General features: G+C 46.3%; 3 protein-coding genes and 1 pseudogene across 3 annotated transcripts; 3 read left to right on the top strand and 1 right to left on the bottom strand.

The window, feature by feature from the left end:
* Positions 1–26819: 26819 nt before the first annotated feature.
* Positions 26820–41174, top strand: Tgm7 (transglutaminase 7; the record flags this gene model as incomplete). The annotated part of the gene is made up of 12 exons (XM_006994060.3): positions 26820–27021; positions 27701–27946; positions 29614–29732; positions 32496–32624; positions 32707–32884; positions 34989–35127; positions 35478–35581; positions 36005–36247; positions 38043–38369; positions 38618–38778; positions 40597–40730; positions 40982–41174. Coding segments are annotated over 12 exons (2142 nt in total), but the record flags the coding sequence as incomplete, so codon positions are not given.
* A 6969-nt stretch (positions 41175–48143) lies between these two features.
* Tgm5 (transglutaminase 5) lies at positions 48144–85788 on the top strand. The gene is made up of 13 exons (XM_042276040.2): positions 48144–48309; positions 57187–57381; positions 57834–58079; positions 60647–60765; positions 63953–64081; positions 64610–64787; positions 74908–75046; positions 76420–76523; positions 76636–76875; positions 81344–81709; positions 82233–82393; positions 84301–84434; positions 84569–85788. The coding sequence occupies exons 1-13, from the start codon at positions 48300–48302 to the stop codon at positions 84720–84722; spliced, it is 2175 nt and encodes a 724-aa protein (XP_042131974.2). The 5' UTR covers positions 48144–48299; the 3' UTR covers positions 84723–85788.
* Positions 79069–80442, bottom strand: LOC143272807 (WW domain-binding protein 2 pseudogene; annotated as a pseudogene).
* Positions 85789–95632: 9844 nt separating the features above from the next.
* Epb42 (erythrocyte membrane protein band 4.2) lies at positions 95633–125138 on the top strand. The gene is made up of 13 exons (XM_006994062.4): positions 95633–95914; positions 99164–99349; positions 100258–100491; positions 102099–102217; positions 103136–103240; positions 104654–104831; positions 105283–105421; positions 105700–105803; positions 106537–106779; positions 107736–108035; positions 110927–111087; positions 118722–118855; positions 124087–125138. Exons 1-13 carry the CDS (start codon positions 95905–95907, stop codon positions 124247–124249), a joined length of 2076 nt encoding a protein of 691 aa, XP_006994124.3. The 5' UTR covers positions 95633–95904; the 3' UTR covers positions 124250–125138.
* Positions 125139–126304: the final 1166 nt, after the last annotated feature.

The following is a 126304-nucleotide window of genomic DNA, read 5'->3' as shown; positions in this document are numbered from 1 at the left end:
CATATGGGTACCAAGGGCTAAACAGGTTCATCAGCCTTGGCAGCAAATGCCTTCACCCTCTGAGCCATCTCACCAGCCCACTCCTAGCTTTATGAAGTGGATCCAGATTCCAGCTGATTGCAGTTTCCAGCTGATCCTCGGCTTCCTTTGCTTGACAGTGGTCCATGGCTACCCCATATCCTTTGGAGAAAGAATGAGTTAACTTGGCCACAAAACTAATCTGAAAGACCAGGAACATGCAATTAAAGATGCCTGTGAGCACATGCAGGAGCTTCCCAGAATGCTGTGGTGCTTCACTGGGCATGACCTGGTATGTAACTCTCAACGTAAGTTTAATAGAGGAAAGACTTGTCCTCATTTCTATGTGCAAAGTCATATGCTACCTAACCGGAAGATTAAAGCTGCTAAATAAATTGTAATAAGAATGGTTTTGAGCCGGGCGGTGGTGGCGCACGCCTTTAATCCCAGCACTCGGGAGGCAGAGCCAGGCGGATCGCTGTGAGTTCGAGGCCAGCCTGGGCTACCAAGTGAGCTCCAGGAAAGGCGCAAAACTACGCAGAGAAACCCTGTCTCGAAAAACCTAAAAAAAAAAAAAAAAAAAAAAAAAAAAAAAAAAAAAAAAAAAAAAGAATGGTTTTGAGATATTGCACAACCCTCTGCCTCTTAGCTTATTCACATTTTTAGGCTTCCATCAGAGTCCCAATCTTATATATCTACTACCTCACAGAAAGCTAGGCAAGATGATCATTCTTGTTTATGAATCAATTAGAGACAGTTTATATTAAGAAAAAAAATGAGCTAACTCCTTTCTTCCCTCCCCCAAATACTCAATTAAAAAAGTAGAGTCCAGCTGGGCGGTGGTAGCGCATGCCTTTAATCCCAGCACTCGGGAGGCAGAGGCAGGCGGATCTCTGTGAGTTCGAGGCCAGCCTGGGCTACAGAGCGAGATCCAGGAAAGGCGCAAAGCCTGTGTGTGTGTGGGGGGGGGAAGTAGAGTCCAGCGATGGTGGCATATGCCTTTAATTCCAGCACTCAGGAGGCAGAGGCAAGTGGATCTCTCTGAGTTCCAGGCCAACCTGGTCTACAGAAAGAGTTCCAGGACAACCAAGGCTACATAAAGAAACCATACATAAAGGGAAAAAAAAGTCTATACCCCAATTTATCAAATTTGCATTTACAAATACAATATTTTTATTACTAGAGCATAGCACAATAAGCGTGCTAAAATTTTAATCACACAAATGGTTATGTGATTTTAGTTAAGCTAAAATCAGTAATGAATTAATAGTAAGTTGTCATGTTTAAAGCAGAGTGTGGTGATATATTTGTAATCGAAGAAAGAAAGCATGCCTGAAGATCAGAGGACAGAGTCAGTCACAGAGTTAGCCACAGAGGTCAGGTAGTGGTGGCACACACCTTAATCCTAGCACTTGAGAGGCAGAGGCAGAGATGCATCTGGATATCTCTGAGTTCAAGGCCACACTGGGCTACATGAGATTGACCCAGTCTAAAGAGAAACAGAGCCAGGCAGTGGTGGCACACACCTTTAACTCCAGCACTTGGGATCACACACCTTTAATCCCAGTACTAGGAAGGTTGAGATAGGAAGTGATATGGCTGGGCAGAGAGAGGAATATAAGGCAGGAGGAGACAGGAACAACCCACTTTTGGCTGAGGACTCAGAGGCATTCAGTCAGAGGATTTATGGAGACAGGATCAGCCGTGGAGTTGGTAAGATGAGAAGTGGCTGTGGCTTGTTCCTTTGTCTCTCTGATCTTTTAGCATTTACCCCAAAATCTGGCTGCAGGTTTTTATTATATTTAGGATTCATGCGACGGCAGAGATTATATCTGGGCATGATTGTGTATGCTACAATCCTGGGCTTAGGCAGAAGGTTTATAAATTTGGGATCAGTCTGGGAAACCACAAGACTCTGTTTCAAAACAAAACAATAACAAAAACAGACCCTTGCGCTGTTGTTGGTTGAACTAACCAAAGGCATACAGTGACAGACACACAGGTTACATAATTAGCAAACAGTCCCAGAGCCTGTGCCCTCCATCACCACACTACACCACTCAGACAGATGCTGGGCAGCGTAAATTCTCAAGAGCTTGGAAAATGCAGGTTGGAAGCCGTAGATGTAAGGAGGGAACCATTATGGACCCTGATTTGGAGACTTCCTTCCATGGTGTTTTAAGAACTACAGTGCAGGATGGGGTGAGGAGAGTCAAAAGGCAAGAATAAAAGACTAAGCAGCAATGTATGTAACCCAGGCTAAAAGTAACAGCTGAAAGCAGAGCTGTGGCAATAAAAACAAAGGAAGGAACATACTCCAGGCATTTGAAATAATAAAATCATCAGCAGACTGCACCCAAGACTAAGTGTGTGCCAGCCCTATGCTAAACATCGTCTCCCAGCCAGTGTTTCGTAGATGTGATTCTAAACAGCCTTATTAAATAAGAAACACAGAGCCAAATAAAAAGTTAAAAGCCCAAGAGGTCAGAGCACTAGTGAATAGCCTTTAGCTTACCAGCCGCTGCCATCCTTCCCCTCAGAAAAGAGACCTACTTCCTGTGTGTCTGTATTTTTTATTGACTTTCTGTTCTGCCTTCTCATTGGTTGTAAACCCAACCACATGACTTCTTCGTCAGTGCCTGTCTATACAGACCTCCAGGTCTCTATGGTTGGTACTCGGATTAAAGGTGTGTGTCACCCAACTGGCTATGTCCTTGAACACACAGACTCTGCCTGCCATGTGATCGGATTAAGGGCGTGTGTTACCACTGCCAGACTTCTGCTAAATGGCTTGCTATTAGCTCTGACTCCCAGGCAACTTTATTTATTAACATACAAATAAAATCACATTTCAGCACAAATAAAATATCACCATAATGTTCTTTTGTTTTTTTCCCTATTCTGCATGAGGAAATGGACTTATAGGGAGGTTAAGCATGGCCACATGGCTACAAGTGGGAGGAATAACATTAAACTCAGGAAGTTTGAGAACGGAGTCCAGGGTTTTCACCAGGCTCCTTGGCCACAGTGCATTAACAGGACAAGGTACTCCTCACCACTGGGGAAGGAAGAGGGAAGGCTCAGAGACCATATCAAGCACATGAGATTAGGAAATGGTAATGTGGGCATTGGGAAGACTTGTCAGTTGGTAAAGTGCTTGTCTTGCAAGCCCTGAGATCTGAGTTTGAGCTCTAGAAAGAATACCTAAAAAGCTGTGTATGGAGGAGATGGGCACACCTCCACACCCCAGCCCTGGGTATGGAGGTGTGCCCATCATCCCAGCCCTGGGTATGGAGGTGTGCCCATCATCCCAGCCCTGGGGAGACAGGTGGGTCTTTGGGGTTCACTGGCCAGACAGTCTGGCCTACTTGGCAAGTTCCCAGGCCAGTGAGAAACCTTTCCTCAAAAAACAAAACTGTGGCTGACACATGGAGAGCGACACCAAGATTGTTCTTTTACCGCCTCCACCCCCGTGCACACAGGAGAGACAGAGACAGAGAGACAGAGAGAGACAGAGACTGCTGTTGATGGAAAGTCGGAAAAGAGACGCAGTAGAAGAGAAAATGACCTTGCAGAAATGAATTTAGCTAGCGATATTCTGAATACATCAGCACAGCATCTACAAATTCATTTCCAAAGAGCTGGGATAGAACTTAATGGGGCATGGGAGCTTTTCAAGTCAATGCACAGGAGATAGTAAAAATCAATCTTCAGTATTTAAAAGATATACACTATTTTTGTTAGCTCAAGTTCTCTGCATTGGATGATCAATAAGAAAAATGAGAGCACAATTTCTCTCCGTAATGTCAGAGATCTACCAGATGACAAGTGAATTTAGGGTCTAAAACAGAGCATACATTGTCAGCTTTTGTGGAAATGAGTCCTTTATGCGGCTCCTGTATTTCTAGAAGCTAGAACTTGTAGCTCGAATCCTAATTGGTCTTAATAATAAAAACCTAGAGCCAGATATTAGGGTAAATGCCGAAAGATCAGAGAGACAAAAGAGCAAGCCACAGCTGCCTCTTACCTCCTCAACTCCTCAGCCTGAAAGGGCCAAGCTCCTGTCTCCTCCAGCCTTAGTCCTCTCTCCTCCCAGCCATATCACTTCCGGTCTCCACCTCCAGGATTTAATCCTGGGATTAAAGGTGTGTGCCACCACTACCTGGTTTCTATGGCCAACTAGTGGCTAGCTCCACATTCTGATTTCTAGGCAAGCTTTATTTGTTAGAGCACAAACAAAATATCACCAAAAAAACTGAGGCCTGTGGTTACTCTGCAGACGCCTTCATCCTTATTCCTCAGATCAAATATAGTGTCAGCAATCTATAGCTCTGCCTCTTCACTACCACAAAATAAATGAATGCGTTGTTTGCCGAGAGGGCGGCCGATAGTAACTGCCTCCGGACAGAAGGTGAACTAACTACCCAGCAATGGAACGGGCAATGGTAGGGAAGTACAGGCCCGAGGAGCAACCTCTGGAGGCCTAGCCAGGGACTCCTGCAAAAATAAAGAGAGAGCAAAGCCAGGGCAGTGTGATTTTTTAAAAAGATTCATTTCTTCCATAGGATTTCCTCATCCAGCCTTGATACGAGATTTGTGCCTAGTCTTATCATGCCGTGTTTGGTTGATGTCCCCAGGAGGACTGCTCTTTTCTGAAGGGAAACAGAGAAGTTTGGGGGAGGGGGTGAGGCAGGAGCAGAGAGCCTAGGAGGAGAGCAGAGAGGAGAAACTTCACTCAGGATGCAATATATGAGACATATGAGAGAGGGAAACATAAATGCATTTTAAAAAGATTTCTCTCTCTCTCTGTCTCTCTCTCTGTCTCTCTCTCTCTGTGTGTGTGTGTGTGTGTGTGTGTGTGTGTGTGTGTGTGTGTGTGCGCGCGCGCGCGCGCGTACACATGAAGGTCCCCACAGACTAGAAGAAGGTATCAGATCTGCTGAAGCTGGGTATTACAGGCAGCTGTGAGCCACTTGTTATGGGTGCTGGGAACTGAACTTGGATCCTCTGCAAGAGCAGGAAGCACTCTGACTTGCTGGGCCTCTGTTCTCTAGTCAATATGCGATTTTAGGCAGTCATAATCCCTCGTACTTACTGACTCTGGACCTAGTGGTCTGAGTGCTTTGGTGTGCCATTTCCTGTAAATTCCATAACACCGCAAAGAGATAGTAATCATATCCCCTTTAAAAAAGAGAAAGGTGCCAGGGGTGGGGGCGCTGTAATCCCAGCCCTTGGGAGGCAGAGGCAGGTGGATCCTAAATTCAAGGCCAGCATGGTCTACAGAGAGAGTTCCAAAACATCCAGGGCTACACAGAGAAACCCTGTCTTGAAAAAGAAGGGGGGTGGGGGGTAAGGTTTACACAGGAGGTCATTTGTTTGTGTGAACACAGGTCAATTGCAGAGAAAGAATTCACACCCAGGATTGAGACTGCTGCCATCATCCAATGTCAAGGCAGCTCTGTGTAGCAGGCTTTCTTTGGGCCACCAACCAGCTTCCAAATCATCACATGGAGACTTATTATCAATTATGCCTTATCTTATTTTTGTCCCACTAGCTCTTATGACTTTTTTTCATCCAGTTTGTTTATTCGTCTGCCACCAACATTCAGTCAAGCTCTTATAACTTAATTTAACCTGTTTCTCTTCATCTATGTTTTGCCTCATGCTTTTTACCTTTCTTTCATTCTGTATGTCCTACTTTCCAGCTTCCTCTATGTCTGCCTGGCGGCTGCCTGGCTGACCCCGGGCATCTCCCTCCCTTTCTTTTTCTACCTTCTCTCTCAGCCTAGATTCCTCCTCCTATTTATTCTCTCTGCCTGCCAGCCCTTCCTATCCATCCTCTGACTAGCTATTGACCATTCAGCTTTTTATTAGACCACTCAGGTGCCTTAGGCAGGCAAAGCAACACTCTTTACATCATTAAACAAATGCAGCATAAACAACCGTAACACACCTTTACATAGTTAGAGTAATATTCTGCAACATAAACAAATGTAACACATCTTTACGTAGTTGAAGTAATATTCCACAACAACCTCTGAGTTGTGGATTCAGTCCAAACACACTATATTTAATCTCTCTGTAAGGGTAACACTGCTACATTTCACAGGCTGGAAGTCAAGCCAGCACTTGAGGAAAATAAGCTCTGGAATGTGCTGCTGGTCGGACTAGCCATACAGGCAGCGTCAACCCTGCCCCTGAAAAGCCTAAACTCCTTTCTCTGCATTGTCAATCCAGCAACCTGAAACCACTTCTGTTGACTTTGAGAACTGAACCTCGCATAACCCTTTATTGCTTCTACCACTTTATAGAGCCATAATGTCATGGTATACTAAGATCAAATAAGCAAGACACTGGTTTCTGTCACAGCAGTTTCTGTCACGGCCATCAGAAAGAACCATTGTTCTTTTGTTCAGAACAATCACCTAAGTATGGAACTATGATAGAAATTTGTAGTATTTCTTGGGGTTAGTGTAACCCTGGGTGCCCTGCCTGTATCTTAACTTTAAAAATAATGGGATAGGGTGGGGTGGGGTGGATAGATGATTCTATAGATACATGTGCTTGATGCCAAATGTGAGGACCAGAGTTCAGATATCCAGACATAAGTAAGTGCTATATGAACATGGCTCACAGTTCCAACACTCAGAAGGCAGACAGGGGTTCAACTGAGAGACCCTGGCTCAAGGAATAAGATGGAGAGTCATCAAGGAAGATTCCGGATCCCAGTGTCTCCCCATTCACATGTACACACACATGTACATCTTCATATGTGCACACACACACACACACACACACACATACACACACACGGGGTGGTAACTGGGCTGACAAAGTTCGAAGATTTGTACTGAGAAATGAGTTAGCCTGAAAGTTATTCTCATCTGGACATGCCATTATTGTTTTACCAACCATACTTCTTGAAGCTTCTGTCTTACATTGATAACGCTATTTGCTGTTGACCAGAAGTGAAGAACCGGCCCTGACTCTCAGATCCTGAGGTGACCATCCACACAGAAAAAATGACATCTGTCTCAGTAGTGAAATGCTGAGAGGCTTTTTACCACTCAAGACAACAGCATCATTTTTGGAGAAGCTGAGTGAATCTCTAGCTTGGGACGGAGCAAAACAGCTTCTGTTTTGAAGCTTGAAGTTTGCTCAATGATGCTAATAGGATGCAGCACCTGCTTACCACTCAGCCTTGACGCATTGCTGAAACCATCACAGAACGTTCCTAGTGCCTTATCTTATTCTAGAACACCAAGCACCACAGCTGTCCAGTTTCCTTTCAGGATACTGTTTACAAAGATTCCCCTCCCTCGGACACAGATCTGGGCTTTTGGGCTGGAGAGATGGCTTAGTGGTTAAGCACTTGCTGCTCTTCTAGAGTTCAGTTCCTAACACCCATGGCGTGTGGCTCCTAACCGTCCAGAACTTTAGCTCCAGGAAGGTTACCTGCCTCACTTGCACTCATGTGTCCACACACATCTACATATAGTTAAAAATAATAAAAGTAAATCTTTGAAAATAGCTTGACTTTCTTCCTCTCTGGGGGTTCCACTTAACTCATTCATTTGTAATTATTTATGGAGTCATGAAGGGTCAGAGGGGAAGGTGGAGCCTCTAAACCAGACCAAGCTGTTTGTAGAAGTTGTGAAGTTCTTTTTCTGCACTCCAAACAACCAGACTCCAGGGATAAAGCCATCACTCACTTGGAGCTTCTGGTAAGTGTTGAAAAAGTGGCACAACTGTGTAGCCATCTTTAAATGCTGCCCTGGCCTCTTGCCTAGGACAGACAGGGGTTTTGTTAGCCTAGATTAGCAAACAGCCACACCTTACCTTAATGATTTTTGCACAGTCTCTTCCGACCAACAAGAATCTCAGCCAGAATAATCATTAACAGTGTTGAAAACTGACTCATAATGATCTCAACCTGATTTCTTGTCAGGCGCTGAATAAACTTTCCATCACCCAGTCTGAACGCTTTTCTTCTAGCTTAAAAGTTGTTCTGGGAGTTGCTTGGGTTCATTCCTCAGGGGAGCCGAACCATCTTCAAACAATAGGCTGGGAATTGTCAGACGCTGGTGGAGTCTCAGGGCCTGTGACAAGGACTTAGGAAGCCTGGAGCCGTGGGATGGGATTTATCTGTCAAGGCATCAGAGGGGCCTTTGGTCCCAGACAATATCTGATCACAGAAATACCTCGTGTACTATTCTATTTCTTCACTTAGAGGATTTATTTGGCAACCAGCAAGACGAGCAGAGAGCCATGCTTCTTTTTCCCCATACACATTTTGTTTTTATTCATTTTCTTTTTTTTTATACTTTGGGTATTTCATACATTAATATACCATAGTTGAATAATTTTTGCCCTCCGCTCCCCTGCTAACCACTCCCCCTGGCTTTATGATCTGTTCTTTTGTCTTATATACACAACCCACTGAGTTCCATTAGTGTCACTCTTGTTTGCATGCATTTAAAGATAACCACTTAGGATTGAGATCTCAGCACAGAAAACAACAAACAAAACTGGTCCTCCCTCTCTCCGCAGTCACCGCCTGCCTGCAGCTCTTCCTCTGGGGCTGGGGCCTTGTGGAGTTCTCCTCCATCCATGTTGGCAGGTTGGCCAATGTGTTCTTGGCAGGTCTCACACAGGCAACCAGATTGTTGCAAGTTCACAGAACAGCATGCTTGTCCAGAAGACAGGATCATCCAGCAGTCCTGGTTCTCAGGCTTCTCCATGACGTTCCCTGAGCCTTAGATGTGTTATAGATGTCTCATATGGGACGAGGCACCCCATGCCTCTCTCTCACTCATCCTCTGTGATTCTAAACACTTGTGGATCTCTCTTGTCTCTGATGCAAAAAGAGGCTCCTCTTATGAGGGGTGAGAGCCGCTCTTATCTGTGGGTATAAGCATGAGTTCTTTGAAGGAAAATGGAAACTATTGCTCTAGGAATGCCAAACAGGGAGGTCAGAAAGCCATATTTATTGTGGAGAATGGGTAAGACCCTTCAAGGCAGTCACATGGCAGATTAAAAGACCATATATTCAAGAACCTGGACCCACCTGTGTGACTGGAGACGTCACACAATCCCTGGATAGTTTTTTTTTTTTTTAATCTGAATAATGGGTATGACTGGTGTTGTTTTTTGTTTTTGTTTTTGTTTTTTTTTTCAACTTGACAAAAGCTAGGTTCATGTGAGAAAAGTGATCTTCATTTGAGAAAATATCTCCATCAGATTGGCCTGAAGGCAAGTGTGTGGAATATTTTCTTGAGTAATGATTGATATGGGAAAGTTCAGTCGAATGTGGGCAGTGCCACTCCTGGGCAAGTGGTCCTGGGATGTATGAGAAAGGATGCTGAGCAAGCCATGGGGAGCAAGCTAGTAAGCAGTGGTCCTTCATGGCTTCGGTTTCAGTTTCTACTTCCAGGTCCCTGCCTTTAGGGCCTGATTGACTTCCCTCTGTGATGGACTAAAGCTGTAAGGCATATATTATGTGATTCCATTTGTTCATAGTATCAAAACCGTAAGTTCATACACAACAGATTAGTGGTTTATTAAGATCAATTTTATGTGTTAGCACAATAAATGTGTCCTCAAGGTGGTCACTGCTATGGACATATGGAGTTCAGTCCCCTGAGGACCCTTGAAGAGCCAGGTAAAACATATTTCAGAATGGCTTCCCTAAAGGAGGCCAGGAGAATATTGGCCAACAAATCTTGGGTGCCAGTGGTTAAGGTTTGCTTGTAGGTGTGTGTGTCAATTTCTTTTATTTTTATTTTTTGTGTGTGGGAGGGAGGTTATTGTTAGGGGGGAACAGGATATTCCTATATAGCCCAGTCTGACATTGAATTCTTAATCCTCCTGCCTCCACCTCCTTACAGCAAGGAGTTCAGGAATAGGTTCTTATTCTCCACCAATATCTTCTCTTTTCTAAGACTGAACATGTGTGAATGCTCAGCATGTTAGAGTCCTGGAGAAGAACATGAGCCATTCCTGATGAAAATGTGTTGTCAGGTCACAGCTATAGTTAAGTAGGACAAAGGTCAGACACAATACACTCTCTTCTCCAAATCCTACAGGCACAGAGGCATAGACTAGGAAGTATGTGGGAAGGAAAGAAGGTCAGTGGTTGTCACTCCCTGATGTTCACTTGAGTTCAAGACCCAATGCCTTGTGTCTTTTAAAGCAGCTTTGTCTGAAGTCTGTTCTCTTGCTCTTTATCATGATGTCAAGTTGCTCAAATTTCTTTACTTGCAATATACATGTGGTAGTTTGAAAGAAAACAGCCCCCAAAGGAAGTAGCGCGATTAGGAGGTGTGGCTTTGTTGGAGGAAGTGTGTACTGTTGGGGTGGGCTTTGAGGTCTCATATATGCTCAAGCTATACCCAGTGTCTCAGACCACTTCCTGTTGCCTGAAAGTCAACATATAGCAGCTCCTTCCCCAGCACCATGTCTGCCTGCATGCTGCCATGTCCCACCATGATGATAATGGGCTGAGCCTCTGAAATGTAAGCCACCTAAGTAGAATACTACTTAGAATCCTGATACCTTTTTCTGCTCAATTTATTTGTGCATTCTCTGCTGGAATTCTATCAAACTTCCGCCCTTCTCCTTAAGTATCAGCACTTCACTTGCTGCCTGAGAGTCAGAAGATTGCCTGCTCTTCTGCCTTGATGGTAAACTAGAAGTCAAGTCAGAAATCCCCAAATCCCTGCCACCAACCCCTACTGTCTGTCACTCTCCATCACTTTTCTTCTTACCACATAGAGGGATTGTTCACTCTCTCTCCCTCCACAACCCCTCCTCAAGAGGCACCTCTCTTTGGAGGCCTAGATACCCCACTTCTTATCTTCTTCACAGGTAAAATTCACTAAAACAGTGAATTCAGTCATATTCTTTTTTTTTTTTTTTTAAAGATTTATTTATCTATTATGTATACAGTGTTCTGTTTGCATGTATCCCTGCAGGCCAGAAGAGGGCACCAGATCTCATTATGGTTGTGAGCCACCATGTGGGTGCTGGGAATTGAACTCAGGACCTCTGGAAGAACAGCCAGTGTCCTTAACCTCTGAGCCATCTCTCCAGCCCTTCAGTCATATTCTATAATTGTTGGCTAACACCACAATCCACACCCCAAACTAGTTGTGCCACTCCCCTCTCCTCTAGGACTCCCCTCACCTTGAGCCTGGGTTACCCAGCAGTCTGCTGCTCCATTGTGTGTGGACATTTGAGTTTGAGGTCCATTTTTTCCTATCAGCAGGTCATCATGAACCACTGGGGAACAATCCCTCATTTGGATTCTTTAGGTACCATCCTTCTTTGTTGATTGGGTTGACTAAATTCTTCCTATGTGCCTGAAGTTCTGATATTCAGCCTCTGGGGAAGAACTCTTTTTCCTGTTTCTTTGGGGGGAAAAACAGAAGAAACAATAATAAATTATCTATTCTTGTTTCAACAAATGCAATGCTTCAGAGGTTGAGTGAGAAAGTTCTGCCAGAATCATGCCAGCTTGCTCTCATATATTAGAGATTTAAAACAGTGAAAGACCTCCCCAGAGGAAGGAAACGGGGTTCAGGTCCAGCGCTGTGGCTCAGAACACTTAGGCCTTCTGGTTTTCTTTGACTGAGTCATCCAGTGTGAGAAACCCGGAGTGTCTTTTCTTCTATAAAGAGATCCATATTGACATGGACGTTTGGAAAAGAGAGAGTGAGAAAGAAAGAAAGAGGAAGGAAAGAAGCAAGTAAGGAAGGGTGGGCATGCAGGAAGCCCCAGGTGTTTCAGTCACAGAGGGTTGAAACAAAGGCATGTGCTGGCTAAATACTGGTGTCCTTTGGTTTGTTTTGGGTTTGTAGTGCCGGGGATTGAACCCAGGGCCTCAAATCTGCTAGGCAATTGTTCTATCACTAAGCTACACATCCAGTACTGAATACTTGTTTTTAGTAGAAAATAAAAGGACAATAAGAAAGTCAGTTTGTAATGTCCATTATTTTTGGTAAATTGCCATGTGTTGTTTAAGCTCACCAAGAAGCTGGCTCTGGAATCAGGGTTTCCCACACCAACATTTAGACCCAAGCATACTGTCTCCAAGGCCCCTTGTCTGGAGATGGATTGGACCCCTAACTCTGTGACAGGGAGAGAAGAAAAAAAACCAAAACAGCTAAGAGTAAAAAACATCACATCCTTGAGAACAGCGGGAGAGAAAAGTGTCCAGGAGAGATGACTGTTGTTTGTCCTGTGATATCAAAATGCTTACAGTAAGACAGAGAAGATGGAGATTCACCACAGGAGAAGCTCATCCCTGGCCTCCAAGCTCCAACTGACTACCTCAACATCCCTGGGCAGTTTCTAGTGGATGTCGTAAGTGTCTGATTTGATGATGTTATCTCTGTCACTATCTGTCCTTTTACTTGGAAACCTCACCGGAGGGGACACTCTGCCTGGGATTCTCTTGATTGGGAACTCCAGCTGGGTGTCATAACAAGGCTTTCCCCAGTTGGTTCTGCTGGGTTTGTAGGCTCCCGATTTGATGATACGACCTTTCTGTGGTTATTTGCTCTTTCTCTTGACTCACTCTCAAAATGATGTTCCCTTTGGGACCCTCTTTGTTGATCAAAGCTCCAACTGACTGTCTTGGTCTCCAGGGTCTCTCCAGTGGGTTTCTAACGGATGACATAAGTGTGTGGCCTGACGCTCTGCTAGCGTTCTTTCCTTGCTTTTTTGTTCATTTATCTTGACTTGTTATATACTTAGTGAATACACTGGTTTACAACCCAAAGTCTGGCTATTATAGATCATTCTCTGAACTGTATAAAACATCCTTTTTTCCCAACTGGTCTCTGCCTTTTGATGTCCTGAAAATTCCCCTTTACGGATTATTTGTCAAAAGAGGGAAAACAAAGTCTGGCAAAAAGAATCAGTGCTTGATTTTGTCTTAATCCATTGTCTTCATTTCCGATGTAGCCCTTAATTCTCTCTAATACTTTTCGCCCCCACCATCACACCACCAAAGTGTTTTCACTGGGTACCAACGATCTCCATGACTCAAGTTCATGAATTCGCCTCGGATTCTGTGACTTATTTGCATCACCTGCTTTCTGAAATGCTCTTCCATTCCTCTGGCTTCTTGGAATTATTTCCCCAGCTTTTCCTCTTGTTTCTGTGGCTCTGCTCAGCCTCCATCACCTACCTAATCAGTTACTTACATTCTTGATTCATCAAGGATCTGCCTTGGGCTGTGTTCTCACTTCATAACCATCCCCTGGTGCTCTCATCTGACACCAAGGATGACTTGTTTCTTCCACAGAGTCTCCCTCTCAGTCCCAGGTTCATCTGTTCAACAGCCAAATCAACCCGTTAAGTGTCTAAGACTAAATCACATATCCTGACCTTAACCTTAATGCCTGACTCTCCAACTCCATAAACCAAGGCAGGAAGGCCAGGCACTTCAGCACTTGTGACTTCTCCCTAATCAGACATCCAGTCAATCACCATGGCCTGCCAGTTCTACTTACAAATGCTTCTAGAATCCTTCATTGAGAATGTCTCTAAAGCTGCCGCCCCAATCTGAGTCTTCCTCATGTCACCCCTGGATTACTTCAGAATCTCCAGTGGATCTCTTCCCCACCTGCCTCCCCATCCGTCCTCCACATTAATGCCAGGATGATCTTTTAAAAACAAGTCTCACTTTATGATCCTTCTTAAAACGCTTACTGGGGCTGGAGAGTTGGCTTGGAGGTTAAGAGCACCACCTGCTCTTACAGGAGGACCCTGGTCAGTTTCCAGTCCCACATGATGGCTTACAAACATCTATAACTCCTGCTCCAGGGCATCAGACACCTTCATCTGGCCTCCATGGGCAGGCACGCGCATGGTGTACATTTATACAAGTGGGCAAAACACACACATAAAACAAATAAATCTTTAAAATTATTTAAAAACCTGTAGGGGTTTTCCATTGCTCTTAGAAAAAAAAAAACCCAAAATGAAATTTGAGGTGTGCCTTAAATCACCTCTTCTATCTTTCCCTCCCAGGTGTTCACAGGGTTATGTCTTTCCACCCTGGCTTGTTCGTACAGCTGTTTGCTTGGCTACAAGCTCTCCTCACCACTCAGCATCAACTTCCCATTCTCAGAGTCCCCAATCATCCTTGAAAACATTTGCTCTAGGAGGTATCTTATCTCCATCCTCCACCCCCAGAGTTCACTGGGCCTTGAAACGTGTAGTTTCAAATCCCTCTGTACTTACTCAGTTGGAAGGGAATTAACTGTGAGATACCCATCTCCCTTGATAGCATGCCAGTTCCCTAAGCAGAGGGATCCCACCTGTTATTTACTACTACATTTCAGAGCCCAGCCCCTGGGAAGAGTTGATAAAAATAGTGGTTGAATGCATACATGAAAGGCTTCCTGGGGCCTTATTAGGAGCTAGGTCACTCCAGGAACTCCCAAGTGCAGCAGAGTTTAACCTCTGAGAACTCAGGATAGTGGCATCAGTACCGCCACTAAATGAACTTGAGAATATTTAGTTCTGGGGATATGAGTAGAGAGGTCTCAGATAAGGGCTCATTAGTGTGAGCCCCCAGATTTGAAGCTGCACTGCACTGCAGTCCATTGCAGCTCATAAGTCACATCTCTTTTCTTCTGAGGCCTCACATCTGCTCGCTGTATTTGCCATCTTCAATGTCGTGACTATGGCTGCCTCTCTCTTTGAGATGTTCTCCAAGGGCATTCCCAAAGACAGAATTCTAGGCACACCATGTAAATCACATTTCCCATTATACTGTCCCAAATACAGCGTTCTAACTGGATATATCCTTATATGCTTACTTGTATATGAAGAGCCTGGAACAGCGTCTGGTGATGACAGGTACGCACTAATTGTTTGTGGGATCAGTGAATGAAATGCATGGGAAGTGTGAGAATACTTGCCAACGCAAGCTCGTGGGGTTGTTGGTAGCAAAATTATGCACTGAGTTATATATTCTAGGGTTTAGTTCAGAAACTGGGAAAAATTCCACTACTCTTCCTCCATCATTTTCAAAGGGCAAAACAACACCCTTAGCAGGGTGAACATCTACAGTCTCAGCATTCAAAAGGATAACTCAGGAGGATTTATGAGTTGGAGGCCAACCTGGCTACACAGAGAGAACATGCCTTTAAAAACTTCCAGTAGAAAAGACAGCAGCGAAGAAGATAATGGAATGCACCACCACAGCTATTGTTCTTAGGTACCGGTTATTTAAACAAGCTTGTAGACCTAGGGTGGTCCAAACTGACATCATCGAGGCAAAGACAGGATAGGTACAGGCCTGTATGAGGAAAGAACCTTCCGGACTAGAACCCAAGAATCAACTGCAGGGGCCCAGGAGCTCATTTTAGTAGAGGGTGTGGCTGGCTTCATATGAACGCTCCTCCTGTCTGCTCTCCTGTCTATATAACTGTAAACCTCCCGGGTTCGTGGACTTGGCTGAGGACCAGCCTCCTGGAGCCAGCTACCTCATCCTTGAAGAGTGGGGTTGTGGTTGTGTTCTCCAGTCAGCTGTTGTTGTGGAAACAAGACTGAGCAGCAGACGAAAGTAAGCAACTCTGGGGCTCTCCGGGACTTCCAGGAAGGGGCCCTGGGGGACAGCCCACGTCCAGCCAATTCTTCGGGAGAAAGATTGGTAGCGTTATAATTCAGATGCCATAGAAAGCTGGCTTTATTTTGGAGACAGCCCCGCTTGTTCGGGTGAGATCAGCTGAATGAACATACAGAAGCTCAGAGGCAGTAGGAGAAGACAAACTGTACGGACGGAGAGCCTGACAGGAAGGATGGTGGTTCTCCGAGAAAGGCAACCGGGGCACCGGGGCGTCTGTGAGGAAGAGACATCTCAGACCAGCTGGGGGAAGACAAGAGTGATCAGGGGAGGGAACGGCTTGGGAGAGACTTTAGTTTTGAAGTTTAACAGAGATCAGCTAATTAGAGATAAAATCAAGGGCAGTGTGGCTAGAGATGTGGTCAGGATAAGGGAAGGTGGCAGAGCCTGCAGGCTGAGGTGAGTTTGGACACTGGAGCAATCAGTGCTGTGAGGAGGGCTGTTAGCTCGTAGGTTTAGCTTAAATGTGGTATTTTCAACTTCTTGAACAATTACAAATGAGGAGGAGGCTGGATGCTGGACTACGTCAAATTCTCCTTGGATAGGAATGTCTTCGGGGGCAGCTAGCAGCAACTCTTGATGTATTCTCTAACACAATGTGAATCTCACAATGTGAAAGTTCATAAATCTTACCTTCATTTTTATGTTTTAATTATATGTATGAATTGGATATGTGCAATGAGTTCAGGTACCTGTGGAGGCCAGAGGTATCAGATGTAGAGCTGGAGTTACAGGCAGTTGTGAGCTATCTGATGCGATGGGATGATGGGAACAGAACTTGGGTCCTCTGCTAAGCTCAGTATGTGCCCTTAACCACTGAGCCATTTTTCCAGTCCAAATTCGGCCTTTTGGAATCCTATTTTGTATTCCCAATGGAAGAAATTAGTGTCCAAATAACACTTCAGGGCTCTGGCTTTATTTGATGTTGAAAGCAACCCCTTGAACAAAGCATTGGTATTAGCTTCATTTTATATGGTAAAGTGGGGCTTGGTGAGACTAACATCCTTAAGATCAATTAAGTACTGGAGCTCAGAGAGGCCAGAGAAAGATCCTGAACCAGGCTCTCTACCTCACAAACTTCTGCTCTGTTCCTTTGGCCACATAATTATCCAATAGTATGTTCCACTCAGCTAATGGACTTCTATAATATTTAAAAAGGTAAGGAATAAATACATTTGGGTTGGTGAGTAGACATAGTGAGTTTGATTTTGAACTTTCTGGATTGGAAGTGACTGTGGGATCTTCAAGTGGAGAGCTGTGGTATAGGTATAAGGGTGTGGAGCTAGAGAAGGATTTCACTGTATCTATACAAGACAGAGCATGCTGCCTTGCTTTGTTGAAAGACTCGTGTATTTCTTAACCTAGCGAAGATGAACACTACCAACATAGTGATGATTCTGTAGCAGATGGCCCTTTCTATCTGGAAGCTAATTTAAACACATTATCGAATGGGCCATTTTAAAAGAGAGTTATGTACTTCTGTGTGTATGTGCTTTACCGGCATGTAGATAAATGAACTGTTTGCATGCAGTGCCCAAAGAGGCCAGAAGAGGTTGTTCTGGTCCGATCAGCCCGGAATTGGAGTTACAGAGGACTGTGAGCCACCATGTGGGTGTTGGGAACAATCCTAGCAAGATGAGGGAGAACTCTTAACCACTGAGCCATCTCTCCAGCCCTCTGGCATGGGTTGTCTTAAGGGGAAAATGTATAGAGCAGACATGGTCGGTTAAAGGACAGGATTTGAGGGGCTGGGGTGTAGCTCAGTGGTAGAACACTTGCATATCTTTGCATCAGGTTCAGTCTGTAGCACTGAAAACAGAAAATAGGATTTGTACTGACGTGGTTATTGAGCATAATTCAAATAGTTGATCCCGACTTAATTAAAAAGCAGTTCTCCTCTGTAACTGACTAGCTAGAGTGCCAGGTAGAGAAGACTGACATGGAAGACACTACTGTAGGCTGGTGGCACCTGCCCCCATCTGAAGGTTCGGGCAAGCTTGATATCTTCCATCACCTGCAGCTACAGAACCCCGAAGTCTAAACAGAGCAGGGAGGCTAGCTCTGACCTCACAGTCTGCATCTCTGCAGTTTCAGGCGCCGTCTTTCTTCCCCTATGGAAACGGTGGCTGTAGGAAGTGAGTGTCGGTTGCTATGGTATCTCCTAGGCTGGGCTCAAAAGCAGCCCTCGCTGTTAGCACTTTCCTGGCCTTGCTCACACTGTACCTCTGGCCTGGGAGACCTTCCTCAGTCCGTGTCTCTTCTTTAAAGTTCTCCTCACCCCTCTTCCAGTGGCATACTACAGACAACAGCACCTTCTGGGAGCACCTCCAGTACCCCAGCACGTTCCCCATCGGCATCTGGCTGAGTCCAGGGTTCTAGAACGGGTGGCACCGTAGTAGTAGAAATTGAGACACTCGGTCTTATAATGGGGCCTTTAGGGTTGACCAAATGGAAATTCTCCAAATAATCCAGATGATGATGCTGTGTTTTCTTTAAGTTAGACACAGAGAAACCTCTTTTCCCCTCTGTCTCAGTCCATTTTTTGTTGTTGTTGTTGTTGTTGTTGTTGTTGCTGCTGTAACTGAATTTGACAAACTGAAAAATTTACAAAGCATGAAAATTTATTCAGCTTTCATTTGCAGGATGGGTGATGCAGGGTTGAGGTCTGTGCTTGGTGAGGGCTTCCTGCTGCTGGGCGTTATGCAGAGTCTGAGGTGGTGCAGAGCCTCAAAGGTTGAAATAGACACATCCAAAGGCAGAGACACACTCAGAATAAGCCATGAGCACATCTGTCCATTCATTCCTTAGTGGATTAATCTATTCATGAAGGCAGAGCCTTCATGCTCACGTCCCCAAAGTTGACCTCTGGCCTTCCACATACATGCACACACACTTGTGTGCACACACAAGCATGTACATACACACACATTTAAAAAATATCTTCACTATGAATTCAGAATTTTACTACAAAATTATGTATAAAAATTCTGTCTTCCTCAAAATACATATATTTCTACTAGAAAATACTCTTTTTTGTTTTGTTTTGTTTTTTTTCGAGACAGAGTTTCTTTGCATACCCTTGGCTGTCCTGAAACGTCTGTAGATCAGGCTGGCCTCAAACTCACAAAGATCCACCAGCCTCTGCCTTCCAAGTGCTGGGGTTAAGGCATGTGCCACCACCACCTGGCTGAAAATATTCTTAAAGTTGAGAGCAGTGGCACACATCCCTGTAATCCAAGACTTGGATGTTGAGACACAGGGAGTGTGAGTTTGAGAATAGCCTGGGCTACACAGTAAGTTTCAGACACCATCCATACCCCTCCTCCAAGGGAAAAAAGAAAAAAGATATTTTTGACACCAGCAACTAGTTATTCTTTTGAGCCCAAATAGGGCAATTTTGACAAAATAAAGTCTATGGATGGTGAGAAAATACTTGAGTGATTTTAACATGTCTGACTGGGGACTATTTTCTCAATACACTTTACATCTTAAAACAGGCAGGGAATATGCCTGAGAGCTGTAACTACAATAGGTGTAGGACTTTTCAGTGAGTCACACTCATTAGCCTCTTACACACCTTTAACAATAATGAGTAAATGTGTCAAGGCTTTGTTTTCTCACAGCGCTTATTCTTTGACCAATTTAAATTCCTCCCCAGGAGTGTTTAATGGAAAGTTTGCTTTTTTAAAAACTGTCAGTCTGGTACACACACACACACACACACACACACACACACACACACACACACACACACACACAAACAAACAAGCGCAAGCGCACACTTGGACCTCCTGCTGTGGCCTTATTACCTATCTTCTCACTTGCTCTTGAATTCTTTTTTTCTTTTCCTCACTCATTCATTGTTCGAGGTGTGAACACGTGACTGGAAGTCTGTGGAGACTCTCCTGCCATTGGAGAAGTAGAGAACAACTTGTGAGAGTCTGTTCTCTTCACATCATGTGGGGCTTGGAATGCAGCCCAGGTTGCAAGGCTTGCACGCAGGTGCTTTTACCTACTAAGCTATCTTGACGGCCCCTTATTCATTTAGACTTATTTTTTTGGTGTGCATGGGGGACACAGGATGACCTCTAGGAGTTAGTTCTGTCCTTTCTCCCCGAGGGTCCCGGGGACTAAACTCAGCTCTGACCTACTGAGCCATCTCATTGATGCAGCGTTTCTTAAGTACTGCCTATAGATTTAATTTTTCACTCAGTGAAATGTAAAAAGGAAGCTCATAATTATTCTCAGATATTCCTTTTCTTATATTTCATCTTTTAAAAATGGGCCTATCTGTGTAAACAGCTAAAAGGCACCATTTTTATGTTCCGCTCCTATTAGTTAACAACTTGTCAGAGACATTTCTCCCTGTCCCTGGAAATGTCACTGGCTTCGCTTTAATCTACTGGGCAATTCACTGTTTCCCTATGCCGTGTTTTTCTTCGGTATGTGAAGTTCAGCGTGAGTCCTAACGAGCTGCACAGTCCCTTTCTGTGACTCCGTCGGTTACGTTCCTTGGACCACTCTGTTGCCAGTCATTCCTGTCTCAACACCAACACTGTTGGGAGACGCCAGTCTAGAGGGCTTAGAATGAATGTGACCCTGAGTCCTGAGGTGACAGAAGAGCTCGTGGACAGACTGGAGCCTTGTCTTCCACGTCACTTGGGTGCTTCGCAGCTTAGCAGAAGGGCACAGAAACAAACCCCTCAGCAAGCGTTTTAAAGGCTTAAGGCAGGGCTTCTTTCCTTAAGCTAGAAGGCACCTGGAACAACGGGAAATTTCAGGGAAGGGATGGGAGGAGGAGGAAGTGGCAGCCCCACCCAACTCCATGATGGAAGGACGACTCTAACACTCCGAGAGGCATCGGACCGGCATCCTAATGCTGGCCACTTGAAGGGCCCTTGACTGACCTGAGGGAGATGGATCCCGGTGAGTACTGGCAATCTCTTTCACTTTTATGAGGTGGTAAGTCAGGAGAGGGAGTGAGCCTGGGAAGGGAGGAGTGCAGAGAAGACCAAAGAGCCTGCACCAGAGAGCCTGCACCGGCAGTGGATGGCTCACCATGTAACCTGTCTCCTTCCTCCTGTTTCCCCATCTTCATTTGGAACATATCACACAGTCCTCTACTTTCTTTCCTGAAGCTGTAGACCATCCTGCCTTTAAAATTTGAAGCTGGAGTGGCCTTGGGAAGCCCAAGTAGGACATATGGGCACAGTTTATTTAATAAGCATGTTCATTAGTTACTGTCTCTTACTGATGGGCATTTATCATTTAGGAGTATTTATGCTTACAAATCATGCTGCAGTGGATGCCCCTGTTGGTAGAGCTTTGTAGAGATGTACAGAAGTATTTTATATGCAAAACTTCTAAAAGAATAAATGTCGGAGCAAGGGCAATATCCACTTTAAGTGTTCATGGCATCAGCTGACTGTAAGTCTGTATGTATATATAATCCCATGCTCACTATAGGAGGCATCTCATTTCCATATGCTCTGAACAAAATAGATTGTTATTTCAAGCATTTTCAATAGACCAAAGATGGATCTCATTACGGTTTCAGTTTGCATTTTATGATCATGACAAGATGACTCTTTAATATTTATAGCTACTTTTATTCATGAGCCAAGAGACTTAATGATTTTACCTGGGCAGCCAACCCAGGAACTGCTTTCTGCTTGGGAGCAGCTATTGAAACTCCTGGGCTTGGGGTGTAAACAATTAATTAGTCACATAGACACCCGTTCAGCAAAAACACTTCAAGGAAGCACTATAGTCAGCAGTAAGGAGTTGAAAAATAGGTGGTTCTGAGCTGAAGGAACTGCAGAGGATGGAACTAGAACAGATGGGTCCTGGGGCTGGTTCTGTTCCAACCTCCTAAGCTACCTAAGGGCTTCTATACTTTTTGTTGTTTGTTTGTTTGTTTGTTATTGGTCATTTGAGACAGGGTCTTAGGTAGCCCAGGCTGGCCTCAAACTTCCTATGTATCTGAGGATGGCCTAGAACTCCTGACTTTGTTGCCTACACCTCTGAAGTGCTAGGATTACAGGTGCAGACCACCATGCCCTGGTGGTGCTGGGAATTGAACCTAGGGCTTTGTGCACGCTAAGGTAGGTGCTCTAGCACCTGAGCTGCATCTGATGCCCCCGTTTCTGCACTCTTTGGCACCTTTGAATGATGCGGTGGAAATGGAGCTGTGGTTTTTCCATGGTTGTTTGGCCCCCCTTGGGTTCGACAGAGAACCCCAGACTGGAGAATGGCTCCTCAGTTCCTCTGATAGAGCAGCTCCTCTTGGTCTGTCCGTTTCTTTGCTCTTTAGATGGCTGTCTGGAAGGGAAGGTCAGGAATCGTCCGCTCTAGGACCACCTTCCAGGTGAGGAACTAGGCCTATTAGTCAAACCAAATTTAAATGGCAATAAGTAGGTGCCACTGGGCAAGTCATTTGACCTTACTAATCATCTTTCTACTTATCTGTCGCATGAGGTTGATAATAGCTCATGGGATGGTTGTAGGGATAAAAGGAGATGTGCACAGAAAGCCTGGAGCCTTCTTAACACTTTCTAAATATCAGCTACAGAGCTGCAGACATGACTATTGTGGCGGGTCCTATGTTCTAAAGCAAAGCGCGTTGAAAGGATTTCAGGAAGGTAGGTGCTGAATTTTACTTGGAGAACTGGTGTGGTAGAGACACAGAGAGCGTAAGGGAGAGTTAGGGCTGTCTAGACATGGGCATGGTCCATCTGGAGGACACAGTGTGAGAGAGTCAGTTATTTTATAAGAACCTGGGAGATAAGAGTCTGTTGGACCCACACTCTGGAGGAGTTTGGATTTAAGCTTTTGAATTATGAGAAATTTTTATTTTCTCATACTTAAATACCTGCAGAACATTTTAGTAATCTCACCACATAGGAGTCATTTCATAAACTTTTGCTGCATAGATTGTAATATTTCTCATTTTTTTTAAAACTGAAGAAATAAAAAGGAGTGAAGTATGTATCAAAGTCCTCAAATAATAATAACAATAACAATAATAATAATAATAATAATAATAATAATAATATAGTAAGTGGAAAGAGAGAGAGCTAGCACAAATGCAGTGTAAGGCAGAGGAAGACCCTGAATTCAGCTGGAATTTGGTGGCAGAGGCCAATTCTCTTGCTGGTTGTACCACATGTAACTTACCTTTGGTGTCTCTTCCTGAAGCATCCCAGGCCTTGGCAATGGATTCCTTTTCTGGCCCTGATCTTCACCTACACGTGCAGGGGCCTTAGGAAGCCCTGCAAATCACATCATTGCAACACTTATTTATTAGCTACCACATACCCGTGGAGGCCGGTCCCTTCTGCACATGGGTGGTCCCTCTCAGGCTCTTCCCGTCCCCTGTATTTAAGTTCCCATTAGCCTTCAACTTAGATCATTGCAACAGCAGCCACTACCATCTCCACCCTTGGCTTTCCCTCATCTGGTCTGGGTTAAGCACCACAGCTAAGTTAATCTCAAAGTACAGCTTTGATGAGCCACTCCTGTTCAAAGCCCATCTTTAATCAAAGTGACACTTCCCCAAAACAGCTGTTGGACACACTGAAAAACTTGAAGGAATGAAACCTTTCCTATAATCTCCAGTACCTTTTATTTTACTTTTAGCATCTAGGGGATGATTTCTCCTTATTCTTTGATTGTGTGTGTGTGTGTGTGTGTGTGTGTGTGTGTGTGTACATACGCACATGTTTGCACTCATGTCTGTGTCTGTACAGGCAAAGGCTAGACTGTGTTGGGTGTTTTTGTTGTTCAGTCTCCACCTTGTAGGAGAGGCAGGGTCTCTCACTGAACCCAGAACTTGATGACTCAGCTAGACTGGCTAGCCAGCTTGTTCCAAGGATCCTGTCTCTGAAAGGTCTGTATATGAATAAATTTTATATTCCCATTGTCATATATGAGGCAATCTATTTCCACATGCCTTCAACAAACAGGGTATTGCTATTATTTTAATATTTTAATAGATCAAATACAGATCTATTATTATTGTTTATTATTATTATTATTATTATTATTATTATTATTATTATTATTATTAGAGACAGGGTTTCTCTGTATAGCCCTGGTTGTCCTAAAACTCACTCTGTAGACCAGGCTGGCTTTGAACTTACAGAGATCTGCCTGCCTCTGCTTCCGAGTGCTGGGATTAAAGGCATATGCCACCACTGTCTGGCTCCTAGTCTTAGTTTTTATAGCCACTTTTATGTTTTGAACTACCATGGCCCCCTTGCCTGCCCTTCTGATGCCCCATTCCTTGAAGTTCAAGCACATGCACCTGTCCATTTAATAACCATTATTTAGCACCTGCCTCCTGGGGAAGGCGGGAGATGGTAAAGACTAAGGGATAGACAGACACTGGAGCCAGCCTGCTTGGGCTTGAACCCCAGTTCTGACCAGAACCCTCTTCATGTCAGGAACAATATTAACACTTTATTACAGAGTATTTGTGAGAATATAAATGATTTTGGACACGGATAATGGTCTGGACTGTAGTAGGAATTCTCTGAACACAAGCATGATTTTCTAAAATGTGTGGTTCCGGACATAGGGGGATCCAGGTTCGAGCTGACCAAGGTCTCTGCTTTTGTGGGGCTAACTCTAGATGCCGTTCAATGCTCTGCAGAAAAGAAAGGTGTTGTGAAAGCAAAGAATCCCAGGGTGGGGGATCTTCAGCGGCTGAGGAAAGCCCCATGCATGATTGTGATTCCCTCAGAACCAAGACCCAAGTGGAGGGATGGCGTCCCGCCGGGGAGCAAGGCCGGCCCAGGTTTGGGTTTCTCAGAGGATTCCTCCTAGGCAGACAACTGTTTTGATGTCTCCTCCCACCCCTTTTTAAAGGCTGATAATATATCCGGATATAATTTCATCCTTTTATACCCCTGTCATTGTGTTAATCGAGTCAGCGCCAGGAGTCTTGTGTCTGCCTCTTACTCACACCATTACCTCCAGTGGGACCACGTCCAAGTCAGGCCTTGTGGGCGCTGACGTGTTTTTCTAATTGATTCTACTGGATTTCCTGCATTGTTGAGCTTCTTCCTGAGTCTCTTGGCTTTCCTTTCTGGCTTCATTGGAAGCCTTTCCTTTTATTCTAAGTCATGTCTCCTTGACACGAAAAGCCCTTGGGTGAGCCAACACATCATTACATTAAATGGGATAAAAAGAAAGCCCAAGTATCTGGTGGTGACTGTGTCTCTCCATGCACGCAGCCTTGGGCTTGAGAGAAGGCAGCATCCCTCCCTCCCTCCTTTGCTTCCCAAACTGAAGGGAGGCTGGGGAAAGGCCAGCTGTGCTCCAGCAGTGAGCAGAGCAGCAGTCAGGAACGCCTGCCTCCGCTCTGTTCTCTCCTGTGCAGCACATGTGAGGACCGTCTCCACTCCTTTTCAGGGTGCATGAGCTTTCAAGGTGGGCGGGCCTCTGGAAGGCATGTTTGGGGTGGAACGCCTTCCTGGGAAATTCAGTGGTCTTCGTATGACCAGTTCAGACCCCTCAAGGATATGAGGTATAGTCAGCTTCCAACAGGATCTAGGCCAGCTGCTTTCACACTTTTCACCATGACCCATAATTCACACCGTGACTCATCTGCACATAAAATTGTCCTCCCTCGCTTTTCCAGTGTCCCATGCTTTGTGGCACTGTCTATCCTGTTTTTCTCATTGGTCACCTTGCTTTTAAAATTATATATTATATTTGTGTGTGTGTGTCACTTTAACAGTAAGCACACATATCAGGGTCAGAGGACAGTTTTAGGGAGTCAGTTCTCTCCCTCCAGCATGTAGGTCCCTGGGATCATACCTGGATGACCAGTAGTCTCTTAAGCCTTTTTACCTTCCCTTCAGTTGATTCCATAACCTATGCTGCTAAAATTCCTCCTGTGGAAAGACATCAGCAGCATCCACCCCTCCTCCTAAAACTAAAGTCCCAGTGACCAACAAAGAAGGGTTCTGACAAAGTCCCCTCGGGGGAACCAGTGAGTTTGTTAGGCTTCCTTACAGAGCACAGGGGACGGGCACTTGCGGGGATGCGGAGGCTCCTCCTTGAGCAGGCTGCACCCGGGGAAGCCTTTACCAAGCAGGGCCTTTGCCTGGGCTGCATAGCTGGACCCTCCCTTCACTTACATACTGTAACCCTTCCATGAAGCCACACGAAATAAGGTAGAGTTGCATACAACGGGTGGTGGGGAGTGGCTGGAGGCTCTGGTAAGGCTCGCATGACTCTCCTCACTTTTCCAGAGTGGGTATAAACAGTCAGCAAAGCCTGCCTGGGGTCATCTTTCTGTTAGCAGGCACAGCTGAACGCCCCAGGATGGTGGTGGTTTGGCTTGGAGGTAGTCACTCACAGCCTACTAATAGGTTGGACCTGTTAGAGGAAAGACCTAATGAATTTTTTATTGACAGTGAATGCAATATGAACATCAGTAGCAGGAGCAGCAAAGCAAATTCAAAGTGAGCTGCGTGGTTGCTGCTACTCGGAGTCGCTAAGAATTACCAAGCACTTTCTCTGTGTGTGGCATGGTGCAGAGGTTCGCATGCGTGCCTCCTCACTGAAGGCCCGTGGAAAGCCTATGAAATAGGAACACGATCATCTCCCTACTAGTTAGATGAACACATTAATGTATAGGAATATTAGATGACTTGGTCAAGGTCTCCCAAGTGACTTGGCAAGGTGATAACCTAGGGTCAAGTCACTCTAGAAGCTTCATACACTTGTCTATTGTGCTAGGAGAATCTTACTATACACTAGGTGTATACGCACAATACCTCCCACATAGACCTGAAACAAAACTGAGAATCAGAAAGTAAGCCTGCCCCTGCCCCCATACCTGAAATCAGGGACTTGCCTTGTAGCAGATGTCCAGCCTCCAGACAGCCCGACTTCATGCATACAAAATCCCAGTGTGTTTATTCTTAACCCAGCAGGATGATAGATAGAGTGACTTTCCATGATCTGGGGTTTGTTTTGCCCTGTGGGACACCAATCCTCCAGCACTGATGTCTCTAGGACTGACAGTCCTCCCTCTCCCCTGCTAGGAACTCCTGAGTTACCCTTTGAGGTTGTCATGAAATTAGCAGGCAGAGAGCAGAATGTCAGTCAGGTTCCGTAGAAATGACTCCACATCTCAGCTGGGCAGTGACCTGTCCTCCCTCCCCAAGTGGCAGCCTTGGAGCTCAGGTCGGTGGAACTGCAGATCCCCAGGAACAACAAGGACCATCACACCCAGGAGATGGGCTTGACGAAGCTCATCCTGCGCCGGGCTCAGAACTTCAGCTTAACGTTGACCTTCAACCGACCCTTCCAGCCCCAGAAGGACCACCTCACCTTTGTGGCTGAGACAGGTGAGCTCGCTCTGCCCTCAGGTTCCCCTGGTTCCCTCAAAACAGAAAGAGTTAGTAAAGCTCGCCTGGGAGAAGGGGTCTTGCCACCTGTCTCTGGGGTGCCCTCCCCTCTCTCCTGGGGCCCCCAGGATCCTCCTCTCAGTACTGTTGGTCCTATTAAAGAAATATTTGGCCAGCTCAGCAAACTGTGATGTTTTAGTCACAACAGCCAACGTATAAGTATACAGGCATGGCTGTAAAACTCCCCAGCCATGACCTCCTTTCAGTTCTCATGGAAGACTTTAAGTTGGTCCTACCAGGCTCTCATTTTACAGATTGGAAATGGAAAAAAAAAACATCAGACACCCAGAGAACTTAAATGTCAGTAAAAAGCCTTGAACCAAAAGGCAAATGTTGGGAGAAGGCAGGCATTCTGCCAGGCCACAGGGAATCATATACCACACTTATCTTACTACTTTTAAGTGTGTGTGTACACATACCAAGAGGCTGGAAGTGGGCATCAGATCCCCTGCCGCTGAAGTTAGAGGTAATTTTGAGCTGTCTTACATGAGTTCTGGGGTCCAAATTCCAGTGCTCTGTAAGAGCAGTATGCAAGGTTAACCACTGAACCATCATGCCTCCAGCTCCATCACTTAGAGTTTTGAGCCTTCCTCTGGGATCTTCTTTCTCTCTTCCTCAGGACCAGAGCCCACAGAGCTTCTGGGGACCCGAGCCACTTTCCCGCTCATCCAGACCCGGCCTGGGAATGTCTGGAGTGCTGCTGACTTCACCATTGACAACAACTCTCTCCAAGTCTCGATTTTCACACCAGCCAGTGCAGTCATTGGCCATTACACACTGAAGACAGAGATTTCTCGGGACCAGGGTCCTGGTGTGACTTACCCACTGGGGAATTTCATCTTGCTTTTTAACCCATGGAGTAGAGGTAGGACTTGCTCCCAGTGTGTAGTGCTAATCTGATGCATTGGGAATGTTCTTTCAGGGTCTTCTGGCAAAGCCTGGCAGATAATCATTGCATATCTGTGCAACAAATTACTATGTGCTGAAACAAAAAAAATTTTTTTTATTTGTGTGTGTGTGTGTGTGTGTGTGTGTGTGTGTGTGTGTGTGTGTGTTTTCACCTACATGTATGAAGGTCATCTTGTGGGGTTGGTTCTCTCCTTCCAGCATGTGGGTCCCAGGGATTGACTTCGGGGTACCAGGCTTAGCAGTAAGTGCCTTTACTTGCCCAATCCTCTCACCAGCCTTAAGTGTATTTATTTAATTTCTTTTTCCTTTTGTGAGATGGGGTCTTGCTGTGTTGTCTAGGTCTTGAATTCATGATCTTCTGTCTCTGCCTCCTGAGTGTTAGTATTATAGGCATGCACCGCCATACTCAACTGCAAAAATCACTTTAATAAAGTTTTTGGTTTTGGTTTTGTTGTTTTGAGATGGGCTCTAATTATGTAGCACTACTGACTAAGTGGACCAGGCTGGCTTCAAATCCACAGAGACCCACCTGCCTCTGCCTCCCACGTGCTGGGATGAAATTGTGCAACATCACACCTGGTCCCACAAAGAATTTTTAAAAATGATTCAGTTATGCTTATTTTATCTGGTTTGGTGTTTTGCCCGCATGTGTGTCTTTATGAGGTATCAGACCCCCTGGAATTGGAGTTATAGATATGAGCTGCCATTTGGGTGCTGGGAATTGAACCCAGGACCTCTGGAAGAGCAGCCAGTGCTCTTAACCACTGAGCCATCTCTACAGCCCCACAAAGAATTTTTAGCAACATGATGAAAATATCCATACTGTGCCAGGCAGTGGTGGCGAATGCCTTTAATCCCAGCACTCAGGAGGCAGAGCCAGGCAGATCTCTGTGAGTTCAAGGCCAGCCTGGTCTACAGAATGAGATCCAGGACAGGCACCAAAACTACACAGAGAGGGCTGGAGAGATGGCTCAGAGGTTAAGAGCACTGGTTGTTCTTCCAGAGGTCATGAGTTCAATTCCCAGCAACCACATGGTGGCTCATAGCCATCTGTAATGAGATCTGGTGCCCTCTTCTGGCCTGCAGTCATACATGCTGTATACATAATAAATAAATAAATCTTTAAAAAAAAAAAAAAAACTACACAGAGAAACCCTGTCTCGTAAAACAAAACAAACAGAAAAAAAGAAAGAGAGAAAGAAAGAAAAGAAAAGAAAAAATCCATACTGTGACATTAAGTGAAATAATTTAGCAAGTGGAATTTAATTTGATTCTAATTAATTATGTATATGCATACAACAAGAAGATAGTGTATTGGTGGATATTTCTGAGTAGTGGGAATGAGTGATTTTTTTCTGTATTTTCCCAAAAGTCCAAAAGTCTAGAATAATCTTATAATTTTCATTCTGTAATTTTTAATAGCATAGATTTGTTGCTGGCCTCTGAAGAAGCACATAGCTAACTTTTATGGGGGTCCAGTCTTAATTTCTGTTACCCTCAGTCACCCGTTGACTGTTCCTCTTATTTCCAGAAAGACATTGTTACTTTTATGCTGTTTTTTAATTTCGGGCTTGTTCTTGGCCTGGTGATTTCTTTCTCTCTCTGTTACTCTTCACTGCTCAGAGGATGATGTCTACCTGCCAAGTGAAACCCTGCTGCAGGAGTATGTCATGAGCGACTACGGCTTTGTTTACAAGGGTCAAGAAAATTCTATTACCTCCAGGCCTTGGAACTATGGGCAGGTAACACCCGCTCCTGGAAGTGGGCCTGGGATGGGTGTGTTGGGGGCTGTTAGCCAACTAAGACAGTGTGAAGTGCTGGCCAATTTCCCTTCCAACGAGAGGGGCAAGCAAAGAACATATGGCTTTTTTTTTTTCAAGATTTTTATGCTTTATTAAGAAAGGAGCACCAGGCAGTGGTGGCACACGCCTTTAATCCCGGCACTCAGGAGGCAGAGACAGGCGGATCTCCATGAGTTTGAGGCCAGCCTGGGCTACAGAGCGAGTTCCAGGAAAAGCACCAAAGCTACACAGAGAAACCTTGTCTCGAAAAAAAAAACAAAAAAAAAAAAAAAGAAAGAAAAGAAAAGAAAAAAAGAAAGAAAGAAAAGAAAGGAGCAGAGCATGATGAAAGTTGACCAACAACTGTAGTAAACTTCTATATTCAGTTACCAGCCCCACTAGGGGCCAGTAGAGCCTTTTATTCTTCTATAATTTGAAAACAGCCCATGGGCCAATGTCTCCTATCACTTTGTTGGAAAAAAATCTTTTTTGTGTGTGTCTGTGAGCATTTTGCCTGTTTGTATGTCTGTGCACCATGTGTATGCCTAGTGCCCAAGGAGGCCACAAGAGGGTGATAAATTCCCTGAGATTAGAGCTACAGAAGGTTGTAAATTATGTAGGTGCTGGGAATCGAACTCAGGTTCTCTGGAAGAGCAGGTAGTGTTCCTAATTGTGGGGCCATCTCTCCAGTCCCTCTCCTAGTGCTTTAATTAATTAATTTTATTTATTCATGTGTGTGCACGTGTATAGGTACATGCATGCCATGGCACATACGGAAGCCAGGGAACAACATGAGGGAGTCATTTCCCTCCATCCACTGTGTGGGCCCTGGGATTAGACTCCTGTCATGTGGGTTTGTGGGAGACCCCTTTCCCCACGGAGCCATCCTGCCTCTCCCCATCCCACCCTGGTGGGGGGCTTTTTGTTTATGTTTTTTAAGGCAGGTTCTCACTGACTTGATTTCCCAGGTTAGCCTTTAATTTCCTGTGTAGCTCAGACTGGCCTTGAACTTGAAATCCTCCTGCCTCTGTGCTGCAGCAGTACTGCCTTTGCATGAGTCGCCAGGAAAGATACCTCTCATGCTCTGAAACTGTTGGGAAGAATTTTAAAGGAAAACCATTTCGAGACTTTAGAGAGCACGAGACGTGTCTGTAAATATCAGCGTCTATAAATACCGTTTCACTGGGACTCAGGCATGCTCCTTCATGTAGCTGATGCTGAAGGCTTTTAGGCTTAGTGGCAGAAGTGAGTTGAAACAGAGCCTATGGGCTTCCAGGTGAGAGATTTGCTACTGGCCCTTTATGGGAAGGTGCGACCAACCTTGCTCTAGGCGCCTCCGCTGCCCTTCTTAGCACTGGACCTATGGCAGGAAATCACAGATAGTGTATCATTTAATTGATAACATGTCAGGATATAGTCACAGAGGATAAAGATTCTTTCTGAAAAAACTAACCACAACTCATGATCACAACTGAAAAAGTGAATTTTAATTCACTTTTAATTAATTTTAAGATTTATTTATTTATTATATATTCAATGTTCTGTTTTTCATGTATCCCCGCAGGCCAGAAGGGGAAGCCAGATCTCATTACAGATGGTTGTGAGCCACCATGTGGTTGCTGGAATTGAACTCAGGACCTCTGGAAGAGCAGCCAGTGCTCTTAACTGCTGAGCCATCTCTCCAGCCCAATTAATTTCAATACATTAAAAAGATCTTTAGTACATCAAATATCTAGTTACTGCGAAGCCCCGTTACTGCGTGCAGCAGGTGGGGTCAGGGGACTTTGACTGTGGATGACTTCCACTCTCAGCCACCAATCATGGTCCATTCGGTCTCTCCCTCCCTGTTAGTCTCAGGGGTGGGGGATGTTGGGAGCTTTGCTGAGGAAGATCACACTCTCCCATCCCCCAACTCCTGCAACTTGTGAAGTGTTTTGAAGCTGAGATGGAAAATGGTGCATTTGACAGGCAAAGGGTCGTCACAAACACATGTTGTGAGCCTATCTCATAAGCCTATCCTGGCTTTTCCAAGGCATGCAGCATCAGCATTAGCCCTCACTCCAATACTCTCTGCCATCTTCTCCTTTCTTTCAAATGCTGGTCTCATCTGCAAATATGAGATCATGCAAATACTCATCCACATGGTCTTTCCCTGTTTCCACAAGTCCTGTAGACAGATGACCTAGGTCCTTGGGATCCACCATGCTAAAATACTTCAGGGAAATGTCTTCATGCTCCTCTTTCTGTTTGTCTTATCATTTTAAATCTGGGTTTAAAAAGCCTTCTCTCCCATTCTCTCAAATCATTTGCATTTTTCTTTTTTCTTTCTTTCTCTCTCTCTTTCTTTCTTCTCTCTCTCTCTCTCTCTCTCTCTCTCTCTCTCTCTCTCTTTCTTTCTTTTTTTTCCTGTAGACTAGGCTGGCCTCAAACTCACAGAGATCCGCCTGGCTCTGTCCCCGAGTGCTGGAATTAAAGGTGTGCACCACCACCGCCTGGTTTCTTTTGCGTTTTCTGTCAAGAGCCACATAGCTTAGTTTTTTAAAGCGTTATTTCAATGCATTTCCAACTTGATTTCCATCCGACATAGGATCTTGTCTTATGACTAAGCCCTGCAGGCCTCCTCTCACAAACACATCATTCCTTGAAAAACTTGTCAATGCCCAAGTTTCTGGACTCTACACATCTTTGCTTTTCTCTGATTTCTCCCTTCACATACCTTGTAAGTTCGAAGAGGACATCCTTGATATCTGCTTTGAGATCCTGAACAAGAGCCTCTACTTTCTAAAGAACCCATCCAAAGACCATTCTCAGAGGAGCGACGTGGTGTACGTCTGCAGGGTGGTGAGTGCCATGGTAAGAGCAAAAGCTTGCCCCTGCCTGAGAACAGCCTGAGCATCTCCCGGATGTTGTGGAAACCCACCTGTCTGCTCTGCAGATCAACAGCAATGACGACAGTGGTGTGCTTCAGGGGAACTGGGGAGAGGACTACTCCCAGGGCATCAGCCCTCTGGAATGGAATGGCAGTGTGGCCATCTTGCGGCAGTGGTCAGCCAGGGGCGGGCAGCCTGTGAAATATGGACAGTGCTGGGTCTTTGCTGCTGTTATGTGCACGGGTGAGTGAAGTCTTACCCTCTGACTTTTTCTAATTTCTCTTTCATGTCAGGCCACAATCATCCCTGCTCTCAGAGTCCACTGCCGCTCATGAAGGGCCCAGAGCTTGCAATGGCCCATGGCTAGGAGCAGTGTGCACACTATTCAGCCTCCAGGGGACGATCTTTGCAATCACTCCATAGTCTCTTTGATGAAGAATGTTAGTAGTGGGCACCTGAGCTGGGCATGGTGGGTCATGCCTCTAATCCTAGCATTTGAGAAGCAGAGACAGTTGGATCGGAAGTTTACTTGGCTATATAGGGAATTAGGCTAACCTGTACTAGATGTGATCTTGTCCCAAGAGACAGACAGACAGAGAGAAAGGTGGCCATTTGGATAGAGCAACTTGTAGTCCCCACAAAAGGCAGAACACTTCTTCCCACTTGCTGCACTGGGCCAAGAGGTGGAAGCTGAAAGTGTAAGTAGACAGCCTTGGATAGCCCGACCTCACAGGTAGACCTCCCTGAGAGACTTGACTTACAATTAGAGCTTGGCTACCTTGCTAACTACCCGTGAGGAGAATACACACGTTATTCAATTGAGTGCATACCAACTGTTTACAATTCAGTGCCAAATTCTTGGCCCAAGTATCTGGGGAGCTGAAGAGCCTGGGGTACGGAGGTGTTACCAGTCTCCCCCATGCAAAAGCACATCTTCTACGGGGGTGTCTAGTCACACTGTGTGCTGGGTGTTTTCTGCAGGAACAGGTGGATTCCATTGGAAGGGGGTGGGGCATAGGGTGAGAACAGTCTTCTGTCCTTGACTCATTGAAGGGAAGCATAGTCTTATGTTCAGGGTCCTCAGAGACAGAGATTTAAATCCGAATACACATAAAGCGACCTCATCAGCTTACTTAGTCTGTGACTACTCTGGCCTCCTGTAGCCCGTGGGAGATCCCGTGGGAGCCAGGTGGCCATTATAAGATCCCCTTGAACCTTCAGATCCTAGCATGAACAGGAGAAGGACTAGATCCATGGCTTGGCCCCCTCTGCAAGCCCGTCCATCGTCACGCTTCCCAGAGTGCTGGGGCTGGTGAATGGAGAGAACTGTGACTGCCAAGCTGCCCTGGCAACCTGCAGCTTAGGTCTGCGCCCCAGGTGCCCTGCAGATGTGTGGAAAGCCCAGTGCAGTGCTGGCGTAGACACGTGGCCCTGCCGGGGACTTTAGAAACACGGGTGACAGCCGCCTCTGTAGACTCTGCCCTCCTTGGAAGAGTGGGTAGGAGAGACTTCTCCTGGACTCACTGGCAGACGTCCCAAGACACGCCTGGCTCTTGATCACACCTGGTTGTAGGCAGTTAGTTTGTGTATGTGTGTGAAGCGTGGTATGATAATGTCTGCTTTGAGTGAATGTGCCTGTGAAATCTTAGCTTTACGAACCGTCCTGAGGATCCACAAGAGGGCGCTGCTGGCTTAGCAAAGATGGAGAACAGTTTTTAATTTCTGATGTCATCCATCGTCTTTACCATGGAATGGATGCTTAGCCATAGCCTTACTCTTATTTGTTTATTTAATTATTAACATATGTTGTTGTGCTGAGGAATGAACTCAGATCCTTGTATGTGGCAGGCAAGCATTCTACCACTGAACTACATCCCCAGCCCTTTCATTTTTTTCTTCTTTCTCTCAACTTGTATCTTTAAATAGAATGGCAGAATCGGAATTTTAGAACTGAAAGCCATCCAGTTCAACTCTTCACTTTCTTACAAGGAGGCTAACCCAGAGACGTTAAGCCTTGTATCTCCAGTCACACAGCTTCTCTTTTGAAAGTGGCCACACCTTTCCACCCTTTTGGATTCTCACGTGTTTTAGTCTCTCTGCTTTTAACTTGGAGAACTGCTGGGGACGAAAAGAGCCAGAAATGACAAGTTTATTATTGTTTTAAGTGGCTCACAAATGATTTCTTCCACTTTGTGGATGGATACCACTGATGGGCAGGCAGGCAGAAGCTTCTCCGGGTGTCACCCTTTGGGAATAAAAGAGTTGCTGCAAGTTTGAAGGTTGGAAACTATGCATGAAAAAATAATAATTGTTTGAAATGATCTTAGTCCTCTCTCCTTCTCTGTAGTAATGAGATGCTTAGGTGTTCCAAGCCGCGTCGTTTCCAATTTCCATTCTGCACACAACACAGACGGGAACCTGACCATTGACACCTACTATGACCGAACCGCAGAAATGCTGCCGACTCAGAAGCCAGACAAAATCTGGTAAGAGGTTTGGTCTGGAAAAACTCAGCGCTATCCCAGGTAGGGGACAAATTGTGATAGCCAGGACTGAATCGGACAAGGTCCCTCTATGCTGACCCGGAACTCTCTATGTAGACCAGGCTGGCCTCCAACTCCCAGAGTTCTGCCTGCTTCAGCCTGCAAAGTGCGGGATCAAATGTATGCACCACCATGGCCAGCTCCTTGATAGCTTTCTCTATTATAATTACTTTCTGATACAAATTAGAGGGAAAAAAGAATTATAAGCAAAGGCATAAGCCACTCTGCATAATGTCGGGTGCCTGAAAACCCATCAGGAAATATGAGCCCTGGCTCCTCCCTCCTTTCTGCAGGAACTTCCATGTCTGGAACGAGTGCTGGATGAACCGGAAAGACCTTCCACCAGGGTACAATGGCTGGCAGGTTCTGGACCCCACCCCCCAGCAAACCAGCAGTGGTGCGTGGGGATCATGTGACAGGGGCCAGGCTCTCTGGGAGGCCAATGAGGGTGTGCACCCTCATAGCCAGAGTGGTACAGCAGTCTCCTACCTCACCCCCTTCCCAGGGCTGTAGTCTAGGCAGTGTCAGATCTCAGGCATAACTTCGCCCATGATAGTGGGATCGCCTGGGGGAACGGTGAGTCTTTTTGTTCTTCCCTTTCCTATAAGGTAGGAAGGCGAGGTTGACAACAGCCACATCAATGCCGGTGACTGTGAGAATCAGACAAATTAGTGCGCATCAGTGCCCTTGGTAAACTGGAGAAAGCCCAGGTGTGAGGGGCATTATTGCCACTGCCCATCCTTTCTCATCACCTCCCGTGGCGACAGCCTTGGGCCCATATCTCAGCATCCACATCCCATAATTCCTGCTTCCTCCACAGGGTTGTTCTGCTGTGGTCCGGCCTCTGTGAAAGCCATCAAGGAAGGGGATGTCCACCTGCCCTATGACACCCCTTTTGTGTATGCACAAGTGAATGCTGATGAGGTCATTTGGCTTTTTGAGGGTGGCCAGGTCCAGGAAATCCTGGCCCATAATACCAGTTACATCGGGAAGGCGATCAGCACCAAGATGGTAGGGTCAGATGAGCGCCTGGACATCACCAGTTCCTACAAGTACCCAGAAGGTGCCTGGGCCTTGGATTTGGGAGGGAGTGGGTAACCATTGGATGACCCAAGTTAGAACACCACCACCTCCCTGATATGACAAAGTCCTAGGGGACTATTTTAGGTCCTGGTCACTTGATTCCAGAATAGATTTGCCTAGATTTAGAAAAAAAGAATATAAGATGCTCAATTAAATTTGAATTCCAGATAAATTAAGACAAATACATTATTATAAATATGTCCCAAATGGTACATGTGGCATTTTAAATTTTTTTCTATTACATTTATTTATTGTGTGTATGTGTGTATACATATGCATGTATATGTGTAGGAACATGTGTCGTGTGTGTGTGTGTGTGTGTGTGTGTGTGTGTGTGTGTGTGTGTGCAGGTCAGAGGACAACTTATAGGAGTTGGTTTTCTTCCGTCACAGGGACATTGAACTCGTGTTGTTAAGCTTGACAGTAGATGTCTTTTCCACTAAAGCCATCATGCCAGCCCTGCGTGTGACACCTTTCTGTTAAAAATAATTCACTATTTATCTGAAATTCAAATTAACTAGGTGTAACTTTGAGTGTATGTTCCACATAATTCACTATTAATCTGAATTAACTGGGTATAGTTTTTAGTGTAAGTGTATTCCCAACATTGCATGTAAGTATGCAAACTTTACAATAAAGATTATTTGCTTATCTTGAATTCAAATTTAAGTGGAGGTCCTGCATTTTATCCGGTAACTCTCTCAGGGTCACACATCTGTCTCTCTGTGTCCATCACAGTGGGAGGAGCGGCAAAGGGAGAGATGGGCACTCAGGAGGGCGAGGGCTCTGGGCCTGTGGAAGGGAGGGAGCGGACAGTCCTGTGAAGAGCTTTGGTGCACTCTGGCCACCCGAGAACTAAGCAAGGCTCTGACGCGCTGTCGGTGGGTAAGCCGGACCATCTTCCCTGGCCTCGGCTTCCTTATCAGTGAAATGAGATAGCTCTCCTCAAAGGGTTAAATGCGCTTGTGTGCAGCACACACTGGAAACATCCACAGTCTGGAGCAAGTTTGAGTTGTGAGCCAGATGTTGAGTTATTCCTAAGGGGAAGAGATAGAGTTCTATCTAAAAGACTTGAATATGTGTTTTAGGAGAGAGAATGCAGGCAGGGAAGAGAAGCCTCTCGGTTTGATGATGGTGGTGATGATGATGATGGTGGTGGTGATAATGGTGATATGATGGTCATGGTCATGGTGATGATGATGATGGTGATGGTGATAATGGTGATATGATGGTGATGGTCATGATAATAATAGTACTGATAGGGCTGGAGAGATGGCTCGGGGGTTAAGAGCACTGACTCTTCTTCCAGAGGACGTGAGTTCAATTCCCAGCACCCACATGGCAGTTCACACCTGTCTGTAACTCCAGTTTCAGGGGACCCTGACATGCATGGCAAAAACACAAATGCACATAAAAATAAAATAAAATATATTTAAAAAAATAATAGTACTGATGGCAAAGAACCACACTGAATCCCACACTCAGCAATTACATGACCTCAACTTTCAGCGATTCTGGGCAACCCAGTATGGTCCCCGGGTTTCATAACACAGAGCCGAACACTGAGAGACAAAGAGACTGTACTCTGAGCAGCACCAACCCCATCTGAGCCATCATACTGCATGCCTCTCTGTGTGGCTATTCACTGTATATCACACAGCCAGGGCTTCTGGCTGGCAGCTGAGAGTCCAGTCATTTGTTTTCCCAAGACCGTCATTGGTCCTCTCTACCCTGCCCCACTGATGTCTTTGTTCTGTATGGATCTGTTCTGCCAGGATCCTCTGAGGAGCGCTCTGTATTCATTAAGGCTTCCCGGAAGTTGCTGGAACCAAGAAGGGACTCTTCATCCCTCCTGGATCTCCTAGGGTCTGAGGGCTTTAAGGATAAGCCTGTGCAGCTGCAACTCCACCTGGCTAGGGCACCCATGTGGGGCCAGGACCTGCTGCTCACGCTACATGTCCAGAGGGTGCCAGACAGAGCCCACAGTCAGGACCCCATTGGACTGATGGTACGCTTTTGTGCGCAGGCCCTGCTGCATGGGGGCAGCACTCGGGAACCCTTCTGGAAACATGCGGTACGCTTGAGTATGGATTTTGAGAAGGGTGAGTATGTGGCAGGCATGAGAAGGAGCACCCGTAGAGAGGAGAGTTTTGGGTCTGTGAATCACAGAGAAACCCTCTCTCAGGATGCATATCTTCCTGGTCAGGGAAGATGCTGTTGCTGCACAGCTGGATGCCAGTGCAGTACTTGTGACGTCATCCTAACACGTCAGACAACAATGACCTCTGAGTGCACGATTCCTTTGTAACCCATCTCTTGGACTCAAGATGATGTTTTTGCCTCTGTTTAGAGCTACAGTGGCCGCTCCTGCTGCCCTACAACAATTACAAGAACAAGCTGACAGACGAAAAGCTGATCCATGTGTCTGGCATTGCTGAGGTTGAAGAAACAGGGCGGTTCATTCTGGTCCTAAAAGATTTCTCTCTGGAGCCTCCCCACTTATCTATTGAGGTGAGGTCTCTGGACAGAGATGGGGACCCAGAGACTCTAAGGGGGGGGTACCATGTCATACTGTATAGTACAGTCTCTGAGGCTTTACTCTCAATCACAGGCAGCAGGCTGAGAGGTTGTGAGCGCTGGTGCTCTGCATAAACCAAGGGTGGGACGTCTCATGGAGGTCACATTTTGCAGAGGATGCTGAGGAAGGTTCTCTGTGGAGAACAGATGAAGGCCTGTTACCGTGAAGGTGTATACGTAAGGAGATCCCTTCACAAAGGTAGAGATGAAAAGGCAATGATTTGGGATGAGGAGTAGAGGAGACAGGTTTAAGACAGGACCTTGTGGTCAAATTCAAAAGGTGACTGCTGATAAGATGTGGGGGTGCCACAGGAAAGAAGAACAAGACGTGAACTTCAGATTTCAAGACCCAATGCCAGAGTGGCGTGGGTGGCTCCCACAGAGGAGGGCATTAAGAAAGGTCCACAGAGGTGGGTGTGTGTCCTCCCTATCTCCTGTCACCTGAGCTGTCTTTCCCCAAAGCATTCTTCCCTACCTTTCCCTTCCCCTCCCAAAGACTTTTCCAGTGCCTACCCCAAGTCCAGCTGTGTACCTGGAAGCCTGGTTAACAGCATGCCTGGCACTAGCCAGCAGAACAATGGTTGGATGGCTCCGTATTGCATGGCAAGTCGGCTGGCACATTCGCAGTCTTCACCTGGGCATACTCTCAGATTGTCAGGCCGGGTGATGCTGGAGGCCTCCTGGGGGGCGCTCACAGTGGGGCAGAGTTGCAAGTGTAGACACAAGCTCCGTGCTGAGCCAGGGCTCTGCCGGTTACCCAGAGCAGAGTCCTGGTTGTAATGGGATCCCCAAACAACATAGCACATGTCAAGGAGGCTGTGAATGGTTACCACGGCTGTAAGACCTGTGGGTGATTACCGTCCCTGTGCTGGGTTCCAGAGTTAGCTTCACCCACTTGATTTTGATACCCCTTTGGAGACTTGGTTCTTTTGTTTGAGTTCCAGGTAAGTTAGGGTGTGTTCTTCCAACTCTTTAATTCTCTGGCCAAGCTAGAGCATGCCGCCAGTTGTGATCTGGTCAGACAGAGCTCATTTGGATTCAATACTCACTTACTGATGCCCATCATCACTGTCCTAGGCATTGTCCTAGGCTCCAGGAGTGAGAACAGAAGCCCCGCCTCCCATTACAGGCTAAGGCTGTGCTGCTGTATGACACAGACCTCAAGAGCGAAGCACTGAACACATCTGGGGGAAAACGAGTACGTCCTGCTGATGTCTGTGAAGATACATCAGGATGGGAAAAAGCTCCTAGGCTAGGATCTAGACCCCTTGGTTAGGTCCTGACTGTCATTAATCCATCATGGGATCTCAGCTTCATCATTCTTTGTTGGTAGAAGGATATCCCTGATGGCGCATAGGTGGCACACAGGACACTCCTCCTTAGTCCTCTGCATGTGTTAGACACCACTGATCAATCACAAATGACTGGGATTGTGCTTGGGATCCTACTTAACACATGCTAGACACTGCTAACCCTTTGGGACCAGTCCATCAGTTAAATCCAGCAGGCATCTTCAAATAGATGGTGGGAAGGGAAACTCTATGCCCATCCATGACAGGTGGCAGCTTGCTAGAGTGTCCTGAACTTGTAAAACAGGTCAACGTCTGTGTTAGTTTGTTATATGTGTTAGGCTCAGTTTATAGTTGTCTCTACCACTAGGGGCGCCTACGTTCTAAGCAGTCCTTGGTGGTCACAGGAGGAGTTACTGAGTGGGTGTGAGGCCTGGGGTACCTCTGTCTTCTCCCCACACAGGTGTTTGAAAGGGCTGAGGTGGGCAAGGCCCTGACCATCCACATCACCCTCACCAACACCCTAATGGTGGCTCTGAATAATTGCACCATGATTCTGGAGGGGAGCGGCCTCATCAACGGGCAGCTAACAAAAGAGTGAGTAATGCTACCACTGGCCTCTTGCCAATCTTCCTCTGGTGCTGGTTTCTGAAGAGCTGTGCCTCGTGGGACCACTGAATCCTTCTCGGTCTCCAGATGTCACCTGTTGGTCCCCACTTCCCTAACCTCAGGAAAGCTGGCGGTTTGGTGATACTGAGGGGCGCTACTCACTAAGCAGGGCTTCCTGCCCCATTGCCCATCCACGCAGCCCATCCTGCAGGCTCCAACAGGCTGCTTTTGACTTTCAGCCTTGGGACTCTGATGGCCGGACACACCATCCAAATTCAGCTGGAGCTCTACCCCATCAAAGCTGGGCCCCACCAGCTACAAGTCCTCATCAGCAGTAGCGAGGTCAAGGAGATCAAAGGCTACAAGGACATCTTCATTGCTGCAGCCCCAGTCTCCTGAGCCTTCCTGATGCCCCCCTCCCACGTGTCCCCGTTTCAGCGCCCCTTCCCGTCCTCAGCACAGCCTTGCTGCTTTCTACTTCTCAAGGTGTTGCCTTTATTCAACCTCAGTAGTGGGGGCAAACGAAACGCTGTAGAACCGCTGTGCATCATGGGAAGAAGCAATAAACATGCATGAGCTCTCTCCTTGCGCTAAGAAGCTGCTTACTGTTCCCGTTGGCCTGGGTGCCCACTACGGGGCTGGGCGGGCCCTCTCTGCTCTTCCCATCTTCTCTTTCTTCTGTTAAGGGCTTCGTCTACAAACTAAGCCCACCGGATCCTTTCTAATGCCAGGTCTTTACACACATATGCCCTCGAGTGAATGTAGAGGCAGAGGTGAGGTGGGAGCCTGAGAGGTAGCAAATGCAGGGCCAACTACCAGAAGCTGCCGGGCAGAATGTCCCTGTTACCTTCCTGCGAGCTCCCGTCCGAGCCAGCAGGTACCTGGCGAACATGGCCATCTTCTATCCTTTCTCGCTACCCTCACTCTCCACAGCTTCTTCTTTTACATCTTTGCTGTTTTTAGGACAGAGGGAGCCACGTTTTGCATTCTTCACTGTAGTTACTAAAATCTCCTGTGCTTATCCTTGATAATGTGGAAAGAACCGAAATCCTCTCCCGCCCCCCTGCCCCCCACCTTTTACATGCTCTTACCACCCTGGTAGGCATTTTTTTAAAATCCAGGAATCTGGGCCCCGCCCTCCTTTGGCTCCTGTCACTGACGTCCTCCCCATCCAGTTCTTTTGCTTATTTGCTTGCCTTAGCCATTGTCATTTTTTTTTTTTTTTAAATCTCAGGCTGGCCCCTAGGCTTGTGCCTCCCCAGCTCCGCCCACACCCAGCTGCTTGGTGCAAGAGTAGGAGCCTGGGAGTCCTGCTCCACCCAGTGTGGCAGCTGTCCCTGTCCCCGTGAGCATCCCTGGGTATTTCTGTCAGTACTTTATGACTACTGAGTTCTGGGTGGCTCCTACCCTCTGGACAGGGTCACCTGTCCTGACTCGTTCAGAAATTAATACTTTGCTTCTCTTCCAAATGTCCTTCTCCATTTGGTCATTTCTGTCCTGGCTGCATCCCTGGTATAGCCAGGCTTCCTTCCTGCTGTGCCTTCAAGGGGTGGGTGTGTGTCCTAGTCATTTCTGTCTTCATAGGCTTCCTCTCAGGTGACTTGCTTCTCCTCACCCCGAAAGTGGCTTTCGAAGTCATACTCAGTGGTGTGTTTTGAAGGTTTTTTTTTTTTGTTTTGTTTTGTTTTGTTTTGTTTATTGCAACCCTTCTGGTTTTGTTTCCTCTCCTTGGTCACATGAGCTAGGTCATCTCAAAGCTCCTTTCCAGTGGATCATCCCCCTAGGTCCAGAGTATGAGGTTCATCACACTGTGTGGTGTACCCAGAGATTAGAGTCTGGAGAGTTCATCTCCTTACTTCACAGCAACCCAGTAGAGTCAACCAAGGAGGCCAGGCAGGGACTCCTGTGGACAAAGGTGGCAAAAGAAATACCCAGACAATGGAGCAAAGAGTTGGCACAAGTCAGGCCAATAGCATAGCTCGAGACTCTGCTCTTCCTGTCCCGAAAAGGTGCATAGAGGCTGTCATACTCGAGACATTTGGGCCGAGAGGTTTGGGGTCCATGATACCTAGCAGCAATGTGTCAAACAACCCTAAGTGCTTGCTCTTGATTCCATGGAGAGACCTTAGATGCCCCGATGTGAAGCAACAATGACAGCCATAGGTTGCTGAAGAGGTCAAATTAGAAAGTGGATTCAATCGTGTTTTGTAAAATGTGGGACACCCCAATCCCTTAACTTTCTTGGTGCCTCCATTTCTGAGGGATGGCTGGGGGAGGGGGCAGAAAGCCCCATTTGGATCTTCTGATTCTGGCTGACCTCTGTGGTCGTTTGTAGGATCCTCCCTAGACTGGGGACCAGGGTGTTACACCAGGAGCTACACACAAGGAGACCAGGACTTTCTCGGGGCATACCAGAAATTCCAGGCAGGGCTGGAATCAGCTCCCAAGTCTCTGTGGGTCTTAGAAAGGTTTGGAGCTTCCCCCGACCACCCTGCTTGAGCTGGTTCTTTGGAGATGGCAGGTGAGTAGTCTACTTGTGTTCCTCTCCTGAGGTCACAGCCCTGCTTCGGTCCAGATAGGAAAGTAAGGTGATGCTCACAGATCTTGCCCAGCCTCTCTGAACAAGGGGCATCCTGTCGTGATCAGAACTACCTCCCTGCCTCCCCACACTTCCCCCACACCCTGTGACTAATGGTCTGTAGGACTAGAAGGCCAAACCTGTAAGTCACCTCCTTGGGCTCAGAGCCCAGGACTTATTCAGACACCAAGGTTCAGGCAAAAGAGTCACTGTTGGTTTCCTGGTCCCAAATGAGCTTTGTGCCCTTGTGATTCTTTTCTTTCTTTCTTTCTTTCTTTTTCTTTCTTTCTTTCTTTCTTTCTTTCTTTCTTTCTTTCTTTCTTTTCTTTCCTTCTTTCTTTTTTTAAAAAAAGATTTATTTATTTATTATGTACACAGAAGAGGGCACCAGATCTCATTACAGATGGTTGTGAGCCACCATGTGGGTGCTGGGAACTGAACTCAGGACCTCTGAAAGAGCAGTCAGTGCTCTTAACCTCTGAGCCATCTGTCCAGCCCTCCTTCTTTTATTTTTATTTTTAAAATTGTATGTGTAAGGGGGTGTTGCCTGCATGCATGTCTGTGTACTATGTGCATGCCATGCCTAGTGCCTGCAAAGGCCAGAGGAGGACATCAGCTCTCTTGGAACTGGAGTTTCAGATGGTTGTGAGGTACCACGTAGGTGCTGGGAACCAAACCTGGGTACTCTGGAAGAGCAGCCAGTGCTCTTTAACTGCCCCCCCTCCAGCCTTCCCCCTTTTTTCTTTTGTTGATTTCTTTCTTTTTTAGAAGGGCACATAGCAAGATTTATTGGGGAGCAAATGAACAGCTCTCTGGAGCGGCAGGAGTCCTGCAAAGGAGTTGCTTCCTGTGGTACTTCCACCTCCCTCTCCTGTCCCATCGTGGCTGCCGTACACCAGTCTCAGAGTGGTCCTGACCGTGACCTCTGGGGAGGACAGATGTGGATGCCCTGTCCTCTGCTCCAGGGATTATAACTGTCCTGGCAGGAATGAAGATATTCTTAAAGACACTTGTGTCCCTCCCTTTGGTTATCAGATTTTTGAAACAGTGAATCCAAGGAATTGGACTGTCTCCAGGAATCCTATGCTAGGAGAAAGAAAAGGCTGAATCCTGGCACCAGCCAGTGAGGAAGGATATGTCACACAGTTCTGACTACCTGCTGGAGGGACTCGGAGTGGAGACGATGGGACCACACCTTTGCCTGGGACTGCTGAGCACACATACTCATCTTAAAACATCAGCCGAACAAGGGCAACAACAAAAGACAGCTAAAGTGGGGGGGGGACGACGACAACAGAGCGAGGGGCAGAGCACAGGTCTCACCCCTACACAAAGAGTGAGGGGTAGAGCACAGGTCTCACCCCTACACAAAGAGTGAGGGGCAGAGCACAGGTCTCACCCCTACACAAAGAGCAAGGGGCAGCTAAGGAATGCTAAGAAGGGGAGAAACACTCTTCCCTAGGGAAGAGCACACCAATTGGTTATCGAATACCAAACGGTGAGTTCTGAAAACATACATACACATTTTAGATACTGCATTAAACATTTAGAGTTACAATGCTCTGGAGTTCTGCTGCATTCCAAGGCTAGCCTAGTAGTTCTTTGCAAGGAGCTTTGGGAAAGCAAATGCCTTGATTTCCTCATTTGCTATATAAGATCAGCAAGAACTCCTAATTCACAGGGAACTGAGAGGTGGCTCAACAGTTAAGATCACTTGCTGCTATTTCAGAAGACCCAGGTTCAGTTCCCAGCACCCTCATGGTAGCTCACAACCAGCTGTAACTCCAGATCCAGGGGGTCTGAAACCCTCTCTTGGTCTGCAAAGATACTTCATGTATGTGGTATACAGATATACATGTAGGCAAAACATTCATGCACATTAAAATAGATAAATCTTTGGACTGAAAATAGTGGCATATGTCCAGTTTTTAATTCCAGCTTGGAAGGCAGAGGCAAGACGATCTCTGTGGGTTTGAAGCCAGCCTGGTCTACATAGCAAGAGGTCAGTCAGATAGGGCGACATAGTGGAACCTTGTCTCAAGTTAAACAGTCAATCAGTCAACCAATCTAAGAAAACACCCTCCTGATTCATAGAGATGTGAGACTAAGAGGGATAATCACACAAGAATTTAAACTAATATCTAGTACTAAAAGATGATTGCATTAGTGGTAGTAGTACTACTATTGTCTACCGTCATTATTAATCACTGGCAATGGCGTTAATAATTATGATATGGAGAAATGTTTTGGTTTAGGGATGACAAGCCCCTAACTCCCAGTTTGGTGTAGAATGTTAGGAAGGCTTCTTAGCAGGGTGATGCTCTAACCTGGAGACAAGTAGACAGACAGAGAGCATTTCAGAAAAAGAGATCATTTGGGAGAGAGGGGGAGGGGGAGAGCCCACACAGAGATGTGAAGGAGAGGTCTCCATCAGAGAACTGAAGGGGGTTGGCATACTTGGGCTCCATGTGGGGAGAGAAAGATGAACCTCAAAGGTTCTTAGGGTGATGTTGGGAAGTTCAGAATTCATATCCTTTTGGATCCTAAGCAGAGGAACTATTTGTTTGAATTGACTCTTTAGAAAAATCAGTGGTAAGACACAAAGGCCCTGGATTTGGGATAGAGCACGTTGGGACAGAGGAGTACATGGGAAGGGATGGAGAGAGGAAAGAGAAGAGAGGAAATAATGGAATTATAATTTCAAAAACTGTTGAAAAATCAGTAGTGCTGAGTCCCGAGAAAGGAGGCGGGGGAGTTGGTTAGGAGTGGTTGTCCGGACGAGCCGGTGTTTCAGTGAAGGCAGAGCTGAGGGACACAGAGAGGAAGAGCCAATTCTAGGTGCTAATCAGGGTTTGAACTGGACTGATGAGCTAAAGAGAGGTAAGAAGAGGAGAAATGGCCCAGATTTCACCTTTATTGCCTGGGTGTCGTATCCTCACTCACCACGATCAGAAACCGAGGGGAAAAGGCAGGTAGGTTGAGAGCAAGGGGCCAATGAATCATTTGGGCACACGGGGTGTGAAGCGTCAAAAGTTGTCAAAGAAGAGGGGAGTGCAGGCCACAGTTCTGGGGGTCACCCGAGTCCATGAGGGGGGAGTGGAGGGAGAATGGGTGAACCCCTGAGACATCCCTGGAAAGCACCAGCGTGGGAGTGAAGAGTCTGCAGGTGGGTGTGAGAAGAAAATGACAGACTGGATGGGGTGTAGGAGAATACAAAGAGGGATGAAAGTGGGGAGAGAGAACAGGAGAGAGAGGGGGAGAGACAGAGACAGAGAGAGGGAGAGAGGGAGAGAGGGAGAGACAGAGAGAGGGAGAGAGACAGAGAGACAGAGAGAGAGACAGAGAGAGAGAGAGAGTAGGGGGGTAGAGAGAAAGGGAAAGGGGAATTTCTTAAACAAGAGAAGGGCCTGAATTGTAGAAGGTCCCTCAAGATAAGAGCAGGAAAGGAGCCGGGCCGTGGTGGCGTACACCTTTAATCTCAGCACTCAGGAGGCAGAGGCAGGTGAATCTCTGTGAGTTCGAGGCCAGCCTGGTCTACAGAGCGAGATCCAGGACAGGCACCAAAACTACACAGAGAAACCCTGTCTCCAGGGGAAACAAAGAGCAGGAAAGGGTTCCTGGCAGATGAGAATGGTGTTGGGGGCCCGGGGACGGGAGTAAATGGAACGGAGGTGAAAAGTGGGTGAGAAACAAGGCAGTAGACTAGAGGACGGAGGTCTGAGCTAGAGGGGCCAACGGTTTAAAGGAGGTCGAGGATTGAAGGTGGATGCGGGTGTTAGTGAGTTGGGGCTGTAGGTGTGCCCTTTGGCAAGGTGTTCACTTAGCGAGCAGGAGGCCCTGGGTCCATTCCCCAGCACAGCAACACACCAACAACCTCCGAGAGCTCTAGTGCATCCGTGCACCATGAAAGCTATTAGAGGATTGAAAACACAGGAGAGACAATGACACAAGTGGACAGGAGCCTCTGAGGACCCGGAATCGGGGGACACAGGAAGAGGTAACTCCTGGTGGGGAAGACAGAGTGGGTGAGTTTCCCACCTACTCTTCACACAGGCTCCTTCTCCAGTGTTCTCCCTCTCTGCCTTGCTCCTTAATACAAGCCCCCCCACACCCCATTTCTCTCTCTGGAGAACCTTGGGTATTGCTGGGCAATGGCTCTTCCATGAAGCTACATTATCATCTTGCCTTTCTTTTTATGTGTATATATGAGAGCCTGCATGCTTCTCTGTGCGCCATGTGCATGCCTGATGCCTGCAGGAGGCCAGAAGAGGGAGGGCATCAGAGTCCCTGGAACTAGCATTAAAAACAGTTGTGAGTCCCCCATGTAGTGCTGGGACTCAAACTCAGGTCCTTTGGAAGAATAGCCCATGCTCTTAACCCCTGGGCCTTCTCTCCAGCTCTAGCTCTGCTAATTTTACTTGAGATTCACTGTGAGCTTGGAAGGTCTCACTTAAAACAGTACCATTGCCAGGAAAAAAAAAAAAGTCATACTAAGGATGATCTGGAGTAGGTTCTGTTTGCACTTAAACTCCAGAAAGAGAGGTCTCAAGCACTCATGGAGGCTCTCTTAGGTGTGAGCGATAGTCTAGGACCCTGACAGTCCTTCCTGCAGAAGCACAGTTCCCTCCATCCCTGTGAATGCCTCATCCGTTCCCCAGTTTCTCCTGGCTCCCTTACCATGGCCCTATTGCCTAAGAGCTACCAAGGCCCAATAGCACAAAGGCCCTGATGGTTCCACAGCTTCCACACCTCCTCTCAGCCAAGCAACACTGCCAAGAAAAACCAGAGGGCGAGTGAGAAAACCAGTTGTGATCTGCCCTGTCAGAGGTGGCAGCGCAGCCGCCGGCCCCACCTCCCTGTGCCTCTTGGAGCCTCGGGATGGAAGGGGAAGCAGACATTCCAGGATCAGTTTCCTGAAGCTCCAGTCCATCCAGCTGTCTGTGGGGGAGCAGCCCTGGAGCCAGCAGCAGCCAGCCACCATGGCCCAAGGTAGGGAAGTCCCAATGAGTGGCTAGAAAATGGGGACGATGAAGACCCAGAGACATCGAGGGCAGGAGGGTGGTTCAGAGGGAGAAAGGAGTGAGTCCAGAGCTGATCTAGGAAGGAAGTCAAGAACCTCAGGATTCATTGGTCCCCTGAGAACCAGGAGGCAGGGTGGAAGTAAACATGCTGTTGTGGCTGCCTCCACAACAGGTGGGATGGGCAGGGCAAGGGATTAGGGCACTGGGATTCCTGTCCTCTGACCTAACTTTTTCACACTGGCCGACTCACTTCTCTAGTTTCTGCCTCCCATGCCTGAAAACCAGAAGGGTTAACCATAGTCTTGAAGGTTCCTTACAGTGTTGAAGTTCTCTGATCTCCATCTCTTCTTCTCCCTTAACTTCGGAAGTCATCATTATCATCTTCTGTCTCCATCATCCTCTCTTCTCTAGATAAAAAGCCACTCTGAAGATGAAATGATTAGATGATGCCATCTCTAAGGGATGGGCTTTTAACTTACTCTATACACGTGACATCTTCACCTTTACTTACTATATGTAATACAATAAAAATTTTACTATTTCCTTCATTTTTATGTAAAATGTGTATAATTTTTAATTACAAAGGAAGAGTATGGAGATCTAGTTGGAGTAAAATAAAGCAATAATTTCAGATAAAACCCTAAGTACCCCAACCTCATCTTGAGTAACCATTGTTTCCAGTCTTTGATCTAGACATAAGTATTCATATATATGCTGAATGTAATCGATTGGATCAATATGTGTCGCTACAAATCCAGATACTATCAGACTATAAATTTCAACTTAATATTTTTTCCACCAACTTCATGTCTTGGAGCTCTGTCCAGGCCAGTAGTAATGTATAGACTGACTTTAATATTTCTCATCTTGTATTCTACAGTGTATGATTTATTCATCTCATCCTCTTCTAATGGACACTTAAGTCATTCCCTTTTTAAAGACAGACAAGCAGTCTTACAGTCAGCATTCTTATGCACGCTTCTGGCTACTCATGAAGAAGTGTCTCTCTAGGACAGACACTGAGATCACTTACTTTCTAAGTTCTTCCTACCACCCCCTTGATAGTCCCCTCATTTTTTCCTTACTGCAAGAAGAGACACTCTAATTGAAAATGAACATCCTATTTTAATATAGATAAGCACAATACAGTATATTAAAACAATAGAATATTGTCTGGTCATGAAAAGGAAAGCTAAGCACAATGCTTGGGTGCAGAGACATACATGTGTCATAGGCAGAGGGTGACATGGCCGTGGTGTCTCTGGAGGATGCGATAGATTGGAAGTGCTTCCTGTCGGGCAGGTGTTGCCCTGCCTGTTGGGTAGCCTTAGTCACACACAGACCTGAGCCAGTCAGCTGGTCTCCTAAAGGAAGAGCTGCTTCTTTTCCTTAGGTTTTCCCTGTGTAGCCCTGGCTATCCTGGAACTCACTCTGTAGACCAGGCAGGCCTCAAACTCACAGAGATCCACCTGCCTCTGTCTCCCGAGTGCTGGGATTAAAAATGCGTGCGCCACCACCACCCCACTTCTTTTTTTATTATTAGGAAGAAGTCAAGTTCTTTCCCAAGTGGCAGGGTTGGAATGTTCTTTCTGAACATGAATGGAAGCCAGAGATGGACAGCAGCTGTTGGGCAAAGAAAGAACTCCTGATTTGAATCACAAATCTGAGTTTAACACGAGACAAAACTCTCCATCTATCAGAAGCTCTATTTTCCACCCCCAGGTGTGGATGACGTGATGTTTCATCTATCCAAGGCTGTGGATATAGTGCTGAGAGAGTTGAAAACTTGAAATAAGTGCAAGTGGTTTTGCATAAGACAGAGAACTCTTCAAATAGCAAACATGTCCATGACCCTGTATGTGCTGGTGGCTACTCTGCAGCTTCTTGAACAACAACAATAGTAAATGACCAGCTAGTGAAAAAGATGTATGTTAACATACATACATAAACAAAATAATCTACAGCGGTTTAGAAGATAAAGAGGGGGCTGGGTGTGGCAGCACATGCCTGCAATACTAGCATCTTGGAAGGCTGAGACAAGATGGTGCATGTGAGTTCCAGGCCAGCCTGGTGGGCTTCAGGCTAACCTGAGTGATTGTGATCCTGTGTGACTGTGGTCTGACTCTTTAAAACAAGAGATAAGGATTAATTTTTGATTCACATTTGCTTCTAACTCCTTTATTGAAAAAGGCCATTCATTTGAAGTATACAGTTAAGTGTATTCAAACAGTTATGAAAGTGTCACTACTCTCTAGTCTGAAAACACTCTCATCACCTCAAAAAGAAGCAGTCAGAGCCAGGTGTGGTGGTGTGCACTTTTAATCCCAGCACTCGTGAAGCAGAGGCAGAAGGATCTCTGTGAGTTAGAAGCCAGCCTAGTCTACAGAGAAAGTTCCAGGACAACCAGGACTATGTAGAGAGAGCCTGATAATAAGAATGAGAATAAGAATGAGAATGAGGAGGACGAGGAGGAGGAGGAGGAGAAGGAGGAGGAGGATAGGAGGAAGAGGAAAAAGAGAAAGGGGAACAAGAGGAAGAGGAAGAAGAAGAAACATTTGAATCCCATCCCACCTTTTTCTAGTCCCTGGCACTCCTTAATCTATGTTCAATCTCTATGGACTTGGCTATTCAGACACTTCATAGAAATGGCATCATACAAAACGTGTCCTCTTGCGTCTGACTCCTTTCACTGGCCGTAATTTTTCAAGGTCCATTCATGCTGTAACATGCTCAGTTTACACAAGTCCATTATTTTGACGTGCTACATTTTTCTCTATTCATCAGCTCGTAGATAGTTGTGCTGTTTGAACTTTTCAGCTCTTTCTGTATAATGCTGCTATCAGCAGCCACATGTGGGTTTGGTGTGAGTGTGTGCGTTTCCTGTTCGGTGGTATACTATAAGGGGTTCGATCACATGGTAACTCTGTGTTCAACATTCTAAGGAGCCTCCAGAGTTCTCCAAAGTGCTGTACCATTTTATAAGCCCACCGGCAAGGTCTGAGCGCCCCCACAGCACTGCATTCTACCAACACTTGCTACTGTCCGTTTTCTTACCATAGCATAGTATCCTTATGGATGTGAAGTAACAGTTCATGTGTATTTACCTAATGACCAGAGCATCCTTTCATGTGCTCATTGTCTTTTTTTTCTCTTGTTTAGAGAAAGATCTATTCAAATCAGTTACCCACACTGGGTGGGGGACATGCCATCATGAGCAAGTAGGAGTCATAGGACAATCTTGTGGGGTCCTTGCCTTCTCCCATGTGGGTCCCAGGGACTGAACTTAGGTTGTCGGGCTTGTACAATAAGTACTTTACCTACTGAGCCATCTCCATAGCTCCAGTTACCCAGCTTTTCATTTAGGCTCCTTGCTTTTGTGTTGTAGGGTTGATCTATTCATCCATCTGGTCACAAACACCTTATCAGATACACAATTTACAAATACAGCCTCACATCCTGCGGATTATATTTTCACATTCTTTATGATGCAGAAATGGCATTAGCTTTGGTGAGAACGATTTACACTGATTCTGCTTCTCCTGTCATATCTGAGAGATGTTGCCGACTTCAAGATGAGGAGGATGTGGACCTGTTTTCTCCTATGTGTTATAGTTTTAGCTCTCGTGTTCAGATCTTTGGTCCGTTTTGAGTTAATTTTTGCATATGATGTGACGTAGGCAGCCAACTTCCTTCTGTTTTATTGATATTTAGTTTGTATGTGTCAGTGCTTGGTCTGCAGATTTCTATGTGCACCATGTGCACACATAGTGCCCAGAGGAGTCAGAAGAAGACATCAGATCTCCTGGACTGGAGCTAGAGGCAGTTGTGAGTGGCCATGCAGGTTCTGGGAACTGAACCCGGGTCCTCTGTAAGAGTGTGATCTTACCTGCTGAGCTATTGCTTCAGCCCAGACACCATTTTTCACCTGTGGATATCCATTTATCCCAGCACCGTTTTTTTTTTTAAGGTAATGAGGTTTATTAACCCATCCCATCCGCAGAGGAGTCCGGCATCACTGTGTTGAATCCCTTTTAGTCCCTCCCCAGTGAGTTGTTCACAGGAACCTGCATAGTGATGCCTGATTGATCAGCTTCAGGCCGAAGTTCTCTGCTTCGAACCCGAGGTTAGTTTCCCAGTCTGTGAGGAATCCAGGGAGCTCTCAGGGTACTATCCTGGGATGGGCAAGATCTCTTCTAAGTGTTTGCAGAGAGCATTTGCCCAGCACCATTTTTTGAAGAGAATTTTTCTATATTTGATTGTCTTGGTATTTTGTTCAAAGATCAGGGGTGTTGAATTTTTGTTTTGTTTCATTTTTGTTGTTTGTTTGTTTTTTGAGACAGGGCTTCTCTGTGCAGCTTTGGAGCCTTTCATGGAACTCACTCTGTAGCCCAGGCTGGCTTTGAACTCACAGAGATCCACCTGCCTCCCAAGTGCTGGGATCAAAGGTGTGTGCCACCACCACCTGGCTTAAGGGTGTTGGATTTTGCCATGTTGTTTGGTAGATTTCTTCTTTTTTAATTGACACACAGCCAAGATAAAGTAGGTGGGTCTCTGTTCTTCTCAGCTTACATCTAGCCTTGTTACATCCCTCTCAAATCCATGGCCTCTTCTTACGTTGTTACTGTTAAACACACAGATACAAAACCTACTGAGTGAATTTGGCACTGCCCCATGTACAGTGTGAGACCTCTTTTCTAAGACTCTTGGGTCTGTGTCTGTACTAATGTCATCCCAAAATTGCTTTGATTACTAGCTTTATAGTAAAGTATAGAAGTGTAAGCCCTCTGTTTAAGATTGCCTTAGAGCTGAACACGGGGCATGACTGTAATCCCAACACACTGGAGGCTGAGGCAGGAGGACTGTCATGAGTTCCAGGCTACACAGCAAGGTAACTATGTTATTCTTCCCCTCAAAAAAGAAATAAAAAGATTGCTTTGATGACTATGGATCCTTTCTTCTTCCCTATTAATTTTATGATCCACCTGTCCATTTCTGCCAAATGGCAGTTGTGCTTAAAAGTTCTGATTAAAATTTTTTGAGAATTTTATACCCCTCCAACTCCTCCCATGCTCCTCATCCCTCTCAGATCCATGACCTCTTTTTTAGTTGTTATTGTCACACAGGCAGAAATGTATGTATAAAAACTTCTGAATCCATTTAGTGTTGCTTGTACATACATGTGTTGAGGGTTGAACACTTGGGATTGGTTAAGCAACCAGGAAGCTCTGAAGAAAATTGATATTCTCTCTCTCTCTCTCTCTCTCTCTCTCTCTCTCTCTCTCTCTCTCTCTCTCTCTCAGCAGCCATTGATTGCCTGTACATGTTCATCTTAGGATAGAACCTTGTGAAATTTCCCCCATCCACACTGTCATGTCAACTATTTGTTCATTATGTAGGTCTTGTTTAGGCAACTGAATGTTGAGATTTCATGAATACAGCTTCTCTGTCATATTTATAAGACACAACCTTGCGGCAGACATCCTGGTCCTCTGGCTCTTACAATCTCTTGTCTCATGATTTCCCCTGAGGCTTAGGTAGGAGTTGCATTGTAGATGTATCAAATGATGTGGGCACTTGGGTCTTTGGTCAGTATTGTGTTCAATCTAGAGCCATTAGAATGATCCTATCATTAATTGCCATTTGAATGATACCATCTTCTAATCCATGAATGTGGGATAGTTTTCCATGGTTTAAGTGAATTTATTTAAACGATATTTTGTGGAAAAAGTTTTGCATTCTGTTGTGAATGTATTACTGATTATTTTAGTCTTTTGCTACTATAAATAGAATTACTTTTACATTTTTCTCAGATTATTCATTGTGGTGTATGAAAATACAGCTGAATTTGCATATTGGTATTGAATCCATCATGAAGTCTTTATGTAGTTGTTAATTCTAGTTTGAGCATATTATTATTCTTATGTCATGTGTGAATACTTATTTCCAATCTGGATGTCTTTGATCTCTTTTCCTTGCCCAATGGCCCTGGCTGGAACCTCCAGTACACTCTGTCTTTAATGAGACAAGAGCAGGCAAGAACACTCATCTTTATTTTGCTCCTTATCTTAACAGGAAAGCATCCAGTCAGTGTTTCACTATTAAATAGGATTAGCTGTGGATTGTTATAGAGACAATTTATCATGATAAGGGACTCCCTCCTTAGTTGGTTGATTTTTTTTTTTAACATGAAAGGGTGTTAGACTTTGCCAAATGATTTGGTTAATTTATTTTCTTAATCAAAGCACAGCCAAGATAAAGCAAGTAGGTTTCTGTCCTTCTCGGCTTACATCTAGTGTTGGAACGTAGACAAAAAAGTAGCTAAGACCTGGGTGTGGTGGCACAGACCTACCATCCCGGAACTCCAGGGACTGAGCGAGGAGGATGAAGCATCTGCAGCTAGCCTGAGCTATAGAAGGAGACACAACAAGAAATAAAGACTGTCTGAGTACCTACACTGAGGCTAACAAGAGTAGACGAGCATATGGACACGAAACATGCATTCAGTGTGAGCGGTTAAGATTAAGAGCAATTCAGCTCAATACTGTCAAGCAGTGGGAAGTGGGAAGGAGAGTGGCCGACTGGGACAGGTTTCATGAGGGACGTCTTGGGGGACAGGTAGGTAGAGCAAGTCTTTCTCCATACTGCCAGTTCCCAAATAATCATATGGAGACTTCTTACTAATTTTGAAAGCTTGGCCTTAGCTCAGGCTTGTCCCACTAGCTCTTATAACTTAAATTAACACATTTATTATAATCTACATTATAATCACGTGGCTTGTTAACTCGCCTCTCTGTACCGTTCATACTTTTTCTGCAGCTGGCTGGCGACCCTGCCTTCTTCTTCCCAGAGTTCTCTCTCTCTCTCTGCCCTGAAGTTCTGCCTATACCTCCTGCCTAGCTATCGGCCATTCAGCTTTTTATTACACTAATCACAGCAGTACATTTTCAACAGTGTACGAATATCCCACAACAGGTAGGATTTGGCTGAGTAGTGAAGGATAATCTAGTTTGTTCTCTGTTGCTCTGATAAATCACTGACCACAAGCAATTTAGGGGAGGACAGGGCTTATTTGACTTAACGATTTATAGTCCGTCACTGAGGAAAGGCAAGGCAAGAACCTGGAGGCTGGAACTGAAGCAGAGCCCGTGGAGGAGTCTGCTTGCTGTCTTGCTTCCCCTGGCTTGCTCAGCCTGCTTTCTTATAGAACCCAGGACCATCTGCCCAGAGATGGTACCACCCATGGTGGACTGGGCCTTTCCATCTCAATCAGCAATCAAGAAAATGCCCCCCACAGTCATGTCCACAGGCCAATCTGATGGAGGCAATTCAATTAAGAGTCCCTCTTCCCAGGTATGTCTAGGTGTGTGTCATGTTGTGTGCTGCACTGAGGCCATAGCAGGAATAAACCATGCAGACAGCCTGCCTGGAGTGAAGGATGACCCTGGGGGTGGGGAGAACTGAGAATGCAATCAGAAGTTAACGCTGGATACAGAGGGCCATGTGTCGCGTAAATGAGTGCTCTACGTATCACAGGCTGTAGACTGTCTTAGAATGTTTAAAGCAAAATGAGATGGGGGGGTCAAACTGTTTTGAGGGAAGGTGGATGGTGTGTTAAGGGCAGAGATGCCAGAGGCAGGAGAGTTATCGGAGCCTATTATAGTCACTAAGGACGAGACGAGGACAGTAGAACATTCTAGGCACTTGGAAAGGGACAACCAACCTCATTGAAACCGTAAGGGAATGACTGAAAGGACTCGGTTACCTGTGAATTGACACAGACTGAGGAGGAGGTGGGTGAGCCTATTGTAATTTAAGCATTGTAAGCCACCCTCAGGTGACTGGGGACCATGCAAGACCATGGTCAAACAAGAACCCAGATACAGCCCTTCCAGGAGAGGCATACTAGAGAAGAGTGTGTTTAATCTGTGTTGTAGCCGATGATCCCGAAGGCTGGGGGTGTCCTTTCTGACTCTGAGTATCCAAACATCCAGGACACTGGGTCCGTGGCATTGGTGGTGGTAGAGGGCCAGCTAATGGCCTAAAGTGGAGCAGCTGTGCTAGGGGCAGGCGACCAGGAGCTTGTCCTCTGGTTTGCAGGTTGGTGCAAGGACAAGAGGGACTGTCAACTTGAAGCCCAGAAGGTGGAGATCAAGCTGGGCGGTGGTGTCACACACCTTTAATCCCAGCACTCTGGAGGCAGAGGCAGGCAGATCTCTGTGAGTTCGAGGCCAGCCTGGTCTACAGAGTGAGTTCTAGGACAGCCAGGGCTACACAGAAAAAAACTTGTCTCAAAAGAAAAAAAAAAGTGAGCCGGGCAGTGGTGGCACACGCCTTTAATCCCAGCACTCAGGAGGCAGAGGCAGGTGGATCTCTGTGAGTTCGAGGCCAGCTTGGGCTGCAGAGTGAGTTCCAGGAAAGGTGCCAAAGCTACACAGAGAAACCCTGTCTTGAAAAAAGAAGAAAGAAAGAAAAAGAAAAAGAAAGTGGAGATCAGGATGTATCTGAAGGCATGCTGGGCTGAGGAGAGCATCGAAGCCAGGCAGGTCTACACCAGAGGCCAGCCAGAAAGACCATGTACCTCCAGAAGTGTGCAGGGAGGTGATAGAGGGTGAAGGAAATAGGGGAGGAAGAAAGAGAGGAAGAGGAAGAGGAAAGGGAGAGGAATGTGGAGCACAGCATCTCCATAATCCTTAAACCTGACTTATGGCTGTAGTGTTACTGACTCCATTCAGCCAACACGAAAACTCAAGTGCAATCGCCAAATCACTTCCTTCAGTTTACACAACTGGTAAGTGATGAGCAGAACTGGACCGGGCTTCACAACCCTGGTTTTTGTCTGTCCCAGGCTGCCCCATCCCAGGGCTAGAGGTGGCCTTCACAGACCTCCAGAGCTACCGGAACAACATGAGGCACCGCACAGAGGAAATCAGTGTCGACCGCCTTGTTGTCCGCCGTGGGCAGGCCTTCAGCATCACCCTCTACTTTAAGAACCGGGGCTTCCAGCCGGGCATGGACAGTATCATCTTTGTGACTGAGACTGGTGAGGAACTGGCCCACAGGTTGTGTGCGTATATGGTGTGTGTGTGTGTGTGTGTGTGTGTGTGTGTGTGTGTGTGTGTAGGGTGTGATATGCGTGGGGTATGTGTGTGTGTATGTATGTGTGAAGTGGAGCATGTGTGTGTGTGTGTGTGTGTGTGTGTATGTGTGTAAAGTGGAGTGTAGGTGTGGGGTATATGTGTGTGTATGTATATGCATGTGAAGTGGAGCATGTGTGTGTATGTGTATAAAATGAAGTATGTGTGTGTTTGTGTGTAAGTGGAGCATGTATGTGTGTGTATGTACGTACATGTGAAGTGGAGTGTGTGTGTGTCTGTGTACATGTATGCGCACGTGAAGTGGAGCATGTGTGTGTGTGTGCATGCATGCTCATTGAGCAGGATCTTAGAGGAATGGAAGATCACCATAAAGAGCCTTGGTTATCTTCTCTCCTAGGACCCTTGCCAGACCTGGCCAAAGGGACACGGGCAGTGTTTAGCCTCACAGGCAGTGGTGGCCCAAGCCCCTGGATTGCTTCCCTGGAGGCCAATGGGGCCACCTCCCTGGAAGTGAGCCTGTGTGCCCCTCCCATGGCAGCCGTGGGTCGATACCTCCTGAAAATTCGCATCGACTCCTACCAGGGTTCTGTCACGGCATACCAGCTCGGGGAGTTCATCCTGCTCTTCAATCCCTGGTGCCCAGGTGAGGCAGGTACCCACTCGGGCTCCTTTACTTCCCTCAGGGCTACCAGCCATCCAGGCTCAAAGTTTCCAGCCCCTGATCCTTGGCCAACACAAGCCCCCCATCCCCTTGAATTCAGTGTCTGACCTCCAACAACCAGGATGGAGAGACCTAGATGTTTGTTTACTCATTTGGAATTTTAAAATTATGTCTGGACTTAAATAGTAAACTATTATTAAGTTTAACCATTATTAACATCTACCTTCATTATCTGCTTTTAAGTTCATTTGGATTTTTTCATTTAAAAAGTAATAAATGTTCACTATCTGGATATTTGGGGAAAGAAGCAAAGGATAAAAGTGGGAAAGTGAGGAGCTAGAGGGAGAAAAGGAGAAGGGGAGGGAGGGAGGGAGGCAGGAAAGGAAAGGAAGTTCTAGATGGTGGAAGACCTGCCAAGCTCCAAGTTCCATTCTCTCAGTGGAAACCTTATTCCTGTCCTCTGTGTAGCCTTATAGAACTACCTTATGCTTAAACATGCACACATTTGTGTTTATCTACATGTTGTCGATTCTGTGACATACATCTGGGTGTGATTATTATACATATCAGTCTCCAGTTTGCATTACTCTTTGAAATACACACCTGCGCCAGTACTTAGGGGGTCTGAAGCAAGAGGATCACTGTGAGTTTGAGGCCAGCCTGGACCACACAGTGAGTACCTTACCAGACTTGGCTACTGAATAAGACCCTGTCAAAATATATGTACCAACTTTGGACACAGTTTCCTACCAGAACACCTTTCTTAACAGTTACGTCATTCCAAGCATTTTTAACTAGTTCCCATTTCTAAAGACTAGTTTTGGCTGTTTCTCTTGAGTAAAGCCATGGTAAAGATCCCCACACTGTCTCCTCTCTAAATCTAAGCAAGGTGGACACGTAGGCAGCTACGAGAAAGTGGTGTGGGTAGAACGCAGCACAGGCTAGGCAGAGCAACTGGAGTCCTGAGCGTAGGCAGGAGGCTGGTGCGCTCAAGCAGAGGCCAGATCAGCCAGGCCTTGCCTCCGGCTTGAACAGGGAGCCCGGCTGCTTGGCCTCTTGTTCCACTTTCCCCTCCCATTGTACCCTGGTCAGGATGCTGGGCTGTGCGCGTCAACACTCTGATCCCAGGTGAGTGTGACGCTGCACCAACTCCAGCTCCTTTGTCATGGATTTCTCAGGGTTGTCATCCACCTGCCCGATCAAGGAGGGCAGGCTGTCTGTCTTCCGTGCATGTATATCTCTGTATCTCTACATTTTTCTCTCTGTAACACACACACACACACACACACACACACACACACACACACACTTTTTTGGCCTCCAAGACTGGGCTTTAGACTTGAACATGGGAACACAGGATCTGTCGGAGTGTCAGAAGGACCACGTGACTTCTCTCCTGAGCTGGTCCCCACATCCCAGAGTAAACACACATTAGGGTAGAAGCAGTTCTCAGGTACCATCAAGATAAACAGCCACCACATCACTGGGCCAGGGATGTTTGGCTGGGAAGCCCCACCCTACAGTTCAGGGATGTTTGTGACCTCAATCGTGAAGCTACAACTGCTCACCACACTGGTCCAAACCCTGGAGAGAACCGACCTGAGCATGGGATCCTTCTGTACCAACTTCTCTTAGATTCTCACCTCAGGATCTGTTGGGCCTTCCAGATAGGTCCAGGACACCTGCTCCCATAGTCTTTGATTTACTTATGTTTAAGGTTTTTTTTTTTTTTTTTTTTTTTAAAGGTAATGCTTAGGTCACAGAAGTGCCAAGTATTCACCTATCAATCAGGAAGACAGAAAAACATAAGCAATCACTGTAGGATAAACTTCAGAATCCTCTACTCATATATACATATATTATTAATAGAAGTTAATTCATGCTATCCTCATCATTTTACAGTGTGTTTGAACTTACCATACCACATGTAGAGATCCATATACGTCTATATACTTTGCCACTTTGCATTAATACTGTACAGAATTCTGTGCTGGAGACACTCTGAAGCTGGTAAGCCAGTCCTCTCAAAAGGCATGCTGGTTATTTCCACCACAAACACAGTGCTCAGATGAGCAGCTTAGAGTCTGAAACTTGGTGCACAACAGAAACGCTCAGATGAGAGCCTGGTGGCGAGGCCGATAAGGTCAATGCCAACCTTCACATTCCGATCTGCTCCTCTGCAACTGGACTAGTTGAATGAAGCAGAAAGCTCAGACTATGGCGTTGCTTGGCTCTGTGCACAAATCCCAGATCTGTAATTAAACTTGGTTGGGAAAGCTGCTTTCACTCTGAGCTCATTTCCTTGACTTTAACTTGGGATCAAGCACCCTGGGTAACTTATAATAATAGATACTCACCAAAGGTAAATGTGTATTATTTTACCTATGTTCATATTGAGCTATGTTGAGAGTGTGGGGTCCCAAGACTCACTGTATGCCCATCGGAACATCTCTAGGTGCCTTCTCCAGATCTCAGGTTCTGTAGAACTGTGGGGCTAGGAATGGACCAGGTGACTTTACTACCTTGTGTCCTCTCACTTTGATTCCCAGGGGATGCAGTCTACTTGGAGAGTGAGCCCCAGAGGCAGGAGTATGTCATGAACGATTATGGCTTCATCTACCAAGGGAGCAAGAGCTGGATCCGCCCATGTCCCTGGAACTATGGGCAGGTGAGTCCCAGACCATACAAGCCCCAAACTCATAGGGGAAGGGGAGCCAGAACAGGGCAAACTGCTGATGCCAGCCAAAGAGCACGTCTGAGAAGAATCTCGGGTTGCTAAGGAAGCAGCCCCGGGAAGGAGGAGGGAGTGTTCTCTGCTGGTCCTATCTGACTTGAATAGGATTTAAGGGCAAGGGCAGATAAAGGCAGGCCAGCCGTAGACTTGACTGAGGATGGGGTGGAGGTGGCGCACAGTCACAATGGAAATGGTCGCACCTGACGTTTTGTGCTTTAAGCTGAGTTTGCAGTGAGGTCTCACCTTGCTCTCTCACTTTGTCCTGACACCCCCTGGTGCTGATCTGTCACACGGACACATGCACAGTATGTGTGTGCCCCTGAACATCTCTCCCAGAAACAGGACTGGTGAACATCGATGCATCTTCCCTGACCCCATGCCAATGCCTTTTTATTTGTTTGCTTGTTTTGACAATGGGCTCTTTCATTATAAGCAGTATGTAACTGTTAAAAAAGAAACTTGGCAAAGGTGGGTGTGATGGTGCATGCCTGTAATTCCAGTGATTGAGAAGCTGAGGCAAGAGGATTTGAAGTATGAGGTCAGCCTGGGATGCACAGGAAAACCCTTTTGGGAAACAGAGCTGAGGACGCATCTCAGTTGGTGGAACACTTACTTGATGTGTACAAAGCCCTGGGTTTGATCCCCAGCACCGCATAAACAGGATGTTGTGGTGTACCCCAGTAATCTCAGAACTCAGGAGGTAGAAGCAGGAGGATCAGAAGTTCAGGGTCATCCTTGACTACATACACTAGGCTGCAGGAGACCCTGTCTGAAAAACAACCAAACAAAAAAAAAATTTTAAAAATTACAAAACCTTTGAAAAACATTACAAAAAATGGACACCCAGAACATATCATAAGTACTGCTACCAACTTGATTCCTCTTGACTTTATTTTGTACACGTCGTCTAATGACCTTGTATGTAAAACATTAAACTCACTGCAATGCTTGACAACCCTTGTCTGTCTGGAAACCTACCTCTTGGTTAAAGTTTGGCCGCAGCAGGTGCTCCAGGAAGTCCAAGATCAGGGAGGGGGGGAGCTTCTCTAAGCTGAGCCTAGTGCTAGGGGCACTGAGGGAGGGAGAGGATCAGCCTTGGGCCACTCAGAGGAGGCGACAGCCAGGACAATACGGGGGTCCTCACCAGGTCTTACCCGAATAAAACTCCAAATACCCGTGACCTTTCAGGCTCACCCACGGCCAAGGTAGCTGCATCCCAGAGGAAATACAGCAGTCTCAATGAAATGGGTCCCAACTCCTCACACAGTGTGGGCATTTAGGGGTGTTGTCATCAGTGAGAAGCAGAAGTGAGGTGCTTCTGTTTTGGGGGCTCTGGCTCCCCCTCCCCACTTTCTGTTTCTCTTCTTCAGTAAGCACATACCAGGCAGAGGTGAGTGCTAGAGGTGTGAAAATAAAGGGAGCATTGTCCCCGAGGGACACATAACAGTTGCTTAGCATACGGTGGGATTGTGAGGTTGACGGACAGGGGCAGAAAGTTCTGGGAACCAGGAGGAAGGCTCTTGGTTCAGCAAGAGATCCTGAGAAAGCTTCCCAGGAGAGAAGGTGCTATGCTGGAGCTGCGTTAGTCAAGTGAAGGCCAAGGGCAGACATGTGCAAAGATGGATGGGCCAGAAAGGTCCTGTCACTGTAGAGATTATGAGGAATTTGGTGCAGCTGGAACAAAGCTGCTGAGATAGGAGTCGGTCAAGGTCAGAGGCTGGAGAAGTAGGAGTCCTGTTGTAAGACACTTGCTGGGGAGATGCAAGCAAACATCTGCTCATCCCAGATGGGGAGCCAAAGTCTAACGAGGTAAACCAAAGAGTTTTATTGGGGTTACTTATGAGTGATGAGTTACTTATAGGAGCAGAAATGACTAAAAGACCACAATATCACCAAAAGACCACTCCAGAACGGGTGACAGCTCACAAAAGCTGGAAACCTGGAGCTTGCTGCACAGCCTACAGGCAGCTGGACAGGTTAGAGTGTTTTTCCAGGTAGCTTTGTTAGTCTGAGCTTCTTCATGGCAGTTTGGCTGATCTGTCTCTTTCTAGGCAGTTCAGCTAGTGTAAGACTATCTATCAGTAGTCCTTAACTGCTTATAAGGCTTGGGGAGGGAGGGACCTAGTGAATCTGGTCAGTTTCAGGGACTTCCTGAAGCCTTTGAATTGTTTACTTCCTAAGCTTCTCTACAGAATCTAAGATTTCCCATTTAACATGCTGTGTCATAACAACCTTTCCTTTATGATGGAAGGTTAAGGTTTTAATCTCAGAGGAAACAGCTATACAACAGAGCCAGATCTCAGAGGGACTTGAAGGGCCTTGATTCTTTAAGTTATAGGGCCCTTTGAACATTGTAAACTAGAAAAGTGATTTCCCTAAAGCAGGTAGGCCAGGGAAGCCTAATTCTACTTATTGACCCTAGCTCCATGAGAATAAGTGAGTTTGTTTATATTCATTGACAAAGATATGTGACGTCTCTTCTGTGTACCAAGCTCTGTGCCAGGTCTGGGATCGGGTGTTATAAAGAGAACTGGGTTGACAGAGAATACACTCGGGCAGGAAAGATAGGCCTCAAGTACATTGTATAACCAAGTTTGACAACCAGAGGGGACACACCCATGGGGGCCAGTGTTCGAGAACCCACATGTGATTGGTCAGTCCAGAGCCCCAGAGCTGTGAGTTTCAGGGCAGGTTGGTGCTGTCCCGTCAATCTGCTGCCAATGATAAGCTGGGTCATTACGGAACTGTGGCAGGAAAGGAAACCTGGCTTCATTAAGAACGTCTTAGAGGCCCCAGGATTGTGGAGATGGAAGGGGAAGAGGCAGAAATAGACTTTCCGATGAGGCAAATGCATTTCCAAACAACAACTCAGTAGCAACAGTCACTTCAAGTGAATGGCGAGACATTTGGCTTGCAGGACATGCAAGTGGGTCGTGATACCATAACTTTGAAACCGTGCACCTTCCTGGGAGGCTGTTCATGGCTTCTCTGATTGACAGCTACCTTGCAAGTGGGTTTTATTCTACAGACACCCTCTACTGGGGAGCTGAGTGGTATAGGTTGTGGATTTCTTTATCTGTCCACACACACCAAGTGCCTCCTTTCTCTTCGTACCCTGCAGTTTGAAGAGAATATCATTGACATCTGCTTGGAGCTGCTGGAGAAGAGTCTGAACTTCCAGGTTGACCCGTCCACAGACTGTGCCCTGCGGGGAAGCCCCGTCTACACCAGCAGAGTTGTGTGCGCCATGGTGAGGTTCCTGGTGTGTCCTGCCCAGGGAGGAAGGAAGCTGTGGAAGGGGACCCTCACCTTCTCACAGCTCTTCCCTGCAATAGGAGAATGAGGGGTCAAGAGACGGGGACCCTCTGAGAACAAAACCATTTTGAATGAGACTCACAGCAGATTATGGGAAATAAGTTATCCCAACTAAACCCTGAAATAGCTGGTGTGGGCCGTTGCCTCTATTAATCTAAGTTACATGTTTTTTTGGGGGGGAAAGCTGAATGTCACTGAGTTTGAGAATGATCTCGTTGCTTCTAGATTTCCTTGGTTCCAATGTGTTTTTACTCTGCTCAGAGCCAAGCTCCTGCTTCACAGGAAATTGAAATAGAATACTGAATGGATACAAGCCTGCTCTCCCCAGCAGGTCTGGAAGATAAAGTGAGGTCCAAGGTCTCCTGTGCATCTCAGGCTGGTGGTCCTTCATCAGCCTCCGTCCCGTCACCTCCTGTGGCGGGAACAGGCGTTTCTAACACTTCTATACACGGCTTCTCTTTAGATAAACAGCAACGATGACAATGGGGTGCTCAATGGCAACTGGAGTGAGAACTACGTGGACGGTGTCAACCCTGCAGAGTGGACGGGCAGTGTGGCCATCCTAAAGCAGTGGCATGCCACGGGCTGCCAGCCAGTGCGCTATGGGCAGTGCTGGGTCTTTGCTGCTGTCATGTGCACAGGTAGGCAATGACACGGGCCCCAGGGGACACCAGAGCAGCCACGTCGGAGCTCTTGGAACCATTTTTATCTCTGTCTCACAGTTCCCACCAGGGGACATTTGGAAGGCAGCTGTTCCCTGCGGAAAAGATCTCATCGCTGAGTTCACCAGTTTGGGCTTAAATCAGACAGTGGTTCCAAAGTAGAAATCACACACGGCTCACGTAGCCTAACAAAATGTTCCCACAAGAATGGGAATAGTCCAGGTCCAACAGAGACTTGAGATAAACTACTAAATGACTAAATAGCACAAAAACCAAATTGGGCTGTTTCTGACTTAATGAATTTATGTACACAGAAGGGAAGTGAGCACCTGACCTTTAGGGCTAGAAAAACAAGGCAACCCAAGTTGAACGACCTTGATTTTGGTGTTGCCACAGGCTCAGAGGAAATTAGGGGTCTAACTTGGGACAGGGAGTTAGGGAATGGGGAAGAAATAGAAGATTGATTTTTAGATAGGAGCTAGAAATCACATCAACAGAAGAGAACCTAAAAGAGTAAATGTGAAGAAGAAGGATAGAAGGGTTTGTATGTGTCAAGAGGGCAAAGGAGAAATAGATGGGGAGGAAATTTTAAAAGAAGTAACATCTGGGCTGGGTGGTGGTGGCGCATGCCTTTAATCCCAGCACTCGGGAGGCAGAGGCAGGCGGATCTCTGTGAGTTCGAGGCCAGCCTGGTCTACAGAGCGAGTTCCAGGACAGCCAGGGCTGTTACACAGGGAAACCTCGTCTTGAACCAGAGCCACTCTCCTGCTCTTGATCCCCACCCCAACTCTGCCCACTGTCAGCCCCTTGTATGCAGGCCCACATCCCTGAGTCGGTCTCAGTCGGTCATCATTCCTGCCAGCTAGGGAGACAGGCCAAGTCAGGCCTCCACTCACAGGACTCTAGGAGGATGCAGGGAGGCCAGAGCTGCCGGTAACTTGGTGTTTATTGAAGGTTTAGGCCTTCTGTGTAGAAATTCCCTGTGACGGGCATGTATGCTGGGCCCGACCCCCGACAGAAAGTGAAGGCCAGAGAGGCTGATGAATGCAGCACCAGGCCTCAGTCCAAGGGCATGAGGAGATCTCTGTCAGCACCGACAGAATGTGACAGCGTCTTTAGTGTGGACTGCTGCTGCAGCCCTTATTTAGTGCCTGCTTCTTCTGCTGCTACAGATCCTGGTCTTGAGTTGGATGCTTTGATGGCCCAGTGATAAGACATAAATAATTCAACAGCTTTGATGCCAAAAGATGAGGTGATTAGGATGATGTGGGGGATCTGAATCATCCAGAAGGCCGATGTGAGACTGCTGGGCAGAAAACCAGGCAGGTTGACTTAAAACTCCAATCCCAGCACTTAGGATGAGGCAGGAGGATCATTGTGCATTCAAGTTCAGCCTGGGCTATATAAGGAGTTCTAGGTCAGCCTGGACTACAGACAGAGTGATTCCCTGCCCCCCCCCACTCACACATATATACACACACACAAGATGGAAGGGCAGAATGGATCTTGTGTAAGACAATGGGGGAACCTTCCAGTGTGGAAAAACTGAGTTTGCGTGTAGAGGTAGAGAGCTGGGTTTGGGAGTGGCTGTCTGGAACAGGTGATGAAAGAGGTGGAGACAGGGATGGAGATTATGCAATGGCAGCAGGGCAATTAAAATGTTTATGAGGATCGTGGCCCTTCTGTGACCTCGCAAACAAAGAGTTAGGTAATGATCAAATGTGGCCCACTCCAGCTAGAGCCCAGTCAGCTTCCTCCCAGGGCCGCCATGTCGTGCGTTAGTAAATATCCAGTCTGAGGAGCCCATCCCTTCACTCAGCACCACATAGTGGAGTCTTTCCGTGCTGGGTGCCATGTTCCATCTATTCTTGGATACAAAGATGGAAAAGACCTAGCCACTTTGTTTCCTCACCAAAGTGAAAGATGAAGGTTTAGCCAAAGTAATTATGCCAACACAACTGCCACTCACATCTTAAACAATTATACCATTATTATTCCATGGCCGTTACAGTGATAATGGGCATTTCCTTTGTGCCAGGCACTGTGTTAAAACCTTGGCAAAGGAGAGTAATAGAGAAGCATGCGAACTCTGGAAGCAGACTCCTTGGGGTTTCTGCAGTCCCTTTATCTCTAGAGATTACAGTCTAAGACCCCCAAAGGTGCCTGAAACTCTGCTGGTACCAAAGCCTATCTATACATACTGTGTGTTTTCTTATAAATATTTACCTATGGTAAAGTTTAGTTTACTAATTAGGCACAGCAAGAAATTGGTAACAATAACTAAAATAACTCAGGATAGTTAGAACATTATGCTATAATAAAATTGCCGGCACTATTACTCTTGAATTTTGGGCAATTATTAAATATGGGCTATTTGAACCTAGCACTACAATAGCACAGCAGGTGATCTGATAACCTGGAAGTGACTAGCAGGCAGGTAGTGTATAGAGCATGGACACTCTGGACAGAGGAATGATGGTTCATATTGTGGGCAGGACAAAACAATACAGGATTTAAAACCAAAGAAATGTTTATTTCTACAATTTCCATTAATACTTTTGTGACTGACTGGAAGTAACTGAAACCACAGAAATTGAAATATATATTATTGAATATATTCAAATATATATGTATAAAATTGAACCATGAGTATAAATACCAACACTGCTATCAGCTATCTGGGTAGCTTCAGGCAAGTCATTTATGGCTCAGTTTATTCAGATATGTGGTAAGGAAATTGGTGGTACCTGAGGCCTAGGATTATTCTCCATAGACGCCATTTTAGAAATTAGTTAATAAGACATTCTCTGAGAAATTATGCAAATTATCCCGTGGGCGTCCCGGAAAGGCTTTATGCTTCCTCCATTGGCTCTGTTCCTTCCATTGACTGGTGTTTTTGTTTCATTCACTTTAGTTTTTTATTTGTGTATATTGATGTGTGACGTATATCATGTACTTAGCTATATTCTCTCCCCTTGCCTCTCCTGTCCTTCCTTCCTGCTGTTCCTTTTCTCTTCCCAAAGAGTCACCCTTCTGTTTCCTGTTGTGCGCCTGTGGGTTTATGTGTGGTGTGCTTGTGTGTGTGCACCCGCACGTGAGTGTCTGTGTTAAGCTCCACATATAAGAGAAAGCATACAATATTTGTCTTTCTGGGGCTAGTTTATTTCCAGTTCTGTCCATTTGCCCAAAAGTGTCAATTTCTTTATCTGCCAAGAGTTACCGAAAGGACTGTGTAAGGTCACCCATGAACAGTGACTGGCTAGAGCGAGTGCTCAGTATTAGCCAGGGGTGTCTTGCTTGATCCCCCAAATGACTTATTGTTTTTTCCATCTTCTCCATCGGCCAAATGAAATGGAGTGTCCCAGCTAGTCTCATCCTCCAGTGTGCTGACATGGTAGGTCATGATCTAACTCCAGGCTGTACTGCCCAGGCGCATGGCTGGCAGCTGCCATTTACCCCACACACCCTGTACTTCCCACTCACACTGGATACCTTCCAATGTTTCTGATCCTCCCCACCACCTGTGAAGTTGATATCATTATAGCTCGTGACCATGTGACTCATGAATGAGTCAGAAATACTTTCTTTTGTTTTGCTTGAGACAGGGTGTCTTTATGTAGCACAGGCTGTCTTGGAACTTGCTATGTAGACCAGGCTAGCCTTGAACTCAAGAAGATCTGCCTGTCTCTGCCTCTCAGGTGCTGAGATTAAAGGTGTGTACCACCATGCCAGGCCTAAAAATTCATTCTTAAGCTGGGGATGTAGCTCCTTGACAGGATCTTAGTTTGGCATGTTTGAAGCCCTAGCTTGATTGACAGAACAACCAAAACAGAGTGCACTCTGCTGTCTACAGCCCCCAGCCCAGGGTTGTCTTTTTGACATAATATTTATCAAACATAACGACTTTAACTGCCTGTAGAAAAACCACAAAAGGAGGCTTTGTTTTCATCAACGATGTATACTTATATTGTGCAGGGAGTTTTCTTTGGCATCCGTTTGTAGGTGGTTACTTGGTAATTAAAAAGAAATTCCTGGCCCACCCTTCTGAGCTCAGGGCCAGCCTCCAGAGAGCTCTAGGGCATTGGGCTCTTCCTCTTCAGGCCTCTAGTCTAGAGAAGATTGGAACCCTCAGCCCTTGATTGGGGTCTCAGAAGCAGCCTGGATGCCTTGCCCTATAGGAGGGGACCAGAAGGGACAGTGGGTTCTGCTGCTGAAGGCGCTCCCCAGAAGTCAGGTGGTTATGTGGTTCTATACTAAACCCACCTTGGGTAGATGTGTTTTGTTTTGTGCTATTATTGGTGTTTTTGAGACTCACTCTGTAGCCCAGGCATTCCTCAAACTCCTCCTCCTCCTTCAGCCTCCCAAGTGCTAGGATTACGTATATGCCACCATGCTCAGCGTCAGCAGGCTTTCTTTGTGAGGTGATGATGAAATGTTCTAGAATTAACTAGCTTAGATTGTGACACAACTTGTCCAAATAGCACAAACCAGTGAACTGTACCTTTGATAAAGGTGAACTGTAGGATATGAGCTACACCTTAAGGGCTGGAGAGATGGCTCAGCCATTAAAGGCTAGGCTCACAACCAAAAATGTAAGAGTTATTACACCTTAAGTATAAATGAGTTACCCCTTAAGTAAGAAAGCTGCTTGAAAAAAATCCAAGCATCCTGGAAATAAGGCCGCCTTGCTTTTTACCGTACCCATATGAGCTTGGGGTGGGACAGCCATGGCATGGGCCAAAAGGCACTAATATGGAACTGCTGTGTGGAGTTTGTCCCTTCCTATTAAAAAAAAAAAAAATGGAGCCCTAAGCCTTGGGCGCCTTATCGAGAAGACGATGCTGGAACTGATGTGAGGACTGTGGGCTGGTCCTCCCCTCAACCACAGCAACCCCACTTGTGTGTCTTTTATTGACTGGATTCTATCTTGAGAAGACCTGGGGCAGTGTCTTCCAGTTAGAGCTTTTGAACCCCTCCCAGCTCAATGCTTTTTAAGATGTGTTCTCACTGAGCTGTGTACGGATCTCTACAAAGTATCTCATCGTAACTTCAATACAGCTCCTGTCCTCATTCTTTCTACCGAGCTCTCCAAGAAGGAGCCTCGTCCAAGGGCCTGATGCTTTATTTCCCCCCAACCTTTCTTTGGATCTCAGTCCACACTTGCACAATGCCCTGGCTGGAACGCTTATCTCCCGTTATTTTCCACTGATTTACGAGCATGGAGATTGTATGGAATGTTCCCTCGTGGGATTGTTGGTCAACATATGACGCCTCTTTGGAAAGAAGTCTGGCACAGAGCTTTCCACAAGCGTTAGCTGTCATCATTGGAATACTGTGTTAGGCTTCGCTTCTTGGGCTCCCGTGGTTTGGAGGCAGCTTGTTTAAAGATCTCTCCATCCATTTCCCAACCAGTCCTGCAGCCTCTCCATCACTCTCCCCACTTTATTCTTCCTCTCTTTCTTGGAATATTTAGGGTTGCAATTGATCACATTCCTTACTCTGCAGTATTACCATAATTGGTCTGCTTCCACCCTAAAAACCATGAGTTATTCTTCTCCTTTTATCCAGTACTTCACTTTCATGCAGTACCTACCCACAAAACACTTTAATTTGTTTGACATGTAGCACTGTAGTGGAAAATGTTCTCACACACACAAAAATTATTGCCAATGTGCATTTTTTTCTTAATTTTTTTTAGATTTTATTTTATGTGTATGAATGTTTTGCCTGCGTGCATGTTGGTGCACCATGTGCGTGCCTAGTGCCTGCAGAAGTCAAAATGGCGTCAGATGCCTTGGAATTGGAGTTACCATGGTTGTGAGCTACCATGTGGGTACTGGGAACTGAACCCAGATCCTCTGCCAGAGCCACAAGTGTTCCTGACCACTGAACTGTCTTTCCAGCCCCCTATCCATGTACAACTTTAATTCAATATGGTTTTTGTGTCACGTGTTGTATTTTGTCATTTGGAAACTGAAAGCATCTAGACAGAAGTGGAAAGGTGACAGAGGTCATCACATTTAAATGTGATCACTTTGACTGCAGAGAAGCTTTGATGCTAACTCTCAGTATCAGGCCTGGAGTGTGCTGTAACATACTGTGGGAACTCTGAAGCCCCTTCCTAACCGAAAATCTATCTTGGCCAAATTGCCATTGCCTGAGTATGCAGGCATGTGTGTGTATGCACACAAAATGCCCACATGGGTCTCTCTTCTGTGAGCTTCAAATCCCACAAATTTGTCATGTCAGATTGTGAGTTGCCAGAACTGATAGTCTGTAGACAACCTTGTTCACAAGCTAAGGCAATTTATTTAACAGAAAGTGAATGAGCATGTTTTGTTCCCGGCACTGTGCTTGGAATGAAGAAATACAAGCGAAGCGCCTTCTGGAAGCCTCACTTTGAGGTTATTTGTAATCTGGCCAACAAGATAAAATAGAGATGTTAAATTACAGAGCGCTCGATCTAGTGCTAACACGTGTAGGTGGCTGGAAACCTGTTGACAGCATAAGCAGGAGGCTAATGTGACCTAGAGCAGTCAGAGAAACTTCAAAGACGAAGGTGTATTGAGATCACAGGCGGCTGGGATGCAAGTGGCGAGGGTGGAGCTTGGGTTAGAGCAGGGAAGGGACTGGGGAAACTGGAGCCCAAGTCCTGACCCGACTCCTCTCCCCGACTTCACCTCTCCGAGCTTCAGGTGTGGCCTCTTGTGTTTCATGCTCTATATATGCAACCCTCCCTGCCAGCACGGTAGGTCCCATCTATAATACCAGCACTCAGGAGGCTGAGGCAGGAGGATAGCTAGAGGCCTAAAGTCAACCTGGGCTACAAAGTGGGATTCTGCCTCAAAAAACAACTTCCCTACTTCAACAAAAATAAAATAAGGGGGCAGGCTGTAGTTTAGTGGCAGAGCACTTGCCTAGCAGGGATAAAGCCCCAGGTTCAATCCTTAGCACCACAGGAAGAAGAGAAGCCCTCGCCCAGGACTCCTGATTTCAATCTCGTGCCTGTATGGAGACCTCACTGTTACTAAACATCTCTATAGCTGAGCTGCTTTAAGTCTTCCCCACATACCTCTTTAGTCAAGGACAACATCTTCACTGTAGGTATTGGCCATGAGGTCAAGTGCAGTATAAGCATTGTCTCACTTAATCCTCTCCAGGACCTTATGCTTTTCTTACTTTTAAAGGTGACATACCGGATCTCTGTGAGTTCGAGGCCAGCCTGGGCTACCAAGTGAGCTCCAGGAAAGGCGCAAAGCTACACAGAGAAACCCTGTCTCGAAAAACCAAAAAAAAAAAAAAAAAAAAAAAAAAGGTGACATACCTTATGCTTAGGGAGGTGAGGTCACATGACAAGGAGAGGAAAGATAGGCCAGGACTTAGGCCCATAAAAAAGGAGCCATGTCTACAGTTCAATGGCACAGCACTTGTCTAGCATGTTTGAAGCCCTGAGCTCAATCCCTAGCTACAAGAAGAGGAGGATGAGGACAGCCCTGGGTTTGTCTCCAATGTGGTTGGATTTGGGGACAGATACCTGTAAATACAGCCTACAGAGCCTAAACTAAGATCTGTAGGCAATAAAAGATCCGAACTGAAGTGTGAACCTGTCTAAAATGACAGCAGCATTTGTGGTAAACCTTTACAAACATTTGGTATTTTACTGAGGAAGAGGAGAAACTGTTCTTGTCCCTCTCTGTCTTCATTCTGTCCCACTGCAATAGCCTACCCCCTTCTCAGTCCTCTCATAGGCCACAACAAATTCAAGCATCACTGTGCTCTATAGATAGGCCAGTGTGGTGCCCAGGGTGTATGTATAGCCATTATGACAATGTGTGTTGAAGTCAGAAATCATTAGAGCGTGCATCATCCATCCATTCATCCATCTGTCCATCCATCCATCCATCCATGCAGCAAGTATCGGCACGTCAGGCCTTGCCCTGCATTGTTAATGGCTGTGCAATGGTAAAGATGAGTAACATAATCTTTGCCCTTAGGAAGGCAGACTCATCAACAAACCATTACAGAACGTGTGTTAGGGCGGGAAAGGGCCCATCGGGCCACAACTATCAGGAGCTGACACCAGTACTGGCACTTTGAGTGGCCATTGCTGGACTCCCCAGTCAGAGTAGAAAAGGGAGGAGGCTGCTTTCTGCTCTCTGCCTGCCGCCCTGCCTTGGCATGCTCTCTTGCTGCCGTGAGTGGCATCCGCCTTCCTGACTACACTTTTAGCATAAGTGTGCCCACACAGGGCTCCTCCACTCTTGCCACATTTCTATCTCATGTTTCTTCAGCGGCAGTTTTTCTTCTGTCACCTCTTCTCTGAGGGTGTCCTGTGTAACCCCCACCTTCCACCCACTTATCAGGACTGCCCACTACTTGACCCAGTTTATTTTGGCTATGTTCAGATATGCCACTCCAGGGAGAGTTCAAGACTTCCTTTTGGGCTTCTCTCCTCCCCAAATGAGGTCACTTCTAGGGGTGTCCCCTTCCCTGACCTAGAGAGGCATGTGTCAAACTACTAAGAAGGAGCCTAGTGGAGACTGCTGGCTCAGACCCTTAGTCTCAGCTACTTCAGAGGCTGAGGCAGAATGATCACAAGTTCAAGGCCTGCCTGGGCTACAGAGCAAGTTCAAGGTCAACTTGAGTAACTTAACAAGACACTGCCTCAAGATTTAAAACAGAAGAATCCTGACTGTAGCTCAGTGAAAAAGTAGTCACCTAGCACATGCAAGACCTTGAGTTCAGTCCTTGGCACCACAAAACATAATAAGGAAGGTTGGGCTTAGTGGCACATATCCATAACCTCAAGGCTAGCCTGGGCTATGTAATGAGATCCTGTCTAAAGGAAAAAAGTCTAAACTAAAATCTATTTAAAAATAAGGTATTCCAACTCTCCCAATATTTGTTTTTTGTTTTTTCACTCAGTCATTTGGCCTCTTGGAGTCAGTCCCACAGAATAAGAAGGGATTGATCTGCAAAGATATCCATCTTTATTTACTGGAGGAAAAATACGGGAAGCCCACTAACTTTCTAAGAATGAGCACCACTAGAAATATAGTATAGAAGTGCAGCAAATATAAAATAACATGGGAAGATGTGTGAGATGTGCAGAACACTTGATGATTTGAACTGAGTATGCTACCAATGGGTAGTCTTGACACCGAGCACAGCTTGGGAATAAAACCACAGCTTGAGTGAGGGCCCTGTGTCCTGCCTGCTGTGTGACGTCTGGTCAAGGTGGCTCATCTTTCTTAGCCTCCGTCATCAGAATGGAACAGTCAGAGCAGACACTACCCAGAGCCCTCTTGAGGACAGTGAAGGGGAAAGAGGCAACCCGGAGCCTTGCGGCTGGATACTAGCGATTGTTATTAGTCTTGAGCTAGCCAGGTCAACACCGCTGGGCACCAGGGCACAGGCATCCTTGGAGTAATTAGTGGTGAGCTGGAATGAGGGTTCCCTCACTTAAAAGAGCACGGAATGGGGTTGCAGCAGAAAACAAGAAAAGAAGTTAGCTGGCCAAGGAAACGGACACCCCTGGGGGATAAAGACAATATTCCGCCTCTTTCCAGGGATTTTTTTTTTTGACCAGGTACACACTCACTTTTCTAAGCTTGTGTTGTATGGTTGTCCTCCTTTTCCTGGAGAGGTTTCTGACATAATATTGCCAAGAATAAAAGGGAACTCCAAGCCACAGAAACCTTTGTCTGACGATTTGATGGCCTCAGCAATAATCCTAACGACAGGAAGAAACAGAACCCAGCCTTTTGTTTGGAGATGGGAGACTCGAGGCCAGGACAGGAGTGAGGCTGAGTCAGCTCTCCAGTCTTGCCAACGGAGAGGTGTGCCTGCCCCACCCTGCTGGTTAAACAGCAGATATGACAACTTGCTAGACTCTTGGCTCCAGCAAAGCCTGTCAGATCAGCCAGTATCCTAACCTCTGGGACAGTCATCCCATGAGCTCAGGAAATGGGGAGAGGGATGGAATGGCCATCAGCATAGCATCCCAAACAGTCCCCGTCTGGTCCTGCAGATCCCAGATGGACGCTTTCACTAGGTTCAGGATCTACAGCACACTGGTGGTTTCTCTGTCTTTCTGCAGTGATGAGGTGCCTGGGTATTCCTACCCGTGTGATCACCAACTTTGACTCCGGCCATGACACAGACGGGAACCTGATCATAGACGAGTATTACGACAACACAGGCAGGATCTTGGAGAATATGAAGAAGGATACCGTCTGGTGAGACACAACCACTCAGTCTATTTCTTGAACCACAGATCTGAGGCCAAACCACAGCAGAAAGTAGAGCGGGACTGTGCTCCCAGCCTCTGCCCCCCCCATCCTCCTGCTTCCTATCCTGGGGCTGTGCTCCCAGCCTCTGCCCCCCCCCCAGCCTCTTGCTTCCTATCCTGGGACTGTGCTCCCAGCCTCTGCCCCCCCCCATCCTCCTGCTTCCTATCCTGGGACTGTGCTCTCAGCCTCTGCCCCCCCCCCATCCTCCTGCTTCCTATCCTGGGGCTGTGCTCCCAGCCTCTGCCCCCCCCCATCCTCCTGCTTCCTATCCTGGGGCTGTGCTCTCAGCCTCTGCCCCCCCCCATCCTCCTGCTTCCTATCCTGGGGCTGTGCTCCCAGCCTCTGCCCCCCCATCCTCCTATCCTGGGGCTGTGCTCTCAGCCTCTGCCCCCCCCCCAGCCTCCTGCTTCCTATCCTGGGGCTGTGCTCCCAGCCTCTGCCCCCCCCCCCAGCCTCCTGCTTCCTATCCTGGGGCTGTGCTCCCAGCCTCTGCCCCCCCATCCTCCTGCTTCCTATCCTGGGGCTGTGCTCCCAGCCTCTGCCCCCCCATCCTCCTGCTTCCTATCCTGGGGCTGTGCTCCCAGCCTCTGCCCCCCCCCCCCATCCTCCTATCCTGGGACTGTGCTCCCAGCCTCTGCCCCCCGCCCCCAGCCTCCTGCTTCCTATCCTGGGGCTGTGCTCCCAGCCTCTGCCCCCCCCATCCTCCTGCTTCCTATCTTGAGGCTGAGAGACAGGGAACAGAAAACAGCTCTAGGGTTAGACTCCTCACATAATCAAAGCTGTTAGACTGGGGTTGAGGTCCCCCTTTGTCCCCTCCTTCTTCTAATAGCCTAAGGGTCTGACCACAGAGGCCTGACATCTCACTTGTGGGCATGGCAAAGACTAGGGCTGCCTCTGTGGGACAGACACACACACACACACACACACACACACACACAGAGAGAGAGAGAGAGAGAGAGAGAGAGAGAGAGAGAGAGAGACAGAGACAGAGAGACAGAGAGACAGAGAGAGACAGAGAGAGACAGAGAGAGACAGACAGACAGAGACAGAGGAAAGGAGCCATGAGGCCCCCTTTGAGAGAGCCTAGAGGAATTTTAACTTCAGTAGACTGGACGCCTTCACTCTGTTCACACAGTCAGCCAAGGGATGCTCTTTTCTGTAGACAAATAGAGGCTCATGGGAGGAAGATCTGTCACTCCTCCCAAGACACTTTGAGCCCCGTGAGCCTGACTTTCTGTAGACGACTCACTCACTTATCCTTGTTGGTCTAGAAAGGAAACAAGCAGGCTAGCCCCTGACTCCCCTGGCTTCTTCCTCAGGAATTTCCATGTGTGGAATGAGTGCTGGATGGCACGAAGGGACCTCCCTCCTGGACACGGAGGTTGGCAGGTGCTGGATGCTACCCCTCAGGAAACCAGCAACGGTGAGGCTCTCCAGAGAGGAATCAGGAGCCACTCCTCCCACAGACCTGCCCCAGACCCTCTCTTGTCCACCGCATACTGCCCACCAGAGCTTTCCTCCCCACTTTCCCTCAGGTCTCTACTGCTGTGGTCCTGCTTCAGTCAAAGCCATCAAAGAGGGAGAAGTCGATCTCAACTACGACACGCGCTTTGCGTTTTCTATGGTGAACGCTGACTGCATGTCCTGGCTTGTCTACGGAGGGAAGGAGCAGAAAATTCACCAGGACACGGCTAGTGTTGGGAATTTTATTAGTACTAAGAGCATCCAGAGTGATGAGCGGGATGACGTCACAGAGAGCTACAAGTATGAAGAAGGTACAGCCGAGCAACCCTCCCGAGAGCCCAAGTTCAGGGTACCATCTCCTTCCATAGCCCAGGGAGTCGGAGGACGTGTGCAGGGCAAGACGCAGGTCCACGTCTCCTCAGTCATTCAGTTGCAAGGATTCAGTCAGGATGCCTCCACTGCCTTACTTCCCCTAGCCACCATTACCACATGTCCCATGGACCAGAGACTTCCCTCCAATAGGTTCATCTCTCCTGATAGTCATTGATAGACATCCTGCCAACAGATCATGAGTTCTCCCAGCTTCCCTCAAAATTCAGCCTTCAACTGAAGACGGCGGTCAGCTCAGTAGGCTCTCTTCTATTGGCCGACTGCTTTCATCTAACTTACCGGTTAGTTCATTGTGTTTGGTTGAGTGTTCAGGAGGCAGGCCAGGTCACCAGCCAGCACTCCCACTTGTTAAGGTCAGTGTTCACCCTCATACGCATCCATTGGGCCAGCAAGGGCCAGAGGGGGATGCTGAGGTGATAGTCCTGTCAGGGGCTTAGCAAAGCCAACGGAGAGACCATGTTGATCAGGTGCAGATGAACTCCGAGAACAGCTACCTGCTAGGTTAACTTCTAGGGAGACAAGCAAAGATATCCAGCCCTGAGGACCAGAATCGGGGTCATCACTGATGGATGAGTCATTGACACGGCCCCTGTATGTATTTTGAAGCCAGGTAGTACAATACCTCCTACTTTGTATCTTTATTCAAGATGAATTTACCTATTCCTGGTATTTTATATTCATGTCAATTGTGTGTGTGTGTGTGTGTGTGTGTGTGTGTGTGTGTGTGTGTGTGTGTGCATTCCTAGCTCAGTGAAAAATTCCATTAGTATTTTGATAGGAATTCCAATGACTATATAGACTGTAGCAGGAATCTTAAAAGTTCTTATTAATAAAATCAAACCCGAGGCCAGTTATTGGGGTGAGTACTGGAAGGTCAGAGAGACAGAACAAGCCACAGCTATCTCACCTCACCAGTTCCTTATCTGGTCCTGTTTCCTCAGACTGGAAGCCTCTGAGTCCTCATCCAGAATGAATCTCAGCTGAACTGTGTTGCTCCAAAGCCTGAAAGCTTAACCAGCCAAATGCTTAACCAGCCAAATGCTTAACCAGCCAAATGCTTCTAGTTTCTGGTCCTCACACCTTATATATCTTTCTGCTTTCTACCACCACTCTCTGGGATTAAAGGCTGGCTTTCTGGGATTAAAGGCGTGTGTCACCATGCTTGGCTTTTTCCAATGTGGCCTTGAACTCACAGAGATCCAGAGGGATTTCTATCTCTGGAATGCTAGGATTAAAGGTATGTGCTATCACTGCCTAACTAGTGGCTTTTCTGTTCTCTGACCCCAGATAGGTTTATTAAGGTACACGATATTTTGGGGAACACAATACCACCACAATAGACCATTTGGGGTTATATGAACATTTTTGGCCATTTACTTCATTTTTACTATTTCACAGTTGTAACAAACAAGTCAAAGTACAAACAAGGTCTATTTTACATTAATATATTAACTGGATTTTTGTCAGATTAATAGGGAATTCTATTTAAATAACCATCTCCTCTTTTTGAACTCAGTACAGGAACAAACAACAGTGAATGTTGATGCATCCAGGGGGGTGTGAAGCATATAGAGGTAGGGTAGGTGGAGGTTACAGCCACACACCATTGGGGCCCTCATTCCCAGACCATAGGACCTTATGGGACAGACATGCATTCTACTGCTCCCCAGGAGAAGCCCCTTGTACAAGGGAGAGGAGAGGGGAAATCATTTTCAGAAATTATCAGGGCTCACAGCCACAGGGGCCTCGCTCTGATGCCACCAACCCTGGAATTTCATGGTACAACTCCCAAAGCTTGAGGCCAAGGAAGAAGCAAGGAAGAACAAGGGTAGCCATGTAAGCCAAAGCCTGACTGGTGGTCTGCTGGGACAGTGGCCTTCCAGGGACACACACAGCAGGGGGAGTGAATGAGAGTATGGTCTGGCCTGGCCCTTGGGAAGAAACATGACTAGTCTGATGAGCCCATGAGGTAGAGTGCAAATCCACCAGACTGAGGGACTGGGATGGGGAAGGAGTGGACTGTGGGAAGGACTCAGCACCATGGGCTGGGCTAGCCTGGGAAGCTGGGAGGTGCTTCTCAGAGAGAGGCCAGGAGCCTGGAGTCTGCCCTTCCATCAGCACATGAGAGGTAACTGTTTATAATCAGAACTGGGGGAGAACAGGGCTCTCCCTGTCCTCCCTGAGTCCCAGGTGCAGTCCCAGGAAAGGATCATGGGAGAAGAGGCAGGCAGTTGGACAGTCTGCTGGGTCTTCTTGTCTTCTGCAGGGTCGTAGGGTGGTGGTGGAGGCTGCTCATGTTCATGTAGACATCATGTGTGTTGCCTGAGTTGTAATAGGCACTAGCAGCTTTTCTATGACCTTGGCTTCCGCTGCAGGAGTGGAAGGGATGTTGGGACCTCAGATTGGAGGTGCCATAATCCCAGGTTAGTGTGGTGACCCCAGCCATCATGGGAGAGCCTGGATATAATTCAAGCAGGGGAAGTGGTGGGTAGCCAAGGGAACATTCCATTGGCTACCAGCAGGGGGAAAGGCATAGGCCCTGCTGGGCATGTTAGAGTACCCATAGGCTCCATCTGGGGTCTTCACCTCTGGAGGCTTGAGATGCCACCTGGAGCATCTACTCTTGAACTCAATGGCATGCCACACTATGGAGGTCAACATATAGAAAGGGGAGTCTTCCAGCAACCTCCTGCTTCAGCACTGTTCTCTTAATGAAGTCCTCATAGAACACCAGTGGTTTGATCTCATGGTCCTTCATCACATAAAATGGCATCATGAAGCACTTCATTCTTCCTGTTAGACATAAAGATGGCCATTAAGTATAGATGTAACCAACCGTCTTATTAAATAAGAAACACAGAAACAATGCAAAAGAGAAAGCCGAGAGGTCAGAGCTCAGAGCTAAAATCTCACCCTTTCGCCTGCGGTGTCCCAGCTTCCCGAATGAGCGCTCTATTCCTGTCTGTTCGTCTATTTAAAGTATTTTGTTCTGCCTTCTCATTGGTTGTAAACCCAAACACGTGACTGCCTCGTCACTGTCTGAATGTACAGCCCCCTAGGTCTTAAAGGCATATGTCTCCAATGTTGGCTATATCCCTGAACACACAGATATCTATGGGATTAAAGACGTGTGCCACCACCGCCACACTCTTGCTATGGCTCTAATAGCTCTGACCCCCGGGCAACTTTATTTATTAACATACAATCAAAATCACATTTCAGTACAATTAGATTACCACCACAATTAAGGGATAAGGTAGATGGTGCCTTTCTTGGTCCCTTTGAAGGCCACTTGGACATTCTTCATGTCATTAAATGTAAGAGCCACATGATCATAGGAATTAGGATGCTCTTAGTGTTGTCGATGGTCACTTGCATGGCTTCTAAGTGAATCTTGTTAGACACCACAGTCTCAGACAGGGGCTTAGTACGGACTTTTTAACAATACTGATTCTTCTAGCCCGTGACAAAGGATACCTTCCCACTTTTTTCTATTCTCTTCAGTTTCTTTCATCAGTATTTTATAATTTTCATTATAGAGGTCTTTTACTTCTTTGATTAAATTCATTCTTTTTTTTTTTTTTATTTTTTTGTTTTGTTTTGTTTTTTTTTGTTTTTTGAGACAGGGTTTCTCTGTGTAGCTTTTCGCCTTTCCTGGAACTCACTTGGTAGCCCAGGCTGGCCTCGAACTCACAGAGATCCGCCTGCCTCTGCCTCCCGAGTGCTGGGATTAAAGGCGTGCGCCACCACCGCCCGGCCATTCTTTTTTTTTTTAAAGATTTATTTATTTTGTATACAGCATGTATGACCAGAAGAGGGCACCAGATCTCATCACAGATGGTTGTGAGCCACCATGTGGTTGCTGGGAACTGAACTCAGGACCTCTGGAAGAGCAGTCAGTGCTCTTAACCTCCGAGCCATCTCTCCAGCCCCCGATTAAATTCATTCTTAAGTATTGTTTTTTCTTGAGGGGCTAAATAAAAATTACACTGCTTTCTTAATTTCTATTCTGACAATGCACTACTATTGCATAGCAATGCAATTGATTTTGTAAAGATTTATTTTATTTTTATTTATGTATATGTATGTGCATGTGTGGGTGGGTACTCTCAGAGGCCAGAAGAAAGTGTTCAATCCCTTAGAGCTGGAGTTAGAGGTGGTTGTGACCCCCTGATGTGGTGCTGGGAACTGAACCGTGGTCCTCTGTTAGAGCATCAGTGCCCTTAACTGCTGACTCATCTCTCCAGTCCCCTGAACAGGATTTTGGTAGGTTAGTTTTGCATCTTGTAGTTTTGTTGGTGGACATGCTGAGGGTAGACTGTTCAGACAAGGTTTGCCTCCTGGGTCAGCCTGACCCATGCTGATCCTGTGTCCTATCTACTCTTCTAGGTTCCCTTCAAGAGAGACAGGTGTTTCAAAAGGCTCTACAGAAGCTAAAGGCTGGAAGGTCTCAAGGGTCGCACCAAGGAGACTCAAATCCCTTCAGCTCCGTGCCACCAAGGCAAGATGGCTCTAGGAGCCTAGATACGCCTTCCCTCCGACCCAGCGATGTCATCCAGGTCTCTCTGAAGTTTGAGCTGCTTGACCCACCTAACATGGGCCAAGACATAAACTTTGTCCTGTTGGCTGTCAACATGTCACCTCAGTTCAAGGACCTCAAACTCAATTTGAGTGCGCAGTCTCTGCTGCACGATGGCAGCCCTCTGGCCCCGTTCTGGCAGGACGTAGCGTACATCACACTGTTCCCTGAAGAAGGTACTTGCTTAGTTCTCCTGTAGCTCCTCTCGTTTCTTTCCCCCTTTCTACTTCTCCCTCTCCCCCTCCTTCCTTCCTCCTGCTGACCTCTAAGGAAAGAAGCCCACTTATTGGTGAAAACCTGAGCTTTGGAGTCATCTAGACTTAGGATCTAGGAGTGATTCTGGGCAACCTAGACTGCGTTTTTTTTTTTTTTTTTTTTTTGGCTTTTTGAGACAGGATTTCTCTCTGTGTAGCCCTGGCTGACCTGGAACTCACTCTGTAGACCAGGCTGGCCTCGAACTCTCAGAGATCCTCCTGCCTCTGCCTCCCAAGTGCTGGGATTAAAAGTGTCCACCACCACTGTCCAGCTTATATTGTTTTTCTTAACTGTAATTTTCCCGTCTGAAAGGTTAGTTTCTGCTTCAGCAAAACTTGGTGTACGTTGGCTCCCTCTTCTCTGTAGAAGAACCGTCAGATCCCACTGAGACCCAGCTGGCTTCCTCGGTCATTCTCACTTCTTCCTTCTTGTCTTCTCTCCCAGAAAAGTCCTACCCTTGCAAGATCCTCTACTCTCAGTACAGCAAGTACCTGTCAACAGACAAGCTGATCCGCATCAGCGCCCTGGGCGAAGAGAAGAGCAGTCCTGAGAAAATCCTGGTCAACAAGATCATCACCCTGACTTTCCCAGGCATCGTGATTAATGTAGGCAAAAAGTGGGCCCTTGCAAATGGCCTTGGGTCCCTGAGCTCTGGATAGGAGGCAGCCAGGCCTGTTCAGGAGGATGTCCCTTCTTTCCTTACTCTGGTACCCCCAGAAGGGAACAGTTTATAGAGGGGTCTTCAGCTCCTTGTACTATTAGAGGCCTGTGTGTGTGTGTGTGTGTGTGTGTGTGTGTGTGTGTGTGTGAGGGTAGAAACTGTGAAGAGACACCATGACCATGGCAGCTCTTATAAAGGACAACATTTAATTGGGTGGCTTACAGTTCAGGGGTCCAGTCCATCATCCTCATGGTGGGACAGGAAGTGGTCTGTCTCACTGGGCGTGGCTTGAGTATCTCTGAGACCTCCCTCAAAGCCTGCCTCCACAGTGACACACTTCCTCCAACAAGGCCACACCCACTCCAACAAAGCCACACCTCCTAATAGTGCCACTCCCCACGAGCTTATTGGGGCCGTGTATATATATACACGTTCCAACCACCACAGAGTGGATCCTTGACCTCAAGCCACAGATTCAGAGGTCCTTTCTTGCGCTGCCTCTTGTGTTGGCTTTCAGGGGCAAACATGAGGAACAGTCCAGATGACAGAGGCTCAGTGGAGGGAAGAGCCCTCCTCAAGGCCAGATCTGGTTTGGTTTGCCATTTTCTGGCTGTGTGTCCTTGAGCAAACCCCTGGGCCTCTGCTTTTGAAGTACTGAAAGAGGAGAGGAGAGGGCAGGGCCTATCACGTCCTGGGGCCTTTCCGAGGAGGAAGGTGTTCAGGGCTCTTCTTTGTAGTGCTGTCTCCAGGGTCTGCCCCAGCTCCGGGATCCCCACCAGTTGAGGCTATGAGGCCCTCTTGACAGCACTTCAAAGTCTCGAGTAGACTTAAGCGGCATCTTAGCAAAGGAGCAACACATTTTGAGAGAAGTGAAAAGAGATGGGAAGGGCCTTGAGTTTCTAGGGGTAGCAAATTACGTATGGGAACTCAAGGGAAGCAAAGGCATGGGGGGACCCGTGCCAAGTCGACTCCTCAGTGCCCTCTCCGGGCTGATGCGGGACTCTTCTAGCGTGCTTCTCTGTTGCTCTAATAAAACACTGGCCAAAACCGACCTGGGGAGGAAAGGGTGTGTTGGTCATTGAGGGAACTCTGGGAAGGAACCCACATAGAATCCGGAACCAAGAAGGGGCACTGCTTACTGGTTTGGCCCCCATGGCTTTCTTGTCTTACTCTCTCTCTCTTTTTTTTAAAGATTTATTTATTTATTACATATACAATGCTCTATCTGCATGTACACCTGCAGACCAGAAGAGGGCACCAGATCTCATTACAGGTGGTTGTGAGCCACCATGTGGTTGCTGGGAATTGAACTCAGGACCTCTGGAAGAACAAGCAGTGCTCTTAACCACTGAGCCATCCCTCCAGCCCTTGTCTTGCTCTCTTATACAACCAGGAACACCTGCCTAGGGGTGGTACCTCTCACAGTGAGCTAAGCCCTCCCACACCAACCAGGAAAATGCCAACACAGACTGGCCCACAGGCCAGTATGATGAAAACATCTCAATTCATAGTCCCTCTTCCCAGATAACTCTAGCTTTAGTCAAGTTGACAATGCACAGCCACCACAGGGACCAATGTCTCAGTGATGAACTTTGACCCTCCGGGTAAAAGGAAGGGGAATGAGACGCCTTTGTAAATGTATGCCTTTAGGCAAGTGGATGGAGGCCAGAGAGCATTTCCTATGTCTGTTTCTTCTTATTGCTCCAACTCAAAATGATCCTGAGGCCAAAGTGGCAGGCATATTTAGGGATGGTATATTCTGACGTCCTACAAAACTGCGCCTTAACATTCAGTGACCTGGGGATGACGACTAATCTCTTGCTTCCTTCCCTGTCCTGGGTCTCTGTTTAGGTTCTAGGAGCAGCCTTTGTGAATCAGCCACTCACTGTCCAGGTGGTCTTTTCAAACCCACTCTCAGAGCCTGTTGAGGACTGTGTGCTGACCGTGGAAGGAGGTGGCCTCTTCAGGAAGCAGCAGAGAGTTCTGTAAGTGAGGGGAGCACCCAGGCTTCCCTCCCATGTGTCCTGATCAGGCCCCTAGGGGGACTCAGGGCATTGGAGGGCCGAGTGCAGGAGGTGAGGAGGAAAGGGTTTCTGACATTCTCCATTCTCTGTCGCAGCATTGGAGTCCTCAAACCCCATCACAAGGCCAGCATCACTCTGAAGACTGTCCCTTTCAAGAGTGGCCAAAGGCAGATCCAAGCTAATCTGAGGAGCAATAAGTTTAAAGACATCAAGGGTTACAGGAATGTGTATGTTGACGTTGGCATATAAACTCTGAGATGGGGCTGGAGAGATGGCTCAGCGGTTGAGAGCATGGGTTGCTTTTGCAAAGGACTTGGGTTAGATTTCCCAGCATCTCCATGATGGCTCATAACCATCTGTAACCCTAGTTCCAGGGTGTCCAACCAACATGCATGCAGAAAAAAAGCATTCATGTGTGATACCTCAGTAAAACCCCCCACTCTATCTCCTACAGACAAAGAGAAGCTTAAACCAGGATTCCTAAGTGTAGATAAGAACTTAGACCCCTTTTCCCCAGGTGGCTGTATCTGCTACAGGGACTTTGGAAAACACAGAGTCAGGATATTCTACCAAAAGACTAAAAAAGGGAGGCGGGTTAACATAAATTATATGGTCTGTGTCTTTAAGAACTAGCCTCACAAAGAAAGGGGGGCGCTCCTTCCAACCTCCCTGCTGTGAATGAGAGATTTGGAAGAGCCTCCCTGGAGGCTTGTAAACTTAGAATACACCTTACTTTTGCATTCTGTACCTAAAGTCTCCAGTGGTGGCTTTGGGATGCGATCTAGGCACAACAAGACCCTCACTCTATTGTCTCAAAAAAGGGGCCTTAGACAAAGATATCTCAATAGAGATAGACCCAGGCCAGTTTCAAGTCCCCAGAAATGATGGCCCCAGCCCCAGGAACTCAAAAGAACAAAGTCAGGATGTCTGATGGTAACCAATTAGCCATGAGATGCCCCTCTCCGGAGATAACATGACCAGACCCCAGAGATGAGTTGTAAAACTCCTGACAGGGCAAACAGATAAGCTAAAATAAGATAAAGTCCTGGCCTTGGAAAAACTGGACCAATCAAGGATGGACCCGTACTAACCCCCTCCCCTCTAAGAAATTTTATGGGTTTTGCCTATAAAAACTAACTTCCCCAAGAAAGAGTAACTCTTCCCTGCCTCGCTTGAGATGAGTTCCCTGTCATGACTTGCAGCAGAAGTAAACCTTGCTTTTGCATTCTGGTATGCTCATCCTTGGTGGTCTCTCTGGGGGTTACGATCTGGGCACAACACATGCACATATAGTAAAAATAAATAAATCTAATTTTTTAAAAGAAACTCTGAGATATGCTGGTCCTGTGGATTTTACACTAAAGGCTTCACAGACTCTGACATCAGCAGCAATGGAGCTGCCAGAGATAGCCTGTGACTTGTCTGTTTATGAAGCTCGCCAGGACTCTTCAGCACCAGGGATTCTATGGTATCCACACAGAGGTGTGGTTTGGCCCAGAGGTCAAGGGGAGACAGGTCTTAGCAGCTCACTGTCCAGCTGTTGTCGTGGGACTAAATAACATCAGCCAACTTCATCCCTCCTCTTTCACCTGGAGGGATCTTCACTTTCTCTTCAGAGCTCCTCCTGCCCTTCTGCTGCTGGAGCTTCCTGTTGTTTCAGTGTCTGAGCCCACTCACTCATTCAAGAAGTGTTTATTGAGCGTCCAGCGTATGGCCAATACCACTCTGAGGGTAACACGAGACAGTGGAAAAAGCAAAGGCCCTGGTGTTGTGGCACCTGCATTCTAGCGGGAACACAGAAGACAGACACTAAACATCTCAGCGGGTGCCTAGCACAAGCCAGGCCAAAGAGCAAAAACCCCCCAACACGTCTTTATACACCGTGTTCTGTCTCAGTTTCTTGGCAGAAAGACAGAAAAATATACTAGGATATCTCTTGCCCCGACCTTCCCTTAAATATACTCCCCATGTGACACTGAAGCCATTCTTCACACATGGCTTCAGTGTCACATGGGGAGTATATTTCTCACAGTCCCAGCATCTCCATCTAAGGTCGCCAATGCATTCATGTTCTTGGAGGCCTGCCGTTGGCGGGCAGTCAGGAGGTAAAAGCCAACCGAATAATGAATGCAGTGAGGTAGATATTTGGTGGAGACCGACATAGTCTCAGCGTTCCCTACCTGTTGCAGCGGATGTTTGCCGTCACTCAAACCCTGCCCTGTCTGTGCTCCTGAACATAAAACAGCTCTGCATCTCCTTCCCAGGATACTGCCCTCCAGGTGCCGGCTACCGTGACTAAGACAGATGTCCTAGTAAATGTACAGACATTAAGTAAAGAAGTTAACGACTTCCATTACACCTAAACAAAAGGGTCAATGTCGTTAATCAGAAGGAGAGAAGGGGTGTGGTGGGAATTACCTGGTAAGCTGGCTGTCTTGTGGGAGAGTCATCTAAGAACCTGGTGGCACAGCGGGGAGTACCTACAATTATTGTATCCAGTAATTATTACATGGCAACAACAAGACATCCTGTAAGGAGAACACCATGGAGAGGCACATCTGACAGAGAGGGTGACCTCTGAAGTTCTTGGGAATTTTTAGCTGCCACATCCTCACACTTGTTCATGAGTCCTGTTGGTAACACCACATTGGTCAACTCACTCAACAAATAGCTACGGAGTTTCTTCTAGGCACAAGGCCCTAAGGCAGGCTGGCACTGGGTATACAAGAAAGACCAGAGCCGGCACTCAAGGAGCTCAAGTGTAGACATTTGGGGAATCTAAACGACACGCGAGATTTTTAAAGACTTTTAATAAATAAATTGATTAATTTTTACATTTCTTTGGGGTGTGTGTGTGTGTGTGTGTGTGTGTGTGTGTGTGTGCAAACATGCATGTGTGAACATAGGAATATCATGAACAGCAGCATTGCATACATGTGGTGGTCAGAGGACAACTTGAGGAAGTTGGTTTTCTACTTCTACCATGTAAGTTCAAGGGACTTTACGAGTGCCCTTACTGTTGCTACATGACCGCACATGCGCTGTCCAGTAGCCAAGCAAGAGGCTTAGTCACCCTTTACATCCTTCATAATCCGTGCACTGTGTTTATCATGTAATTTACGTGCGCAGCGTGATCACATAATCTATGCACATGTGTGGTGCAGCTAGGTAAGCCCATATGCACGTGTGTGTGTGGAGGGATCCATAAAAAGTGGGTCACAGACTCCTCCCCCTTCTTCTTCTTCCTCTCTCTTCTGCGCATGTCTTCCAAATAGGCCACAGCACATCCTCTTCTGTCTCCTTCCCCTAATAAACTCTCATAGTGGTTTTTCTCATACAGTAAACAGCGTTGCTAATGAATAACATGGCGCCGCATAAAACTAACACTTACCTGCTAAGCCCCTCTCCCCTACCAAGAAGATTTTTAACAAAGAAGGGTGAGAACCATTAGTGAGGGGTAACCAGGGTGTTTTGGAGCACTGAGAGGGTGAACCAGTTCAGTTCAAACTGTGGATTAAGGAAAGCTTCCTGGAGGAAGTAACATTTCTTAGGAACTACAGTACTAGGAGCTGGTGAAAAACAGACCCAGGAAGTGGTGAGGATGGGTGAAGCAGCCAGGAACTGCCAGCCATTCGGGTGGTTAGAGGTCAGAATGGGGGGAGCAAACAGAAGGAAAACCATGAAGCAAGCAGCGGGTGATGAGGCTCTTCAGGAAGCCATTGAAGGAACTGGGGTCACTACTGCAGGCTTGTTTCTTCTCCATCCGGGAGCCCAGCCCCGGCTGCCTCAGGTGTCAGGGCTCAGAGCAGATTCTGTTTTGCAGCACTGAGCAGACTCCGTATGCCCAACAAGCACCGAGGACGAGTTTTCCACCCTGGTCAGCTGTAGCAGACTGCAGTGCCCCACCAGAGTCGTTCATTCGAGTCAAGACCTTCTCTAACCACAAAGGCTGCCTTTCATTGGTTCATTTAATGGTTATTGAGCATCTCTGTACAAATGTTCTAGGCCTGGGAATACAACAGTGAGGAATGCAAAGGAGGCTCTCCCCACCCACCCCTAGCTGCTCAGTCCTCTCATCCCAAAGGACAACTTACTTCTTCCATCGCCCAGTGTAGCTTCAGGTGGGAAGGGATTGTGAGGAATTTCTCTTGCTGGGGTGTGTGGCTCTGTGTTGGTGGCTTTTACACAGCCCGAGTGGGCGTGTGATTGATGCTGGACAAATCAGATTCTTCTCTGAGAGCTTCGGTGCAGAGCAAGTAAGCCAGAGAAGAAAGGAACCTACCCACAGCCCATGCTTCCCAACAGCAGAGGAGAGTGCTCATCACTGCTCACTGCTGCCAGGACCTGGCTTCCACCTTCCCTGAGCCTTCTGGTTCTGAGTCTGATTCACCTTTTACCTCACAGTCAAGGGTATCCCTCAGTCTCTGTCATTTTTTTTTGGCTAAGTTGGCAGAAAATGGTTTCGGTTGTGTGCAGTCAAAAGATTGCCTGATTCAGAGAGGCTAGAAGGCTCCTTTAATACACTCAGAAATGACTGAGTGTATTAAAATGACTCCAGGTGCCCACTGTGCCATCCTGCCCAGTGCTCCTAGAGTTCGCCCTTTGGTCCTAAAGGTGTCTAGTGCCATGAGCCAATATAAAGTTCACGGAAGCAGTAGAGGCCCTCGTTCTCCCACACCTCGTGAATGGCGGTGTGGGAGGGGCAGGCACTCTTCTCCCACACCTCGTGAATGGCGGTGTGGGAGGGGCAGGCACTCTTCTCCCATACCTCGTGAATGGCGGAGTGGGAGGGGCAGGCACTCTTCTCCCACACCTCGTGAATGGCGGTGTGGGAGGGGCAGGCACTCTTCTCCCACACCTCGTGAATGGTGGTGTGGGAGGGGCAGGCACTCTTCTCCCACACTTCATGAATGGCGGTGTGGGAGGGGCAGGCACTCTTCTCCCACACTTCATGAATGGCGGTGTGGGAGGGGCAGGCACTCTTCTCCCACACCTCGTGAATGGCGGTGTGGGAGGGGCAGGCACTCTTCTCCCACACCTCGTGAATGGCGGTGTGGGAGGGGCAGGCAGTGGCAAGAGGGAGACCTTGTTGCCTAGGCTCTGGTGCTCTCTGCTCTCCGGTCTCATAAAGCCCATTGCCCAGTCTTTCTCCATCCCCATCTTCCCGCTGCCCAGCAGGCGAGCACGCCCGTGCGATATGTAACACCTCTGGACCTACCCCTGAAGCCTCACTTTCTAGTATCCAGGAAGCACCAGTGCCAGCTTGGGACCCGCTGCTTTTCCCTAAGCACAGACAAAAAGAAGTTGACAGCATGATGCGGGTCTAAGAGAGCCAGTGTCCCTCTGCTTCCATTAGGATGAGGCTTGGCTTTGACCGAATGAGAGCAAGGAGCTTCCTGAAGGGAGGCAGGCCACAAGCCTGGACTAGCAACAGTATCCAGGAACTATGGGAGCTGGGGTTATGAGTGAATCTGTGGGAGCATGTGAGAGAGAGAGAGTTCTGTATTCAACATGGGGCTCTGGATGACGCTAATTTCCTATAGAGAATATTCTCTCTGCCAGTTTGGATGGGGGTAAAGCATTGTAATTGAGGCTGATTTAAAACCAGTTTCTAGACCTGGAGAGATGCCTCAGCAGTTAAGAGCACTGACTGCTCTTGTAGAGGACCCAGGTTCAATTCCCAGGACCCACATGGCAGCTCACAACTGCCTATAACTCCAGTTCCAGGGGATCTGACTCCCTCTTTTGACCTCCATGGGCACTGTATACACGTGGTACACAGACTGTACATGCAGGCAAAACAGCCACACATAAAAACAAATTAATTAATTAAAATGTGATAAATCTAAAAAATAATAAAATAAAATGGGTTTCTATTTCCTATTTACTATGTTTCCTCCTGGAGTGCCTTTTGGGATCCCAGTCAAAAAGCCTGAGTTACTTACTGTGACCCTTCTTCTGTGAAGAGCCTTAAACTCCAATTTTGTGAGGCTGCCAGAAGATCTCAGATTCGTACACTCTCATTTGCCGACTATGAATCAGCAAATGTCTATGGAGTAGCAGTAGGGTCAAGATCACATCTGTGCACTGTCCTCCCAAAATATTGACCCTGCCAATCCTTGCTGCCTTGATGCCTTCAAACATGTTTTCAACCTTTTATTTAGCTCTGCTGGCTGTTCTCAACAGAATTAATTATAACAAGCTAGTCTGCTTATTCCAGAAGCAGAATTTAGTAAGAAATTTAAAAAAAAAAACCTGAATAAAGAGCATTCTTCATAGTGGATTGGTTGCAAGTTAATGTGTTCTACAATGTATGGGATTTGACCTCAATTTGAATCTAGGTTTTACCATAAGCTGTGAGCTGCTGGGGAAGCCTCAACATCCAGCCTGTGGCCAGCATGTGGCCAGCGTATGACCATCGTGTGGACAGCATGTGGACAGTGTGTGGTCAGCGTGTGGACAGTAGGTTATGCTGTGCCTCGTTCAGTCTTGTCCTTGGCTGTGTGGGGTCCACTTCTGTTCCTTCACTGTTGGCATTACTCTGTGTGTTCTTCCGTCATGTCATACTTTATTACTAGCCTTCCGAAATTCTGGAATGAAGTAGCATATTAATTGACTGCTTCATGAATTCATTCATTCATAAGTGTGTATTCCCTATACTAACAAAATTGAGATACTGGTCCCTTATACTTGGCTTACAAGACTGAGGCTGAAATCTTAGGAGATAATTTATGCAAAAGTACTTGTAGAGGAAGGACCAGTCTAACTTATGTGAGCCTGGGTGTCACGCTGGGAGAATTCTTTGCCCTTTCTATCCCCATTAACATGACTTATCAATTTCCTTTCTCAAATCTGTTCACACCTCCCTTCAATGCTCCCTGACAACGTCATTGCTATCTTTTCCCTGAACCGTGACTGGACGTCTCTTACCGGCCAGCTCCCTGCCCCTCTTAGCCTGCTAAACCATTTATTTTAGACAGTGTACAGTCTTTTAAAATTCAAATCTGACTTAGTGATGCTTGCATCAAGTATGGTTCAACAGCCTCCCACTGCTCTAAGAATAGAACCCCAAATCCTCAGCTGCACCCTAGACGTGGTATTCTTTCACTTATTCCCTGCATTAGCGATTCTGCATGTATGGGTCCATCTCTCACAACACCCCGGTTAGCCAGGGCCGATTTATCCTTCCAGAGTTTCAGCTCAGTACCACTCTTGAGGAAGCCTGTGCTGGCCACCACTCCTAGGTCTAAGAACTCAGCAGTTATCTTTCAGAGCACCTGTCTCAAAGGCAGACTGGACTGCCAACCTGTTCTAGGCACCCATGAGTATCTGTCTCCCCCTGCTGGAACACAGGCTTCTCGCGACAGAGAAACATTGATCTTATTTATTTATTTATTTATCTATCTATCTATCTATCTATCTATCTATCTATCTATCTATCTATCTATCTATCTACCTACCTACCTACCTACCTACCTACCTATCTATCTATCTATCTATCTATCTATTTATTTGGTTTTTCGAGACAGGGTTTCTCTGTGTAGTTTTGGTGCCTGTCCTGGATCTCACTCTGTAGACCAGGCTGGCCTCAAACTCACAGAGATCCACCTGGCTCTGCCTCCCTAGTGCTGGGATTAAAGGCGTGCACCACCATCACCCGGTGACCTAATTTATTACTGTATTACCAGAACCTAATATAATTTCTGGTGCACAAGAGTGGTCGAAATACTTTTTTCCCCGTAGTTGAATAAACAAATCCTTCTGTGGGACACACCAGTGAGGAGCTGGTTTTCTGCAGAGGACTGGAGAGTGGAAAGGTGTCGGTGCTGCAGGAAGCAGGATGACTGACATTTGGGTGTCAGCCTCCTTCCTCTTCACACTCTTCCTCTTTCCTCTCCCTGGCTAAACCAAACCACAGTGGCGTCTGTCTCATCCCAGGCTCCTCCAAAGTGCCACCACGGAAACTGTCAGGGAGTGGATATTGTGACGGTCTCGGGGGGATTCCACCATGACAGAGGAGAGCGTCTTTGGGAGATGGTTTGAAATGCAGAAGAACCCCCCCCCACAGTGGAGCAAGGCCAGAACTTTGTCCATTGCCCACCCAAGCAGAGCTCCTCAGCGAACACGGTTCCTGAGTAAAACCTTTCTTTCCCTTGCAAGTTTTCATTTTTTAATATCAGTATAAAAATATATGCTCATGGTACAAGGGACAAAAGGGTAAAGAAGGCCTTACTGCTGGGCACTGAATGAATGTCCAGATGCAGGAACTTTCCAGAAATGCTCTGGGTAAATACAAGCAAGCTCACATATATGCTCCCCACATACACCCTATACACAAAAGCAGTTTATACTGTTCATTGTTCCATGTCTCACTTTTTAAAATCAATAATATTGCTTGAAAATTGTTCTGTATCTGTTTATATTCTACTAAATTCATGCATCATTGTTTATCTGATGATGTCTTATTTGTGGCTGTTTAGGTTCTTTTCTATCTTTTGCTTTTTTTCAAGTATCAATGCATTGATTATACTTGTGTAAACTTCGTTTTGTCCAGTTAGAGCAGCTGAATCAAAAGCATTAACTCTAATGGGGCCAGAGAGATGGCTCAGATGTTAAATGCACTTACTGCTCTTACAGAGGACCCAGGTTCAGTTCCCAACACTTATGTGGTGGATTATAATTTATAATCCAGTTCCAGGGTATCCAAGGTCCTCCTCTTAAAGGTCTTCTCAGGCTCTTGCATGCATGTGGTATACATACATACACTCAGGAATACACACATGCACTTGTACATGAAAGACCCTAACCCTTCAGGCTTACACCCCCAGGCCCCAGTAAATGAGAAACTAAAAATCTAGTTCCAAGGGCAACCTGACTCAGCCATTATTCAACCACACCTGCCACAATGTAACAATGTAAAAAGATTTCTGTTAAGAGATGTGCTCAACTGTGACTGGGATAGTTGCAAGTGTTCCAGGAAGGACCACTGTGACCTTTGTGTAAACTCCACTCCCGCCCTGATATCCCCTTTGAGGTTTCGGGAAGAATGTACATGCGGACGTGACTGTACCCACTCTGTGATCAGACCATAATCTTGTGAAACGAAATTGTATGGGAATGTAATCTTATGGCTTTTGTGGGTTTTTCCTTTAAAAGCCCCCATGTGGCTGCAGTAAGGCGTGACCCTTGCTCTCAGGACGAGAGTAGCCCGTCTGTACAGTTGCTTCAATAAAAACCTCGTGCTATTGCATCAACTGGACTGGAGTCTGGGTTCTTGGGGTGCCCACTTGAGACCCTAGATTTTGGGGTCTAACAGTACACACACACACACACACACACACACACACACACACACACACACATAATTGTTTTAAAAGAATATATTTTTAATTGTTATTTTTTGTGTATGGGTATTTTGCCTGCATGTATGTCTGTGTGCTGTCTGCATGCCTGGTGCCTGCAGAGGCCAGTAAAGAGCATAGAATCCCCGGGACTAGAATTATAGACAGTTGTAAGCCACCATATAAGTGTTGGGAATTGAACTTGAGTCCTCTGGAAGAGCATTCAGTGCTCTAAACGACAGAGCCATCTCGCCAGCCCCAGCAGTTATAGTTTTGATCCATCTGGAATTTATGTGGTCTAATAGGAAGCCAAGTTTATGGCAAACTAATGTCCCCAAACCACTTACTAATGAATCTTTTTTTCCTTCACTGATTCAAAGTACAACATAGTACGTTTAATGAGTACGTTTCTAAGTTGTAAGGACTATAATGGTTTTTTTTTGTTTTTTGTTTTTTGTTTTTTTCTTTTTTTTCGAGACAGGGTTTCTCTGTGTAGCTTTGCGCCTTTCCTGGAGCTCACTTGGTAGCCCAGGCTGGCCTCGAACTCACAGAGATCCGCCTGGCTCTGCCTCCCGAGTGCTGGGATTAAAGGCGTGCGCCACCACCGCCCAGCAGGACTATAATGTTTTAATAGCTAGGAAACCTGATCATATGTCATTACTGCTTCAGAAGTTTCCTTTTGAAACTTGGAATCAGTTTACCTGGTTTCAAAGAAACATTGTTTTGATGTTTTTGCTAGGACTGCATTAACCTTAGGATCTGCCTGGGAACTCTGGTGTCTTAATAATGCTGTGGAATCCTATCCAAGCAAGTGGCCTGCACTTTTATCTATTCAAATCTTTTTGTTCCTCAACAGTTTCCCTCACAGCCCTTACACACTCCTCAGGGTTTTTGTTTTTTTTTTTTTTTGTTTTGTTTTGTATATTTTATCTTTCATTGTTAAGTTCTATAAGGTAGGGCTTTAATTACATTTCCAACTGCTTGCTGAGTACAGGGATGAAAATTACTATATTGGCTTGAAAAATATTGGAGCTATCCAGATCCTAGCCACTTTTTATCATCATTTTTAGATTTGTGTTTTCTTGGTAAAACTAAATAATGACAAATTATTTCTTTAATGCTTAGGGGAAAAGTATTATCTGGGGGTATGAGGCAGCAGTTTCTTCTTCCTCTTTTATTTTATTTATTTATTTATTATTTATTTTGCATCATGATATTCTTCAAGCAGGTAACAGTTAAAAGTTGTAAAGTGTGAATAGCAGAAGCACCTTTCTGCCCCACCCCGGCTTCCCTGTCCCCAGGAACCAGGGCTTATGTGATCTGTTCTGTGTCATGTCACACACCAGCTACCCAAGTGTGCCCCTGGACACACACTGGGAAGCCCAAGCAAAGAGTCAGAAAATCCAGGGGGCAGACAGGGCATCCTCTCCTGTGTCTTTATTCCTAGTGACTAAACAAGGAGGAAATGGAAGGGTCAGAGCTGAGGCCCTAACAATTCTAAACCTCTAGTTGGCTGTGCCCGACCAGGTCATCTTGGAAGAGCCAGGGCCCTGGCTTCTGCATTTTCTTTTTCAACACATTCTATTTCCTTATCTCTTTCAAACAGATGGATTACAGACATACATGAGGTAAGTGAGTGCTCAGAATTTACTTAGGACCGGAGATTCAGAGTTGGATGTGGACCCACTGTTTGCAGCTGCATCTAGAGTTGTCTAGGAAACATCTCCGGGGGTCTTGGGGGTCACTGAAAGAACCAGGCTTTGCGTTTTTTCCAGCAGCAGTCTCCCCTGGGAGTTCTCACTCCAGCCCGACAGACAGAACCCTGCCTGGGTCTTCTGGCTAAGAGAGATGGTGGGGAGAAGGGTCACTCCCAGCAGCTGGTCGGGGAGATAGCAGCAAGGAGGGAGCAGGAGACAAGAAACCCGCCGGGAGGCTCAGAGAAGAGAGAGAGGTTTGCTTTTCACAAACTTTTAAACCGACACAAGTTTTCCATCTTTTCACTGTGGAGATAGATTTGGAGAGAGAGCCCAGAGGCAACAGTTCAAGGTAAACACTTCCTGTGCTCAAGTGGATTTGAGTCGCATGCAGCCATGGGACAAGGTAAGCTAAGCCAGCCCCTGGCTGTTAGGGCTGGCATCATGACATGTTTTTATTAAAGGAAATAGGTCTGGTGATGGAGGTGACAGGAGTGTGTGTAAGGTACAAGGGATGGGGAGGGAGGGAAGTGGTGGTGGTGTGAATATGGGGTACGTGGTTGTATGGTAATTTTAATTTCAGTGAGGAGAGCGGAATGGTGATGGTGATTATCATGGATTTATATTCACAGCCCAAGGTCGACACACTGTAAATGGTTAACAACTCTCTAGGCTGTGAACAAATGAGACACACCCGGTGTGCTGCCTCATTTTCATGTCAGCAGACACTGGCTAGAGTCATTTTGGAAGAGGGAACTTCAATGGAGAAAATATCCCCACCAGACTGGCTGGCGGGCAAGCATGCGGTCCATTTTCTCAATTGGTGATTGATTGATGTGGGAGGGCCCAGCCCACTGTGGGCTGTGCTGTCCCTCGGCAGGTGGTCCTGGGTAGTAGAAGAAGGTAGGCTGAGGGAGCCCGTAGACAGCATTCCTTCACAGTTCCTGCTTTAGCTTCTGCCTCCAGCTTCCTGCCCTGACTTCCTGGATGATGGACTACACGTTGTAAGATGGAATAAACTTTTTTTTTTTCTTCTCCATCACAGCGATAGAAAAGTAAATAAAGATGCCTGGGAAATCTTGAGGCTGTCATCTCCTCAAAGTCTAATAGGAGAGAAAGGACGGGAGGAGTCAGTGAACAGGAAAATGGGCAGAAACAGTCATAAAGCAATAAGACAGATTGAGGGGGGCGCGGAAACTCTGGGGTCTCCGCTGTGAGTGTCCACAGAGGTGAAGCCTGAGCCCCAGGCACATCTGAGAAACTCTACTTAGGGCTGATCCCACCTTCTTGTCCTGCCACTGAGGGAGCAAACATTGACTGGGAAATCAACTATGTCCGGCGTACTGCTAGGCAGAGGATGCAAAAATGAAATAACCAGTCCCTCAGCAAGCTCCCAGCAGGGGTGGGGGCAGAGGGCAGTGGGCGATGCCTACAAACTGGGGTGAGTGATTTAGGGGAACAGAGTACTGTGGAAGGTAGCTCTTGCCAGGATTCTGTGGTCATTATGTGGGCCCAGTGTACCAGGGCTCAAATCATGTGACAGCTCCCCCTTCCACCACCAAATCCAATTCCGCCTTCCCACAGATGTACCTAGTCCGGGCCCCAGAACCAGTGTGTAGAGAGGAGTCACTGCTGGCTTCCGGCCGCTGCTATTGCTTGCTTTACAAATCCCAGCCTAGGCCGGGCGGTGGTGATGCACGCCTTTAATCCCAGCACTCGGGAGGCAGGGCCAGGAGGATTTCTGTGAGTTCGAGGACAGCCTGGTCTCCAAAGCGAGTCCCAGGAAAGGCAAAAAAAAAAAAAAGAGAGAGAGAGAGAGACAGAGAGACAGAGAGACAGAGAGAGAGAGAAGAAATCCCAGCCTAACCGAAGCTGTCTTATCTGCTGCCATGACGTGAACACCTCACTGGTAGGTGAGAGGGAGAGACAGGATGCAAAGGGCTCTCAGGGACAGCAGGACCAGATGTGCAGGGAGGTTTTTCCTCTTCAGATTCAGTATGTCAGTTCTTTATCCCAGTACTATGTCATCACATATCATCATATATCTACTCCATCACTACGACAGGAAAAGTAGGGAACACGACATTTCCCCACTATTTCCCTCTGTTTTTGAGCACTCAGCCAAGAAGTCTGGGTACTAAAGTGAGAGACCCCTGCACTTGTCATGACATGTCCCAGAGCCCAAAGGACTTTGTGTCAGGGTCAGATCATTTCCTTGAAGCAGATCAAATCTTGTCCCACACTTGCAAGCAAAAGCCATAGCTTCTCCCTCCCAGCAGCTGAGCCCATGAAAACACTCCAGGCTGTCTTTTGCTGAGGAGGCTCCCAATGGAAAGCCTCTGCTGTCAACAAAATGAAATGTATATCACTCCTTCAATACATGAAGAATTAAACTTTTACTTTTCCGTCTTGTTCCTTAGGATTGCTAAGCATTTTTGATTTTTTTTTTTTTTTGGTTTTTTTTTTTTGGTTTTTTGAGACAGGGTTTCTCTGTGTAGCTTTGCGCCTTTCCTGGGACTCACTTGGTAGCCCAGGCTGGCCTCGAACTCACAGAGATCCGCCTGGCTCTGCCTCCCGAGTGCTGGGATTAAAGGCGTGCGCCACCACCGCCCGGCTGCATTTTTGATTTTTAAAAAGACTTTATTTTATGTTTATGAATGTTTTGCCTGTCTGCATGTATGTTTGTATGTATACCATGTATGTTTCTGGTACCTCTGGAGACCAGAAGAGGGCATTGAGTATTCTGGACATGGTGTTATAGACAGTTGCAAGTTGCCCTGTAGATGCTGTAAATCAAACCCAGGTCCTCCGGAAGTACAGTCAATGGTCCTAACCACTGAGCAATCTCTCCAGCCCCTGCTGAGCATTAAAAAAATTTCCTTGTTCCTAATTTTTCCTCTCTGTAAAATAAAGATTGACTGACAGTCTCTCATAATAGACTCAGGCCACCTCCTTTCAAGTGCCGGGAAATGGTGAGCCTCTAGATCAAAAGACACATTATCTCAGGTGAGTTGGTTCCATTCTCAGCCTCACTCTTGTTGTCTTTAAGACAGGAGAATTTGACTCAGTGATCTCCAAACCAGTTCTAATATTATCTGATTGTGTTCTAAGAGTGAGGGACTAGGAATGTAGTTCAGTTGGTAGAGTGCTATCCTAATAGGCACAAGTTCCATGTTCTATCCCAGCACTGCATAAAACACACGCTTGTAATCCCAGCATTTGGAAGGTGGATGCAGGAGGATCAGGGGTTCGAGGTCAACCTCAGCTACACAGCAAGTCCGTGACCAGCCTGGGATACACCTGGCCCTCCCTGTCTTAAAAAAAGGGGGCGTATGAAGAGTGTGCAAGATTCTGGATTTTATTCATTGTTTGGATTTGGAACCAGAAACTATTAACATTTAACGGGTCTTAATAAGTGTTGGACATTGTGCTAATGTAAAATGAATGCAAACACATGAATGTGTACATGTATAACTTCACTCACGTCCTATAACTCTGCAAGGGATGCGTCTGAGAAGAAAACCAGAGTTCAGAAGAGCTGCTTGCTGAGGTCACACAGCTGACAGGGAAACAGAGCCCCACTCTTGGAAGCTGCCTTTTATATTCACGTTGTTGCATTCACCTCGCACCCATGACTTCCCTTTCCCCCACACAGCTCTGGGTATCAAGAGCTGTGACTTACAAGCAGCAGAAAACAATGAGGAGCACCACACCGAAGCCATCAGCTCCCGGCACCTGGTCTTGAGGAGGGGACAGTCCTTCACCATTACCCTGACCTTCCGGTTCCCGGTCCACGGATTTCTGACTGCCCTGAAGAGAGTGACTCTCATTGCACAAACCGGTATGTGGGGCAGGCCTAGACCACTATGGGGACTCGGGGATCTGGACGGATTCTCTCCCCGCATCCTCTCAGAAGACCAAGGTACACAAAATGGTCCACGCTGTAGCTGGGCCTTAAACTGTCCAGCTACTCAAAGGAGCTATTGTGGGAATGGACATGATAATGTCCATAAAGAGTTCTGTTTATTATGATTCCAAAGTGCTCTGCAGCAGCAGCACTAAGAGCTTCTTTTTGGCTGCAGCTTTGTAGGACAGGCTGAGCGGAGTCTAACTCTGGCTATGTATAGCATCTAGTCTGTGCTATTCATTGAAATCTATATTATGTATCAGCTACTGAATCAAGGACTTCACAGGCAGTATCTAGTTTAGTCCCTTCACAGCCCCCGTATGTCCATGGGTTGTTCTTCTTCAGAATCAGCTGACCATGATGGAACACACCTGGGCAAAGATTGTCAAGTAGTCTTTCCCTCGTCATCATCAATTCTTAAAACATACAGCATAGTGACTATTTACACAGCATTCATGTTGTATAAGGATTCATAAGTAATCAAAAGATTATTTCAAGTAACAAGAAAATGCAATGCTATGGTATTTTATATAAAGAGTCATAGATAACCTTGGATTTTGGTATTGCAGGAGGTCCTGGAACCAATACCCCTAGATTGGAGTAATGGTTGTATGATTATTACACCCATTTTGTAAACTGAGACCCTTTGGTAGATGTAGGTCTATAGACACCGAGAGCCTGTGTTCCCCCATCATCCTCTGCTGTTCCCCATTATAAGACTTCTTTCCTTCTCCTCCAAAATTAATCGGCACTTCTTCCCATCTTTGTAACACCTTGATTTATTACTCTGAGCTGTGACCTGGAAGTCCAAACGACCAACCTCTATGACTGTGGGATTTCAGGAGAGCAGCCTTCCAAGGCCAACAAGACTCAAGCCATATTCCCGATTTCCTCTCTGGGGGACCGAAAAGGATGGAGTGCAGCAGTGGAAGAAAGAGATGCCCAGAGCTGGACCATCTCCGTGAGCACGCCTGTGGATGCTGTCATTGGCCACTACTCACTCCTGCTTCAGGTGTCGGGCAGGAAACAATACCCCCTGGGCCAGGTCACACTGCTCTTTAATCCCTGGAATAGAGGTAAGTTTGGACCTAAGCTAGACTTGGCTGCACAGGGATGAAGGGAAGAGAGCTAGGACACAGCTCCAACAAGGAGCACCTGCCCCAGGCCCTGTGGGCAACACCAGCATTAAATTCCCACAGATGCCTTCGTAGGGTCCTATCTTGGTATCCCTGCGACTTCATATTAAAAGTATACACTTGACTTACTACCAGACTCGGGTGCCGGTTCAGGCAATTTTGGATTCCTCGAGATGAACTCAAAGTTCTGCCCCTTACTGTAGCAGTATAGAAATGACCTGGGAAGATAGCTCAGCTGTTTAGAGTGCTCGCTGCACAATTGTGAGGATGAAGGCTTGGGTCATACAAATCAGCCATGTGTCCAGCACCTGTAAAGCGGCTCTAAGAGATCCAATGTGTTCTTCTGGCCTCTGAATGCACAGATGTACACCAGAGTATCCACATGTAAACTCAGACAGACAGACATTGGAGAGCCATTGGCTCTGCCCTTCTGAGAGACGATTGAGAGAGTTTCAGATGAACCAGGTGGGGTAGTACATGCCTTTATTCCGAGCTCACAGGAAGCAAAGACAGTACTGGGAGCCTAGGCAACTCTCCAGTGCTTACCTTCTGTAGCCTAGAAGCTCTCTTGAGGTTTTTTTTTAATGTTCCCGGAAACTAGTCTAAGTACCCCCAACACATACACACACACACACACACACACACACACACACACACACACACACACACACCCTGACCACCAAGGCTGAGAGAGAAAATCTGGCAGAAATTGACCCCCACACTGCTTCCAGCTTCCTAAAGTGAACAACGGTTTCTAAAAGGTATCTAGGATTGAGGCGAAGGCTCTCAGTGAGTAAAAGCAATTGTTGGACAAGCCTGATGATTTGAGTGCGCATCCCCAGAATCCAAGGAGAAACCCAACGCAACATGCTTATAGGAAGACTTTCCAGAAGCTTGTAGGTCAGCTAGCTGCCTTACCCAGTAGGGAAGAGACCCTGTCTCAGACAAGGTGGATGACTGGGACTGACTCCCCTAAGTTGTTCTCTGACCTGCAGTCTCTTCATGACACTCGGCCTCGCCCTTGGATAAGGGAATCAGAAGAGACACCAGGAAGGGCCTGTGGTTGCCCTGGACCCACAGGACCTCTCCCCACTGAAGCCCAATGCTCTTTCCCATCCTGTCCGCCATGTTCACTCTGCTTAACCTGTGTTTACTTGCTCTGTTTATTTTGTCCGTCCCCTCCCCCCATACACCTTTTTGTTGTTACAAATTGATCTTCTAGGAAAGACTTAACAGGCTGCTGGGAAACTCCCTAGGATGTTCCTTTTTTTTTTTTTTTTTTTTTTGCCAGTAGGGCTCTTAGTTGCAAATCCCTGGAAACCACTAGGCTTCTTGAGGTTGGTTTGTTCCTGGCCACACCCTGACTGACATCGGGTGTCTGTGTCAGGTCCTGAGTGAGCTTTGAGAAGGACCCTCCTGCATCTTTATTATGTCCAGAGATGCAAGAAAAGGCTGAAACCAAACCCAGCCTGAGCTGTGAGGGCAGAAGCCTGGGCATGGAGATCAGACCTGGCAAACTCAGGCCCTCAACTTCTGTTTCTTGCCAGATGACGATGTGTTTCTTCAGAATGAGGCTCAACGCACTGAATATGTATTGAACCAGAACGGCCTTATCTACCTGGGCACCGCTGCCTGCATTCAGGAGGAGCCCTGGGACTTCGGTCAGGTAATAGGGACCTCTAGAGGATAAGAGGAACACTGGCTACTCCGTACCTTCAACCCTCAGGCCAAACCAGGCTAGCAGGTTCAAAAGCGCTTCAGCAGGAATCGTTTCTTTAGTCCACGTCAGCCTTGTGGTGTCTCTGTTTCTTTTGGACCATATTACACCACTCTCCAGAGCTGCTAGTTTTCTTCATGGGTGCCACGGCAAATTCAGCTTCTGTTAAGTCCCCTCTGTCCACAGAAGAGAGATCTAGGTTCTGGCTCCAAGGACACGTAGGAATCCTCAGTTCGAACTAGCTTCCTTCTAAGAGGAAGTAGTATTCCTCTTAGAATACTACTTCCCCAGCCTTATAACTTTCTGGAAGATTCTCCTTAAAGACAGAGGAGTTGATCCACTGTGCCATCTGCAGACTCTCCTAGATCTGAGCTACATTGCTATGGTCTGTTACCTGAGGGGCCATATCCCAACCACGGGCTCCTCCAGAGTAAGAGCTATCCGGAGTCTTCCATACCTGGTTCAATTCCTGTACAAACATTAGCCATTCACTAAGTAGAAATTAATGAAATTAAATGAATTGAAATGCTTTAAATCTCAGCATTTGGAAGGCATAGGCTGGCAGACTTCTGTGAGTTCAAAGTCAGCTTGGTCTACGTAGTTAGACCCTATTTCAATAAAAATAAATAAATAAAATGGCCCGATACCAATCTTCATGAGCTCACACCCTCTCAGGAAGTAAGGCTGTAGAACAAAAGACTGGATGTTGGCTTCTTGCTGGGGGGTGCAGGGAGAAGAAGGAAGAGCCACAACACCCACGGTGGATGTTGAGGCAGGTGAGGAAGACGTAATACCCTAACTTGGAAGAGGGACAAGATAACGGCCTGGCCGGGGAACCCTTCACCTCATCCTGTGTTGTCCTGACAGTTTGAGAGAGAGGTCATGGACCTCAGCCTGAACTTACTGAGTGTGGACAAGCAAGTGGAAAAATGGAGCCAGCCTGCACATGTGGCCCGTGTGGTGGGCGCCTTGGTGAGCATGAGGCTGGGGAACCAGAGGGAGAGGAGACGGGAGGAGAAGCTTGGGTGGAGGGGACCCGCCTTCACGGCTCTGGAAGCTCTCAGAGCACAAATCGGTCCCCTCTCCCCGGGTGCGGGAGACAGTCCTCAGACAAGAGCCTGGTGGGAGAGAAGGACAAGGCAAGAAAAAGAGAGATGGCTTTATCTAAGAGAAAAGTCAGGAGAGGCAGGAGAGCCTGGCTTTCCTCAGAGCACTCTTACTCCTCGCCCCTCCCCCGCCCTGGAGGCTTAGAGTCCATGGAGGGAAGATGTACCTTATCCCTCCCAATGCTCACTGCTGTGGTGAGCCAAGGGTCTTGTTTTATTTCCTTTTTTTTTTTTTTTTTTTTTTGAGCTGAGGATCGAACCCAAGGCCTTGAGCTTGCTAGGCAAGCGCTCTACCACTGAGCTAAACCCCCAACCCCGTTGTTTTATTTCTAAATGTTCCTAAGAATATGCAGACCATAAAGGTGGATTGGTGTTTCCCATATGTCTTAGTTAGGGTTAATATTGCTGTTATGAAATATCACAGCTATGGAGGGGTGGAGGGCAGGGGTAGGAGGGGGAACTGTGGCTGGTACATAAAATGAATAAAAATTTAAAAAAAGAAGAAATATCATGACTAAAAGTAAGTTGGGGAGGAAAGGGTTTATTATGGCTTACATATCCTAAGTCACAGGCCACCGATGGGAGCCAAGGTAGAAACTCAAAGAGAGCAGGAACCTGGAGGCTTGCGTGGCCTGCTTTCTTGTAGAACCCAGGGCCATCAGCCCAGGGATGGCACCACCCACCATGAGCTGGGCCCTGCCCCATCCATCAATCACTGATTAAGAACATGCCCTACAGGCAGGCTTGCTTACAGCCAAATCTTATGGAGACATTTTCTCAGTTGGGGTTCCCTTCTCTCAGATGACCCTAGTGATGTCAAGTTAACATAAAACTACCCAGTACACCATGTCCATAAGGTCCTCTCAGAGAAGTCATACATTCTTCATTGCTTCTCATACCCCTCAGTCTCCCTCTGAAAGGCAGGATGTGGGTCAAGTCTATTCTGTAAGAAAGAAGGGCCTTGAGATAAGTGGCCTCCAGAACCCAGGGCGAACAACATTGGAGGAGTTGGGGCAGAGGAAGCTGAGGACCAGCGGACCCAGTTCTCACGCTCCACCCCATGGCTGGAGCTGGAGGATGATTTAGACAAGGAGTCCTGGGTCTGGCTCTGAGCGTATAAAGCAGCGAGAGTATAGGATGGAGCTTGCAGCATGCTGGGTTGACAAGCTCCAGGTACTGAGTCACATGCTTGGCAAGCTTCAATGAACACACCTTGCTGGCCCCTGGAAGCCACCCAGCCTCAGGACTCCCGCTGACAGCCACGTATCTGCCCCAACAGCTGCATGCTCTCATGAAGAAGAGTGTCCTGCCTACTTCACAGACCCAGGCTGCCCAGGAAGGGACCTCGCTCTACAAGCGACGGGGCAGTGTGCCTATACTTCGGCAGTGGCTCACTGGCCAAGGGCGACCTGTGTATGAGACTCAGGCCTGGGTGTTCGCTGCTGTTGCTTGCACAGGTACAGGGCAGGCGACACTCGGGTCAGTCTGCTGGACTGCTGTAGTGGCTAGCCTGCACCTTGAGTTCTTCCTTGGCCTCCCGTGTGGGAAGGACATTTCCTAAAGCAGGTACTGCCTCCTCTCCACAGCCTTCCCCCACCCGATTTCCCCCACTAGATGCTTCTTCTCTTTTCCCTCAGCAAATCTGAGCTCACCTACAAACTCTGCTCCTAAACTTATTTTCTTCCCCAAACACCCCCCGACTCTCCCTGACAGAGCAAGCCTCAGGGCTGCTAAATCTCGCCCTTGCTTTTTATTCCTGTACTGTATAATTTGTGGGTCATTTACCAGCCTTCATCTGCTCAGCTCAGACTCCTCCTCGTTCCACAATGTCACCTGACATTTAAGACAGGTTCTGTCCAGCCTTGGGCCTTCCTGGCCCCTCTGACATTCTGCGGCTTTTCCACGCAGTGCTCCGCTGTCTGGGCATCCCAGCACGCGTCGTTACCACATTTGCTTCAGCCCAGGGCACCAAGGGGAGCCTGCTGCTGGATGAGTACTACGATGAGGAGGGACGCCTGAATGGAGAAGGACAGAGGGGCCGGATCTGGTGAGAAGCCTGAAGGAGAAAGGGTTCTTGACCAGAAAGGGCTCTGAAGTGTCACGTTCAGTGTCAACCTGGGTACCCGGCGAGCCCTGGGCTAAGAGCAGACCTTCGGGAGGTGGTGGTGGTCAGTGATGGAGTGTATACCCCTCTCTAGGAATGTCACTGTTCTTTTTATGCACGACTTCCCAGCCCTATGGCAACAACACTCTAAAGCCACGTTTCTAGACTCTCTTCACATGCCTTTTTTTCCCTGCTTGAAGTTTTGCCTTTGCTACTTTTAGGGTCTTCCAAACTTCTGTAGAATGCTGGATAAACAGACCTGATTTGCCCCAGGGTTATGACGGATGGCAGATTCTGCACCCAAGAGCTCCTAATGGAGTTGGAGGTAAAGCCTAAGGGTGGGGCCCAGGACCAACCGGTCCTGCAAGAGCCAAAGAGGTCCCTTGAAAATGGTCTAGGAGCAGCATGTGGTCCAGAGGGGGTCTTTATCCTCTAAAACAGGAGAAGTAGAAGGCATGTGGAGGCCAGATGATGCCAACAGGCTCAAGGGCATAAAGATGTCCACTACCCCATCACAGATTGCATGAACGCTAGGCCCACTTCAAGCCCAAGCAAGGGAATATCATCTCAGTGAAGAGCAAAGGGTCATAAGATGGCTCTGGGTATTCCAGAGTAGGGCCTGGCAGGGTGGGACATGTCTGTGTGTGGAGGAAAGAGGCCATGTAGCAATCACAAGCCTAGAGATCCAACTTCAAGCAGCCAAGGAATGATGCCTCCTTGCCTTGGAACAAAACTGTCAAAGAGCCTGGCACATAGCGATCGGTCAAGAAGGCAGCCTGTTCATAGCCTGTTAGTATTCGGGCTGTGCATCAATCATGTTCCTCTGAGGTCCTTCCTGCCCAGGTTCTGGTACAGGCCAGGACCTAGAAGTATTTTCACTGCATAATTCTGACTTTCATCCTTGAATCTTTCTCAGGAAGCCTGTCTACTTCCTACCTCTGACCTTGGTCCTGGAGGAGGAAAAATACTGTACAGGAAAATGGCTGACACCATGATCTCTGAACAGAGCAGAGGTCTAAGTGGCTCTTCTGCTCATCTGCCTTTCATCTCTCCCTCAGTCCTGGAATCTTGCAGTCTGGTCCCAGTCAGAGCAGTCAAGGAGGGGGACCTTCAGCTGGACCCAGCAGTATCAGACCTTTTTGCTGCGGTCAACGCCACGTGCGTGGTCTGGAAGTGCTGTGAAGATGGGAAATTAGAACTGACGGACTCCAACCAAAAGTATGTTGGCAACTGCATCAGCACCAAGGTCGTGGGCAGTGACCGCTGTGAAGACATCACCCAGAACTACAAGTATCCTGAAGGTACTGACCAGCAAAGGGAACCGGCTTATTCACCTGGGATAGTAAATGAGGGGAGGAGACTGGGCCAGACAGACGCAGGCCAGAAAGAGTCCCAGTCTTTTCTCTATCAAATAAAAGCAGGTTTCTCAACCCTGGCTGGCACGACCACCAGTTTGGACCAGCCAGTTCTTCACTGTAGGAGGTTGAGGTGTAGGATGCACTACAGTGCTCTTGGCTTCTGTTCATAGGATGTCAGTCCCTAACCCCAGCCAGTCCTGATAACCAAAGATGTCTTCATGTACTTCCAAATGTCCTGGGGGGGTGTCAAAATTGCCCCCCAGTTGAGAACTGTTGTTATGAAACAAAGCACTAAATACCAATCCCTGTCCAGAAGACTTCCAGGAGACAGACATCCAGAGGATGCTACCTCTCTCTCCCTCCCTTCCAAGATCCCCAACTACTTCTCTCTATTAGCATTTTTGTCTAGTCGTCCAAACCTGGAGGCTGTAACTCCCTGGAGCCTTCCCCTTGGCAGCGCTGCCCTTTCCTGACTGTCCTCTGCACTCTTTCCCACGGCCTGCTTCCTCCAGGGCCTTCCTTACCTCTTGCCTGGAGGATGGCAACTCCCTGGCCCTGGTCTCTCCATCACGGTTTCCTTTCCTAGTTCAGTTTCCAGAATAAATGTCCTAAGATGCGAATGTCCTTGTTTTCTCCCCACTCAAGAATATTCCATGGCTCCTTTTCCCCTAAGAGAAAGAGTCAGTTTCTTACAAAAAGTATCTCCAGGGACAGCACTCTCTTGTCGAAAAACTTGTTTTCTTTACGCAAAGGCAAATTCAAAGCCTGAGACATTTGCAAAGCTGTTTAGGGTTTTGGTATCTGGGCAGAAGTGGTAAATACATTTCAATCCTGCACTTTTACCAGAAGGATCTGTACCTGATGGGTAAGAGATCTGTTTTCTCTCTTCTGTTCTGCAGGATCTCCTCAAGAAAAAGAGGTGCTGGAGAAAGTCCAGAAAGAAAGAAGGAAACACAGGAAAGACAATGCCATATATCCTCCGAGTTGTGAGTCTGTTGATCCCCTGTACCTGTTCTTGGACACACCTAGCTCCATCCCCTTCAGAGGGAATGGTCATGTCTCAGTGACCCTGACTAATCCCACGGACCAGGAGAAGGAGGTACATCTGGTGATTAGGGCCCAGGCTGTGTACTACAATGGAGTCTTTGCCACAGATCTCTGGAGGCGGAAGCAGTCCTTTGGGCTTAGAACCAACCAAGGTAACTCTCTCTGGCTCCAGCAGACACCCTACACACACCTGGTTCTATCTTGGGCTCCACCCCCAGGTCTCTAGAGATGGCTTTTAGCCCCTGGTGCTCACCCTCCCATTCATTCAACACATATACATTTGGCCTGACGCAGCAGAGAGGACCACAGTTCCAACTGCAATCAGATAAGTAAACCAACCCATCCTGGCAGGGAGAAAGCATTTGAGGATGCCAACAGCGCTCAGGACAGGAAAGGACTCACCCAGACTGGGGCAATCTGCACCCAGATGACTCGTAGCAGGCTATTTTGAAGAATGAAAAAGGACAAGATGGACAGAAAAATGCACCAGGCATTCCAGACAGAGGGAAGATGTACAAGGCCCCCTCTCTTCCTTAGACACTTGTTAAATTGGTCCAAGATGAGGTCAGGCACAGGGAATGCTATATATTTTAGGGTTAAGATTCCCTGAAGTCTTAAACTTGGTCACACACTGGAGCCACCTGGGGAAGCTCTATGCCTGAGCTACACCCCAGACAATTAAGTAAGAAACAAAACTCCGTAGTACACACAATCAGAATTTATTTACAAAACTCCTAAGGAAATCTCACTGCACAGGCAAGCATTGGGAGCAAGGATAGACTCATCTACAGGACTGCAGCAGCCTTCTACCTGTCCTGGGTCTCTATTCTTCCCATCACTGTGCCTTGCTTAAGCATAGTATGAGTTAGCATGAGAGCTAGCCATGACTCAGATTGTCAACAGTCTTGTATGTCATGCTCAGGAGCCTGAGTTTTGTCGTCTGGGAAATGGTGAGCTAGTAAAAAGTTTTCATTAGTGGTGTCAATGTGATCAGAAATGCATTTTAAAAAGAAAGACCTGGAGCTAGAGAAATGGCTCAGTGGTTAAGAGCACTGGCTGCTCTTCCAGAGGTCCTGAGTTCAATTCCCAGCAACCACATGGTGGCTCACAACCATCTGTAATGAGATCTGGTGCCCTCTTCTGGCATGCAGGCCTGCATACAGACAGAACACTACATACATAAGGAAGGGAGGAAGGAAGGAAGGAAGGGAGGAAGGGAGGAAGGAAGGAAGGAAGGAAGGAAGGAAGGAAGGAAGGAAGGAAGGAAGGAAGGAAGGAAGGAAGGAAAGAAGGAAGGAAGGAAGGAAAAAAGAAAGAAAGAAAGACCATTTTGGCAAAATGGAATGGAGGGGTCACTGCCGAGCAGCTGTTCTTAACCTTGGCCACACACCGAAGCACCTGGGGGATAATCCTAATGCTGAGCCTTGTTGCCAGCATCTAATCTAAGTGGCTTGGGGTTGGGACTGTATTACAGAGGATTCTTACATGCAGCCAATATAGAGAACCAGTAGGTTAAAGAGGAAGGAGGTTTAGTAACAGTTGAAATCCAGAATCAAAAGCCAGGCTAACCTGGCAGCACTCAGAAATAAGACATCAAAGGGTAGGAGAAATCCGACTAGTGAATGTGGATGTCTGCCTGTGGTTTGGGTGAGTCACTAGAAGAGGGGACTGCAACTTTTGAGAGAAAGATGAATCTAGTTATAGTATGTTTTGTTAAAAGCCTGTGAGACATCCAAGTATCCAGACAGCCAGCAGGCAGCTGAGAACTTAAACAGAGTTCAAGATCTAGTCTGTGCTGGAGAGCAGGTATAGAAATCCCAGGACAGAGGGAGGGCCCCAAAATTCAGAGCACACAGGGGCTTCCTGGGCTGGAGGACAGTGTGTAAGATGAGTGGGCAAGGACAGAGTCACAGTCACACCAGCACTTAGGGATTTAGGGAACACTTGGGGGGAGAAGAGAGAATGAGGGAGACGGAGAGCCCAAGGGGACAGGAACACCCAGCAAGGCTGGCAGAGAGGTCCTGAGATGCCCAGGCTGAAGAGCACAGGCTGGGGAAGTGACCACCTGAGAGGCCCTGACAAAGGCTGGCTTCCAGGGGCTTAAAGTCATTGAACTCAGGAAGTGACGGCACAGTTCTTCCTAGAGCGTGGATGGGGGAAGGGAGAGGCTAAGTGGATAGTCACCCAGGGACAGCCGGTAGAGAGAGGGGGCTGTGATCCTTTGGTTTGTTCTGAATCTGCTTACATGCTGAGGTGAATAATCAGCATAAAAACTGAAACTATGGGAGAGGTGGGTTACAAATGACAGCATATTCTCTGGGCAAATAATCAATCGGAGTAATTCTAACTCAAAATTACTGAGCACTTAATATTTTCCAGCAATGGTGATGAATGCATTATATTCTTCATCTCATTATTCTCACAACTTTATGAGGGGAGTATTATTCTTGGTCTCATCAGAGGAAACTGAAACACCCAGAGGTTAAATACTCTGCCTGAGGGTACACAGCTCATCAGCAGTGGGTGATGATGGGACACATATTTAAAATTATAGGACTCAATGTGGACGCGGGGGGGCGGGGAGGGGGGGAGTGTCACAGCAGGGGCAATGTCTATGTTTGCAGGTTGAAAATGGGAACTAGAGCTTGAGAGAGTTCCACTTGATAGTTAACATTTTCTGTGAATAAGGAAGGAGAATGGGAGAAGGGGGAGGAACTGGGTAAGCATGTATCAGCAACTGCTGTGTGGTGAGTTTTGAGATAACACTTCCTTCGAAGTGCGTCACATAACACAAGTCATCCACCATCCCCTAGAACAAGATGCCATGGCTTGTTCTAGTTTGTAGGAGCACTTCTACATCCCCGGCTGGCAAAGATAGTCATGGGGCAGGGGGTCTTGATAAGTGCAGAGTAGCTGTAAGGAATGCAGCCTCTGTCTGAGCTCAGTGAGACCCTAAGTCCTGCGTCATGGGTGGAGCTATGATTTGATTCTAGCATGCACGCAACTCCATGCTTTGTACTGACTTGCCTGTTGTATGTTGCAGTTCTGAAAATGTCCACTAGCCTGTCCTTTTCCGATTTTGAGCAAGACCCACCTGAGAACAGCTTCCTCAGAGTCACAGCAATGGCAACACACTCCCAGATCAGCCTCAGCTGCTTTGCTCAGGAAGACATAGCCATTGGCAGACCGACTCTTATCATCGAGGTGGGCGCTCCTTCTTCACTGAATTGCTCTTAGCTGCTACCATATAGAGCTGTTGGGTGGAAGAGTTTGGGGAAGGATTAGGAGGTGTGACCTTGGTAGAGAAGATGTGCCATGGGGGGAGGGGCAGTCCCAGTCTCATGCTTTGATTTTTTTTTTTTTAAAGGTTTTTTTTTTTTTGTTCTTTTTTTTGTGATATATATTTTTTATTTTACAATACCATTCAGTTCTACATATCAGCCATGGGTTCCCCTATTCTCCCCCCTCCCACGCCCTCCCCTTACCCCCAGCCTACCCCCCATTCCCACCTCCTCCAGGACAAGTCCTCCCCCGAGGACTGTGATCAACTTGGTAGACTCAGTCCAGGCAGGTCCAGTCCCTTCCTCCCAGACTAAGCCAAGTGTCCCTGCATAAGTTCCTGGTTTCAAACAGCCAACTCATGGAATGAGCACAGGACTTGGTCCCACTGCCTAGATGCCTCCCAAACTGATCAAGCCAATCAACTGTCTCACCTATTCAGAGGGCCTGATCCAGCTGGGAGCCCCTCAGCCTTTGGTTCATAGTTCATGTGTTTCCATTCATTTGGCTATTTTTTTTTCAATAATTGAGTAAAACTGAAATTGATTATATGCCACAGTCATCCTAGGGACCTCCATGCTATATATATAGCTCTATGGTTCTTTGGGTTGTGGTCTGATTGTTCATTTTATATCTAGAATCCACCAATGAGTGAGTACATACCATAACTGTCTTTCTGGGTTTGGGTTACCTCACTCAGGATGATTTTTTCTAGTTCCATCCATTTGCCTGCAAATTTCATGCTTTCATTGTTTTTCTCTGCTGAGTAGTACTCCATTGTGTATATGTACCACATTTTTTTCATCCATTCTTCCGTTGATGGGCATCTAGGTTGTTTCCAGGTTCTGGCTATTACAAATAGTGCTGCTATGAACATAGCTGAGCATGTATCTTTATGGTATGTATCAGCATTCTTTGGGTATATGCCCAAGAGTGGGATGGCTGGGTCTTGAGGTAGTTCGATTCCTAATTTTCTGAGAAACCGCCATACTGATTTCCACAGTGGTTGTACAAGTTTACATTCCCACCAACAGTGGAGGAGTGTTCCCTTTGCTCCACATCCTCTCCAACATTGGTTGTCATTGGTGTTTTTGATCTTAGCCATTCTAACAGGTGTAAGGTGGTATCTCAGAGTCGTTTTGATTTGCATTTCTCTGATGATTAAGGATGTTGAGCATTTCTTTAAATGTCTTTCAGCCATTTGTAGTTCTTGTTTTGTGAATTCTCTGTTTAGCTCTTTAGCCCATTTTTTAATTGGACTGTTCAGTGCTTTGATGTCTAGTTTCTTGAGTTCTTTATATATTGTGGAGATCAATCCTCTGTCAGATGTGGGGTTGGTGAGGATCTTTTCCCAATCTGTTGGCTGTCTTTTTGTCTTATTGACTGTGTCTTTTGCCCTGCAAAAGCTTCTCAGTTTTGAGAGGTCCCATTTATTAATGGTTGTGCTCAGGGTTTGTGCTGTCGGTGTTTTATTTAGGAAATGGTCTCCAGTGCCAATGCGTTCAAGAGTGCTTCCTATCTTCTTTTCTATTAAGTTTAGTGTAACTGGATTTATGTTTAGGTCTTTGATCCACTTGGACTTGAGTTTTGTGCATGGTGACAGATATGGATCTATTTGTAATCTTTTACATATTGACATCCAGTTATGCCAGCACCATTTGTTGAAGATACTTTCTTTCTTCCATTGTATAGTTTTGGCTCCTTTGTCAAAAACCAGGTGTTCATATGTGCATGGATTAATGTCAGGGTCTTCAATTCGATTCCATTGGTCCATATGTCGGTTTTTATACCAGTACCAAGCTGTTTTTATTACTATAGCTCTATAGTAGAGTTTGAGGTCCGGGATGGTGATGCCTCCAAGGGTTGCTTTATCGTATAGGATTCTTTTAGCTATCCTGGGTCTTTTGTTTTTCCATATAAAGTTGAGTATTTTTCTTTCCAACTCTGTGAAGAATTGTGTTGGGATTTTGATGGGGATTGCATTGAATCTGTAGATTGCTTTTGGTAAGATTGCCATTTTTACTATGTTAATCCTGCCTATCCATGAGCATGGGAGATCCTTCCATTTTCTGATATCTTCTTCAATTTCTTTCTTTAGAGATTTAAAGTTTTTATCAAAAAGGTCTTTCACTTGTTTAGTTAGTGTTATCCCAAGGTATTTTATATTATTTGTGGCTATTGTAAAGGGTGATGTTTCTTTGACTTCTTTCTCAGCCCTTTTATCATTTGTGTATAGGAGGGCTACTGATTTTTTTGAGTTGATCTTGTATCCTGCCACTTTACTGAAGGAGTTTATCAGCTGTAGAAGTTCCCTGGTAGAGTTTTTGGGGTCACTTATGTATACTATCATATCATCTGCAAATAGTGAAAGTTTGACTTCTTCCTTGCCAATTTGTATCCCTTTGATCTCCTTTTGTTGTCTTATTGCTCTAGCTAGAACTTCTAGTACTATATTGAATAAATATGGGGAGAGTGGACAGCCTTGTCTTGTTCCTGAATTTAGTGGTATCGCTTTGAGTTTCTCTCCATTTAATTTGATGTTTGCTGTTGGCTTGCTATAAATTGCTTTTATTATGTTTAGAAATGTTCCTTGTATTCCTATTCTTTCTAAGACCTTTATCATGAAGGGGTATTGGATTTTGTCAAAGGCTTTTTCAGCATCTAGGGAGATGATCATGTGGTTTTTTTCTTTCAGTTTGTTTATATGGTGTATTACATTGACTGATTTCCGTATGTTGAACCATCCTTGCATCCCTGGGATGAATCCTACTTGGTCGTAATGGATGATTGTTTTGATGTATTCTTGGATTCGGTTTGCCAATATTTTGTTGAGTATTTTTGCATCAATGTTCATGAGGGAGATTGGTCTGTAGTTCTCTTTCTTTGTTGCATCTTTGTGTGGTTTGGGTATCAGGGTAATTGTAGCCTCATAAAAAGAGTTTGGTAGTGTTCCTTCTGTTTCTATTGTGTGGAACACTTTGAAGAGGATTGGTATTAGTTCTTCTTTGAAAGTCTGGTAGAATTCTGCACTAAAACCATCTGGTCCTGGGCTTTTTTTAGTTGGGAGAATTTTGATGACTGTTTCTATTTCTTTAGGGGTTATTGGTCTATTTAAATGGTTTATCTGGTCTTGATTTAATTTTGGTATTTGGTATTTATCCAGAAAATTGTCCATTTCTTCCTGGTTTTCCAATTTTGTGGAGTACAGGTTTTTGAAGTATGATCTGATGATTCTCTGGATTTCCTCATTGTCTGTTGTTATGTCTCCCTTTTCATTTCTGATTTTGTGAATTTGGGTGTTCTCTCTTTGCTTTTTGATTAATTTGGCTAGTGGTTTGTCTATCTTGTTGATTTTTTCAAAGAACCAACTCTTTGTTTCATTGATTTTTTGTATTGTTCTCTTGTTTTCTATTTCGTTGATTTCAGCCCTCAATTTGATTATTTCCTGGCGTCCATTTCTCCTGGGTGAGTTTGTTTCTTTTTGTTCTAGAGCTTTCAGTTGTGCTGTTAATTCATTGGTATGGGATTGCTCCATCTTCTTTATGTGTGCATTTAGAGCTATGAATTTTCCTCTTAGCACTGCTTTCATAGTGTCCCATAAGTTTGGGTATGTTGTACTTTCATTTTCATTGAATTCTAGGAACTCTTTAATTTCTGTCTTTATTTCTTCCTTGACCCATTGATGTTTCAGGTGGGCATTATTCAGTTTCCATGAGTTTGTGGGTTTTCTATAATTTTTGTTGTTATTGAGTTCTAACTTTAAGGCATGGTGGTCTGATAAGATACAGGAGGTTATTCCAATTTTTTTGTATCTGTTGAGATTTGTTTTGTGTCCAAGCATGTGGTCAATTTTTGAGAAGGTTCCATGGGGTGCTGAGAAGAAGGTATATTCTTTTGTGTTAGGATGGAATATTCTGTAGATATCTGTTAGGTCCATTTGAGTCATAACATCTGTTAGGTCCTTTATTTCTTTGTTAAGTTTCAGTCTGGTAGATCTATCTTTTGGTGAGAGTGGTGTGTTAAAGTCTCCCACTACTAATGTGTGGGGTTTGATGTGCGTTTTAAACTTTAGTAGTGTTTCTTTTATGAATGTGGGTGCTTTTGTATTTGGAGCATAAATGTTTAGAATCGAGACTTCATCTTGGTGGATTTTTCCTGTGATGAATATGTAATGTCCATCCTGGTCTCTTTTGATTGATTTTAGTTTGAAGTCTATTTTATTAGATATTAGGATAGCTACACCAGCTTGTTTCTTAGGTCCATTTGCTTGGAAAACCTTTTCCCAGCCCTTTACTCGGAGGTAGTGTCTGTCTTTGGAGTTAAGGTGTGTTTCTTGTATGCAGCATATGGATGGGTCCTGTTTTCTAATCCATTCTGTTAGCCTGTGTCTTTTTATAGGTGAGTTGAGACCATTGATATTGATGGATATTAATGACCAGTGATTGTTAATTCCTGTTATTTTTTTGGTTGTGTTGTGTTGTCCTTCTGTGGTGTATGTTGGTGTAGGATTATCTATTGCTTGATTTTTCATGGATGTGTTTAGCTTCTTTGGGTTGAATTTTCCCTTCTAGTGCTTTCTGTAGGGCTGGGTTTGTGGACAGGTATTGATTAAATCTGGTTTTATCCTGGAATATTTTGTTTACTCCACCTATGGTGATTAAGAGTTTTGCTGGGTATAATAGTCTGGGTTGGCATCCATGGTCTCTTAGTGTCTGCATGAGGTTTGTCCATGATCTTCTATCTTTCATAGTCTCTATTGAGTAGTCTGGTGTTATTCTGATGGGTTTGCCTTTATATGTTACTTGGTCCTTTTCCTTTGCAGCTCTTAATATTTTTTCTTTATTCTGTGTGTTTAGTGTTTTGATTATTATGTGGCGAGGGGACTTTTTTTTTTTTGGATCCAGCCTATTCGGTGTTCTGTAAGCTTCTTGTATCTTCATAGGTATTTCTTTCTTTAGGTTAGGAAAGTTTTCTTCTATGATTTTGTTGAATATATTTTCTGTGCCTTTGAGTTGGTATTCTTCTCCTTCTTCTATCCCTATTATTCTTAGGTTTGGTCTTTTCATGGTGTCCCAAATTTCCTGGACGTTTTGTGTTAGGACTTTTTTGTCTTTAGTGTTTTCTTTGACTGACGAATCTATTTTCTCTATCGTGTCTTCAGTGTCAGAGATTCTCTGTTCCATCTCTTGCAATCGGTTGGTTATGCTTGTTTCTGTAGTTCCTGTTCGTTTTGTCAGGATTTCTATTTCCAGCATTCCCTCAGCATGTGTTTTCTTTATTGTCTCAAATTCATTTTTCAGATCTTGGAATGTTTCTTTCATCTGTTTAATTGCTTTTTCTTGGCTTTCTTTGATTTCTTCCCATTTTTTGTTCGTTTTTTCTTCCATTTCTTTAAGGGAGTTTTTTATTTCCTCTTTAATGGAGTTTTTCATTTCCTCTTTAAGGGAAGTTTTTATTTCCTCTTTAAGGGAGTTTTTTATTTCCTCTTTAAGGAAAGTTTTTATTTCCTCTTTAAGGTAGTTTTTCAATTCCTCTTTAAGGAAAGTTTTTATTTCCTCATTGAGGGAATGTTTTATTTCTTCTTTAAGGGCCTCTATCATCTTCTTAATGTCATTTTTAGGGTTGATTTCTTCTGCTTCTTCTGTCATGGTATGTTTAGGTCTTGCAGGTGTAGAATCACTAGGTTCTGATGTTGCCATATAGGTCTTTATGTTGTTGCCTGTATTTTTGCACTGGCGTCTGCTCATCTCTTCCTCTGTGAGGTGCAGGTGGTGTCTGTGTCTGAGAGTGCCTCTCTTGTTCTAATTTTTAGTCTTGGTTTAGTAGTGGTTCTTGGTTAAATTGGTGCTATTGGGCTATTTCTTCAGGGGCAGCTGATTTCGATCGGTGAATTATATACTTATGATTCTGGTGATCTGGTTTGGTGTCTGGGTAGCGCCTTCTTCTGTGTTCTCAGGTCACTTTTTGTTCATTTGTCAACTCCTCAGCTGATCTTGTTTCTTCAGACTTTAAACTGTAGGCATCTGAATCCTCTCCCAGATGGGTTTCAGCTGAGCAGGGTAGTCTCACCAACACCTCCAAGTTGTTGGGTTTCACAGGATCAGCAGCTGGGCCCTGGGTTGTCCTCAGATGGAGTGTTCAGATTCGTTCTGGTTCTGACCCACGGAGATAGCTTCTTCCCCAGTTGTTGGGGTTAGGGGCGTCCCTGTTCCAAGCTGCGTCTGCTTGTCTCCGCCGCCGGGCCTGTCTACCTCTGTGGACCGCCGCTGGGCCTGAATGTCTCTGCCGGCTGCCGCCGGGTCTGAATATCCCTGTCGGCTGCCGCCGCTGGGCACATCTACCTCAGCGGGCTGTTGCTGGGCCCGTCTACCCATGCTTTGATTTTTAACCAGGGCTATTTATGTGGCCATGTATTTCAAACTATCCATTGGTGCCTGGTGGGCTCACCATTGGGTAGATGACTGAAAACAATGACTGTCCCTTCTGCAGAATCTGTCAGTAGTCAGCAGGGATATGTAGGGTCTGATGAGCCTCTTTTGGCTCCATGATTGGCTGGTGGCAGGCCCAGTCTTGTGCTAGCTCAGTGCAGACAAATGTGGCTGCTTTGACATTGTGTCTGACATGGCTGTGTTGTGTCCTGAAGATAGCATTTCACAGCCATGTTCCTTATCTTTCAGCTCTTACATTCCTGCCATCCCATCTTCCACAATGTCTTTTGAACCTTAGAGCAGGCGTAGAAATGTCCTGCTTAGAGCCAAGCATTTAAGCATCACTTTTTTTTTTAACACCTTGAAGAGCCATGAGGCCCTGCACTGTTTTGACAGGACAGTGGAAGGTTTCCCTTGTGCCTTTATCTCAATACAATACTCATGACGTGGAACTGTACCTGTTACTCAGATAAGGAAATGGATTTCTAGAGAGCAACACACCCACTATCATAAAGTACAGTTTTAAAATGTTAGCACCCTTCTGTTTACAAGTCTACCATGGCTGAGGGAAGACCTGGTCTTTGCCTTCAAGAAGGTCTAATTAGCTAAAGTAGACACAGCATCTGCCTTCTGTGTAAGTGCAGGAAGAAAAAGCAGTTGATTTCAACTGTTGGGTTTGGGCACAGTTCTGTGAAGGAAATAACACTCATGCTGAATCTTGAAAAATGGGTTCTCTTTTAGTTCTACATTTGGGGAAGGCCATTAAAGACTGAAGACTGGTCAAAGAAGCGTGAAGGAAAGGAGTCTGAGGGGTGTCATTTAGTCAAGGATGGATGAGGTTGGAGAGGTGGATGGGGGCAGGTGGTAGAGGACTCAGTCTAAGCTGAACTCCAAAGGCAATGCAAATGTTTCCAAGATTCCTAAACAAAGAAAGAAACCACAGAAGCCGTGTGTGATGTGGCAATGGAGAGTGTACATGCAGAAAGATTGGGGGAAAGGAGAAGAAGCCACCTGGGCAGTGTGGGTCAGGGTGGCAGAGCTGAGAAGTGTTTGAGGGCATGCACAGCAGAGGAAAGCATGCCTGTGGCTCCGTATCCTTGGCCTTTCTCCACATGTTGCATCTTCCTACAGATGCCAGAGAGAACAGAACAATACCAGCCTCTCACCATCTCAGTCCGAGTGAAGAACTCCTTAAACTGGCCCATGGAGAACTGCATCATCTCCATCTTTGGGAGGGGACTCATTCATAGAGAGAAGAGATATAGGTAAGAGACTGTAAGCTGTAGCGAGTCTTTCTCTGTCCCGCCAGCCAGCTCCCAAATAACAACACAAAGACTTCTTATTAATTATAAAAGCTAATTAATTAGCTGGGTGGTGGTGGCTCATGCCTTTAATCCTAGCACTTGGGAGGCAGAGGCAGGTAGATCTCAATGAGTTTGAGGTCAGCCTGGTCTACAAAACGAGTTCCAGGACAGCCAGGACTACACAGAGAAACTCTGTCTCAAAAAACAAGCAAAAAAAAAAAACCCTAATTAATTAATTAGCTTAGACTTGTCTCACTAGCTCTTATAACTTAAATTAACCTGCTTTTATTAATCTACATTTTACCATCTGGCTTTTTACCTTTCTTTCATTTTTATGTCCGCCTTCCTCCATGTCTCATTAGCATCTCCTCTGCACCTACTTCCGCTTTCTGCCCAGAAGTCTCACCTATACCTCCCGTCTAGCTATTGGCTGTTCAGTTCCTTATTAAACCGATCATGGCAATATATCTTCACACAATGTACAAAGATACCACTGAAAGATCTCAACTGGTTTGGACTCACTGACTTAAAAACAGTAATCCATCTTTTGCCATATCTCCGAAGATAGAGCAAATATCCCCAGAAGTTGAATTAAAGCTACCAAATGGCCTATCTCATTCTAGAACCACAAAGTCAACAGAAGGAGGAGATATTGGGGATTGTGAGGGCACCACATAACCCCCACCTCACCTGTCCTGATCATTCAGGAAGAGTATGGGTGTTACTGGTGAAGAAGGGAGGTTAGATCTGGTACCTGAGAACACACAGATAGGACATACTGTCTCTCAGTGTAACAAAGAATTGTACTCCACTAATCACCACAACATACAATTTGATTTAATTCCTTTCCTTTCTATTCCCTTCACCACCTCCATGTCCTTTTGTGTGTGCATCTTTAGCAATGTACAAGTCTACTGTTGCTTCATTAACTTATATAGCTGTTATGTCTAATTTTCTCTTCATCCATTTGTAAAGTCCATTTCTTCAGCTGTATAATACTCCATTGTGTACACCCACCACTTCCTATTGCTCCATGATGATAGGCAACAATTACCTCTAACTCTCTGTCTTAGTGAGACTTTTCATTGCTGTGAGGAGACACCATGACCATGGCTATTCTTATAAGGAAAAACATTTAATTGAGGTGGCTTACAGTTTCAGAGGTTCAGTCCATTATCACCATGGTGGGACATGGTGGTGTGCAGACAGACATAGTGCTGGAGAAGCCACTGAGAGTTCTACATCTTATGCAGGCAACAGGAAGTGACCTCCAAGCCCACCTCCACAGTGACACACTTTCTCTAACAAGGCCACACTTCCTAATAGTGCCACTCCCTATGAGCTTATGGGAGCCAGTTACATTCAAAGCACTACATTCCACTCCCTGGCCCCCATAAATTTGTAACAATATCATAATGCAAAATGCATTTAGTCCCAAAGTCCCCATAGTCATCAGTCTCAACAATGTTTTAAAGTTCAAAGTTCAAAGTCTCTTCTGAGATTCATGCAATCTCTTAACTTTAATCCCCTATAAAATCAAAATAAAAAAACAAATCACATACTTTCAACATATAATGGCACAGGATATACATCACTGTTCCAAAACACAGGGAGGAGAGCATAGTGAGGAAATACTGAACCAAAGCAGATGGAAAGCCAGCTGGACAAACTCCAAACTCTGCATCTCCATGTCTACAATGTCAAAGCTCTCGTTGTAAGGATTATGTCCTTATTACATCATCAGCCTGCAACGGCATCCCAGCCTAAAAAGCCGGCGTGCCCTCCCACGGGCCCTCTTTCCATATTCCCTCTGTACTTCTCCTCTGCATGGTCTCTGTCTTTCTCTGTCTCTGTCTCTCTCTCTCTCTCCTAATAAAGCTCTAAAAAGGTAACCATGGCTCGTGATGCTTCCACCACCGCAGCATCCAGTGCTCTCTTCTGCCATGGGTGGCGGCCAGCCACGAGCGCCTCCAGTTAACCCCTTCACTCTTCACATCTCCAATTCTGTTCAGCTTTGTTGACTGCAACACTCTTCTCTCTGTTGGGCTGGTTCCCTTCCCTGTTAGCATCTCTCTTCAGCAGGTATTATGACTCTGGCATCTCCAACATCTTGGGGTCTCCAAGGCCATCCAAGCTTCAACTTCACAACTTCACGAAATGGCCTCTCTAGGCCTCCATGCAGGGACACCCCTGACACACCCCTGGCCTCAGCAGCTTTCCTTAGTTGTGGAGGGAGATTCCATAATCCCTTTCCTGTATCCTTGACTCTAAAGCCCTACAGAATCACAGGCTGAAGCTGCCAAGTTCTGCTGCTTGCTGGGGCTGAAACATCCCCCATTCAATTACATCTTCACCAACTTTCTGTTTTCATTGGTGTCTTTCACTGCCTAGGCTTGGCTGTCAGAAGCTGGATCTGTGGACCGGGCTGGCCTTGAACTCAGAGATCTTTCAATTACATCTTCACCAGCTTTTCATTTTCGATGCTTTTTTCACTGCCTAAGCTTAGCTGTCCTGAAACTGGATCTGTAGACTGTTATGCCCAGATTGCAGGGACCCCCAAAAGACCACCATGGAGACCAAATCCCATATGTAAAAGCAAAGAGCCTTCATTTCAAGCTTGGAGCTTGGTCTCTCTCTGTCTGTTCAATGTAGCGGTGAGAGCAGAGAGCCCCAAGCCTGGGCAAGGTAGGGTTTTTATCACAGCAAAGGTTGGGGTGAGGGGATTTGCAGTGTTCAGGGCCCTAATTGGCTGATATCTGTCTAGGGGTTTCTTGGTAAAAGGGGGAAATAGGTCTGTGCTAGGCCCAGGGACATTTGGTGATCTTATCTAATCTTAACAATTGGAATGTTTAAGACGTCAGATACTTCCCCTTAGATGCTGGCCCATCCCTGGGTGGTGTTAGCTTATGGCTTTTCCTAGATCTGGGTGTTGCCTGTAAGGAAGTCAGTAAGCCTGTCACAGCATCTGTGTCCGGGCCCCTAAGCCTATCATGACAGCAATGTGGTCAAGCTGCTTTGGGCCCCCCACATAGACCAGGCCGGCCTCAAACTCAGAGATCCCCCAGCCTCTGCCTTCCAAGTGCTGGGATTAAAGGTGTGCACTACTACACCCTGCTCTAAACTTTTCTTTGATTCTGTTTCACTGGTTGGAAACTCAGCTGGGTGGGATCTTGCCCTGAAGTTGCCACTCCCTTTTTTCCATCTTTTAATCTGTCTCCTGGAATACAGGATTGGCTCCATTCCACTTCCTGGTGCTTCCTTTTCTCTCCAATCTGTAAATCTTGTATTTTTACTTGCTCAGCTTGCTCCTTTTCATTATAAATGTCTATAAACATGAACACTAGTAACCACAGAAAAGAATCTATACTGGGCTGTTTTGACATTTCCTCTGCTAAGGGATTCATCTGAAACTCTTCACCTTAGGCTCAGGCAGACTCTTGGGACAAGGGCAAAAAGTAGCCACATTCTTCACCAAAATATCACAAGAACTATTTCTAGGCAACAATACTAAAATTCTTCTCCTCTGAACCCTCTTGAGCCAGGCCCCCCACAGTTCCCTTCTTCCATGCCCCTACTAGTACGGCCCATTAAGCAGTGCTTAAAGCATTCTACTGCTTTCCTAACCCAAAGTACCAAAGTTGAAATTCCTCCAAACAAAAACATGGTCAGGCCTATCCCAGCAATACCTCAGTCCCTGATACCAACTTCAGCCTTAGTTAGGGTTTCTATTGCTGTGAAGAGACACCATGACCACAGCAACCCTTATAAAGGAAAACATTTAATTGGGTGGCTTATAGTTTCAGAGGTTTGGTCCATTATCATCATGGTGTGACACGGAGGCTGCAGGCAGACATGGTGCTGGAGAGGGAGCTGAGAGTTCTATATCTTGCTCAGGTAGCAGGAAGTGGACTGAGTGTCACAATGAGTGAAGCTTGAGCAAAAGAGACCTCAAAGTCCTCTCCCACAGTGACGTATTTCCTCTAACAAAGCCACGCCTACTTCAACAAGGCCACGCCTCCTTATAGTGCCACACCCCATGAGATTATGGGGCCAGGTATATTCAAATTACCACACTCTCTGATGCCACGAAGTTTTCGCAGTCATACATGTCTCTTCCTCATATATGTCCCAGTCTCATACCTGTCCTTTTCTAAGCTTGTCTGAAACTTTGGTGATTCCAGGGATCATATCTGTACAAGCACGGAATTTCTGGGTCATAGTATATGATCTGGTTTAGTCAAATCCTATCAGATTTAGTAGCAGGATAGCTACAGGTGTCCACACTCCCTCCAGCATGGTAAGATAGTCTCTCTCCTCACCTGTCTGGCAATATGTATTTATTTTCTTCTTTCTAGTAAAAAAAAAAGTCTAACAGAAAGCCATTTCTTACTTTTCTGCTTTGCCATTCTTTGGGTTGGTTATCCTTTTTCATTTCCTCTTATACAGTTGTCTCTGTCTTGGCTACTTTTATTCTGTGGTTCTTGCCATCATTCTTGCTGAGTTCTAGGAGTTTCTGTGTATTCTGGGTCCCTCTAGATGATTTTAGACATTGCAAGCATCCTCTTTCATTTTGCCTACTGCACTCCTGGTTGCATACAGTTTAAAGGCAACACTGAGGTTCCCAGCAGGTGTCCAGTTATTGAGTCCCTGGTACAACATCATGGGATTCAGTCATTCTTGCCATTAAATGAGAGGAGGACCCCTCAACATTTATTTAGACTTAACGATCTTCCAGTCCAATTGTAGAGCAAAGTCCCCCCCCCCAAAAAAAAAACCCAATTATTCCCTTAGTTACTGAAAGATCTACAGTAGCCCAGGAAGGTCAGACACCAGCTTGCTAACACATTTGGCACCCTCTCTCTATCTCTATACCTGCAGCACCCACTGTGTTCAGCAGGAAGAAATGTAAAACTATAGACTACACTCTGCTAGTACTATTACCAAAAACTGGACCAGACTAAACCACAGGTGCCGAAAGGAGCAAGGGATTCAGGTGAAAGGCTTCCGCACACTTCCATCTTGAGGCATGCTCTGTCTTTTATGTCTTGTGATCACTTTCGGCTTCCCAGCGACGTACTTAGATTTCCACGTCCTCATGCCCCATATCTTCAAGTCAGGAAGGAAAACTCGTGGAGACCAGCAGAGCAATGACCCGGGAAGAGAATTAACACCCATCTCTACCTTTATTTCAGACTGGGTTCTGTGTGGCCAGAAAGCAGCCTGTGTACTCAGTTCCAGATCACACCAACGCATCTGGGGCTCCAGAGACTCACTGTGGAAGTAGACTGTGATGACTTCCAGAACCTGACAGGCTACAGAAGTGTCCTTGTGGTGGCTCCTGAAGTTTCTGTTTAAACCCCAAACAACCCTCAAACTTCCTTCTAAAGCCAGACATGCTCCAGAGGGAGACTGCCTGTCAGACAAATGGCTCTCCACTAAGGTTGAGCAGAATAGTGACTAAAAACCAGGCTAGACTCACAGAAAATCCATTTTTGTTATGCCAACCGAAGTCAGCCAGAAACACTGTCTTAGAATAAACAGCTGTGTATTAGTGAGAAAACAGGCCTTTGAAAAGATGTTCAGATAACTCTTCAAAGTACAATTAGATGTTTTGACCACCTTTTCAGAGTACATTCAGATTTGGGGGTGGGGGTCAGATGTTTCACACCATTTTATTGCTCATTAATATATCCATTAACTTACAGGAATGAAAGACAACCTAATGTTTAAATCACTATTTCTGATGACATAGGACAATATTGACTAAAAACAGAATTTTTAGGTAGTACTAAAATTACATTGATTAACACTATCCCTGGCCATTATTGTAAAAGATCCAAAGATGACTGAACACAAGTATTAAAAAGCCTCGAGGTGGTGGCACATGCCTTTAATCCCAGCACTTGGAAGGCAGAGCCAGGTGGATCTCTGTGAGTTTGAGGCCAGCCTGATCTACACAGTGAGATCCAGGACATCCAGGGCTACACAGAGAAACCTTGTCTTGAAAAACAAACAAACAAACAAAAAAAAGAAGTATTAAAACACATAATATGGGCTGGCGAGGTGGCTCAGAGGTTAAGAGCACTGCTTGTTCTTCCAAAGGTCCTGAGTTCAATTCCCAGCAACCACATGGTGGCTCACAACCATCTGTAATGAGATCTGGTGCCCTCTTCTGGCTTTCAGGGATATGTGCAGACAGAACACTGTATACATAATAAATAAATCTTTAAAAAAAAACAAAAAACCACACAATATAGGGCCCGAAAGAATAACCTACATTTAGCTATAGTGTCTTTATGAGTTCTAGACCCATTAAATATCTCACAGCTCAAGTCTGATCAAAATAATATAGATTTGGCCCAATAGAGAAGTCTGAAAATTAAGCACATAGAAAAATATACCCTACAAAAAACAGATTAAAGAATAGAACTTCACTTGTAGAAAGTTTGGGTTTGTCTTTGTTCGCTATGTCTTATTAGTTTACATACCCTCTTAGTTTTAGCCTTCTAGCACTTGTTTTAAAAGTACAACAACAGCCGGGCGGTGGTGGCACACGCCTTTAATCCCAGCACTCGGGAGGCAGAGCCAGGTGGATCTCTGTGAGTTCGAGGCCAGCCTGGGCTACCAAGTGAGTCCCAGGAAAGGCGCAAAGCTACACAGAGAAACCCTGTCTCGAAAAACCAAAAAAAAAAAAAAAAAAAAAAAAAAGTACAACAACAAAACCAAAAACACTTTTAAGTAGGTTGAAACTCATTTAAAGACTCTCAATTCCAAGTTGAAATAGACTAATACCTCAGTAACTGTCATTGCTGATGACCCCTGAACCAATCACAATGGCGGGCAGGTTGGTACAGGCACAGAAGGAAAAAGATTGGACTCGGGTGGTGGAGACCTGTGGTGTACGTGGGGACCCTGATTCAGGTTACACACCATACCTCACTGCACCCTGTTTTCCCATATGTGATCTTCTAGATCAGTGGTTCTCAACCTCAACCTTCCTAATGCTGTGACCCTTTAATACAGTTCCTCATGTTGTGGTGACCTCTAATCACAAAATCATTTTTGTTGTTACTTCATAACTGTAATTTTGGTACTGTTATGAATCATGATGTAAATATCTCACAGGTGGGAGAGATTCATCCTGACCACAGGGGCCAGGCAGAACACAGAGAAACTTCCCTCTACATTTGGTGCCCAAACGTGATGACAAGAGTTTCCACCTAAAACCTGGGAGAACTTACTAAAATGGAGCTAAGAGCAGCTTCCTAGTTCCTATGTCTCATGGGGGCCATGGTACAGAGATGCTCTGGCATTTGAGCTTGAGCATAGCATGGCGGATTCCCGCTGTGGTACACAGGGGAATCTCCAAGCCACACTGTGCGGTTGGTTGGTGGATTTAGCTTTTGCTAA

This window comes from Peromyscus maniculatus, chromosome 4 (assembly GCF_049852395.1).
Source record: "Peromyscus maniculatus bairdii isolate BWxNUB_F1_BW_parent chromosome 4, HU_Pman_BW_mat_3.1, whole genome shotgun sequence".
Lineage (NCBI taxonomy): Eukaryota > Metazoa > Chordata > Mammalia > Rodentia > Cricetidae > Peromyscus > Peromyscus maniculatus.
Note: the sequence above shows the minus strand (reverse complement) of the source record. Positions and strands in the feature narration are given on the sequence as shown.

Bases quoted from the DNA above. Each gene is read 5' to 3' on its own strand.
- Tgm5 (XM_042276040.2), top strand. The intron at 76,524-76,635 runs GTGAGGCTCTCC...ACTTTCCCTCAG, and splicing joins CCCTCAGGAAACCAGCAACG to GTCTCTACTGCTGTGGTCCT. The intron at 81,710-82,232 runs GTACTTGCTTAG...CTTCTCTCCCAG, and splicing joins CACACTGTTCCCTGAAGAAG to AAAAGTCCTACCCTTGCAAG.
- Epb42 (XM_006994062.4), top strand. The intron at 105,422-105,699 runs GTGAGAAGCCTG...TGCTACTTTTAG, and splicing joins GGACAGAGGGGCCGGATCTG to GGTCTTCCAAACTTCTGTAG. The intron at 106,780-107,735 runs GTACTGACCAGC...TCTGTTCTGCAG, and splicing joins GAACTACAAGTATCCTGAAG to GATCTCCTCAAGAAAAAGAG.